The sequence below is a fragment of the Oncorhynchus kisutch genome, linkage group LG19 (assembly GCF_002021735.2).
Source record: "Oncorhynchus kisutch isolate 150728-3 linkage group LG19, Okis_V2, whole genome shotgun sequence".
NCBI lineage: Eukaryota > Metazoa > Chordata > Actinopteri > Salmoniformes > Salmonidae > Oncorhynchus > Oncorhynchus kisutch.
In genome coordinates, this window is record NC_034192.2 from 51,668,427 (window position 1) to 51,808,251 (window position 139,825).

Here is a 139,825-nt window from a genome sequence, read left to right on the forward strand (position 1 = left end):
GTCACCTGGAGCTGGCTATCAGTCCAGCCAAGGGTCAAAGAAGTGTGTGTGTGTATGTGTGAAAGAGTGAGATCTATAAGTTTTCACCACAACCCTTTGTAACAGAACTCTTGCAGACAACCCCTGGGGATTTGACAATATGGTGTAGGTATCCCATTCTCTAACTCTAAAATTATTCACACACAGACATCCATCATTCCAGATTGAGGTCCCCATGTTTCTTAGTTTTCAAATGTACAGTGAGTAATACAAACATGAATATATCACATATTGATTGTTTATGAGTAAGTAGATAGTATAACATTGAATTATTCCTTTCAAAACCACAAAAGAATCAAATATCAAAACTATTGGCTACAGTTTGAGGTTTACATCCTCTGGAGTTGTTTGTTATTGTTCAACAGTGAGTGTGTGAGCCCTCGTGACACCAACGTCTGAGATATGCTGTAAGTGGTCTGAGATAACCAGTCTGTGTGAAGTGGATCTAAACCAATCATGAGGCCAGGATGAATACACAACATATCATTAGTAGGAGGAGTGGGTCCAAGCTTTGTTCATGTCAGCATTCCCATAGCTTAGCCACGTATCGACCCCTCCCAGGGCAGCCCGCCTACCTATAAAAGCCAGCGGTGAACAGTGAAGTGTTGGGGTTTGTGCAAACTTCCACCTGAGGGGACTATTACCGTCAGCCTGGGTCAAAGACCACCGCCGGCACAAGCAGCCAGCAGCCACAGCAAGAAGCAACACCACCCCAAGAAGAAAAATGCCTCCCTTCGAGAAATCTATGGAGCTGATGTCTTTCAAGCAAAGAAAATGCCTTGGTTGGTGCTTCTATTCTAGTCGATTGTTTTATTCTGTAGTCATTCTTTATGATAGCTCTAGTCTTCTTGATCAATTATAATTATGGTGATTAAGATGATCATAGCCTATCATTGAAGAGTGCATGATACATTTTGGTCGACTCACTTGGTGTTTTAGTTCATTCTACACCCTATATTATAACTTCTGGTGGTCTATAATGAAGTGGTAATGTTCTTCTGTTATGCTTTTTCTAGCAACAAGACAACATGAAGTGTGCAGTATTCGTACCAAATTCCCAAACAAGTTACCCGTGAGTAATTTTGCATTTTGGTAAATGATTGCCTCCAATCAAATGCAAGGAATGCTAACAGTTGTCTATCTGTGTTCTCTAACTGTGAAGGTGATCGTAGAGCGTTACCTCCGTGAGAAAACCCTTCCCCTATTGGACAAGACCAAATTCCTGGTTCCATTCGAGCTGACCTTGGGTCAGTTCCTCTGTCTACTCAGGTGAGCACTGGTTGAGGGTGTGTGAAAAAGGATTTGTATTATGATAAAATCTATGTAGATTTGCTGACAGTCTGTGTGTTTAGTGTGCGTGTGTTTGCATATGGTATTGACCATGTCTTCACGGGACCCATGTGATAACCCCTCTTCCTATCCTCTACCTCTCCTCAGGAGTAAGATTGACTTGGAGTCCACCCAGGCTCTGTACCTGTTGGTGTCAGAGAGGAGCATGTCCTGCATGTCGTCGAGTATGGGAGATGTCTACTCCCAGTACAGCGACCCGGATGGCTTTCTTTACATCACCTATGCCTCACAGGACATGTTCGGAGGGGACGTGGACGCTACCCCTCCCTGCTGAGCCCAAACAATGGGCTCCTACTCAATTTTCTGAAAGATCTGTCTTCTCTTCACTTCCTCTAATTCACTGCACTGATCTGGCAGAACTGGCCAGGTGAAAACCAGTCCAAGTAATGATGAGCTTCCACCATGTTGTTTTCTCCTGTCAAGTCTTTGACGATGAAGTGACAGTGAACGGGAGGAAACAGGGATTTTCAAGCACTTGAGATTGAGCTATTCTCCCGCCCTTCTACCTCACAAATGGACTGCGAATCACAGTACTGCACCTTCGTCCTTCTCTTGGTTAGTTTCTGACCCCTTCCAGCTCTGCCAGAGCTGGACTGAGATGATTGAATACATCGATTAATGAAAGAGTCCAATAAGATTTAAGAGATAGAAAGAAACCTCTCTAATAACTCTTTAATAATTTAGTAAAATATCTGTCGAGATCATTGTCGTAACACCAGAGAGAAATAGGTTGGCGAAGGAAGCCCTACATGGTGGGTACTCACCCTGACAAGTGAAATTCCCTCCTGTTGGGATATTGTATCACTTCCAGGAACCACGAGGTCTGTTGGGTGCTCTGGGGTCTCCCCCAAGGGCCTATATCTCCTCTGTTACCTCCTCCACCCCTCAAAATAAACATGTTGAAACGGAGGAAAATAAGGTCAATGGGAAGATCTCAATTGCATACTCCTCATGTTCTCTCTCCTCGTCTCCTTCTCAAAACCCATTGGAGGAGAAGGCCGGAGGGGAGGGACCTCGAGCTTTCAAATCTAATGGGTTTTGAGATGGAGAGGAGAGAGGACTTGAGGAGTCTGCTGGTCTTACCTCTTAGCACTTTAAGCTCTCCTTTCGGTCTTCCTCATGAAACATCATTTCCACAAAATGTGAATTTGTGACCTTCAGGCACAGTGTTATTAAACACAATGTTACAAGTCAGACTAAGTGTTATGCGTGTTATTTGGACTGTTTACGCTCAATGAAGACTTAGATATGTTCATGTTGTATGTCTAACAATGCCGTGCTCTGTGAAATCAAATGTCATCGAAATTCCCAAATAAACTCCCTGTCCTTTTAATGTATAATATGGTTTGATTTTTGGCTAGTCAAACATTCTTGTAATTTACTATTCCCCATAGCATCATATAATCATAACAGCATGTATTTTCTGTTCAAGGACAAAGTCATGAATGCATAACTTCACATGCATCACCTAAGTTCCAGTAACTTCAGAGAATCATGAGTTATACTAGTCATGTATGATTATTGGAGCCAGACCTGTGCCCCATACAGACATACAGGAATGCCATGACACACACACACACACACACAGTACTTTCACACAAAGCTGCCATGCTACTTCCCACCTCTGTCTTAGATGTGACAACCTTCTACACATAGTTGTGTTACATAACCTCCTGGCTGCATTTAACAGTACGGGTCAGTGTGTCACAGGGCCATTGGGGGAGGGGGGTCCTAGCGTAGCGATAGAGGACTCTAGTGCCCCAAACAAATGGATTTAACATAAAGGTCCTGTAACTTTGACATGGAAGACCATATTTATGTGATCTATACCTTGGCTTTTTACCTGTTCAAACTAAAACACACTAGGTGGCAGTGTGTACCCCTTCAGTTTGTTTGCCAACTCATGGAAGTAGTAGAAGAAAACTGACTACTTCAAAATGGAGATGGCCTCAATGGCACTGCCCATGCTCTCACAAACGCCATAATGGGACAGATACAATGTGATGTCTTAGTCTATGGGGCCAAGGTATTTTCAGAGAAGGACAGAATGACAGTGACCCAGAAATGGACTGATGGAGGTAGAAAGAGATGGAGACTGTTTCCATGTCTCTAAACCTGTTGAGAAGCTAACAGACAAGGGGAGAGAGACAGTGAGAGTATAAGGGTTGAGTCAAGAGGATACGCATACCCACTCACTTCACACCATCGTGGCCATTCTAGCACCCTTTGCACATGTTCTAGAACTGGTACTGCTGTTGAAGAGGGGTTTAAACCGGACAACTGGGTGGGTCTCTCTCGGTGGAGTCAATGTTACGAGTGGCAAGGTGCTCTATTTAATCACGTGTGAAGAACACAGAGATGCTAAGGAAGACTTGTGAAATGGCTCATTAGTGTCGTGTCACAGGTCTTACATAATGTGTTGTTGGGTTACCTTAGGGCACTGATAGCATGATGTTTTCCCATCTGCCTTATACTACTACTGATAGCATGATGTTTTCCCATCTGCCTTATACTACTACTACTGATATTATGAAGACGTTGAAGCATGTAAGCAAGATCATTTGAGCTGTAAACAGATTGTACAGTAAACCAGAACAGATACTTTCAACACAGACATGGTCGTGGCCAAAAGTTTTGACAATGACACAAATATTAATTTCCACAAAGTTTGCTGCTTCAGTGTCTTTAGATATTTTTGTCAGATGTTACTATGGAATACTGAAGTATAATTACAAAGACTTTTATTGACAATTACATGAAGTTGATGCAAAGAGTCAATATTTTCAAGACCTCTGCAATCCGCCCTGGCATGCTGTCAATTAACTTCTGGGCCACATCCTGACTGATGGCAGCCCATTCTTGCATAATCAATGCTTGGAGTTTGTCAAAATTTGTGGGTTTTTGTTTGTCCTCTTGAGGATTGACCACACATTCTCAATGGGATTAAGGTCTGGGGAGTTTCCTGGCCATGGACCCAAAATATCGTTGTTTTGTTCCCCAAGCCACTTAGTTATCACTTTTGCCTTATGGCAAGGTGCTCCATCATGCTGGAAAAGGCACTGTTCGTCACCAAACTGTTCCTGGATGGTTGGGAGAAGTTGCTCTAGGAGGATGTGTTGGTACCATTCTTTATTCATGGCTGTGTTCTTAAGCAAAATTGAGAGTGAGCCCACTCCCTTGGCTGAGGAGCAACCCCACACATGAATGGTCTCAGGATGCTTTACTGTTGGCATGACACAGGACTGATGGTAGCGCTCACCTTGTCTTCTCCGGACAAGCTTTTTTCCGGATGCCCCAAACAATCAGAAAGGGGATTCATCAGAGAAAATGACTTTACCTCAGTCCTCAGCAGTCCAATCCCTGTACCTTTTGTAGAATATCAGTCTGTCCCTGATGTTCTTCCTGGAGAGAAGTGGTTTCTTTGCTACCCTTCTTGACACCAGGCCATCCTCCAAAAGTCTTCGCCTCCCTGTGCGTGCAGATGCACTCACACCTGCCTGCTGCCATTCCTGAGCAAGCTCTGTACTGGTGGTGCCGCGATCCCGCAGCTGAATCAACTTTAGGAGACGGTCCTGGTGTTTGCTGGACTTTCTTCAGTGCCCTGAAGCCTTCTTCACAACAATTTAACTGTTCTCCTTGAAGTTCTTGATGATCCAATAAATGGTTGTTTTAGGTGCAATTGAACTGGCAGCAATATCCTTGCATGTGAAGCCCTTTTTGTGCAAAGCAATGACGGAACGTGTTTCCTTGCAGGTAACCATGGTTGACAGAGGAAGAACAATGATTACAAGCACCACCCTCCTTTTGAAGCTTCTAGTCTGTTATTTGAACTCAATCAGCATGACAGAGTGATCTCCAGCCTTGTCCTCGTCAACACTCACACCTGTGTTAACGAGAGAATCACTGACATGATGTCAACTGGTCCTTTTGTGGCAGGGCTGAAATGTAGAGGAAATGTTTTTGGGGGACTCAGTTCATTTGCATGGCAAATAGAGACTTCGCAATTAATTGCAATTCAGCTGATCACTCTTCATAACATTCTGGAGTATATGCAAATTGCCATCATACAAACTGAGGCAGCAGACTGTGTGAAAATGTATATTTGTGTCATTCTCAAAACTTTTGGACACGACTGTACAGTACCCTAGCACAAAGATGCCAAACAAGCACTGTATTGATGGAACAGTATCTCATCCATATCCATTACTCACAACAGGAACTACAGTGGGGCAAAAAAGTATTTAGTCAGCCACCAATTGTGCAAGTTCTCCCACTTAAATAGATGAGAGGCCTGTAATTTATCATCAGACACTTCAACTATGACAGACAAAATGAGAAAAAAAATATCCAGAAAATCACATTGTAGGATTTCTAATTAATTTATTTGCAAATTATGGTGGAAAATAAGTATTTGGTCAATAACAAAAGTTTCTCAATACTTTGTTATATACCCTTTGTTGGCAATGACAGAGGTCAAACGTTTTCTGTAAGTCTTCACAAGGTTTTTACACACGGTTGCTGGTAATTTGGCCCATTCCTCCATGCAGATCTCCTCTAGAGCAGTGATGTTTTGGGGCTGTTTGCTGGGCAACACAGACTTTCAACTCCCTCCAAAGATTTTCTATGGGGTTGAGATCTGGAGACTGGCTAGGCCACTCCAGGCCCTTGAAATGCTTCTTACGAAGCCACTCCTTCATTGCCCCTGCGGTGTGTTTGGGATCATTGTCATGCTGAAAGACCCAGCCACGTTTCACCTTCAATGCCCTTATTGATGAAAGGAGGTTTTCACTCAAAATCTCACGATACATGGCCCCATTCATTCTTTCCTTTACACGGATCAGTCATCCTGGTCCCTTTGCAGAAAAACAGCCCCAAAGCATGATTCCACCCCCATGCTTCACAGTAGGTATGGTGTTCTTTGGATGCAACTCAGCATTCTTTGTCCTCCAAACACAACGAGTTGAGTTAACAAAAAGTAATATTTTGGTTTCATCTGACCATATGACATTCTCCCAATCTTCTTCTGGATCATCCAAATGTTCTCTAGCAAACTTCAGACGGGCCTGGACATGTACTGGCTTAAGCAGGAGGACACGTCTGGCACTGCAGGATTTGAGTCCCTGGCGGCGTAGTGTGTTACTGATGGTAGGCTTTGTTACTTTGGTCCCAGCTCTCTGCAGGTCATTCACTAGGTCCCCCCGCGTGGTTCTGGGATTTTTGCTCACAGTTCTTGTGATCATTTTGACCCCACGGGGTGAGATCTTGCCTGGAGCCCCAGATCGAGGGAGATTATCAGTGGTCTTGTATGTCTTCCATTTCCTAATAATTGCTCCCACAGTTGATTTCTTCAAACCAAGCTGCTTACCTATTGCAGATTCAGTCTTCCCAGCCTGGTGCAGGTCTACAATTTTGTTTCTGGTGTCCTTTGACAGCTCTTTGGTCTTGGCCATAGTGGAGTTTGGAGTGTGACTGTTTGAGGTTGTGGACAAGTGTCTTTAATACTGATAACAAGTTCAAACAGGTGCCATTAATACAGGTAACAAGTGGAGGACAGAGGAGCCTCTTAAAGAAGTAGTAACAGGTCTGTGAGAGCCAGAAATCGTGCTTGTTTGTAGGTGACCAAATACTTATTTTCCACCATAATTTGCAAATAAATTCATTTTAAAAAAATCCTACAATGTGATTTTGTGGATATGTTTTTCTCATTTTGTCTGTCATAGTTGAAGTGTACCTATGATGAAAATTACAGGCCTCATCTTTTTAAGTGGGAGAACTTGCACAATTGGTGGCTGACTAAATACTTTTTTTGCCCCACTGTATATCATTTCCAGGGCAGTGAATACTCTGTCAGTAGAACAGTAACATATGTATTGTATATAGTAATAACTAAAGACACAAGAGATGGCTATGGTCCCAATCAAAATAAAAACGGGGTAAACTGGTCTTAAACCTAAACCAGTCACACTAAGACATGTTGTGGGGATCATGTGGAACAGGGTCAGAGCATGACAGAGTATGGGGATCATGTGGAACAGGGTCAGAACATGACAGAGTATGGGGATCATGTGGAACAGGGTCAGAACATGACAGAGTATGGGGATCATGTGGAACAGGGTCAGAACATGACAGAGTATGGGGATCATGTGGAACAGGGTCAGAACATGACAGAGTATCACACAGTCTGAGTTTCATGCTGGGCCCATAGGTGAGCGTTTGACATGAGGCAAAACGTGTGTGTGTCACAGGAGGTTGGTTGCACATTAATTGGGGAGGATGGGCCCATGGTAATGGCTGGAGAGGAATGGATGGAATCGTTTCCATGTGTTTGATGCCAATACATTTGCATAGTTCTAAAGGAGAGAAAGATGCAGAATGTTGTTTTGCTGTCACAGAGACACAAAGGAAACATATAAAGAATAAAACAGCTACAGTAGGTTTAACCTTCATTGTATGTAGTGGGCATCAAGTTCAAATAGTAAGAGGTGCAACACAAAGCACAACAACAACCTTCAAGGTGTGAACAGACAACTGCTTCTACAGATGTAAAACAACCCACATGCTGTATTCAAACAGCAGATGAGCCTGTTATACAGTGAGAATGCCAACACACAGAAGACCAGGGTGCCTCTGCATAACTCACATTCCTGTCCCTGGACCATTCTCTACGAGGTAGATGTCGTTTGAGTGAAAAATATCTATGATTACCATAGAGACAAGGCATTGTGTGCAAAACAACTAGGCAGGGTTGGGTGGGGTGGGGGCATGTCATAGTGATGGAATGAGAGTTGTAGAAAAAGTCAACATTGTCAATTGCAATCAAGTAAATCGGTTGAGTGTAAACATATGGTTACTCTTGTACTCTGTTTGAATCAAATATGGAAATAAGACCATCCAATGATTTGAAATGGTGCAAAACAGGTTGTGGTGAAACCAGTCTAGTTGTTTAAAACTTGTTTTTGAAAGCTTCGATGGTTTCAACTTTCAACTAAAAATGTATGTCTCTATCCGTTTATGATTTATTAACTTTTTCAACTGTCCTTCCAGCATTGTAAATGATCTCCACATGTTCACTGTGAAAGTTTTCCAGAATCTCATAATCACTTCCTTCTCTTTCACACTCTGTCAGTATCTTCACTTGATCAATAGTTCGACAGCTGCATCTCTCCACCCTTGTTCAAAACATATTTTACAAGCAGATAGATAAGCCGAGTCCTGTCATCAGGTGTTTGCTTCCAGCCCAGCAGACTGTGACCAGTTCTCACCTACAGGGGGCACTTATGTATTCAATTCAATTTGACATTTCTAAATAACACAATGACCAAACCGGCTGCACATGTATAACCGTGCGTATGTTGAGTTGGTCTAATCCCCACCAGATGCGACCAGTACAAGCCGGTTGAAATATCAAAACTCTGACACAAAATTGTGTGTTCTCAACTCCGACAATTAATCCACAGATCGAAGGGGAAACCTAGCTAGTTTCTAGTAATCTCTCCTCGTTCAGTCTTCTGTGGCAACCAACTTTAAGGTGCATTACTGCAACCAACAGGACTGGAGTGTGGACTTCATCTTTCAATCACCCACGTGGGTATGTAAAAGTTTTCCAACATAGTAAATACTAGACTACCTTCTTGGGATAAATATTTCCTTTTAATTCATCTGAGAAAATAATAAAATGGAAGCATTTGAATGCATCCCATAGTAAACAGACGGGAAATACAAAAATATAGATAAAATATTCTAATTTAGAATTGTTTTTTCTTCAAAAAGGATGTTAATTATGCCTCTTTGGATCAACATATGGACAGCATATTTTTTGGATCTGATATATTTGCAAAACATTTATTTAGCAAGTTTCCCCATCCCATTCCCTCATGCAGCAATCAACCCATTTCGTTCCGTTAATGTCCATTCATAAGTACCAACTCTCCACCCGCCCAACCATCCCTCAGCTAATCTTCAGAAACATTTTCCCCCACGCCTCAAAACAACCCATCCTTAACCCAGCCGCAGCCCTCCCCAGTCTGTCCCTGGCTCATTAGATTGTGGTTTTCCCCCTTCCTCCCAGTCCCATATCACTCTCCCATATCAATCTCCTGGTGGCGTTTAGAAGGTGGCACTAGGTGTTCCGGAAGCTTCCCTGGCAGCTCATGCCCCTCCAGCTTCACCTTGATCAGGTGATTGGCCAACGCAAACTCCTCGTCGTCCAGGTAACCATCCTTATCCACATCGGCCAGCTTCCAGATCTTGCCGAGGACCGTGTTGGGCAGCTTGGACTTCACCATCTCCTTCTTGGCTGCCGCACCTGACACTTTACCATTGATCGGCGACAGCGTGTAGAAAATCTCATCGTATGAGGGTTTGTCCCTGCCCACCACCCACTCCAGCTCGTCGATGCCTTCCCCGGCTCCCTCTCCGTAGCCGTGGCCGAAGGGGCCGGACATTGTGCCCTCAAAGGCGCCTCCGTGGACAGCCTGGCTGGGCATGGCGGCTTCCTCCTGGCGGACCAGGGTCATGAGGCGGGCGATGTCGTTGGCCAACATGTCCTCCACAGCCTCTAGCAGCTTGGGCTTCATGGTAGAGAACTTAGAGAAGTCGTGGCCAGCCAGGAGCTCCTACAGAGATGAAGGAGAGGGGAGATGTATACTATGTTAAAGGTCTGATGTCATTAATAAAGAATGTGTTCATCATTGGATGGTCTTCATTTCTTCAACAACATAATATGGAGGATAGGATAACACTTCAGTTTGTAGAGTCACATTCATTAACCTCTGATATGGATGTGTGTACGGAAACTATACCATCAACTTTTCTCTGAAGAAACAAAGGCTAAACTAGGTATGGATTCAGAGGCTCCATCTCACCTGCATCTTCTTGAGTTTAGGGAAGTCTCCAGGGGAGATCTGATGTTCCCTCTCTATCTTCAGGTACGTCTCTCCCAGGTTGGCGATCAGCTCCTTCTTCTTGTTCTCCTTCCCAAACACACTGGGCATCTCCTTCTTCAGAGAGCTGATGATGTAGGCATGGACCTGGACAAGGGTTCAAAGGTCACAAAACCTTTAGAAACAAGCTATTGACCCAGACTGATATTCTGCCATAATAAACCTAAAGATGTAGGCATGGACAAGGGTTCAAACATCCTTTAGAAACTACCGGTTGACCCACAACAAAATACTACTAACTTTAACTCTGCTCCTCTCTGCTAAAGTGCCCTCTTGGATATTCCATCACACATCTGGGAACCCTCCCCCATCCCGTCTCACCTTAGCCAGCCGTGCCCTCTTGATGAGGTCATTGAGTTTCCGGATTGCTGCATTCCGGGGAAGCCCCTGGATGTCCTGGAACAAGTCCTGTTCCTCAGCCTCAAACAGCTTCCTGTTGTCAGGGATCAGGAGAGGCTGGGCCCAGAACGACCCGATGTACACCCTCACCACCTGAGGACCACAATACACACACACTCAGCAAAAAAAGGAAACGGCCTCTCACTGTCAACTGTTTATTTTCAGCAAACTTGACATGTGTAAATATTTGTATGAACATAACAAGATTCAACAACAGACAAACTGAACAAGTTCCACAGACATGTGACTAACAGAAATGGAATGTGTCCCTGAACCAAGGGGAGGGGGGGGCAAAATTAACAGTAACAGTCACTATCTGGTGTGGCCACCAGCTGCATTAAGTACTGCAGTGCATCTCCTCCTCATGGACTGCACCATATTTGCCAGTTCCTGCTGTGAGATGTTACCCCACTCTTCCACCAAGGCACCTGCAAGTTCCCGGACATTTCTGTGGGGGGGAATGGCCCTCACCCTCCGATCCAACAGGTCCCAGATGTGCTCAATGGGATTGAGATCCGGGCTCTTCACTGGCCATGGCAGAACACTGACATTTTTATCTTGCAGGAAATCATGCACAGAATGAGCAGTATGGCTGGTGGCATTGTCATGCTGGAGGGTCATGTCAGGATTAGCCTGCAGGAAGGGTACCACATGAGGGAGGAGAATGTCTTCCCTGTAACGCACAGCATTGAGATTGCCTGCAATGACAACAAGCTCAGTCAGATGATGGTGTTACACACTGCCCCAGACCATGACGGACCCTCCACCTCCAAATCGATCCCGCTCCAGAGTACAGGCCTCGGTGTAACGCTCATTCTTTCGACGATAAACGTAAATCTAGGATATCCTACTCTGACTCAGTGTAACTCCCCAGGTAGACTAGGAGATCCTGCTCTGACCCACCATCATCCCTGGTGAGACAAAACATCCGACTCGTCAGTGAAGAGCACTTTTTGTCAGTCCTGTCTGGTCCAGCGAGGGTGGGTTTGTGCCCATAGGCGACGTTGTTGCCGGTGATGTCTGGTGAGGACCTGCCTTACAACAGGCCTACAAGCCCTCAGTCCAGCCTCTCTCAGCCTATTGCGGACAGTCAGAGCACTGATGGAGGGATTGTGCATTCCTGGTTCTGGTAGGTGTGATGTTCGGATGTACAGATCCTGTGCAGGTGTCGTTACACGTGGTCTGCCACTGCGAGGACGATCAGCTGTCCGTCCTGTCTCCCTGTAGCGCTGTCTTAGGCGTCTCACAGTACGGACATTGCAATTTATTGCCCTGGCCACATCTGCAGTCCTCATGCCTCCTTGCAGCATGCCTAAGGTACGTTCACACAGATGAGCAGGGACCCTGGGCATCTTTCTTTTTGTGTTTTTCCAGAGTCAGTAGAAAGGCCTCTTTAGTGTCCTAAGTTCTCATAACTGTGACCTTAATTGCCTACTGTCTGTAAGCTGTTAGTGTCTTAACGACCGTTCCACAGGTGCATGTTCATTAATTGTTTATGGTTCATTGAACCAGCATGGGAAACAGTGTTTAAAACATTTACAATGAAGATCTGTGAAGTTATTTGGATTTTTATGAATTATCTTTGGAAGACAGGGTCCTGAAAAAGAGACGTTTCTTTTTTTGCTGAGTTTATGTATACACACACACGTTCAAATGTTGGGGTCACTTAGAAATGTCCTTGTTTTTGAAAGAAAAGCACATCTGTCCAGTAAAATAACATCAAATTGATCAGAAATACAGTGTAGACATTGTTGTAAATGACTATTGTAGCTGGAAATGGCTGATTTTTTATGGAATATCTACATAGGCATACAGAGACCCATTATCAGCAACCATCACTCCTGTGTTCGTAGCACGTTGTGTTAGTTAATCCAAGTTTATCATTTTAAAAACGGCTAATTGATAATTTGAAAACCTTTTTGCAATTATATTAGCACAGCTGAAAACTGTTGTGCTAATTGAAGAAGCAATAAAACTGGCCTTCTTTAGACTAGTTGAGTATCTGGAGCATCAGCATTTGTGGGTTCGATTACAGGCTGAAAATGGCCAGAAATAAAGACTTTCTTCTGAAACTCGTCAGTCTATTCTTGTTCTGAGAAATTAAGGCTATTCCATGCAAGAAATTTAGAAGAAACTGAAGAGCTCATACAACGCTGTGTACTACTCCCTTCACAGAACAAACTGTCTCTAACCAGAATAGAAAGAGGAGTGGGAGGTCCCGGTGCACAACTGAGCAAGAGGACAAGTACATTAGATTGTCTAGTTTAAGAAACAGACGCCTCACAAATCCTCAACCGCCAGCTTCCTTTAATAGTACCCGCAAAACACCAATCTCAACGTCAACAGTGAAGAGGCGACTCCGGGATGCTGGCCTTCTAGGCAGAGTTGCAAAGAAAAAGCCATATCTCAGAATAAAAAGATTGTCCATTGTGGCCCCAAACTTTTGAACAGTAGTGTATATGCCATTTAGCACACCTTTGTCAAAAGCGACTTAGACTAGTGTGGGTGACCCCAGAGAGAACACAATGGAAAGAAGTTGTTAAACTTTACTGTTTCTTTTATCCTTAAAATGTTGTTTTGTTTTGTTGTCATCCGACAGCTAAGGCAACTCTATATGTATTTAAAAATGTCTGCATCTGATATGGCACCCTACTCCCAATATAGAGTTACTTTTGATTGTGGGAAAGTAGTGAACTATATAGGGAAAGTAGTGTATTATATAGGGAAAGTAGTGTACTATATAAGGAAAGTAGTGTACTATATAGGGAAAGTAGTGAAGTATATAAGGAAAGTAGTGAACTATATAGGGAATAGGGTGCGATTTCAGGCACATCTTTGTCGAAATAAAACAAATAATAAGTCACCTCTGGGGTGTTGATGATCTTCCCCAGCGACCACATGAGGGCACCGTAGACCCTCATCAGCTGCTGCGTGTTGATCTGGTCAGCCTTGTTCAGCACCACGCGCATCTTGTCCTCGTGGTTCTTCAGGGCGCGGATCACCTCAGAGAACTCGTCTGAGATGTCCAGCTTGTGGGCGTCAAACAGGAGGATGATGCGGTCCACACGCTCCGCAAACCACTCCAGTACTGCTGCAAAGTCATACCCTGTAGAGCGGCAAGGCGGGTTACGCTGGATTCACACAGTCTGGACTGTCTATCAGCAAGACTTATGTTGAGGAGGAACCCCAAATGAGATTGTGGGGAGAAAGATGACAAAATGAATAGGAAAAGTGGATATTGGGTTTTGATGGTGTGGGTTGTGGTGTATTGTGGCTAACATGACCCTATAATGGACAACACTACTGATGGACATACTGAAAGTATAGAACCTATGCAGCATGTTTCAAAACGTCTCTGATACTGTCCAAATATTCAAACGTGTTCAGTGCCATCCTCTTTAGCCTATTTAAAAAACAACAGGAAACAGAGGAGTCTGAAAAGCAATAGGAACAGAGAGGCTTTTCCTTTTCTGAACAGAAGCCTGGGGAGTTCTGGCGCAGCGAGCCGAGGCTCTTTAAAAATACAAAGGAAGAGAAATAGAAGGGGGAATTATGGTTTTGATTAGTGCCGTCATCTGATCGGAGAAGAATGCAGGCAGTCAGTCTAAAAAGCTAATCTACGCAGCTGGCCACACAATCAGCACCAGATCTGCTGCACACGCATTCCAGGGGTAGGCTTTGTGCATGTGTGTGTCAGGGGGGTGGGAGGGGCAGTGGAAAGAGTGAGTGGGAGAGAACAAATGCGAGCAAGGGAAAGTGAGTGAAAGAGACAGAATCACAGACAGAGAGGAGAAAGGGAAATCATAACACTAGCATATCAAAACAGGAGAGAGAGAGAGAGAGAGATGGGGGAATCTGGGAATCTGAAAGTCAGAGGCCTGTGGGATTTAGAGGACATTCTTTCCATCAAATGGAGTTTGAAACAACTGTCTCCACACAATGACTACTGCACCACGCTCTCCAGTCTACCAACAACTGTTGCTTCTAACACACACAACACCAGCCCCCGGCACTGTCATACCCCCGATGAACAATACAGTCAGCTGTGTGTGTGTGTGTGGAATGATAGTGGTCTGAGGTATGCATGTGGTATTGAAGTACAGCATTTCATCCCCCCAAGGTTAAATAGGGTCATCTTGACACACATAGATGTATGCATTTACACACACTTTCCCTCTGCTCCTCCTCTCATAGCTCTTAGCTATGTTTATCTCTCATACGTTCCCTTTGCTCCTCCTCTCATTGCTCTTAGCTACATTTCTCTCATAAGTTCCCTCTGCTCCTCCTCTCATAGCTCTTAGCTATGTTTATGTCTCTCATACTTTCCCCTCATCTCATAGCTCTTAGCTATGTTTATTTCTCATACTTTCCCCATCTCATAGCTCTTAGCTATGTTTATCTCTCATACTTTCCCCCTCATCTCATCTCATAGTTCTTAGCTATGTTTATTTCTCATACTTTCCCCTCATCTCATAGCTATGTTTATCTCTCATACTTTCCCCTCATCTCATAGCTCTTAGCTATGTTTTTCTCTATCATACTTCTCCATGTTGTCCCTTCTTTCCTTGTCTCTACTCTCTTGGGATCTCTGCCCAGCTCTCTAGCAGTCTTGTTTAGCAGTCTTTTTGCTTGGGGGTAGATTCTGTTCATGTCTGGAACCAACAGAAACATGAACAGCTTCTACACCCAAGCCATAAAACTGCTAAATAGCTAATCGGAGTACCTGCATTTACTTCTTTTTTTGAACCCACACATTCTTATGACACATACACATAACACGGGTACACATGCATACTGACGCCACACAGACACCAAATACATTTCTGCTGTCTATCATTGATCCTGTTGCCTAGTCACTTTAACACTACCCATATGTACCTGGTACTCCTTGTATATAGCCATGTTAATTTTTACTTGTTATTCACTGTGTATTTACTTCTGGTGTCACTATTTCTTTAAAAAAAAATATCACACACACACATACATATATATATATATATATACACACATATACACACACACACACACACATATATATATATATATACACACACTAAGCATTCAACTCTGCAACTCACTGTTAGGCTACACTTGTTGCTTATGAAGCATGATGTGACAAATACAATTTGATCTCTCAACCTTTCACTTGAAGTGGGGGGGGGGGGGGGGGGGGGGTATGACCCAATAAGAAATTATATGACCAAATAGTATTAGCAGAATGAGCCAATAAGATATTGGCTGAACATTATCAGAAAATGTGCAACATAGGGATTGTGGGGAAACTCACAGTCATCTCAGTTCTAGTCAGCTTCCCTTCCTAGGACCCCAAATGTCATAAGAGTCAGTTGCATTAGTTGTACTTCTCTTAACAAAAAGAGAAGTCTTGCATACTATTCTCTCATCTTAGGTGAGGTTTAAATTGCCTGTGTTACCTCTGACCCACTTAGTGGTTGACCCCTTTATAGAGAACTGTGAAAAAAAAAAGTGTTTTTGCGTGGGTGTGAGGCTGACCTCTGCTTATCCTCTGTTTCTCTCCCGACAGGATTCCAGGGGTATCGATGATACTGATGCTCTCCAGGACCGGGTTGGACATCTGAGCACACGTAAATCTGCAAGGAGATGGAGTGGAGGGTGGAAGTGAAAGAGGTAGAAATAAAGAGAAAGGGATGTTGAAACAAAGACAGGCATTAATCTACGTCTAAACTGCTTACAGTCAACCTGTCACGGCTAGAAATGGGAATTGAATGGTTTGCCTAGAAGTGGAACAAAACAAAATACAAAAACAAGTTTGTGAGAGTTAAATGCTGCATAATTTATTAAATTGTCCATAGAATAACTAACTTATGAATAACCTTGACTCACTGGCAAGCCTAAACAATACATCATATTATAGTCGTGCATTAGTCAGCCCAAACATAATGTCCCTCAGCCTAAAACTTCAAGTGGGTAAGTGTATAATTGGGAGCAAATCATGAAACACACAGAGAAAACAACATGTTTTGTATCTGGAGAGAGAGGGCTAGGTCGGTCAAACAGAAGACTGCAGTTTCCTCAAGCAGGAACAACGATTGTTACGTTTAACCACTTAATTTCCTTCTCATCCCAGAACTCCGCTGCCCCACAACTCCGCTGCCCCGCCGCTCCCCCAGAACTCCCCCACAACTCCGCCGCCCCAGAAATCCCCCGCCCCAGAACTCCCCCAGAACTCCGCTGCCCCAGAACTCCGCTGCCCCAGAACTCCGCTGCCCCAGAACTCCGCTGCCCCAGAACTCCGCTGCCCCACCGCTCCCTCAGAACTTATATTCTGGACATTATACTACAGGCATTAGGTCACAATACTAGTAGAACTAAGCTCTTAGCTTAAATTATCACACAAACACTCATAGGAGAGGAAATTTAAGGCCAAACAAGAAGTAAAATAAATAGGGGCGTGAAAAGTCCTGTTGTAGAGGAGTATCATATCACAAAAGGAATATTACATATCCCAACCAGAAGCTATTGGTTACAGGCTACATCTGCACTGAGCTAAAGGCTGGAGCTGCCGCTTTCAAGGTGCGGAACACTAATCCTGACGCTTATAAGAAATCCTGCTACGACCTAAGATGAGGAATCAAACAGGCAAAGCGTCAATACAGGACTAAGATGGAATCCTACTATGCTGGCTCTGACGCTAGTCGGATATGGCAGGGCTTGCAGTTCTCTCTCTGCATTGTTGGGAAAGGCCTGCAAGTAAGCATTTCACCGTCAGTCTACACCCGTTGTTCAGTCTACACCCATTGTTCAGTCTACACCCATTGTTCAGTCTACACCCATTGTTCAGTCTACACCCATTGTTCAGTCTACACCCATTGTTCAGTCTACACCCATTGTTCAGTCTACACCCATTGTTCAGTCTACACCCATTGTTCAGTCTACACCCATTGTTCAGTCTACACCCGTTGTTCAGTCTACACCCGTTGTTCAGTCTACACCCGTTGTTCAGTCTACACCCGTTGTTCAGTCTACACCCGTTGTTCAGTCTACACCCGTTGTTCAGTCTACACCCGTTGTTGACGAATGGGATTTGAAAGTCCAAGCCTTCCAGTTGATCTAATATTTTTCACACAAAGCTCAGCACAACTGTGCTAACCTCAGAATCTCTCCCGCTCCACCAGACACTACTCAAACAGTAACCCCCATACCTTCTCCCCCCTCCCTCTCTGAACCCTTCATCAGGCAGCCCCACAACTCCCCAAAGTGAAGAAATACTATGAGGCTTGAGGACATTGTGTGCAAGACAAGTAGGCCCAAGTACTTAACATTTCCCTTTGAGATGTTACTGGAAGACCCCATGCAGTAATGTGCAGAGTCAGTCAGTGTCCTGAAATAACAGGCTGAGTTCAGTAAAACGGAACCCCATCCCGCTGACTCTTACTACAACCATTGTGGACACACACACACACACACAGAGAGCGGCCGATGGCTGGTTGTGGTAATTAAAGGCCAACGCTATGGTTATAGATCTATAATCATCTCACCATCTGTGTCTGTGCTGCTCCCTCGGTTACAATAGTCATCAGTCTTGTTGTGAAACAGCCCTGTCTAATGGGCCTTGTGACGCCTTCTTCATCTCGTCAATTAGCCTCTAAGCGAGGCTAATTATCAATTGACCCTCATTGACTTTCTCTGCTATGAGCCAACAGAAATCAATTTTACAGATGCATCCTGGGCAATGTAGTACCCCAGAACAGGAGTGAGCAGCAGTGTAGTCCAATATCAGTGGTGACCCATGTGTCTTGAACCAGCATATGGCGGTGTGCGAAGCACCACAGCTAATCTGGGGTTGAGGAAATGACCTATTGCCAGGTTGAGCACATGACTTCCTCTAAAACCTGTCCAGTCAGTCTGTAGCACAGAGAGAGACAAGGCCAGGTTTATCTAACCATCTGTTTAGGTGCTGTGTCTTGTGGTGACAGCCAAGCTCTCACAGAGAGGAGATATCCATTAGAAAGAAGGACTACTTCAGTAAAGGACACTGCAATAAACCAACCTTGAGGGATTCTGTGTTTAAAGTAGTGATGGGGGAAGAAAAGAGAAAGTTCCATATCGGGATAATATTTGACGATATTTCATATAGTATTGTTTTTGACAATATAATTTTGGCACTTGTTGGCTGTACTGTACCTCCACCAAAATGCCAGGATTCTTCCTTCATAGTTTGTTCTCCATCTTCTTTGTAAATAGGGAGCTAATTTGTTTTCAGCACTTTTATTTCCATTACTGATCAAAACCAGTTCTCATGGCTAATGTCCCACTGCAGCAGACGCGTGGTGAGTAATACGTTTGGAACATTAAATCGCAATAAAATCACAGCATCGGATCTTAATAATACATGTAGAAAATGGGGAGAATCATAATAGCCTACACATCCTATTGCACCTCAGTAGTGATAATTTGGTTTATTTAGAGATTGGATATGATTGGGATCCCCATTAGCCGATGCCTATTGTGAGGTCCCTGGCAATTCCCAGCCCTAGTTTGAAGTCTGAAAGAAAACAGAGAGCACACATAAAGCACCAGGACAGACAAACTCCCATTGATTGTTGTCATAATGCCATATAGAACAGACTAGAAAAACTGACTGTGGTGTCAGAATGTGCCATAGAGCAGTCTGGACCACTGAATCACTTTGATTTGTCATGGTAATGAGTCATTGAACACACAAGAAGACCAGATGAGTATTGACTAGTCGGCTGCGTTTAGACAGGGAGCCCAATTAAGTGGCAAAATATCAGAATTAGGCTGCCTGCAACCATTATAGCCTAGATTCTGACTTACTGTGCTGTCACAATACCATAAAGAACATACCAGCACTGCACTTTGACTTCGTCTCATAGCAGGCAGAAGTCACAGTGGGAGTTGGCCAGCTGTTACTACTGATGTGGCAGCTGTAGCCTGCCCTGGGATGTCCATTCAACTAAGAGGAAGACATAACTCACTGTGTTGCCTGGCTACTGTAAACACAGTCATTCATATTTTTTTTCATTTACCTGACAGTGACATGAGCCCAAATCAATCTGCTGCAGTGTAGCCAGACTAGGATGTGACTCATCTAGTTTAGGCTAGGTGCTGTTACACACTGTTCAAATTGCCACGGGGAAAAGGTTGTCTACTTGGCAAGGTGACTTTTCCAGATGGGTTAACAAACAGGTGTTTGTAGTGGATGCAACAGAGGCTACAATCTGTTGTGGTGATGAATTGAAGGTATAAACACCTTGGGCTAAATGACTGGAGGAATATGATGCAACAGTAGAGATTTTGTTTCAAAGAGTCCCTACATGGAGAGGCTTGTGCCAGAGGTATTATATGGAATGCTGGGAGTGGTGTCACTGTCAATGACATTATGACTGTCACCTGACACTTCATCAGATCAGGTGATCAACAATCAAGTAACAATGTTATGAAATGAGCTGCTGGCTATTAGTCATACGTATGAGGTATAGCCTTTTTGTATACTTGTACTTTACAAAAGGCATACCCTCCCCTACTAGTGCGTGGGAACTTGGAATGAGTATTTACCTGTTGAGGAACGCGTTACCAAATGCGTTGAGTTTGCGGAAGGGTTTTTTGGGGTCGACAACCAAGGCGTTGCCAGGTATCATCCCGTCCTGGTCACCGTGCATCACAGCTATGAAAGAGTCTGTCGTCGGCTCGGGCCCGATCCTCATACCAGGGAAGTCTTGTTCCATCAGGTGCCGAATAAAGGTAGTTTTCCCGGTCGAGTACTGACCGACCAAAAGAACCATGGGTTTGTTGTCGAAGTCCGCATCCTCGAGCGCCGGTGAATGGAAGTCGTGGAATTGGTAGCTGTCCTCCAGGGGAAAGAGTTTAGTCCGGTAAAGTTTCTTCAAACCTTGCGAAACATCCTGGAACGGTTCTGGCGTTTTTTTATCCCTAGTGCGGAACATGGTGGGCTGTTGAGCTGGTTTGACACAGCAGTGTCGCTTTGGATCTGAAAACAGCAGAGAGAGATGGCGATGTGGCTAAGTTGTTAGTGCAAATCTTATCATAGATCACAGTAGTGGAGTAACGTTGGCTAAAGTAGGCGAGTCTTGAAGTGTTGATTGTCCCTCCCTCCCGACTAGCCAAACACGCCCCAACTAGTTTGTACTACTAGTCAATCACGCACCAAGCACAATCCCTCTCCAGTAACTTAATAATGAATGTATCTAGCCGGCTATTGGCAATCTTTCATAGAAGTCGAGAGCGTAATTTCTCTTAAACATTTAATAATAAAAACACACTATCCTTTAAAAGGAGGAAAACATAACTTTTACCTGTCCTTTAGAGTTATGTGACCGCGTTCACCTGCTGGCTGACACTTGTGTGTGTGACACGCAGAAAGCGGAAGTGGAATGTGAACTTCAAAATAAAAGTCCCACCGAATGAATGAAGTACGTAGGCCAATCGTCGCTCCAAATTATGAAAGTGAGGAACGAGGATGAAGAAACAGGCAATTGGCTCATCGTCATCTTACCCAGTCTTATGACAGCTGCAGCACATTGCTGGTTTGGCCTCACTATCGCAATTCCTTAAAAGTTGGACTCAGCTCTATAATGCCCTGTCTGATAGCCAAATAAACATGTGTGTGTGTCTTCATTGCTGGCCCAAATATGTGGTAGGCTGTGGTAAAGACCAGACACACTAAACAAGAGAGACAATTACAGTAAATGCCAGTATCTTTATTGTGAAAAGAAACACTGAAAAGAAATACAATATAAATACATTCGTATTAAAAGGCCTACTCAAGTACAGTACATACAAGCGCACATACAACGTCACATACAGTAGATTTAGGTCTACACAGTGCACCCAGGATGATGACCAGAGGTGTCTCTCCGCCCATAACAGCAGCTCCACTGGAACCCTGAGCTATTCCATATGGAGATGCTGTTACAGCCAGCGGACACCAGACACTGGAGTTATAGCGCACTTTATCACACAGCCGTAAAGCCACATGATTCGATAGTAAACCATTTACGTACTCTTATCACAAGTCTCAAATTGTCTTGTCATATAGCGTGAGATTAGACTGCCCCCTGTTGATCAAAGAGAATTACAACACTGTGCCATAAATCTGAACATGTGATGACACTGCATAAAAAGCATGCGATAATGGAGCTAAGACACCATTAAGAATGACACCTACTTTATTTTATTATTTCCTTTGATCTACCTTATTGCTAATTTACAATACAGATTGTGTATAACTCAACTGTAGCAATAAAATCATGGTGATTGTGCCCACCAGCGCAATGTTCTCAAAGGGTTGGTCCCATTCAGCACATACAGGAGGATGTCTGGTTCTTCTGTAAAGGGGGGTCAGTTATTCAACTTCAATCAATTAAATACTTTTATATGGATTCATGAATTCAATTACATTTGTTGAATTCAGAGGATTTCAAACAGTATTGAACTTATAAAACAGTTATTATTTGTTAACCCTTTAGTTCCAGAATCCTAGGCCTTCTCTTTCTCGCTGTCCTTCCCAGAATCTCTATAGACTTTGACTCACTGATCTTTACCTTCCACCCTTCCAGCTTTGCAAAACAAAACAATAAAACAGTTCAGGAGAGAGTGACTTTGGCCCCTTATTTCCTCCTTCAACTTTGTTCACCTTTCAGTCTTACATGTTGCTCTCTTTCTATGTTTTTAAATTCATTTGAGTTTCTTTCTCTGATCAGGGAATTCACACATCACTACAGATAATCATTGAATCACTTGTCAGCTGACTTTCTTTGTGCCTGCCAGTTACAAGAAGAGGAAACCGCAAGATGAAAGGCTACCAGCGTCCTAAATAAAACTGACTATGGATGGAATTATCTATTACAATTTATTAAATGTCTTCTTCTCATCCAATGGGATCTCATAATCTAGACAGGTTGAGATTTAAACATAACAATTTAAAAACAAACTGAACCTACTTACCCTCAGGAACTAAAGTTCAGTAAAGTACTAGTTAAGGAAGTGAGCGAGGGCTGCTTAAGACCGTGAGAACGAGAGAGAAATGAATCATTATACATACAGTAAATATGTAACAGACCCTGCCCATAAACTTTGCATCCTGTTTGAACATCTATAGCCATGCAGTAAGACATTCGCAAGCACACAAAGCCAACACACACGTACACCACAGCAGGTTGGTGGCACCTTCATTTGGGAGGACGGGATTGTGATAATGGCTGAAGTGGAATGGTATCAAAACACATCAAATACATGGTTTCCATGTACATGGTTTCTATGGTTTCCATGTACATGGTTTCTATGGTTTCCATGTACATGGTTTCCATGTATTTGATGCCATTTAATTTGCTCCGTTCCAGCCATTATTATGAGCCATCTTCCCCTCAGCAGACTCCGCTGACGTACACACAATACACACGTACACACATACCAGCACACACACACAAACACACAGTTTTTTACTGCTATCCTTGTGGGGACCAAAGAATTTGTTCCCATCCAAATCCCTATTTTTCCTCACCCCAACCCTAAATCGAACCCTAGCCCTAACCTTAACCCTTAACTTAACCATAACCCTAACCTTAACCCTAAGTCTAACCTTAACCCCAAACCCCTAACCCTGAAAGTATACCTAACCCTAACTCCTAACCCTAAACCTTACCATAATTATAATCCTAACCCTTATTGTAACCCTAATGCTAAACCTAACCCCTAAGCCTAAAATAGCATTTTTCCTCATGGGGACCGACAAGGATAGTTAAACAAAAATATACACACTCAGACACACACTAAACCCAAATTGTAATAGTAAACACATGCTTGGGAATCAGATAGACCTATAGATACAAAACAAACTGCAAACAGAAGTGGAGCTTACCCATAATAAAACAAGGCAACAGTAAACATGTTGTCCCCCACAAAGGATGCAGCGTCCCCCTTGAGCCAATCAATGTCATTTTGTAAATGACCGATGGATCTCTATGGCAAGAACCTTCATTCACCCAAGTTTCGTCAAAATCGTCCCAGTGGTGTCTGAGATATTGAGTGGGTTAGCTAGACTCATCTCCCTGAGCATGTGTGCCAAATTTTATCACTTTGAGTCAACAGATCAAGAGATATAAACATGTGCCCGTTATAGCGCCACGTTATAATGTGCCCGTTATAGGTCGATATTAATGTTTTTGCATGTGTTGAGTGTTGACAGTGTTTGCCACATGTGTGCCAAATGTTGTTATAATATGAATATGCATTTATGTGATTCACATGCATTTATGTGCCAGACCACGCCGGCATGAACGTTTATTGGCCAATACCAGCCATGTTGTTTTAGGTTCTAGTCTGAAGAATATTGCTTTGAGAGACCTTTGACCATAGATATCACATATCAAGTTTGGTGCAGATCGGTCATTAGGTGCCAGAAGACTATCATCAAAGATATTTATAGGTTTCCACTTCTGTCTGTGTTAGCGTTTTAATCGTTTTTTCACAAAATTCAAAATGCCAGAAAATCCATAATGAAAGACCTGTCCCAGAGGCAAATTTGTTTCATGTGGGGGGAGGGACCGTTCTTTATATACCTGAGGGACCTACAGTATATACGAATTTCAGGACTTTAGGTCAAACGGGCTGAGGGGCGTATCTTTTTATTGCGCCACCATCTGCCCAATCAGTAACAATTTTGTAAATGCATCATTCACCTAAATTGAGTCCAAATCGGGCCAGTGCTGTCTGATATATCAAGTGTGAATAACGTAGGAAAGAACATCCTAACGGACAGAGACAGACCCACAGTCCCCTCACAGATTGTATCTTCGGGGACGAGCAATAATGTATACAAACCCGGGACTGCTGTTGCAATGTATTGGCCATTGAGAGTCTTTGAAGCCACCGGTTGGTCATATTGGAACTCCAGTAGGATCAGTCCTCCATAGGAATGAATGGAATTCTACAGTACTTCAATTCAATGTTTCTAGAACAAAATTACATGTATTTAAGTATGTTTTGTTGTAGTGGGGAAAGTAACATTAGTACTAAAATAAAATACTTAAAGGAAAATGTTTTAATATATTTTTTATTTGTATGTTTGGCTCACATCATGTAATTTAAAAGTATGCATTAAGGTTTTCTGTAATATAATAAACATGTCAAAAACGAATGAATAAATGCATTTATCAAATCAAATCAAATGTATTTGTCACATACACATGGTTAGCAGATGTTAATGCGAGTGTAGCGAAATGCTTGTGCTTCTAGTTCCGACAATGCAGTAATAACGAACAAGTAATCTAACTAACAATTCCAAAAAAAAACTGCTGTCTTATACACAGTGTAAGGGGATAAAGAATATGTACATATGGATATATGAATGAGTGATGGTACAGAGCAGCATAGGCAAGATACAGTAGATGATATCGAGTACAGTATATACATATGAGATGAGTATGTAAACCAAGTGGCATAGTTAAAGTGGCTAGTGATACATGTATTACATAAGGATGCAGTCGATGATATAGAGTACAGTATCTACGTATGCATATGAGATGAATAATGTAGGGTAAGTAACATTATATAAGGTAGCATTGTTTAAAGTGGCTAGTGATATATTTACATCATTTCCCATCAATTCCCATGATTAAAGTGGCTGGAGTAGAGTCAGTGGCATTGACAGTGTGTTGGCAGTAGCCACTCAATGTTAGTGGTGGCTGTTTAACAGTCTGATGGCCTTGAGATAGAAGCTGTTTTTCAGTCTCTCGGTCCCAGCTTTGATGCACCTGTACTGACCTCGCCTTCTGGATGACAGCGGGGTGAACAGGCAGTGGCTCGGGGTGGTTGATGTCCTTGATGATCTTTATGGCCTTCCTGTAGCATCGGGTGTTGTAGGTGTCCTGGATGGCAGGTAGTTTGCCCCCGGTGATGCGTTGTGCAGACCTCACTACCCTCTGGAGAGCCTTACGGTTGAGGGCGGTGCAGTTGCCATACCAGGCGGTGATACAGCCCGCCAGGATGCTCTCGATTGTGCATCTGTAGAAGTTTGTGTGTGCTTTTGGTGACAAGCCGAATTTCTTCAGCCTCCTGAGGTTGAAGAGATGCTGCTGCGCCTTCTTCACGATGCTGTCTGTGTGAGTGGACCAATTCAGTTTGTCTGTGATGTGTATGCCGAGGAACTTAAAACTTGCTACCCTCTCCACTACTGTTCCATCGATGTGGATGGGGGGGTGTTCCCTCTGCTGTTTCCTGAAGTCCACAATCATCTCCTTAGTTTTGTTGACGTTGAGTGTGAGGTTATTTTCCTGACACCACACTCCGAGGGCCCTCACCTCCTCCCTGTAGGCCGTCTCGTCGTTGTTGGTAATCAAGCCTACCACTGTTGTGTAGTCCGCAAACTTGATGATTGAGTTGGAGGCGTGCGTGGCCACGCAGTCGTGGGTGAACAGGGAGTACAGGAGAGGGCGTTCAAGATGGCTGCGTGGTGGCATCATTACAGCACCCCCTGTCAGTCATCCAGGGTTTATACACACGACTGGGGACAACTATAATGCAAACTGTTATACGGATACTGCTAGTGTAAGGTCCACTAGATGGCAGCAATTTTCTGTGAATGAGAATGTTTGGAAAATGCGGTCATTTTGTATCCTATTGGGCCTCCATACATGCTCGCATGTGACAAGATTGGAAGCGGTGTTTGTTGACTGATTCCGAATGTGAGTTGCTAATGTTTCTCAAACATATAATGCTATTTAGTAAAATAACGTTTATGAAATTGTTGATCTCTATCATTTTCGCAAGTATAATGCAATAGTCACCCTCTATTGTACAGAGCATCATCAATTTACTTTGCAAACAGTTTTTCTTGTTACAGCTAGCAGGAGAGGCTAACTGAAATGAGCCATCTCATTCGTCCATCAAGCTAACGTTAGTTGGCTAACAATAGCTAGTCCATATGTAAACATAGATAATACGGCAAAGTTACTAGGAAATTCTTCTTTGGTTTATGAATGATATTCATGTGGTGGTCTGTGTAGATACTAAAATGTTTCCTGCGGGACGTTACCTAAGGGATGCTGCTTTGTTATCTTCATAGCCAGTTCAATCCAGTCAAATAACTACACAGCTAGCACATTATGGAACTATGTAATAACAACCCATGTAACTAGCTCACGAGTTATTCGGGTAACATGTAATTGGTTCAACCTGATTCTAAATCATTTACACTAGTATAGTTAATACCTGTTTAGGGCTACTTTACATGCTCACCTCCTTGCCTACAGTATCTGACTCCAAAGTGAAACTTGTCTTCTTAACTTCCATGTTCTCTCAGCAAGATGGCAGAACAAACGACGTTGGACAGCCTGCTGGAAATGGGCTTTGACAGAAACAGAGCGTAAGTAGCTAACTTAATTAATGTGGCTAATTTTCGACACACTAAATATCAACTCTGGTCCTGTCTGTCTACTGCTTTCAGGGAAAAGGCTGTGGCACACACAGGAAACCAGGGCATAGAGCGGGCCATGGACTGGTAAGTCAGCTGGCAGAGGCTTTGGTGAGCTGGCCTCAGAGGCTTCTAAATCCACAGCTGAATTTTACAGATGGTCAGTTGAGTAATTCACATGGAATAACTGATTTGTCATTTCTTTCTTCCATTATGGCTTCCTTCCACAGGCTAATGGAACATGAGGGTGACCCAGACATTGACGAGCCCTATGTACCTCCTGTGGGGAATGTGCTTGGTGGAACTGGAGGAAGTGACCCACAACAGCCCAGCCCAGCAGCCCAAACCGCAGCAGAAGGAACAGACCCTGGTAAGTGGTCAATGGTCATGGCAGCATATTGTATTGTTATTACTCATATTGTTATAACCTCATAACTATGGCTTGTACTTTCCATTACTGGTTAACATGGTTGTTGGTTTACATTGTTTTCTTGTCCCCTACCTCTTCTATGTCAACTCTACCTTTTAGCTACAGACGGTAGTGACCAGATGATCCATGATGGGGATACCAAACGACCAATGACAGAGGAGGAGAAACGTGAGCAGATAAAGAGGTCAGATAATTCACCTCTACTGAGGTTCTGTTTACACACTTGTTTTATTCTGTCAGTGGGGAAATGTCAGGTTTGGTCAATAATGTTACTCAAAGAGATTATCAAGTGTCAGCAAAAGCTTTCAGTAGAAAATGCAATGAGACAGCATACAATGAAGCCGGTGCCTGTGTTTGTGTCTGTTTCTTTGTGTGTGTGTCTATTTCTTTGTCTACTTCCATGTGTGTGTTTCTGTGTGTACCAGGCTAGAGGAGCTGATGCGGGTGAAGCAGGAGGAGCGGAGAGAGAGGGAACGAGCAGAGGAAGTAGACAGAGAGAAGCAGAGGAGGAGGCAGGGCCAGGAGCTGCTGCAGGTCAAACAGAAACTGCAGGAAGATGAGATGAAAAAAATGGTCGACCTGCGCCAGAGAGAGAAGAACGATGACAAAATGGCCAAGTAAGCCATGAAGTCAATAGGCTCGTTTGACATTGCAGGCGACTGCCGATTAACTGATTTACAAAATACCTTACATATAAGTATTATTATTTGTAGATCAGCTAGGCAGTCACAATTTACCCACAATGCATCACGGATGGATTTGATGCTCTCGAAATTGGCCAATGGCTGTTGTCTCAAAGAACATTGGAGGAGAGGATCCTTGAACAACCTCCTTCAATGAGCTTTGAGAGGAATTGAGGAAACATTAATAGCTAGTAAGGTTTTCATACACAGCCAATAGTTAGTTTTTGTAAATGTCTTAGTGCAAATAAAGTCTATTCCCATTCTACAACTCTTCTCCTTGTCCAATGAATACCCTCTCTTTCTCAGGCAGCGGGTGCGAGACAAGATAGCACGCGACAGAGAGGAGAGAGCACTTAAGGTACTGACTACACCTACAGCATCTGACTCGTATGCTGAACAGTTGCTAAATAATGTCTCCATGTCTTTCATAGAAAGAGTTGAACTCACTAACCCCTTCTACTCCTCTCCAGTTTGGAGGCGGTTCTTCCAGTACAGCTCTAACCTCCCCTTCAGCAGAGGGCCCTCCCTCCTCTCCGCCCAGTCAGGGCCCGCCTCCCGCCAAGAAGGACTATAACGAGTGCAGAATCCAGGTAAGGGGTCATGGATGTCTACAGCCTAGTTCACATTCTGTTCATACTCACAACTGATGTACAACGCATTTTGACACAACAGATATTTTTGATGAGTTTGTCTCAACAGTCAATGTAGTTTATTTATTTATCCTCCTGTCCTCAGGTGCGTATGCTGGACGGCTCGGCGCTGACCTCCGTGTTCAAGGCACAGGAGCCGCTAGCTGCTGTGCGCGTCTACGTCCAGATGAACGGCAACGCCCCCGAAGGCCAGGACTTCACGCTGCTGTCCCCGTACCCCCGCCGCGTCTACACAGAACTGGACATGGAGAAACCCCTGCAGGAGCTGGGTGAGCAGACAGGATTCCCGTCTTACTGGGCTTGAACAGGGAGAATCGCAATAGTCTAAAGGGGCTTCCTCTCCTTCATCTGCACTAATCTGAAAGGACGAGACGTCAAAGCCAGCCAAAGACGTACTACTTTCATCTATCCTGTGTTGTCAGATCAGTTTTAGAGGAATCTAATCTGATATTTAGGTGTGTTGTAGTTTGTGTCGTACAGTCTTAACTGTTTTGTGTCATTGTTCAGGTTTGGTGCCTTCAGCTGTGCTGGTCGTTGCCAAGAAATAAGGACCCTGAAGTAAAAACATGCTTTATGAGCCAACTTCAATTCCACACATCATTTATCACAACAGGACAATGACCAGGATGTCAACTATGGATTGATTCTCCTTCAACAAACATTGAGCTTTAATCTTAAATAGCAACACAAGATGGATGACTATTGATTCTCATGGGGCCTAAAGTGTAAGACATGGCTGGTGTTGAGACACTGCGACTTTCCACTGTATTGAAGTTGTAGTTTTTATAAGTTAAACAATTTGACAGTGGTGGTATTGCATAACCACTTGGAGTTACATGGTGGACTGAACATACTTTAAAACTTCACATAATGTACTTTTACGAGAAAGCTGCAAAACTTGATGACCTAAGTCAGCTTTGTATCTCACTGACTGGTGAGAGTTCCTTATATGTGCATGACAGTTAAGAAAGATACACTCTTAAGAAATCACGTGTGTCATATCAAGAGTCCCAAAAATGCATTGTGCTTCACTCAAATGTTTTATTGAACAATGTAAAAGTGAAGATTAAAAGTTACATTGTCATACATTTGCAGTGTATTTGTGCATGCCTTTTTTGAGTACAATGGATTGGATGCACTAAAACAACAGAAATGGAATGGTATTTAAAAAACTGAGTGATTAAAAAAGGCTAAAGTTGTGTGGTGGATTTTGCCAAACATTTAAGTTTTCTACTCTGAAGTTTGACCAAACATGACTGATGCTGTTGGTTTTAGACATGTCCACTAGGTACAGCACAGCGTACCTATTCAGTTATTATTCTTTACTTAACCTCTGAGTCCAGAGGCACTGGTACACCTGCATACAACATGGCTTCCCTATCTTCTGTCTGGAGGACGACGACACTGGAGGACTCGAATGGGCAGAAACTTGAATGAAGGACACAATAGATTGATCTTAACCTGCTTGTTAATGAAAAGAGCTTTAACTTCACAACTATAAAACACCATTATGTACATTAGAAAAAATTACTAGCCTATACTTCTGGAATGACAATAATACAGGAGGTATGGAGAGACGTTTTGCTTAAAATGAAAGGGGCTGCATGTAGAAGAGAATACAAAAATAGTTTATCATTAAAACAATGTACAAGAGCACATTTTCAAAGACCAAACGAGTAGTAGACGTCACAGGTCCCACCCCTGTTCCTGATAAAAGATATGAGTTTGCACCCTATTCCCTACAAAGTTCACTACTTTTGACCAGAGCTCTATGGGCCCTTGTCAAAGGTAGTGCACTATATAGGGCATAATGTGCCATTTGGGGTGCATCCATGGAGTTTAAACACGTGAACACTGGGTCGTCAATGCTGAATCATCTCTGGTAACCCCTGCTGTCAGTTGGTGTGTCACAGGAGTTCTCTTCACCCTTAGCTAGGAGGGTAGTAACCCTGATTGTAGTTCCAGGCTTGCTGGTAGCCTCCGTATCCCCCATACTGTGGTTGCTGAAAGAGGAGAAGAACACTTTAAAAAAAGGGCAAGTGAAGGAACACCCGCTCTCTAAACAACATTTTAGTGCAGGGGTATTCAGATCTTACCCTACGAGGTTCGGACTACTTCTGGTTTTCTGTTCTACCTGATAATTGCACCCACCTGGTGTCCCAGGTCTAAATCAGTCCCTGATTAGAGGGGAAGAATAAAATAAAAAAAAGCAGTGGAACTGGCTTTGATGTTCAGATTTGAATTTGAGAGCTTCAGTGTCTCTCCTCTATCTGGCTCAATTTCAAAAGAAGCACTGATCGTTTAAGACCGTATGTAGACGATATTTGGCTCGTATCAGTTTGTACAGCGTAACAATCCCTGTCATACCTGATGCCAGCTTCCATATCCTCCATAGCCTGCATGAACCGCACTCATGTCCCCACCCATCATGGGTGGAGGTGGTGTCGTCATGGGGACATGGGGCATTGTGGGAGGGGCCTGTGGTGGAGCGGGAACAGCAGAGCCATCTTCTCCTTTACTCATCTTCTCTGGGTCCTCACTGTCTCTGCAGATCAATCAATATAACAACTGCGTCAATAACCAATCCATGAACAGCTTCAGATCAACAACAAAAAAATGTGTCACAACATCACACAATTTTACAGGTATAAACCCTTGCATGATATTGATAGATACGTTATAATCTCACCCGTTCTCAGCCACTCTCTTCTTGTTGCCGAGCTCTTTCAGTAGCTTCTGATGCTCCTCATAGACTGTTAGCACACTGCAGGCCAGAGAACAGCAACAGCACAGTCATTTAAAACATGGTAAAGTGCTGCTCCTCAGACTGTTAGCACACTGCAGGCCAGAGAACAGCAACAGTACAGTCATTTAAAACATGGTAAAGTGATGCTCCTCAGACTGTTAGCACACTGCAGGCCAGAGAACAGCAACAGCACAGTCATTTAAAACATGGTAAAGTGATGCTCCTCAGACTGTTGGCACACTGCAGGCCAGAGAACAGCAACAGCACAGTCATTTAAAACATGGTAAAGTGATGCTCCTCAGACTGTTAGCACACTGCAGGCCAGAGAACAGCAACAGCACAGTCATTTAAAACATGGTAAAGTGATGCTCCTCAGACTGTTGGCACACTGTAGGCACACTGTAGGCCAGAGAACAGCAACAGTACAGTCATTTAAAACATGGTAAAGTGATGCTCCTCAGACTGTTGGCACACTGTAGGCCAGAGAACAGCAACAGCACAGTCATTTAAAACATGGTAAAGTGATGCTCCTCAGACTGTTAGCACACTGCAGGCCAGAGAACAGCAACAGCACAGTCATTTAAAACATGGTAAAGTGATGCTCCTCAGACTGTTGGCACACTGTAGGCACACTGTAGGCCAGAGAACAGCAACAGTACAGTCATTTAAAACATGATAAAGTGATGCTCCTCAGACTGTTGGCACACTGTAGGCCAGAGAACAGCAACAGTACAGTCATTTAAAACATGGTAAAGTGATGCTCCTCAGACTGTAGGCACACTGCAGGCCAGAGAACAGCAACAGCACAGTCATTTAAAACATGGTAAAGTGATGCTCCTCAGACTGTTAGCACACTGCAGGCCAGAGAACAGCAACAGCACAGTCATTTAAAACATGGTAAAGTGATGCTCCTCAGACTGTTGGCACACTGTAGGCCAGAGAACAGCAACAGTACAGTCATTTAAAACATGGTAAAGTGATGCTCCTCAGACTGTTGGCACACTGCAGGCCAGAGAACAGCAACAGCACAGTCATTTAAAACATGGTAAAGTGATGCTCCTCAGACTGTTAGCACACTGCAGGCCAGAGAACAGCAACAGCACAGTCATTTAAAACATGGTAAAGTGATGCTCCTCAGACTGTTGGCACACTGTAGGCACACTGTAGGCCAGAGAACAGCAACAGTACAGTCATTTAAAACATGGTAAAGTGATGCTCCTCAGACTGTAGGCACACTGCAGGCCAGAGAACAGCAACAGCACAGTCATTTAAAACATGGTAAAGTGATGCTCCTCAGACTGTTAGCACACTGCAGGCCAGAGAACAGCAACAGCACAGTCATTTAAAACATGGTAAAGTGATGCTCCTCAGACTGTTAGCACACTGCAGGCCAGAGAACAGCAACAGCACAGTCATTTAAAACATGGTAAAGTGATGCTCCTCAGACTGTTGGCACACTGTAGGCACACTGTAGGCCAGAGAACAGCAACAGTACAGTCATTTAAAACATGGTAAAGTGATGCTCCTCAGACTGTTGGCACACTGCAGGCCAGAGAACAGCAACAGCACAGTCATTTAAAACATGGTAAAGTGATGCTCCTCAGACTGCTGGCATACTGTAGGCCATAAGACAGCAACAGTACAGTCATTTCTCCTGGTTGGTTGATTTCATACCATTAAATCAAATATGGGCAGAATAAAATGCTTGTTTTATTTTCTCCAGGTTCCTGATTGTATCTAAAAACAACAAACAATCCTATGACCCCTGACCTTTGCACAGAGGTCCCATAGTCCTCAGCGTACTGCAGGCCCCTCTGGGAGAAGAGGATCTTGGTCTGTGGGGAGAGGGGTGCGGCCAGCGCCCGCGTCACACACTGCTGCACCCCCTCGGCCGACCCTCTGGGGTCACCGGACACCTCCAGCTCCAGCAGGTTCAGGTGCAGCTTACCGTCATCCTGGAAAACAGAGGGGACATTTAAGAGGGAACAACAAACAATGATAAATGATGCTGACAGGTTACATTTTCTATGAGGTTTAGATCTGGACTATTTTCCATGTTCCATCCCTGATATTCAATCCCAATTGCATCTTAAATGTGATCCTTCCTTTTTCAGTCGATGCTTAGAGCCTTGGGCCAGTAACCGGAAGGTTGCTGGATTGAATCCCAGAGCTGACATGTTAAAAATCTGTCGTTCTACCCCTGAGCAAGGCTGTTAACCCACTGTTCCCCGGGCACCGAAGACGTGGATGTTGATTATGGCAGCCCCCAGCACCTCTCTGATTCAGAGGAGTTGGGTTAAATGTGGAAGACACATTTCAGTGGAATACATTCAGTTGGACAACTGACTAGGTATCCCCCTTTCCCTCTTAGATCTATCTCCCCTCCTCTCACCGGGCTAATCTCCAGCGCCTCCTGCAGGACTCCCCGGGCCTTGCTGGGGTTCTTGCAGAGCTTCAGCAGCAGCCGGGCCAGTTTGATAGAGTAGAACGCATGGAGGTGAGGTGTCTCTTTGGCCTGGGCCACCGCGTCCCTGAGCAGAGCTTCTGATTCATCTAGCCGGCCCGCCCGTCTCTCTAGCCCTGCCCTGCGCAGCCGGACCATGGCCAATCCCGGGACTGAGGTTTCCAGAGCCTCCAACACTCGCCGTGCCTCTGTTAGGTCACCTGGGAGGAGATGGAGGGGAGGAGGGCGTGAGTGGGCTACAACACTGGGTAATGGTGTCCTGTGTATCACATTTGAGGTGAAAGTGAAAAGGTGAACAATGTGACGTGTCTCTTCCTCTCTCACCATGCCTCTCCTCGAAGGTGGCCCACTGCAGGTGCATGGTGTGTTTGTGGGACAGGTGGATCTCACAGGCTCGCCGAAACACTCCCCGCGCCTCGTCCAGACTCTGAGGTTCCAGGTACTGAACATACTGAAAAACATGCATACAGTATACATTAGTCACACTGACATACAAACATGTTACTGACACACACACCCCTGCAGCCCCTCCTTACCTTGGTCCAGAACTCCTCGTAGAGAGCGCAGGCAATCAGACAGCGCTCAAACAGGATCCGTACCCTCCGGTCTCCCCCGGCAATGATCTCACTGCTCTTTGACCCCTCCTTTTCCTCCTTTTGCTCCTCTTCCTGGCCCTCCATGGCCTCTGGTTCAGTCTCGGTCTTCACCTCCTTTTCACCACCCCCCCCCAGCTCGGTGAGCTCCCAGTCCAGGTAGGAGTGCCAGGCCCTCAGCTGGGTCCGGTCCAGAGGCTTCACGTGGAAATATGGACGCTTGATCTGGAAAGAAGGGAGGAATGGGAACAGAAGAGAAGATAAGTAAATGTTTCCAACCAATCAAAGTACACTACTTGACCAAAAGAGTGTGGACACCTGCTCGTCGAACATCTCATTCCAAAATCATGTTTACTAATATGGAGTTGGTCCCCCCTTTGCAGCAATAACAGTCTCCACTCTTCTGTGAAGGCTTTAAACTAGATGTTGGAACATTGCTGCGGGGACTTGCTTCCATTCAGCCACAAGATTATTAGTGAGGTCGGGCGATTAGGCCGGACTCGCATTCCAATTCATCCCAAAGGTGTTCAATGGAGTTGAGGACAGGGCTCTGTGCAAGCCAGTCAAGTTCTTCCACACTAATCTCGGCAAACCTTTTCTGTATGGACCTCGCTTTGAGCAAGGGGCATTGTCATGCTGAAACAGGAAAGGGCCTTCCCCAAACTGTTTCCACAAAGTTGGAAGCACAGCATCATCTAAAATGTCATTGTATGCTGTAGCATTAAGATTTCCCTTCAATGGAACTAAGGGGCCTAGCCCGAACCCTAAAAAACAGCCCCAGACCATTATTCCTCCTCCACCAAACTTTACAGTTGGCACAATGCATTGTGGCAGGTAGCGTTCTACTGGAATCCGCCAAACCCAGATTCCTCCGTCGGACTGCCAGATGTTGAAGCGTGATTCATCACTCCAGAGAACACGTTTCCTTTGCTCCGGAGTCCAATAGCGGCAAGCTTTACACCACTCTAGCCAATGCTTGGCATTGCGCATAGTGATCTTAGGCTTGTGTGCAGCTGCTCAGGCATGGAAGCCCATTTGACGAAGCTCCCGACAAGCATTTCTTGTGCAGAGGCAGCTTGGAACTTGGTAGTGAGTGTTGCAACCAAGGACAGAGCATTGTCACGCGCTACGCGCTTCAGCATTCGGTGGTCCCGTTCTGTGAGCTTGTGTGGTCTACCACTTTGTGGCTGAGCCGTTGTTCATCCGAGACGTTTCCAATTCACAATAACAGCACTTACAGTTGACCGGGGCAGCTCTAGCAGGGCAGACATTTTACAAACTGACTTGTTGGAAAGGTGGCATCCTATGACGGTACCATGTTGAAAGTTACTGAGCTCTTCCGTAAGGCCATTCTACTGCCAATGTTAGTCTATGAAGATTACATGGCTGTGTGCTCGATTTTATACACCTGTCAGCAACAGGTGTGGCTGAAATAGCCGAATCCACTCATTTGAATGGGTGTCCACATACTTTTGTATATATAGCGTAACATGCTTCAATCATTGCTTCTGAGTTACACATAGAAGAGATGTGTGTGTGTGTTCCAGGGGTAACTCACAGCTTCCTCAAAGTTCCACCTCTTCCTGACCTCTCCCTCCAGGTCTTGGTACACCTTCTCTCTGCGAGCCAATAGGAGCTCTCGCATTTTCGGAATCAGTTCTTCCTGATTGGGTGAAACATAACATGACAGTTATGATGGCAGACTTTTAAATCAGTGTAAAATCAAAGTTAAGATCCTATACCATAGCCTTACTCCATAGCTTGAAATGTCTCCCCTTTATGCTATTTTGGCAGCATCTGACACATGTTAAATGTCATGTTAAATCTTAATCCAACACTACTAGGGATTTGTCATTTGTAATCCACCTCTGTAGGTTCCTTCTCTTCCCCAGGTGGTAACTCCTCTTCCCCCTCAGCCAACTCAGACTTCTCAGTTTTGTGGCTCTGTTTAGATTCCTCAAGCAACCCCTCATACTCCACTGCTGAGAGGACGTCCTTGGGCGCATGGGCATTAAGATGAGTCTTGAATCTGTAAGAGAGAGATAGGAGGGACGGAGAAAGTGGATCAGATTCACCAGGTCAGCAAATATGAGGTCCATAATGGGAAGTGAGTTTGATAATTATTAAAATCGATCATTTAATAAAAGGTTACGATTTTATACTTTAGATATATTTTTTACCCCCTTTTTCGATCTTGTCTCATCGCTGCAACTCCCCAATGGGCTCGGGAGGCGAAGGCTGAGTCATGCGTCCTTCCCGAAACATGACCCACCAAACCATGCTTCTTAACACCCGCCCGCTTAACCCGGAAGCCAGCCGCATCAATGTGTCGGAGGAAACACTGTTCACCTGACGACCGAGGTCAGCCTGCAGGCGCCCGGCCCGCCACAACGAGTTTCTAGAGCGAGATGAGCCAAGTAAAGCCCCCTCGGCCAAACCCTTCCGACGCTGGGCCAATTGTGCACCGCCCTATGATAATCCCGGTTACGGCCGGTTGTGATACTGTCCGGAAACAAACCAGGGTCCATAGTGACACCTCTAGCACCTTTGACCGCTGCGCCACTCGGGAGGCCCTATAGTTTAGAGTTTTGACTGATTTGAAGCTCTACTGTTTTTCTTAGTAGAGAGAGTGTACTGTTTGTGAATGTGTATAGTCTCACTTCTCATAGTGGCTGCTGTACAGCTGAGTGGGGACTCTGAGAACTCTGTCGTAGACTCCAGTGGCAGCCTTCATGTCTCCCTGCTCCTTCTCCCACTCGATGTACAGCTCCCACAGACGGTCAGAGTGGAAGTCCAGTCCTGCTGCCGTCACCGCCTCCTCAAACGCACTGGGGAGAAGTGACAAGAGACAGGTATCAGGCTGACATCCATCTATCTGACATCTATTAAAAAAGAGTTAGGGCTCCGTATCTTTATTTGAACATTCATTCTGTGAATGAGAATAAATACTGAATTAAAACATTTGGAGTGTTCAGGCTAATATTGAAAGTAAAGGCTGGCTAGTGTTGAATGTATATAAGTGTGGTACTGTGTGTTTAAGAGTATAGGAGTGTGTACCTGCGAATGCGCTGAGAGGACTCTGGCAGGTTCATGTTGAGCGTGCCCAGTAGCAGGTTAATGTAGTGGATCCACAGATCTACACTCAGGGGAATGGCCTTCAGACCCTGAACACACACCTGGAACAACAAAACAACATTACACATGAATGTTATGGAACTAAAGCCATTACATACTGTGAGAGAGAAGAATGTGCCTTTTTGTCAATAAAAAATGTCAGTCAGCAGACCACATAACAAGACACACATCCATGTGCCAAACACACTCCACCTCATCCTCATACCTCCTGAGCTTTGTTGGTGTAGCCAGCACGTCGCTCCAGGTCGGCAAACTTCTTCCAGTATCCGTAGCACAGTGGGTACCGTGCCAGAAAGGCTACCAGCGCCCGACGTGACGCTGTCATGTGACTCTGGGGACAATTAGAAATCTGGTTAGCTGCAAATTCCACTTCCACAGTGCACATCTGAACAACAGTGGTATAGTTAGCTATGCATTATTAATGCAGAAGAGCTTTAGGCGTATGACAAAATGGCAATAGGAGTCTTGTCTGTCTCCTCAGCTCTTTTCACCTCTTGCTCACAGTACTGCAGAAGGTCAGTCCAGCTAGAGAAGTCCTGTGGATTGTCATGGGCCAGCTTCCAGAGTCGGTCAAAGTCCGCAGGGAACTCTCCGTCTTCTTCCTCCTCATTCTCTGCCAGAGGCATGTTGTATGATGTCGCAGCTGCTGCTTCTGGAGCCTCAGAGGCTCCTCCTCCATCATTCTCCTCTGATGCCTCTTCCTTCTCTGTTGGAAGTTGGACAGCCTCCATGGCTTCCAGAGCTATTAAATGAGAAATTTAGAAAGTTACACATGGAAGAATTTGTTTTATCTATAACACAAAGAAATGGCTGGCCTGCTCAATGACGCATAGTCCTAATCAAATGTAATTTACAGATTAAATGTAGATTATAAGGGGAATTCCAATCACTGATGGTGTTTTTAGCCAATCATTCATGAGTATTTCTAGGTACTACACACAAATCACTACACTCATAACAATGGCCGGGGACGGAGCAGCAGGGGGCATGATGCGACTAATGTCTGTCTGCATCTACACTGGTTAGATCAGCTTACTATACCATAATAAAAGACCCGGCCTGGCAAGTACTAGCTAGTGCAGGGATGGGTAACTGGCGACCTGACTGGAACTCAGTCGGGGTCTCAACCTACTGTTGAGAGTTAAAATCGTAGAATACAATTTCAAAATGTGGTTGTGCATCAGCAGTTTTTGTTGTTATGTCAGTCACTCAATTAGCTAATTTCAGCTAACATTTTTTAGATTGGAAAATTAGTCTAGTGGCAAGCTAGTCTAGTGGCAAGCTATCTAAATTTGTAGTAAACGTGCCTGAAGACTCAACGATGAATTGCATAGAATTCTATGTCGGGCAAAAATTTGCATTTGAATCAGAAAAGTTCTCTCTCACGACCTCTACAAGTCAGAATGCTGAATACAATGATACTTCCGGTTGTCCGTGTGGTTGGTCCTTTTGCAGGCAGGAATGTTAGACAAAATATCCAGAGTAGTATTATCAACCCCACCTTGGGTGGTCTGTATATGATTTGTATTTCTGGTCCATATTTTCAATACTGATGCAATTCACATGTGACCAACACTTGCATAATATGGCCAAGACTAACCGAACAGCAAACACTTCAAGCTTATTGCGAGGAAACGTGCTTTTGTTTACATATTGTGCATTACGTGCAATGCGTCAACAGATTAAAAATACAAGTAATAACCTACTGGCACCGCAAAGTTTTCCTGTGGACAGCCTATCTCCACCTCCTACCGCCAAAAGGATCAACAGCATGTACAACCGGTAAAGTAAGTGGAAATATCATTTTATTCAACATTCTGTCTTGTAGAGACTATTGCGTCTTTTTTTACAGCGACTTATTTCAGACTGATATTCATGGGATAACCATGGTAACGGGCTGATGTTTAGGCAAGTAGTAATCATGGTCGAATTATCGACCTGGGGCCCAATTGAATTTGGTTAGTCACTTGCACTCAGATATCATATTAAAAACTGCAAACATTTTCTCACCACCCCATGGCAAAATGTATAGAATTTAGAGCTGACCCCAAATAGTCGACTGGTCGATAGGCTGTTGGTCGACCAAAATATTTTTAGTCGAGCAGTAGCAAATATACAGTATACATTTCCTACATTGTAGAATAATAATGAAGACATCAAAACTATGAAATAACACATATGGAATCATGTAGTAAACAAAAAAGTGTTAAACAAATCAAAATATATTTTAGATTCTTCAAAGTAGCCACCCTTTCCGTTGCTGACAGCTTTATACACTCTTGGCATCCTCTCAACCAGCTTCATGGGGTAGTCACCTGGAATGCATTTCAATTAACAGGTGTGCCTTGTTAAAAGTTAATTTGTGGAATTTCTTTCCTTCTTAATGCATTTGAGCTAATCAGTTGTGTTGCGACAAGGTAGAGGTGGTATACAGAAGAGAGCCCTATTTGGTAAAAGACCAAGTCCATGTTATGGCAAGAACAGCTGGAATACGGAAAGAGAAACGACAGTCCATCATTACTTATTAACACGAAGGTCAGTCAATGCGGAAAATTTCAAGAACTTTGAAAGTTTCTTCAAGTGCAGTCTCAAAAACCATCAAGCGCTATGATGAAACTGTCTCTCATGAGGACCGTCACAGGAAAGGAAGACCCAGAGTTACCTCTGCTGCAGAGGATAAGTTCATTAGAGTTACCACCCTGAGAAATCAACAATTAACTGCACCTCAGATAACAGCCCAAAAAATGCTTCACAGAGTTCAAGTAACAGACACATCTCAACAGCAGCTGCTCAGAGGAGACTACGTCAATCAGGCCTTCATGGTTGAATTGCTGCAAAGAAACTTCTATTAAAGGACACCAATAAGAAGAGACTTGCTTGGACCAAGAAACACGAGCAATGGGCATAAGACTGGGGGAAATCTGTCCTTTTGTCTGATGAGATATTAGACCGATGAAAATTTTAGATTTGGGGTTCCTACCCGCTGTGTCTTTGTGAGACTCATGGAGGAAGAGGTGTGATGGTGCTTTGCTGGTGACACTGTCTGTGATTTATTTAGAATTCAAGGCACACTTCACCAGCATGGCTACCACAGCATTCTGCAGCGATACGTCATCCCAACTGGTTTGCGCATAGTGGCACTATCATTTGTTTTTCAACAGGACAATGACCCAACACACCTCCAGGCTGTGTAAGGGCTATTTGACCAAGAAGGAGAGTGATGGAGTGCTGCATCAGATGACCTGGCCTCCACAATCACCCAACCTCAACCCAATTGAGATGGTTTGGGATTAGTTGGACCACAGAGCGAAGGTAAAGCAGCCAACAAGTGCTCAGCATAAGTGGGAACCCCTTCAAGACTGTGGAAAAGCATTCCAGTGACTACCTCATGAAGCCAGTTGAGAATGGACAGTGTGTGCAAAGCTGTCATCAAAGGCAAAGGGTGGCTACTTTAAAGTAATGTTTTCACATCAAATAGTAAGCAAACGAAGACTGTTTTTACATCCATTGAGCATTACACTACTTCCTCAATGTATTTGAAAAAATCTTTCCAGCCCTCTCCCTTTCGATAACCACTCAGCGTGTAAGGGGAAAAAAAGGTAATGCTCTGATCCAGTGGAAACGTCATAAAATAGGTCTACCTGATTACTTATCAGTGCTTGTCATGGACTGAAATAGGTTCAGGTACTCATTTTGGGTGCTGGTATTGTTTATATGTAGTTGCAGGATCTCCACAAAACTTTTGAGCTAATATTCTAGAAGAGGAACAGGAGCTCAAGCAGTAAAACAGTTGAGGTGCTGGTCGTCAGCTACGGTGAGCCTACAACTGTGTCCGTCTTGAGCTCACTGGTGGGAAACTGAGGGCCCAGAATATTTTATACAATGTTACAGGTTCGCTAGTGCAAGCTACAGGCCAGACCCAAGGTGATGCAATGTTTAAAGTTTGTTGCAGACAGGCCAATATGATTTATAGGATATGTATTTTTAAATCAGGATATTTTCTACCTGCAGGATGTACTGTTTTTATTTGTTGGCTTTATGTAGGCTATTTTACATAGTTGGGAATGGAAATAGAAGTTACCTTTTAGGTTATTTTCATTTGGATAGAATGAAATGATTTAGAAATATGAAGACGTTATTATAAATTAAATTTAACAGTTCAATGAAAATGTGCATATGAAAACCATAACTGGCATGCAGATCGGTAGAAAGAGTAAGAAATTGCCATTCCACATGAGAAATGGTTGCAGACTCCTTGCGTAGCCTATTACCAGAAACTTCAGGAGAGTAATGGCAGAATCGGCGAAAGCCAGCAGGAACAGAAAGAAAGAGTTGGGTCAGCTTAAGGTTACCTACATCTCTGTTTCCCTCAAGGCATTGGTGTCTTATTTCATCAAAAGCTTAAAGCATCAGACAAGCTCAACACATAAGGTTGTTATTTAAAACATGGAAAAATATGTTCCAAAATGTACTAATCAATTGATCTTAAAAGATTGATTACTTTCGCTGGAACAATATTTTTTTTAGCAGGGGCCAGCCCTGGTAGAATTGCAGGAAATGTATATAAAAACGTCCTTTTCTCCCCCTCTATCCACTGTCTGATGGAAAAAGTTTAAATATTTTGCTCACAAGGTGGGGGTAACAAAATGTAGCTTAGGGCCCCCAAAAGGCTAGGACCGGCTCTGACTACATGTGTAGGTATGGATGTGTGTATGCAGACCCGCGAGCCACTGAGGCCCCCCATAATGAGTTCAGATTTATTGTGGACCCCCACCCCCCATCAAAGTTGCCCAACCCTGTGCTAGTGCATTAACTCTGGTACTTGCTAGGGGGAGGAAACTTTCGGTTTCTCCAGTTGGCGCAACGTAAGCTCATATTAGCCATGTCAGCTAGTTAACGTTAGCTAGCCAGCCATCTTTTCACAGGCGACTGTTAGCTGACAGTAAAGATACAAACGACTATACATATGAACCCCGCGTAACCATTGAATAACTTCGTGAATATATTTAGATTATTTCATGTTTTTACAACCTGAAGGAGCCTCCATTAGCCCGTTGGTGTTCAGGTCTTCTGAATCCGAGCCTTCTGCCGCCATGACAAAAAAAAAATACGTCACTTCCATGCGACAAGTACTGTCTGCAAGATAACCGAATAAAAATTTTGCTGAGCGTTGATTCACGGTATTTTCGGCCAAATATGTATTCCATTGACAGTATTCATATGGAAATGTGTACGCGGATCCTTGATCAATGACTTTCCTTTCAAATGGCTGGCATTATTGTAGGCCAAATTCGTAATCTGTATACACACACATTGCAAAGGAAAGCTTTGGGTTAACATATCTTTGGTACAATAAGAACAAAACAAGGACTCATTAGATTGGGAATATAGTTATTTTATTAACATCCCCATCTACGTAAACCGCATTAATTCATAATTAAAAACAACAATGTCCTCTCACATTTGGTCAGGTTTATTTTCACTTGGTCCTTCATCTTATCACATACAGCTGGCCTCCTTGGTTCCCAGTTCCAACACTCATCCTGAGAATGCTGCAGTAAGTTTTTGAATTCAACCACAAAATAATGAAGAAAAACTCTTCAAAATGCTTGATTACCAACGACAGTAGGGAATACAACCGCTTAACGATGCTTTGACCAACCAGGACCGGTCACTTGTCTCCAGAGAGCTCACTGCATCTTAGTAAACACATCTTTCCTAAGTCACATTTAGACTATTAAATCAACACTATAAAGAGCATATGACACTCTGAAGACAGTGGACCATGACCCTGTACCCCAACTGACAATCTAATCCCAATGCATGGCCCTAACTGCTATTAGGATGAGCATCCACCAAGTCAAGTGGTTTTAGAATAATTCCCAAATATGACCCAATTTATAAAGCCAAATCCTCGCCATTCATTAGTTCAGTCGAACATACTTTGTGTCTTTTCTCCAGCACATTTTTTAAAATGGCATAATAATGACTGAGGTAAGCGCGCACATTCTTGTCAGAAACTAAATTAGGGGCAAAATAAGAAGGAATGACTAACCTTAAATTAGGAATATCAGAGATAAGACTCAATACACCTTATGGAAATTAGAGATGCACATGACATTTACAGATCTTGATCAGTGCAGCATTCTTGATTGGTGGAGAGTTTCTACCCCCCCCCCCCCTAATAAAACCTGAATAGAATGTGGCATATAAGCTGAAAGCAAAGGGAGCGGTTTGGCTTTCCTGTCAATTTCTCTTCAGTAATTTCAGGGGGAATATGTAATGGAATAAAAACATGAAAAATATAAGAATTTAAAGTTATAAGAGATGGCCAGATATGGAATTAAACAGATACTAACTAGTCTGAATGAGTGTCTTAATTTTGTTGTCAGCAAACTTATTCAATGATCTTTTCCATCTATAGCATACTTGATGGAAAACCTAAAATAATCATCCATCAGTCTTGAACGTCTGAGTACTCCCAAAACATTAACGACAATGATACCTTGATTTGAATTGAAGAATTTTGCCCTAAATGCCACTAACAAAGAACAATCTACCTAGTAACCAGTTCAGATCTACAGAGCAAATCCCTGTCCACGTGTGTTTGTGTGTACAAAATTGTTATGACAGTGTGTGTATGTGTGTGTGTGTGTGTGAGAGAGAGAGAGAGAGAATAGTCCTGTATCACCTGTCCAGTCTGAGTACCACAGAGCAATCGTTCCAATATCTTGCTTGGTGCGTTACGATTGCAGCCCATGTCCACTCAGTTCCTCCATCTCTCTCATCCTTTCCTGTTCAGTCAGGTTCAGCACCCCCACCCCTCCATTTCTCATCTCCATGGTTACTGAAGCACCACAGTCCAGTCCACCCCTGCGTTGACGCCTGGCTTACGAAGGGTTAACACCGACATCGAGGCATCAAACTCAAACTCCAGCAGATTCTCCTTGCCATCTACAGAGAAAAAGACAGAACATAGCAATAACAGTCATATTTGAGTATGACCTGCCATTATACACACAGTGAAAGATACACCAAAAATGACAAAAATATAAATAACAAGTGTTGGTCCCATGTTTCATGAGCTGAAATAAAAGATCCCATACATTTTCCATACGCTCAAATTTTTGTGCATTCATTTGTTTACATCCCTGTTAGTGAGCATTTCTCCTTGCCAAGATAATCCATCCACCTGCCAGGTATGGCATATCAAGAAGCTTATTAAACAGCATGACCATTATACAGGTGCACCTTGTGCTGGGGACAAAAAGGCAACTCAAATGTGCAGTTGTCACATAACAATGCCACAGATATCTTAAGTTTTGAGGGAGCGTGCAATTGGCATGCTGACAGCAGGAATGTCCACCAGAGCTGTTGCCAGATAGAGAAATGCACATTAATTTACCATTAGCCACATTCGTCGTTTTAGAGAAATTTGCAGTATGTCATCCGGCCTCAAAACCACAGACTATCTGTAACCATGCCAGCCCAGGACCTCCACATCCGGTTTCTTCACCAGCGGGATCGTCAGACCTGCCAGCTGATGAAACTGAGGCGTATTAGTCTGGAATAAAGCCCTTTAGTGTGGAAAAACTCATTCTGGATTGGCTGGGCCTGGCTCCCCAGTCATGAGAAATCCATAGATTAGGCCTTAATTTATTTAAATTGACTGATTTCGTTATATGAACTGTAACTCAGTAAAATCGTTGAAATTGCTGCATGTTGCGTTTATATTTTTGTTCAGTATAGTTTATTCCCAAACTGTTTCCGTCTCAAATGCCTACTTGGGTGTGAAAACCAGAAACATTCGAACACACAATGACTTACTGGCAAATTAATTTGGCACAGTAATCCATAGTATGAATAAGACATTGGAAGAACTCACCAGGAGTCTTCAGAGTGGCCTTGCTGGGCTTACTGGCCCCCAATATGACTATCTTCTCAATCCAGGAGGGAGTGATAAACTGTGAACCAGGGGCCAGGTTTCTGCAGGGAGAGAAAGGGAAATCTGAGTTAGACAAAAAGCAAGGAGTAATAATGACTAAACAATTTGGAGAGAGAAAAATGATCTGACAGACCTGGAGGACAGGGCCTTATTGGCAAAGGAAAGTCTTCTGTGAATGAACTGCTTCTGTTTGTCAAAGTTAAAGGTGTGGCCGTCGTCTATGTAGAGCTCGCCCTGGGCAAATCTCTAATGGACGTAAAAAAGGTCAAATCCCGAATCCCACTTCTCCTGCTTCAGAAATCCATCTAAATGGGGAACATTTAGTGTATAAGTGATAATGTCTGTGTTTGTTTTACCTTGGGGCTAAGCGCAACAAATAAGGTGTAGGGGTCATGTTCCATGCAGGATGATGACCTTCGAACCCGGGCCTTCCTGGGAATAATTGAACCACCGCGCTGGAATACCGGAATCTGGTAACGAGAGAGCGAGTCAAACGGAGTGTCTTTCCAAGCTTACACAATTCTCTCAACAGCACATACAGGATGTAATCTTAACTGTATGTGACTGTTTAACTAAGCATGTAGCCCCCTGGTCATGACAGACTGTTTGTGAGTGTGTTGTAGAGTTTCTTACAGAGCTGATGGTGACAGGGATGTAGAGGTTCTGGGCTCCGTTGTGTTTCTGGAACGTGTGGACGTCAAACCAGACCTGAAGGACACAGAACAGAGCAGCTAGGAGAGGGTTTCAATTAGACGGCTGACATATAACCTACACAAGACATAAGTGACAATGTTATGACAGTTCCTGAGATGGACTCGCCTCTCCTTTTCCAGGCAGGTAGGCAGTAACACCCCTGCCCCCCTCCTCAGTCACAGGGTGCACCAGCAGATCTCTCCCTGAAACAGCAGGATAGATGGAATGTGACTCAGTCATGGCATCAGTCATAACGGATAAGCAAAGACAGGAATATCTATTGACACAGAGTTATACTAGGGAATAACAGATAAATATAAACATGATCTCACTCACCAAGCAGGAACTGGTCATCCATGGAGAACGTGGCCGTATCCTGAGGATACTCCACCCACAGAGGTCTCATGACGGGCTGGCCAGAGTGGTGGGCGTGGTAGAACAGCTGGTACCAGTAGGGCAGGAGGGCGTAACGCTGGCGGACAGCCTCCCTGATCAGAGCAGTGTTCTCTGGGCCAAACAGCCAAGGCTCCCTGCGTGGGGTGTCCAGATGGGCATGGGCCCGGAAGAAGGGCTGGTAAGCCCCTGTCTGGTACCAACGCACCAGGAGCTCAGTACTGGGAGACTTGAAGAAACCACCCACATCAGCTAGGAGAGGGAGAAACAAGGACAGGAGTGGTACATAGATTTAACAGAGGGAGAATAACCAATAACAATGTGGTGGGGTTTAAAGAAACAGGCAACGAACCATAATAAATGTAATGTAAACAAGTCGATAACGGCAACATAAAATTGTGCAAAATATTTCAGAAGTATTAATTGCTTAGTTGTGACTTTTAGTGGAGAGGAAAATAGAGGTTTTCACTAAGCCTGAGTCAGACTCACCTCCACAGAAAGAAACACCAACCAGGCCCAGACTGAGACACATGGGGATGGAGATCTTCAGATGTTCCCACTCAGCAGTGTTATCACCTGTCCACACAGCACCGTAGCGCTGGGAGCCAGCGAAGAAGGCTCTGGTCAGGACAAATGGCCTCTCCACTCCCCCTGAACGCTCAATCAGACCCTCTGCTGTGGCCATTTGCTGAGGGAGAGAAGAGAGGGTGGTTACTGCAAGTTCAAGCAGCAAAACTCAAACATTCAAACAGTCCAACAGTCATTTCTTCAAGAAAAAGTCTACCATTGCAATTGTAAGTCCCAGTTCTACTAGTGAAGATAGGCACATACAACACACAACACACTCACCACATAGAGTCCGTAGAGGTTGTGGAGGTCACGGTTCTCCCAGTTCCCGTGCAGGGCGTCTTTATGCATGGTGACCTCTGGTCCATTAAACACTGACGGCTCGTTCATGTCGTTCCATGTATACATGTTCTCCATGGATCCCTAAGATCAGAGATGGGGGAAGAGATATTTCAGCAAAAGAACGACACAGGGAATGAGACGACATGGCAAAAGTCAAACCCGGGCAGAAGGGACTAGGGCTGTTACGGTGACCACCCCACACTTCACGTAGGGCTGTTACGGTGACCACCCCACACTTCAAGCAGGGCTGTTACGGTGACCACCCCACACTTCACGCAGGGCTGTTACGATGACCACCCCACGCTTCACGCAGGGTTGTTACGGTGACCACCCCACACTTCACGTAGGGCTGTTACGGTGACCACCCCACACTTCACGTAGGGCTGTTACGGTGACCACCCCACACTTCACGTAGGGCTGTTACGGTGACCACCCCACACTTCATGTAGGGCTGTTACGGTGACCACCCCACACTTCATGTAGGGCTGTTACGGTGACCACCCCACACTTCATGTAGGGCTGTTACGGTGACCATATTACCGCCACACTGGTGGTCACGAGTCATGAAGGGAGTCAAATGCCACGTGACCGCGTGAAAAAACAGTGATGGCCACTAAAAGAGGTGCCCAACAGCTTTCTATAGGCTAGGCATACTATATTTGTTTCTCAACTTTCCTCATATTAAGCACATTGCTTCTCTTTACAACAGGAGTAAAGCCTACCTGGCTGGCATGAAAATGAAACTATTTAAGTGCAGAGATGTAGTATTTCCCCTGTGCCCGTTTCAAGAGGTGCATGATAATGGTCTATTCTAAATCAAAACGAATTGCAAACATTATTTAGTATATGTAAAGACAAAACTAAATTAACATGTCTGATGGGTGACAATATTAGCTTATCACTTGTGAATGATGGCCAGTTTAAGGAAAGGAACAATGCCTTGTGACTTTTTCAAATCATCGTCCAACAGTCATTTCTTCAACAACTCATGTAGCCCAGCCCATAGACCTATGTTTTGATAAGGCTAGTCTCACAACTAAAGTGGCCAAATAACTTAAAATTAAGCACATCAATCCACTTTACAAAGGGTGTAGAGACAAACTGGCACACATACTGTACACGCATGAGTTTCAAGTTTGGGGAAGATAATTTTCACCATATAAATGCACCTTTATAATAAAAGCATTACATGGATAATCACATTTGCAGTTACTTTTGTTAAATGGTGTTTTGCGCTAATGGAACATTCTCACTTAAAGCTTACTATCATGTGTGCATTGCTGTGCTTATAATGTGAAGAAATAGCATTTTTTAAATTTTAAGCTAAACGTTCTGATCTGTGGTGTCAGCCTCATTGCATAATTTATTTTTTGATGATGCTAGTCGTTGTATTAATTTTGGATCTATAGCATCCCACCACTGTCCCAGACTGTTTGAAATATTTATTTCTCGCACAGAATAGGTCAGCTTCTGTACTGCGGGGGATAGTATATTGACATAGGCTAGTTATTTTGCTGTTCATTAGGCCTACTCATCTTGTTGGCTGATACAAAGTAAATGTGGACAGTTCTTCCAATATCTTCAATATGCACTTCAATAGATAAGGACGCGTGCAATTGCGTCACAGATGTGTCCGTCTTCACTTGCAAATTGTTATGGTGTAGGCTATATTACATGGATTTATTAGACTTTTAAAATGTAGATGTTCCAAAAGGTCTGCATCAGTGACTTGTAAGCTATGTGTGGAAGCCAGGAGATGCTAAATGTGTTTGTTTATTAACAGTCAATTACCGTGAGACTGACCGTTATTTGCTTGACTATCAACGGCTGACGAAATTTCGTAACCACCACAGCCTAAAAAGAACTTACCTCATACTGATCGTAGGCAAACATACTGGCCCACCAAGCTCTCATCTCAGGATTGGTAAAGTCTGGGTAACCAGAATTACCTAGATTAGAAAAAGGAAAGCTTAGAGAGATGTTGAGTAACTGCAATGTGTTCTTTGATTGTGGGTCAGACTCATTTCCCAGTTTCTTACCAGGCCAGCACCAGCCCTCGTAGTCTCCACCATCTTTGTTTTTGACGTAGAAGCCTTTGGAGCGGATCTCATTGTGGATCTTGTAGCTGCTGTCCACCTTGATGTGGGGGTCCACAATGGTCACCATCTAATGGTAGAGGGGGATAATGAGGGAGAAGGAAAACAGCAAAATTGAGATTAAGATGATTGGCAACCTTGTCTCAGAACCTTTGGCTTTTTTCATTCTTCAACCATTTAAACCAGTGGTCACCAACCTTTTCTGAGTCAAGATCACCGAGTGAAAATGCATGCCAGATTTGTTTTATTAACATGACTTTTAAAAATGAGTCCTGTAGCAATGAGGTTTGTGCAGTAAGCTATAGGCCCAATATATTATCACTGCATACTGGCTTTGCTTGAATTGCCCTGCCAATACATTGTTGTTCGAGACATGTTTTAAAATTATATTTCAATATTTGAGGTGGACAAAATGATCCCACCGGTAATAAATCCATTGTTGTATTACTTGTGAGGCACAGCTGAGTGAGCATACATTTAAAGAATTTGCTTTTTATTTTACTGGGCTGATGGCACCTGCATCTGATGGTCAGTCTCAGCGGAGGGAGAGCAGCAGACTGAGGGTCCGTCTCTCAACATCCCTCCGCTCTCTCTTTCCTCCACTGACCAAAAAGGGACATTGTCTTACAGCTGATGGTGAAACTCGAGTCGCACCGCATTATTTCTGCCTCATGCATAAATTAAATGTTGTTACTCCAATGAACAGAGAAAGTGAAATATTCCGATATGAAAAAAAGACCCAAGCCGCTAATATTAACACGGCAAGCATATAAATACACTTTCCTACTCATTCATTACTGCTGCACTGCTTGTTGTAGTGCTGAGTAGAAACAGAACTAGCATTTTATGGTTTATAAATAAGTGTTGAATACTACAAAGTGTTGACAGTGCGGAGTAAGAACTGAAACATTAACTCACCCAAAAACAGCAGCTCTTTGCTGTATTCGTTGACAGTCTCTCTAGTCAAGGTTTAAAAAGTTTTGACATCTCACAGTATCAACTTAACCGTAGCTTTATTTTATGCCTGCTACTTTACTGCAGACTCAGTCATCTGAGCAATCTGATTGGCCAGGAAAGGCATAGTGCACTTGATTTCCTCTCCAGGCCCACCGGGAAGGCAAAGCTTGTACCTACAGACACATGAAATGGCAACAGTTTGCCTACCCGGCGCGCAGGGCAGCTGAATTGGCTGGACCTACCACCAACAGAAATGTTTGGCGATCCACTAGAAATGCCTTGGAGATGGACAAGTCGAACACTATCAACCGGTTTTGTGACCACCGATTTAAACAGTTGAGTCCCAATAAGACAGAACCCAAAAATGTCTACTACAAGGGAGCCCTGGCCAGACAGCTGTAACACACGCATGTGCTCACCTTGCGTCTCTTGTCCATCAGGCCCTGCAGCATGTCTTTTGGCTGGGGGAACTTGTGAGGGTCCCAGGTGAAGTAGCGCTTGCCGTCCGTGTGCTCTATGTCCAGCCAGATAAAGTCGTAGGGGATGTCGTGCTCATCGAAGCCCTGGTCCACAGCCGCCACATCCTCCTGGTCATTGTAGTTCCAGCGGCACTGGTGGTAGGCCAGTGCAGACAGGGGAGGGAAGGCCTGGGTACCTGGAGCAGTGTGTGAGGGTGATATGAGGGAAGTAGCACGATCTGCGACACTAACCTCCACAGGGACTTAGAAAATAGACTGGTGAACTGCCAAAGTGCACAGGGAATATGAACTGGGTTTCTGTAGTGAGAGTCTGACCTGTGAGTGATGCGTACTGGGAGAAGACATCAGTGGGAGTGGGTCCCAGCATGATGAAGACGTCAATGATGCCGCTCTCTGAGATCCAACGCACGTCTGTCTGTGGCGTCTCACTGGAGCCCTGAACATAGTCTAGCATCTGGCCAAACACAGTCTAAACAACCAGAGAGAACCAGAGTAGGGGTAAGAAGGTGTGTTTGGTTTCTCTCTGACTGTACCCTTCAATGTCTATACACAGGGTGGTTGAGATGTGTCTCACTGGGAACCATGGAGAGAAAAGGATTTACTGACTAACTGTGTGTGTGTGTGTGTCTTACCTTTCCAGCAGTGTTAGAGCTGATGTCCACCCAGGTCTCAGCAGCGTTGAGCCAGAAGATGCCCATGGTGCGTTGTGCACTGTGAGACAGCATGACAGGGATGGCACCGTACAGGGCCATGGGGTTGAACAGCTCATACTGGAACACGTCTAGGTTAAACAGCCGGTATGGATCCCCTCCACTGGAAAACACATGCGCATATATTATTGTATAAGTCATAGTCTAATTTCATCTTAATTAAAAATCTTCAACCTACAACGTTGAAAATAAAAGAAAATGCATAAACAAACAGAACTAATTAGGATGTCCTGCACCGTCAGAAAATATATACGGTGGAAAGCCATGTGAAAACATGTAGTCTTAATTAACTACAGTCTCAATTAACCAATATAAGGGGCCAATGTCAGTATCACTCACTCAGTGGTTTTGAGTTTAAGACTGTCTGCGTGTTCCGGGATGCCATAGACATGCTCTACCCCTGGCAGAGAGAAGTCCAGACTAATGGAGGAAGGGCCTGTGGGAGAAAACAGCCAACCAGGACACACTACATTCAAAACCCATTCAGCACTGGTCACTGTGCCTAAAGCAAGTCATAAAACCCATCCAATCAGAAAATAATATCTCCAGGAGATGAGGACCCAGGATCAGAATACCAAGTATTTGATTGCAAGCCTCCTCTTTCACCTCTCCATTTATCTGAAACAACAGGTCCACAGAGATGTATCCGTACCATTGGGTTTGTTGTCTGTGTGCGACTTGAACGTCTCCTCCCACATTCCATCCTCCTTTGCAGTCTAGGAAGGAACAAAAGAACCAACGTGGAGACCGATGGAAAGAGCGGGAGAGAAGTATTGTGGTGGAGAGAAAGAAAATGGGAAAAGCAACGAAAAGGGGTTTGATGTGCGTTTCAGTCCGTTGGCAAGGGCAGTAAGCAGTGCTACAAAACATTTAACTGCATCTCTCGTTCAGTTTACTGATCCTAATCAAAAGACTGGGGGCAACCTTCGTTCTAGTGTTACTTCTCTCTTCATCTCCCCCCCCCCCCCCCCCCCACACACACACACACACACACACACCTCTCCTTCTGCCTGTTCGTTGGCAGCATCAGTTTCTTCTTTCTTCTCAGCTCCTTCTGGGTCTACCTGACTGTGGGAGAGAGAAACATCCCCAAAAGACACACAACTTCCTGACAACTGAGTAATTAAACATCTAAATTAGGTACAAGAAGTACACAGGGAAGAGGGAACACACACCGGAGCACCAAGTCTGGGTCCAAAAGGCTCCTTAACAGCTTCTTCCCCCCCAAACCATAAGTCTGCTGAAAAATTTATCAAAATGGCCACCCAGAGTATTTACATTGACCCCCCCCCCCCTTTCTTTTGACACTGCTGTTACTTACTGTTTATTATCTATGCATAGTCACTTTACCTCTCCTACATGTACAAATTACCACAACCTGTACCCCCACACATTAACTCATTAACTTGTGTTAAATAGTTTAACTATTTCTTGAACAGAAGTCTTGGTTAAGGTCTTATAAGTAAGCATTTCACACCACGGTCCACACCAGTTGTATTTGGTTCATGTGACAAATACAATTTGATTTGAAATAATTAAAATCATGATGACCCCCCACACACACAGCCTTCTCACTAGTATCAAAATACAGCTAGTGTCAAACTACTTAACACTCTAAAATGTCACTCTAATGACAAAGGGGAGCAACTCCCTACCTTCTGGTTATTTTTTTAGCTGAACACCCCAAGGGACTAACCCCCAAGTGACAACCAGTACCCTGCCTTACACACAGACCTCCTCCGAGAACACACACTACCCCAGTGGAAGCACACACTGACTGGAACGAACAAGCCTTGAGGATATTGTAGTCTACTCAGTATTATGGGATTAGACTAGGCAGCCACTACATATAGTGCCTTTGGAAAGTATTCAGAACCCTTGATTTTTCCACATTTTGTTACAGCCTTCTCTCTAAAATTGATTGAATCGTTTTTTTTCCCCCTCATCAAATCAGTACACAATACCCCATAATGACAAAGCAAAATGGGTTTTGAGATTTGGTTGCTATTTTATTTAAAAAATTAACTTAAATAGAAACAAAAAATAAAATGTCCACTCACTGTCGACTGCATTTATTTATTTTCAGTAAACTTAACATGTTTGTATGAACATAAGATTCAACAACTGAGACAAACTGAACAAGTTCCACAGACATGTGACTAACAGAAATGGAATAATGTGTCCCTGAACAAAGGGGGGGATCAAAATCTAAAGTAACAGTCAGTATCTGGTGTGGCCACCAGCTGCATTAAGTACTGCAGTGCATCTCCTCCTTGTGGACTGCACAAGATTTGCCAGTTCTTGCTGTGAGATGTTACCCCACTCTTCAACCAAGGTACCTGCAAATTCACAGACATTTCGGGGGGGGGGGGGGGGGGGGGGGGGTATAGGATTGAGATCCGGGCTCTTCGCTGGCCATGGTAGAACACTGACATTCCTGTCTTGCAGGAAATCACACACAGAACGAGCAGTATGTCTTGTGGCATTGTCATGCTGGATTGTCATGTCAGGATTAGCCTGCAGGAAGGGTACCACATAAGGGAGGAGGAGGACATCCCTGTAATGCACAGCATTGAGATTGCCTGCAATGACAACAAGCTCAGTCCGATGATGCTGTGACACCGCCCCAGACTATGACGTACCCTCCACCTCCAAATCGTTCCCGCTCCAGAGTACAGAGTCTCAGTGTAACGCTCATTCCTTCGACGATAAACGCGTGTCCGACAATCACCCCTGTTGAAACAAAACCGCGACTCGTCAGTGAAGAGCACTTTTTGCCACTCCTGTTCAGTGACGTTGGGTTTGTGCCCATAGGCGACGTTGTTGCCGGTGATGACCTGCCTTACAACAGGCCTACAAGCCCTCAGTCCAGCCTCTCTCAGCCTATTGCGGACAGTCTGATCACTGATGGAGGGATTGTGCGTTCTTGGTGTAACTCCGGCAGTTGTTTTGCCATCCTGTACCTGTCCCGCAGGTGTGATGTTTGGATGTACCGATCCTGTGCAGGTGTTGTTACACGTGGTCTGCCACTGCGAGGACGATCAGCTGTCTGTCCTGTCTCCCTGTAGCGCTGTCTTAGGCGTCTCACAGTACGGACATTGCAATTTATTGCCCTGGCCACATCTGCAGTCCTCATGCCTCCTTGCAACATGCCTAAGGCACGTTCACGCAGATGAGCAGGGACCCTGGGCATCTTTCTTTTGGTGTTTTTCAGAGTCAGCAGAAAGGCCTCGTGTCCTACGTTTTCATAATCGTGACCCTTATTGCCTACCGTCTGTAAGCTGTTAGTGTCTTAACAACCATTCCACAGGTGCATGTTCATTAATTGTTTATGGTTCATTGAACAAACATGTGAAACAGTGTTTAAACCCTTTACAATGATGATCTGTCAAGTTATTTGGACAGGGTCCTGAAAAAGGGCAGTTCCTTTTTTTGCTGAATTTACATAAGTATTCAGACACTTTACACAGTACTTTGCAGAAGTACCTTTGGCAGCAATTACAGCCTCGAGTCTTCTTGGGTATGACGCTACAAGCTTGGCCCACCTGGATTTGGGGAGTCTCCCATTCTTCTCTGCAGATCCTCTCACTTTCTGCCAGGTTGGTTGGGGAGCGTTGCTGCAGCTATTTTCAAGTCCGGGCACTGGCTGGGCCAGACTAGGACATTCAGAGACTTGTCCCAAAGCCACTCCTGTGTTGTCTTGGCTGTGTGCTTAGGGTCATTGTCCTGTTGTAAGGTGAACCTTCACCCCAGTCTGTGGTCCTGAGCACTAGGTAGCAGGTTTTCATCAAGGATTGCTCTGTACTTTGCTCTGTTCATCTTTGCCTCGATCCCGACTAGTCTCCCAGTCCCTGCCGCTGAAAAACATCCCCAGAGCATGATGCTGCCACCACCACCATGCTTCACTGTAGGGATGGTGCCAGGTTTCCTCCAGACGTGACGCTTGGCATTCAGGCCAAATAATTCAATCTTGGTTTCAGACCAGAGGATCGCTTCTCATGGTCAGAGTTTTTAGGTGCCTTTTGGCAAACTCCAAGTGGGCTGTCATGTGCCTTTTTACTGAGGTGTAGCTTCTGTCTGGCCACTCTGCCATAAAGGCCTGATTGGTGGAGTGCTGCAGAGATGGTTGTCCTTCTGGAAGTATCTCCCATCTCCACAGAGGAACTCTGAAGCTCTGTCAGAGTGACCATCGGGTTGTTGGTCACCTCCCTGACCAAGGCCCTTCTCCCCCGATTGCTCAGTTCAGCCAGATGGCCAGCTTTAGGAAGTGTCTTGGTGGTTCCAAACATCTTCCATTTAAGAATGATGGACACCACTGTGTTCTTGGGGACCTTCAAAATGGCAAAAATGTTTTGGTACCCTTCCCCAGATGTGTGCCTCGACACAATCCTGTTTCGGAGCTCTATGGACAATTCCTTCAACCTCATGGCTTGGTTTTTGCTCTGACATGCACTGTCAACTGTGGGATATTACATAGACAAGTGTGTGTCTTTCCAAATCATCTCCAATAAATTGAATTTACCACAGGTGGACTCAAATCAAGCTGTAGAAACATCTCAAGGATGATGAATGGGAACAGGAGGCACAGGAGCTAAATTTTGAGTCTCATAGCAAGGGTCTGAATACTTACCTAAATGGGATATTTCAGTTTTTTATACATTTGCAAACATTTCTAAAAACCTGTTCACGCTTTGGCATTATGGGGTATTGTGTGTAGATTAAAATCCTCAATCTGCTTAATCCATTTTAGAATAAGGCTGTAGCGTTACAAAACATGGATGAAGTCAAGGGGTCTGAATACTTTCCAAAGGCACAGTATAACATGACTGTGTTGGGTCAACAGTGTGGTGAATTGACTATCATGAAGACGTTTGAAGTCAAAAGAGAAGTATGGGAGGAAAAAGGCTTGTGAACATCTCCACTGAAGACAGGTAGAGAGCTTAGAACTGGTTTTCATGCCTAGACAAGAAATGATTTAAGAAAAAGCTACCAAGCCAACATCCTCCATCACCACATCCTTGAGCCATTTGGGCATGTCATTTTTGGATGTCTATCTAAACTTTTACACTCGACTCCATACTCCTACTCAGCACAGACAAATACAAACCTACGAAGCTGATGGAATTTACCTAGAGAAAACCCACTTGATATTTTCCCACACGCTATAAACTTTGTTTTTTATCTTATAGGAGATGCTGAAGACATTGAACAGAACAGAATGGAGAGAAATTATTTAATGGATTAACAGAACACCAAGCAGTGAAAAAGCAAGAATAACAAAGAAACATGTATACTGTGAGAACATGAATACAAACTTGCATTGTGGCGGGATATGTGGGTGCATTGCTGTCACTTACGTATCCTTGCGGATCCGGAGGTGCTCGAAGGCCAGCAGACCACGGGAGTTAAGTGACAGAAGAACCTCCCGCCCCTCCATGATGTCCAATCGGAACGGTTTAGCACTGACGATCAGCCACTGAGAGTCTGCCCCCAAAGACAGAACCACCCCATTCTCATCCTGCGACAGGAGAGACAGACTGAGGAAGGAGAGACGAGTGTGAGAGAAAATGGGTGGAATCAATACACAAATCATTGAGAGATGACATTATTCTGTGCCATCTTGTCTCCGCTGTCTATTCATACAGATGCATTCTCTCTTGGTGCTGGTGGCTATAACATTATCAACAAATCTACACCACTTCCTGAAAGCCAGGTCATTCATCTTCTGCATGTCCTCAGGTAGTGTTTCACTGCGTCCTCCACTAGCCTACATTAACTATATTTCATTTTAACTCCCTTGCTGGTCTCTGTCCTAAACAATTCATTCATTCTCCCCATTTAATTTAATTCTCCCCATTTCGCCTCAAGGGTTTTTACATGACATGTTCTACTCTGCTTTAGCCACCATTTCCTGTATTCCTGACAGAGTTCTGACAACATTTCTCCTCCGTATCCATTCTTCTGGCAGTTACACACGCCCCTTTTAAAAGTCAGAGTCAAAGATAACTCTGAAGAAAATCAAAGGTTAGCTCTATCTGAGCTCATTCAGATGAGAAATCAGGCCTGGGCCAAAGCAAGGAAAACTGACCCTGTAGTGGACTGGCAATCTTTCAGACAATTGAGAAACCCATGTACTATCTTGACTAAGAATCTAAATCAAGCTACTTTTTAAGCTCCCTCTCTGACTCTGCTGGGGATTCTTCCAATTTTGGAAAACAGGAAATGCACTAAAGCGTACAGATTCCTCCCCTTCCCTGCCTATGCACATTCTGTCTGACTCTGGCATAATAACTGCAAAGAATGGAAGTGCTTTTAATCATCATAATCATTTTGTGCTTTTAATCATAATTTTTTATCTCAGCAGGCTTTAAGCGGTGGTTTAATTGACCCTGGCCAGTCAATCGACTGCTCTTCCCTCTGCCAGGCTCTAGCGGACTCAAAGGTTAATCCGTCAACTTCTAGTCAATCTGTTTTCATTTCAACAATTTACGATCTATGATGTGTTAGATGCCTTGCTTAGGATATATAAAATCCACTGGGGCTGAGTTGCTTGATCCATTTTTACTTCAGCTCTCCAACCCCCTGATTGCTGAATCATTAACCCATATTTTTAACCTGAATGATTGCATCTGGTACTATCCCCAAGGTTTGGAAGTCAGCCCATGTACTCCCCCTTCACAAAGGTGAATATAAATGTGGTTAACTATGGATAAAAGGAAACATTGTGCAGCCCTCTTTATTGACCTGTCAAAGGCTTTCAATACTGTTGATCACTCACTACTAATTCAGAGGCTTTCCTCAAATTGGCCTACACCAGGCTGCATGTAACTGGTCTAAAAGTTACTTGACATATAGAACTCAATGTGTATCTCCTGATGATGTTAAAACAGGTTTCCTGGATATTACGAAAGGTGTCCTGCAAGGGTCGATTCTAGGTACCTTTACGGTTTACATTAAGAATATCGACTGGTCCGTAAAAAACTAACCTGCACTTGTATGCCGATGATACTGTTGTGTATGCTATTGCCCCCATGGTTGACCAGGCTGCCTTCATTGCATTACGATCGTGTCCCTGCTTACAAATATCTGGGGATTTGGGTAGATAAAGCTGTATTTTAAAAAGCATATTGATGTGTTAGTTCAGAAGCTGAGAATAAAAATGGTCTTCTTCTATAGAAATAGGTCCTGCCTCTCGCTAAATAGTAGAAAGCAGATTATTCAGTCGATGTTCCTATCGGTCCTAGACTACAGCGACATCTATATGAACGCAGCTGCCACCTCATTAAAGCCATTAGATGCAGTTTATCATAGCGCACTATGGGTGACAATTTAAGTGCTCATCACTGCACTCTCTACCAGAAAGTTGGTTGGCCCTCTGATGTCACATAGATTGATACATTGCTTTTTTCATTTATAAAAGCCCTTTTACAAAAAGTCCCACTGTACCTAACATCTTTACAAAATTTTAGACAAACAGGTTAACTCCTTTGGTCTCTACTGAGTTAACTAAAAGGTGATTTACCTTTTTTGCCAATTATTTGTGGAGCAATCTTCAAAATGTTCTTAAATGGGATGTTTTGGTGCCTCTAAGGCAATTCAGACGGCTGATTGAGGACCGAGTCATTGATGAATGTGTGGTTGTTTTATGACCATGTTGTTCTTTCCACTTGCATTTGTAGTGATGTGTGCATTTTCTGTAATTCAGGGCTCATCTGTAAAAGAAACCTTGGTCTCAGTACGACTCCCTGATAAAATAAAGGTTAAATAATTAAAAATAAAATCCACATGGCTCAGTGTCACCCATCACCCACCCACTACTGCAGATGGCTCTCTGAGACTTACGGCTCTGTAGGAGGGTTGTTGATGAGCACATCAGGGACCTCAAAGCGAGGCTTAAGCGGCTTCAACTCATTTATCTTCACCCTGGTCATGTTGCCCTGGAGACGATAGAGCTCGAGCAGCAGACGCACCTGCGGGGGAAGAGGGGTAAAAAAAAAAATACAAAAATAAACAAGAGACCAGATCCCATAGGGGTTTCAAGCACACCTGTTAATACATGTATGGACATATAATAACATCATATTACATCTGTCGATTGAAGTGCGAGTGTACCAGACCTTGTTGTTGTCATTGATGAGCTGCAGTGTGAGTTTAGTGTTGGTGAGCTCCAGGGTCTCCAGCAGGGCTCTGTACGGGGACTGGCCAGGCTTCAACGCTCGCTGACGCCTGAGTGCACAAACACAAACCCTGATAAACATGTTCTATTTGCACATAGAAGTACATATTGTGAACATTCTGGATCATAAGTGAGGAGAGACTTGAAGGTTCACGCATTACCGTCAGTCACTTACTGAACTAAAATATTTTAAAAACGCAACATGCAACAATTTAGGATTTTACTGAGTTAAAGTTCATAAGGAAATCAGTCAATTGAAATAAATTAGACCCTAATCTGTGGATGTCACATGACTGGGAATTCACATATTCATCTGTTGGTCACAGATACCATAAAAAAGGAAGGGGCCGAGATAAAAAACATTTTTTAACTCAGTATCTGATGTGACCACCATTTGCTCATGCAGCGTGACATCTCCTTTGCATAGAGTTGATCAGGCTGTTGATTGTGGCATGTGGAATGTTGTCCCACTCCTCTTCAATGGCTGTGCGAAGTTGCTGGATATTGGTGGGAACTGGAACACATGTACATGTCGTACACGTCGATCCAGAGCATCCCAAACATGCTTAAATGGGTGACATGTCTGGTGAGTGAATATGCAGGACATTTTCAGCTTCCAGGAATTGTGTACAGATCCTTGCGACATGGGGCCGTGCATTTGCATGCTGAAACATGTAGTGACGGCAGCCGATGAATAGCATGATAATGGGCCTCTGGATCTCGTCACGGTATCTCTGTGCATTCAAATTGCCATCGATACAATGCAATCGTGTTCATTGTCCGTAGCTTATTTCTGGCCATAACATAACCCCACAACCACAGTGCACTCTTCACAACGTTGACATCAGCAAATCGCTCGCTCACACAAAGTCATACACTGTCAGCCATCAGCCCAGTAGAGTTGAAACTGGGATTCATCTGTGTAGAGCACACTATTCCAGCGTGCCAGTTGCCATCAAAGGTGAGCATTTTCCCACGAAGTCGGTTATGACGCAGCACTGCAGTCAGGTCAAGACCCTGCTTAGGACGACAAGCACGAATATGAGCTTCCCTGAGACGGTTTCTGACAATTTGTGTGGAAATTCTTCGGTTGTGCAAACCCACAGTTTCATCAGCTTTCCAGGTGGCTGGTCTCAGAAGATCCCGTACGTGAAGAAGACAGATGTAGAGTTCCTGGGCAGGCGTGGCTACACGTGGTCTGCAGTTGTGAGGCCGGTTGGAAGTAGTGGAAAATTCTCTAAAATGACAGAGGCAGCTTATGGTAGAGAAATGAACATTAAATTCTCTGTCAACAGTTCTTGTGGCCATTCCTACAGTCAGCATGCCAAGTGTACACACCCTCAACTTGAGACATTTGAGGCATTGTATTGTTTGACAAAAGTGAACATTTTAGTGGCCCTTTATTGTCCCCAGCACAAGGGGCACCTGTGTAACAACCATGCTGTTTAATCAGCTTCTTGATATGCCACACCTGTCAGGTGGATTGGTTATCTTGGCAAAGGAGAAATGCTCACAAATTTGTATTAGAGAAATACGTTTGTGCATATGGAACCTGTTATTTCAGCTCATGAAACATGGGACCAACACTTTAGGTGTTTATATTTTTGTTAAGTATAAATACGTAGTCTACTTTCATTAATTGTGTTTCATCTTCATCAAGGTGCTAAGTGGTGTAGCTGTGTATCATCCAGGACTTACTTGCAGAAGGCACTCTGGTCACAGGTTTTGAAGTTCCCACGGTCCACCGCCCAGGTCCCACTGAGGAAGACAGCCAGCCACAACACTAACAGAGGCCCCATCCTGAGAGGGCAGAAGAGAGAAACAGAAAATGGAAAGCAAAGGTTAAGAGAATGAAATACTACATACATTAAGCCATTGTTTACCAACCCTGGTCCTCGAGTACCCCCAACAGTACACATTTTTGTTGTAGCCCTGAAAAACACACCTCATCAAAGGCTTGATGATTAGTTGACAAGTTGAATCAGGTGTGCTTGTCCATGGTTAAAATACAAATGTGTACTGTTGGGGCTACTCGAGGACCAGGGTTAAGAAACACTGCATTAAACTTGGCAAAGTTAGTGATAGATAATGATGCTGACAAGTCAAATGCCTAGACCGGTGTTAACCAATGTCGGTTCTCGAGTATACCCAACAGTACATATGTATGTTGTGGCTCCAGACAATCATAACGGATTATATTTGTCAACTAATCATCAAGCCCTTGAATCATGCTTTTTTGTCCGGGGCTACAACAAAAGTGTGCTGTTGGTACGCAAGAACCGGAGTTGGGAAATACTGGCCTAGACTGTGAAATGCATGTGGGAATTTGCACTACAATGGACTTTAACCTAGTTATGCATCATCAAAGGTTGATACAATTGCCACTTGCTGATAGGCTGTTGCTGTTTCCAAATCCTGTTGATTAAGCTAATCTAAACGTGTATAATGACTCTAACGCTATAACTTAACTAGCCAAAACCATACCCCAACTAGCTAAATCCTCGTCGTAATACAACTAGGACAGAGACAAGACAGACACGCACGTTATGACACTTCACCGATCAGAGTTAGTTAAACGTATGTAGACAATTATATAATTAGAGATTTTGAAACGTTAACTTAGCTGCATAGAGGGCTCTCAAGCCGCTAACTTAATTCAATTCAAGGGGGCTCGAGCTTCTTCCTGTGACTGCTACTAGCTAGAGACAGTAAAAAGATAAGAGAGTGGACTGGTCGAGGTACGGCGAGCGAAAGTCCCTGGATCACCGTACATGCGAAATATTTCTCGAAATCAATAGCTAGCTAAATGCATATTTAACCGCCGAATTGGTTTGTCTTACCTTACTATGAAGGCGGCCATCTTGGTTTAGTTCCAACCTTGGCCCAGCCCCGTTTCACATTGAACTAACAAAGACCGCGGAGAAAAACAAGATACCCGAAAAAGCTGAGTGAGAGTTTTTGGAGTCTTTAAATATGTAGGACCTCATTCGATATTGGTGGATTCTGTTCAATATTTATAATTATCATAGGCAATTAGATTCGAAACTATTTAGTCTTCTTGAATGTGTCCACACGGTTTATCTCGCTCCTTGTATTTATTTATCCTCTCAGACATGGACACATCAGCATGAATTTGTAGTCAGTTCTGGAGCAATCCACTGATTTATTTGTACTACTCTGGTTGCAATGTGCTTGCTGAATTTCCCTTCAGGGACAAACACACGTACAGGCTCTACCAATATAAAAACACTTACATCTACACAGAGCACGTATGGTGGTTCAAACAAATGGTCCTGTTTGTAATCACATACAGCATATTTGAGTGATACCTCATGATGTACCTGTGGGATGTGTTTGCTGGTGTGAAATTACAATATAATCAATGTACCTTTCCCAAAAAATATAAATATATTTATTTGTCAGTTCAGACAAATCAAGGACACAGACCTGCAGAAGGTAGAAACTTAGCCAAGTTCAAAGGTCAAACATTTGAATAAAAAATGTGCTCAGATCTCTTTTTCTGGTTATTTATTGTATACTACATGTTTTTATCCCTCTACAGTAACAGCTAGATACAAAATCCTACTCAGTCTAGAAAATGACACAAAACAGGAGATAAACAGTAGATGTAACATTCTCAGCATTTGGTGAACTAAGGTGCCTTCAGAAAGCATTCACACCCCTTCACCTTTTCCACATTTTGTTGTGTTAGCATGAATTTAAAATGGATTCTATTTAGATGTTGGGTCCCTGGCCTACACACAATACTGCACAATGTTAAAATGAAATATTTATATTTGTATTCAACCCATTGTTATGACAAGCCTAAATAAGTTCAGGACCAGAAATTTGCTAAACAACTAAAATAATAAATTGCATGGACTCACTCGATGTGCAATAATAGTGTTTGACATGGGTTTTTTTGTACTCTACACATACAATTATCTGTGAGGTCCCTCAGTCGAGCAGTGAATTTCAAACAGATTCAACCACAAAGAACTGGGACGTTTTCCAATGCCTTGAAAAGAAGGGCACCTATTGGTAGATGGGTAATAAATAAAACAGATATTGAATATCCCTTTGAGCATGGTGAAGTTATTACAGTTTTGTCCAATTGCTAACACACAAAAATGACATGCACAGCACAATTATTTAAACTGACACACAGAGAGCAAAACCTCTTCTCAAGTCTCCAAAAGTCTAAACACATTTTCTGCTTTACACACATTTTGCAATTCAAAATGGCACTTTTTAAATGCACTGCACACAGTTCTCTGCATAAGACACAACAATCTGACATAAAGTCACATGTTTGCCATTTCAAAACACAGCCATTCAAAATGACACTACATGAGCTAATTGGCCAACACATGTGCCACCTGGCCAAACACCTCTGGTTAAATGTTACCACTTCAATCAGGAAGTAAGCACTATGAAAAGACCACAGGTGAGCACCTTTTGTTTTACAACAACAATGGAAGCAATTACAGAGAAAGGAAGAGGGAGGTTGAGAATGAGAGGGGGAGGAAGAGTGAGGGGTAGGGGTAGAGCTGGTAAAGGAGTTCATGGCCAAAGAAGACAACAACTTTCAAATGAAATCAGAGCAACCTTAGTTGATCATGTCATCAACCATGGGCTGACAATGCGAGAGGCTGGACAGAGAGTGCAGCCCAACTTGAGCCCTTTTACTGTCGCCTGTGTCATCCGGACATTTAGACTGGAGTACAGGTATGTAACCAACATTTCTTTCACACTATGTAGTACACCCCATGTCATAGTGTATCAGTTGGGTGACACCTGTTTACTTCATGAATGGCTGATGTCATACACTAACTGCACACATTTCCTGTAGAATTTACTCTACTGTGGGGGAAATATCTTTAGGCTGCATTGTACAAGCCCTATATTTTAGTTTTTCTAAAGGACTGAGAGAAGCAACCATGGTGGAGGAAGGGGCCAACCATGGTGGAGGAAGGGGCCAACCGTGGTGGAGGAAGGGGCCAACCGTGGTGGAGGAAGGGGCCAACCATGGTGGAGGAAGGGGCCAACCATGGTGGAGGAAGGGGCCAACCATGGTGGAGGAAGGGGCCAACCATGGTGGAGGAAGGGGCCAACCATGGTGGAGGAAGGGGCCAAATGTTCACCGGAGTACAGGAAGCTGCCATTGTAAACATGGTTTTGGAAAATGAAATCAGATTACGATAAATTCAAAGCCACATCATCCAAGACAACACCATATTCAATAACATTCAATGAGTCAGTGTGTCCACATTGGCTCGCATTCTCAAGCGAAACCAAATCAGAATGAAACAACTTTATAAGGTGTCATTTGAGAGAAACTCTCAAAGAAACAAAGAGGTCAGACGAGCATATGTGGAGGTAAGTACAATATTGACTGCAGTACACTACACACAACATTGTTTCCCAGTGTATTGGATAACACCATATTGACTGCAGTACACTACACACAACATTGTTTCCCAGTGTACTGGATAACACCATATTGACTGCAGTACACTACACACAACATTATTTCCCAGTGTGCTGGATAACACCATATTGACTGCAGTACACTACACACAACATTGTTTCCCAGTGTACTGGATAACACCATATTGACTGCTTTTGTTCTTTGTTTTCAGGGAGTACAGGAAATGGATGCTCATGCAATCCCACATGAGTTCATCTTTATAGATAAGGCTGGGTTCAACCTAGCAGAGACCAGAAGAAGTGGGAGAAACGTCATTGGCCACAGAGCCATTATAGATGTTCCTGGCCAACGTGGTGGGAACATCACAATGTGTGCTGCCATCTCCAATACGCATGGTGTCCTCCACCGTCATGTCAAACCTTGGACCATACAACACACTCCACAACGTTCTCATACCACCAGAGCTGAATGATGCAGACCATCAAAGAACCCGGTACGTTGTAGTATGGGACAACATGAGCTTTCATCGTGCAGCCCCAGTCCAAAACTGGTTTGTTGACCACCCACCATTTCTCATGCAATACCTCCCACCATACTCACCATTTCTGAACCCCATAGAAAAGTTATTTTCGGCATGGCGGTGGAAGGTATACGACCGGCAGCCCTTTGTGAGCATGCCTCTTGTGCAGGCTATGGAAGAGGCATGTGATGAGATTGATGTGGGTGCGATTTAGGGATGGATAAGACACTCAAGGAGCTTCTTCCCTCGATGTCTGGCAAGGGAAGATATTGCCTGTGATGTGGACGAGGCGTTGTGGCCAGAACCAGCTGTGCGACAAGATGCTGCCTTATTATTTTTCTTGCCTTTTCTTTTTCAGTTTACAGATTTTTTGTGATCATATTTTGGTTCAGTCCAATGTAAATATATCTGCTGGGCATATGTTGCACTGACTTGTTTGGTGAAAAATAAAAATAAATGTTTCAACAGCATGTGTGTGTGTATCTACAAATATTTCTGTGCATCTGAAGATTTTTCTACAACTTGAACTATTTTAGTATTATGGCAAAGCATACTGAAGATGAGAGTGCTTTTCATTATGTCCAACAGTGTGTAGTTGGTTAGACAAAAATCTGGTTATATGAATGAAGTGTGTGCCATTTCATGCAAACGTTTGATTTCGATAATGCTATATGTAGTTTTGGTTGCAGGGCTTCATTTTGCAGGATATATGAGGTTTTTTGCAGTTTGGGGGTGTGGTTTTGTGAATTGTGTTAAGTATTTTGATAAAACCAGCCTAGTTTGCAAAATTGTGTTTTACCAATTGGGAAAAACTGTAATTACACTTTGGATGGTGTATCAATACACCCTGTCACTACAAAGACAGGGGTCCTTCCTAACTCAGTTGCCGGAGAAGAAAGAAACCACTCCAGGCCAATGGTGACTTTAAAACAGTTAGAGTTGAATGGCTGTGATAAGAGAACTGAGGATGTATCAACATTGTAGTTACTCCACAATGCTAACCTAATTGGCAGAGTGAAAAGAAGGAAGCCTGTACAGAATATGCATCCTGTTTGCAATAAGGCACTAAAGTAAAACTGCTAAAAAATGTTGCAGAAAAATGAATTTCATGTCCTGAATGCAAAGCGTTATGTTTGGGGCAAATCCAACATAACACATCACTGAATACCACTCTTCGTATTTTAAAGCATGGTGGTAGCTGCATCATGTTATGGATATGCTTTAAAATAATGTGCAAATATTGTACAATCCAGATATGCAAAGCTCTTAGAGTCTTAACCAGAAAGACTCAGCTGTAAAAACTGCCAAAGTTGATTCTAACACGTATTGATTCAGGGGGTTGAATACTTATCCAATCAAGATATATTAGTGTTTCATTCTTATAAATATAATTTTTCTTCCACTTATTACACAGTGGCATAAAATACTTAAGTAAAAAATACTTTAAAGTACTACTTAGGTAGTTTTTGGGGGTATCTGTACATTACTATTTATATGACTTTTACTTCACTACATTGCTAAAGAAAATAATGTACTTTTTACTCCATACATTTTCCCTGACAACCAAAAGTACTCATATTTTGACATGAAAATGGTCCAATTCACACACTTATCAAGAGAACATCCCTGGTCATCCCTACTGCCTCTGATCTGGCAGACTCACTAAACACAAATGCTTCGTTTGTAAATTATGTCTGAGTGTTGGAGTGTGCCCCTGGCTATACGTCAATCATTTTTTTTAAATAATTGTGACGTCTGGTTTGCTTAATATAAGGAATTTTAAATGGTTTAAACTTTTACCATTGATACTTAAGTACATTAACAATTCCATTTACTTCTGATACATAAGTATATTTAAAACCAAATACATTAAGGCTTTTACTCAAGTAGTATTTTAGTGGGTGACTTTAACTTGAGTAATTTTCTATTAAGGTATCTTTTACTCAAGTATGACAATTGAGTACTTTTTCCACCACTAACATTAAAGAGTATTTTGTGTAGACCGTTGACAATTACATCCATTTTAATATCTCACATTGTAACACAACAAAATGTGGAAAAAGTCAAGGGGTATGAATACTTCCTGAAGGCACTGTATGCTTCAGAGTGCATACAGAACTAGATGACAGTGATAGAGCAAAAATCAAACTTAGAAAACGGCAAAGCAACATCTCCACAATGACCTATAACCACACATTCCTCATCTTTAACAATCAATCCCAAGCGTCCCCTTCTTGCATCCTCTTCATCCATCCATCCCTCCTTCAGTTCTCTCCTTCCCTTGTTCAGAGCTGGAAACGCCAGCATAGATGCCCCAGCCGGTCAATGTTCTTATGCAGGACACTGTGGATGGGCGCTACGTATCTCGCCACGTCCCCGTCCCGTGCAAAATCCCGGCAGAACAGGCCCTTCTCGGCACTGAAGACAAACTTCTGTGGCATGGGGCCATTGCCCCTCACATACTCCCACACAGCCAGGAGGAGAAGCCTCACCTCGAAGGGCGTCAGGTAGGGGAAGGCCTCGTGGACATTGCCCAGCACCGGGGGCAGCAGCTGGCCCTCGCCCATACATGACACCAGCATACAGGAGGCCTGGAGGTGCCAGGGGGAGTCTACTGCCAAAGGCTCCCTCGAAGCCTCCCAGTGGGCTAGCAGAGTGGCCAGCAGGCCCCGGAGCACCGCAGAACAGTAACAGAGAGCAGGATGCCCGGCAGCCACAACATGGAGTAAAGGGAAGAGGACAGGGTGGGCCTCAAAGCAGCGGCGGATGTGTATGTCACGTTCTACAGTTGTGCGTGCATGTTCCTCTGGCGGCCATGACAGTTCCCCGTTGGCCACGTCGGGGCAGATATACTCCACCAGCGTCACCGCCATCATTTTGGCCGCCTCAGCGTTGATGGGCGGCGGCTCGTCGGGAACGACGGAGGATTGGTGTCGGGTGCCTCCACTGTTGCCACCATTCCCAGATGGCGCGCTGCAGCACTGGACGGTGACAGCCAGCAGAGTCTGGACGTTCTGTATGACACTGGCAGCGTCGGGGTGAGGCGTAGCGCTGCGCTGCTTCAGACCCTTCCCTATCACCCCAGCATGGAACACAGACCACACACTGCCAGAGAAGTTGACCGTAGTGCCAAACCTGCAGTTGATGTCCAGCAGGAAGCCCCCCCGGTCAGGGGCCAAGGTCGAGGAGATGGGGGTATCCCCTCTAATGTCCTCGCTCTGCCCTCCGAACAGGTCAGCGTTTCCTTTATGTAGAGCTCCCTCCACCAGCTGCAGCAGGACACATTTGAGGGTTAGAGGGGAGTAACCTGCCAGACGGGACAGGAGGAGCACTGAACAGTTCACCGCCTCTCCTCCCTGCCCTCCGTCTCTCCCCTTCCCTGCCTGTACTCTCCTCCGCAGCGCCAGGAAGAAGTGTGTGACGGCGGCCCGACAGACGAGCAGCAGGTGGGAAGGCAGGGTGGCACGGGGGAGGAGGCTGCGGGACAGGAGCCGTACGGCAGCGTGGGATACCGCCTGGTCACCGTGGAGGAGCAGAGGACAGAAATCATGGAGGTGTCCCGAGACCGCTGCTCCAACCTGCACTGCCATGGAGGACTGAGGACTAGCACCTCCTCCCATGCCTCCAGGACCCCTCCTCTCCTCCTCCTGTACACTCTGCATGGCAGAGGCCAGGTTGAGGAGGAGCTGGCAGAGCTGCTTGGGTCCCAGGGTGTGTGTGTGGATCTGGGCCACGCAGCGAGTCACTGCTGCAGGGATGAGGCCTGGCAGGCAGGTGGACAGCGGGGTGTGGAGCTGCCAGGCCAGGGCCAGCTGGTCTGGGTTCCGTGCCAGGGTGAGCAGCTGACAGAGGGCCTCCGTGGCCACACTGGGGCCCCTGTACACAGACAGCAGACACAGCAGCTGGTGCAGCCAGAGATGGCGCTTCCTCTCCAGCCTCAATGTCTCGGCACACAGCTCTCCCACGTGTGACTGCATCTCCTCCAGGAAGGGGACTACCCGGGGGGCCTGGGAGGAGGGAGAGTGGGGGCGGCTGTAGTAGCCGTCGTCCCCCTCTGAGCAGGTGTAGACCAGCTTGTGGAGATGCAGCAGGAGCATCTGGAGGAGGCGGTCGCAGGCCTCCCGGACCCCCTCGTGAGGGGAAGGCGTTGGGCCGGAGATAATGACGGATGCGGGGGTGGCCGTGTCAGCGAGGAAACGGAGGATGCATGCCCCTCCAGCAGGGCTCTGGGCGATGAGGTGAACAACCAGCCCCATCATGTTGTCCAGCTCGTCCCTGGGAAGCCCTTGTAGAACAGCCTGGAGCTGGAGCAAGACTGGAGGCTGTAGAGACTCCACCAGCTCAGCAGACACGGCGCCCAGCAGAGAGGGTGACAGCGCCGCCAGCTGGAGGAGGAAGGGCACTGCGCCTCGGCGTAGCTGAGCTGAGTGCTCCCAGGAGGTGGACCCAGAGCTGGGGGGTATAGTCGGGGGAATGAGGCTCTCCTGGAACATCCTCAGCAGCTCCTGCCGGATGCTGTCAGAGTGCCGCGCCGCCAGGTGGCCCAGGATCCCCACCACAGAGCCGATCTTAGGCACTCGGTTGCTCTTGTCTCCCTGACCCTTGTCAGCCGTTCCGTGGGAGCAGAAGTCTTTAAGGCCACAGGCCAGGACGCGGCTGATGATGGTGCCTGGGAAGGAGGATCCGATGTGGGCCACCACCCAGTCAAAGTGGGGGGAGTGCTGCACGGAGGTGTCCAGGAGAGCGTCCACACATTGATCAGGACACCAGGCTATCATGGCCGCCAGGCACTGGGTATAGGCCTCCATGAGGGAGCGGGTAGCTGCACAGGACATCCACAGCTGCAGCAGCTCGTTGAGGCTGGAGGATTGGGGAGCTGCCCTGCGACCAGCATGCTTGGAGCTCAGCTGCCCCAGCAGGTCTACAGCCCAGGTGGAGACGAGGGGAGCCCAGGCTCGGGGGTTGAGCCTGATGAACTCTGCCAGGACGCCATGGACCTCCATGATGACGTCCTCCAGGTTGGAGTCCCCGTCGCCGTCCGCCTCCAGATTGTGAAGAAAGGCTGATACATGCTCGTTGTAAACGCCCCTTAGGTGCTCAAGCACCGCCCCACGACAGGCAGGCACGGATCGTAGCAGACGCACTGCACAGCGGGCATGCTCACGGACGCTGAGTTTACGACCCTGGGTCTGGTCCACGCCACTGATGAAGGATTTGATCTCCTGGGACAGCTCCTGGGGGCTACACAAAACACACACACACTCACAATAAAAGTTCACAGTTGCAAAAAAATCTATAAACTAACAAATGTGATTCTAATTGGTTGAATTTTTCTATTCTAGACTAGAATATTTCATAAATATAATTGAAAAATGCTAACCACATCTCTCCACAATACCCTTAGCATAACAACAGCCTTATAACTTTCTGGTACAGTAGGGAATCAGCCACATACTGTAGCTACTACTACTGGTTGGCTAGCTAGCTATGCTAAGCAACAAACCTAAGTGCATTCTGCGGTGAGTGAGCGAGAGAGGTCTGCATGGTGACTGTCAGGAGAGTTCCGTCAAAAAAGCCAGACATCGTTCAACTTCCCAAACTGAAAATAGAACATTAACTCTCCCCTAGTAACAAGCTACGAATAACCAACTCTACACCTGAAATATTATGATATTTTTTAAGTAATGTTCGGTCTAAATATCAAAAGGGCGCTCCAAAACCGGAAGTCTTTATTTTATTATTCTATCATGTTTACCGAGCGGCAATGCAGAATATATATTTACTGCCGTCTACTGGCCTGACACAGTACTTCGAAACCAACGTCAGCGCGCACGCTTCCAACAGAGACGCCGCTCTGATTTGTTTTATTTTTTTGAGTCAGCTGATAGCTGACGCTTTTGACTTCTGTGTTCGAGGTGAAAGCAAGCAACATCCGCACGACACCGAATTTACTGTAAGTATAATAATTTTAATGTATTTCAATTATTATCTTTACAGAAATACTTGTGAGGAAGATTACAAATAACTAGGTAGCTAACTGGGATCGAACATCATACCATGACTCTTGACAGCACGCAAAGACTGTCTCTGTTTTGTGTTGTCTGTGGTCAATGAACGTATAGCTACGCAAGCTATCTATTTCGTTGCATAATGTTTTATTATAGACACCAAAACACAGTGAAATCAGTTTCTAATTTATTTGTCAATAGATTGCCTAATATTCTGTGAGCTCGTGTGTTATGGCAACAGGCTCCCTAAATATAGCCCATTGATTTCATTTTGACATAAAGGGTTTTGATCGAAGCTCAGTCAGTGAAAGGAAATCAAAGCTGTGTAAAGGAAATAACAGTAACCATGGCCCCAACATTGGTAAGTAAAGTCCAGTTCTTTTGTTGTCCTCTGTCTCTATGTAGTCTTACCTGTTTGTTTAGAACATATTTACATTGTGTTTGTACAATGCATGAGTCATGACTGAATAACTTTTTATAGTTCTTTCCCTTTCAGAACTGCATACTTGGCACTTTAACAAGATGGTGTCTAGCAACATTGTGCCAATACACAGATTGCTAAATCATTCTTAATGGTTTCATCATTTTATTTTATTTTTCACAGTATGATAAGAAGCCGGAGCCAGGGGATCTGATAGAGATATTCAGAGGGAACTACCAGCACTGGGCTTTGTACGTTGGTGACGGCTTTGTTGTTCACCTGGCCCCACCCTGTGAGTAATACTCTTGATATAGTGTACTCAACAATTGATATACTGTAGATATAGAGTACATTCAACTCAACTTTGACACTGATGATGTCTTGTCTGTGCACCCCCCCCCTTGGACCTTTCCCTCTCCCTCACCCATGTCTCTTTGCTCCCCAGCCGAGGGACCTGGGGCCAGGGCCAACAGCATGATGTCTGTGCTCAGTGACAAGGCTAAGGTGAAGAAGGAAGAGATCTGGGACGTGGTGGGGCATGATCAGTGGTGCGTAAACAACCAGCTGGATAAGAAGTACCAGGTCAGTAGCAGTAAGTACAGTAAGGCTGTGTCCCAAATGGCACCCCATGGGCCTCTGGTCAAACGTTATGAACTATGTAGAGAATAAGGTGCCATGTGGGACACAGCCTGAGTGATCCTGTGTGGCTCAGTTGATAGAGCATGGTGCTTGCAATGCCAGGATAGTGTTTTCCATTCCCACTGGGGCCACCCTTTAAAAATGTATGCATGCAAGTTCGCTTAGGCTAAAAGGGTCTGCAAAACGTCTTAAGTTGTTTTGCTAAATGGAATGTATTATATTATCATTATAGGTCAGACCCATACATGAGATACTGAGGGAAGCCCAGGCCTATGTGGACCAGGAGATGCCCTACTGTGTCTTCAGGGGGAACTGTGAGCACTTTGTCACAGATCTGAGATATGGGAAGGCTGAGTCTCGACAGGTAGGTACAGTGGACTGGTGCTCAACGCTAGTTGTACTGTGCTCAGCGTAGTATTTTTGTGGGTCGTAATAACATTCTCAACTTGGTCAAGACACACGTGAGTGTAGAGTAACTGGTGTACTTGTTGTTATACATTCAAAGCATCTATGCTGTGATACTGTTTCTGAATCAGTCAGTCATTCATTCATTCAAATTAATGTTAGTCTTTTTCTGCCCAGGTTCGTCAGGCTGTGGAAACTGTGGGAATGGCTGCAATGTTGGGCCTCGGAGTCCTTGCTGTTGCAGGTATCGCAGTGGCCATCTTTGGAGGTGGAAGCAAGAAGAAGAATGAAGAAGAAGAAGAATATAAGTGACCAACTGTATAATAGCTTCCTGAGCAAGCCAGTCACCAATAAGCCTAATAGATTATTTTTTTAACTACAGTACTGCCATCGTCACTTGTATAATTCTGGGGCTTTCAGAAGGAAGGGTTGAGTATTTCCATAATATTTTAATTTTTTACAGTTAAACAGACATGAATTGAAAGCACAAAAGGAGGAAAAGTGTCTGGTTATAATTCCAAGGTATATACAGCCTTGGCGGGGCCATAACCTTGCAGGCTGCTAGACTAAGCTAGCTGTTTAAAAAAATTTGACAGTTACTTATAAGCTATGAAGTTTCCCAACTAAAGTTTTAACATATTTATGTAGACTCTCTTTATAATGGGATAAAATGGTATTCCACTGAAGTTCTAATGTTTCTATCATGAAGCAAATTGTCTAAAGGACCCAGGGCTTTCGAGTGGCACAGCATCTCAGTGCTAGAGACATCACTACAAACCCTGGTTCGATTCCAGGCTGTATCAAATCAAATCAAATCAAATCAAATCAAATTTATTTATATAGCCCTTCGTACATCAGCTGATATCTCAAAGTGCTGTACAGAAACCCAGCCTAAAACCCCAAACAGCAAGCAATGCAGGTGGAGAAGCACGGTGGCTAGGAAAAACTCCCTAGAAAGGCCAATACCTAGGAAGAAACCTAGAGAGGAACCAGGCTATGTGGGGTGGCCAGTCCTCTTCTGGCTGTGCCGGGTGGAGATTATAACAGAACATGGTCAAGATGTTCAATGTTCATAAATGACCAGCATGGTCGAATAATAATAAGGCAGAACAGTTGAAACTAGAGCAGCAGCACAGTCAGGTGGAAGTTGAAACTGGAGCAGCAGCATGGCCAGGTAGACTGGGGACAGCAAGGAGTCATCATGTCAGGTAGTCCTGGGGCATGGTCCTAGGGCTCAGGTCAGTTGAAACTGGAACAGCAGCATGGCCAGGTGGACTGGGGACAGCAAGGAGTCATCATGTCAGGTAGTCCTGGGGCATGGTCCTAGGGCTCAGGTCCTCCGAGAGAGAGAAAGAAAGAGAGAAGGAGAGAATTAGAGAACGCACACTTAGATTCACACAGGACACCGAATAGGACAGGAGAAGTACTCCAGATATAACAAACTGACCCCAGCCCCCCGACACATAAACTACTGCAGCATAAATACTGGAGGCTGAGACAGGAGGGGTCAGGAGACATAAGGAGACATAAGTCCCGCAGACTGTTAAATAGCCATCAGTAGCACCTTAGAAGCTGCTGCCCTATAAATGGTTTAATTTGGAAGTTTACATACACCTTAGCCAAATACATTTCCACAATTCCTGACATTTAATCCAAGTAAAAATTCCCTGTCTTAGGTCAATTAGGATCACCACTTTATTTTAAGAACATGAAATGTCAGAATAATAGTAGAGATTTATTTCAGCTTTTATTTCTTTCATCACATTCCCAGTGGGCCAGAAGTTTACATACTCTCAATTAGTATTTGGCAGCATTGCCTTTGAATTGATTAACCTGGGTCAAACGTTTTGGGTAGCCTTCCACAAGCTTCCCACAATAAATTGGGTGAAATTTGGCCCATTCCTTCTGACAGAGCTGGTGTAACTGAGTCAGGTTTGTAGGCCTCCTTGCTAGGCCTCCTTGCTCACACATGCATTCCTTGCTCATGATGCCATCTATTTTGTGAAGTGCACCAGTCCCTCCTGCAGCAAAGCATCCCTACAGCATGATGCTGCCACCCCTGTATTTCACTGTTGGGATGGTGTTCTTCGGCTTGCAAGCCTCTCCCTTTTTCCTCCAAACATAATGATGGTGATTATGGCCAAACAGTTATAGTTTTGTTTCATCAGACCAGAGGACATTTCTCCAAACAAGTACGATCTTTGTCCCCATGTGCAGTTGCAAACCGTAGTCATTTTTTTTAATGGCGGTTTCGGGGCAGTGGCTTCTTCCTTGCTGAGCGGCCTTTCAGGTTATGTCGATATAGGACTCGTTTTACTGTGGATATAGATACTTTTGTACCTGTTTCCTCCAGCATCTTCACAAGGTCCTTTGCTGTTGTTCTGGGAATGATTTGCACTTTTCGCACCAAAGTACGTTCATCTCTAGGAGACAGAACGAGTCTCCTTCCTGAGAGGTATGACGGCTGCGTGGTCCCATGGTGTTTAAACTTCCGTACTATTGTTTGTACAGATGAACGTGGTACATTCAGGCATTTGGAAATTGTTCCCAAGGATGAACCAGATTTGTGGAGCTCTAGAAAACATTTTCAGAGGTCTTGGCTGATTTCTTTTTGATTGTCCCATAATGTCAAGCAAAGAGACACTTAGTTTGAAGGAAGGCCTTGAAATACATCCACAGGTACACCTCCAATTGACTCAAAGGATGTCAATTAGCCTATCAGCAGCTTCTAAAGCCATGACATCATTTTCTGGAATTTTCCAAGCTGCTATAAGGCACAGTCAACTTAGTGTATGTAAACTGACCCACTGGAATTGTGATACAGTCAATTATAAGTGAAATAATCTGTCTGTAAACAATTGTTGGAAAAATGACTGCATGCTCAAAGTAGATGTCCGAACCGACTTGCCAAAACTAGTTTGTTAACAAGAAATTTGTGGAGTGGTTGAAAAACTAGTTTTTATGATTCCAATCTAAGTGTAGGTAAACTTCCGACTTCAACTGTACATAGACTTGAAATCGCTGTCCACTTTAATAATGGAACTCTGGTGACTTTAATAATATTACATATTTTGCATTACTCATCTCATATGTATATTCTACTGTATCTTAGTCTATTCCTCTCTGACATTGCTCGTCAAATATTTATATATTCTTAATTCCATTCCTTTACTTTGGATTTGTGTCCATTGTGAGTATTGTTGTTAGATGTTACTGCACTGTTGGAGCTAGAAACACAAGCATTTTGCTCCACCCGCAATAACATCTGCTAAACACGAGTATGTGACCAATAAAATTTGATTTGAACAAATTCTTACTTTATTTAAATGTTTGATTGAAAATATTTGAAATCATAATTGGTGTTTCATCTTTAAAAAAAGAGTTTGAAGAGTTTGTTTTTTAAATATTGATTCACTGAATCTTATTAGCATTTTATCTTAGTAGATTTAGTCTTGACATACTCTTTGGTTTATATTTGTAAATGTCTACTTAACTTATACTTGTCTTAGTAAACAAAAGAAACACCTCTGTTGGCCCACTGCAAGTCCCAGAAGGAACTTCAGTGGATTTGGATGTTGACTCTTGGCAGAAGTAGAAATTGTTCTGAATATCTTTGTAAAACAGTGCACAGCCTTTCACATAAAACACCCAATGTGTATTTTATTGTCATGGTTTATTTAGGAATTGTTCACATGGTACACAAGAATCCACCTTTATAAAACAATGCATCTGATTTTACTGTCTTCTTCCATATGAACTTCCCTCCCTCCCCATCCACAACATATTTAAAAATCACAGCACAGCTCATCTGACCACATAACACCAGTAAATAGTGCTGCCATCCAACAAAGGCACAAACAGAACCTTCCCTTTCCCTTGACACAGCCAACTCTAACAAGATAGTTGATGGACAGAATTATTTTGCACTTTATGATTTGATATTAAATAACTCAGTGACTCCATAAATATACAGGAGGAATCTACAATTTGACTTGAGCCACTTTGAATCTGTTTATAATTGTATAATTAGCCTAACAGTAGTAATTATCGTGTTATGGGTCAGTTGGAATGGTTGATGTGCATTGTGTTTGGGGACAGGTAAAGTACAAAGGCTGAGTACCAGAATGATTCCATGAGGGTTGAATAGGAGCCATGTGTCTGGGGTTAAGGCTGATGGATCCTAATATCTGTTCCAGAGCACTGTCTAATATCGTTACAGTTTTATATCATTATATACTCTTAATATGAATATATAGATCTTTTATATTCTTAGAGAATGAAGGTAGTGTTAAGTTTCAGCTCTTTGTGTATGAGAAGTGTAATTATCTAGTGGACTGCAGTCGACTGTAGGAATGTGTACTCCCAATAACTAAGGCGCGGAGGAGCAGGAAGGTTCCGGACTTAGGCTGGGACACGAGAACACCAAGAGGAGGAACAGACTCAGTTCCTGTCCAGAAACAGAGACTGATTATTTATCTTAGAAATACAAGGAGGTGACTCCGCCTAGTCGGAAGGTGTACAGTGCATTCGAAAGTATTCAGACCCCTTGACTTAAAAAAAAAAAGAAATTGACATTACAGCCTTATTCTAAAATTGAATAAATTGTTTCCCCCCCCTCAATCTACACACACTGCCCCATAATGATAAAGCAAAAACAGGTTTTTAGAAATTTTTGCAAATGTATTTAAAATAAACAACTGAAATATGACGTTTACATAAGTATTCAGACCCTTTACTCAGTACTTTGTTGAAGCTCTTTGGCAACGATTACATCCTCGAGTCTTCTTTGGTATGATGCTACAAGCTTGTGTCGTGATGTTGTATTAGTTAATGTGAAGACTGTTGCTCATCGAATGATTAAAGTTTCTAATTGTGTGATTAACTGAATCAAGCAATTATTAATTCATTAACCTGGGGCACCATGGGAAAACAAGTTTTTATTGAGTTTCTATTTCCCAAATTAACTCAAAGAATATCAGAATATCGATTTTACAACAGCAGCTAATTAACCAGTTACCTCAACAATCTCGTTCTGAACGCTGTATAGTCCGTGAATCTGCACGGACCCGGGTCTCACCAATGAGTTCGTACCACACCAATCTTAGGTGAATATTTATTGATTAGAAAGCTAAAATTATGATAAAAGATACACATAGACAAAACACATTATAGGCTATTGATTAGAACTTAGTATAACGGGCCAACACACTATGGCGCGTGTTACCTAAAATGGGGATTTCAAAGAGAGAGAGAAAAAAGAAAGTACACGAGAGAAATATACATTTGGGTGAATTTGTCAGCTATGCTATTCTAACCCTAGCCTTGCCCCAAACTGCTGCTCTTATGGGTCAGAATATAATTATGTAATTACTTGGGGAAGACCTACGAGGATTCTCTGCGTGGACCGTTCAGGGGACAGTTCAGGCTGCTCGATGACGCACTTCTCCGGCACCTTTCTGGTCATCCTCACGATGTCAGTGTCCATTTTGGCTTAGGAGTCTGTTCCTGTCACGCCCTGACCTGAGTATTCTTTGTTTTTTTAAATATATTTTTGGTTAGGTCAGGGTGTGACACGGGTGATGTATGTGTTTTTGTACTGTCTAGGGGTTTTGTAGGTTTATGGGGTTGTTTATCATCTAGGTGTTTATGTATGTTTATGGTTGCCTAGATTGGTTCTCAATTAGAGGCAGCTGTTTATCGTTGTCTCTGATTGGGAACCATATTTAGGCCGCCATCTTCTTTGGGTATTTCGTGGGTTATTGTCTATGTCTAGTTGCCTGTGTCTGCACATTTGTAGTATAGCTTCACGTTCGTGTTGTTGTTTTTGTAGTTTGTTTAGTGTCCGTCTTCATTAATATATAACGTATTCAATTCACGCTGCACCTTGGTCTTCTCACTACGACGAATGTGACAGAATAACCCACCAACAAAGGACCAAGCAGCATGGTAAAAGGCAGCAGCAGAGGTCGCAGGACTCATGGACTTGGGAGGAAATTCTGGACGGCGGAGGACCCTGAGCACAACCAGGGGAATATCGCCGCCCCAAGGCAGAGCTGGAGGCAGCGAAAGCAGAGAGTCGCCGGTATCAGGAGGCAGCACGGCAGCGCGGCTGGAAGCCCGAGAGGCATCCCCAAAAATGTCTAGGGGGGGATCACTTGGAGCAGTCAGCGAAGTTGAGGGGTGAGTCTGAGATTGTCGAGGAGTTATTGGACAGATTGGAGGAGAGTGAATGGAGGGGAGATTATGAGACTTTCGAGGAGTTGTTGACGAAATTGGAGGAGAGTGAAGAGAGAGAGCTGTTGGTTTGGCGTAGTATGCACGGCATTCGCCCTGAGGAGCGTGTTAGCTGTCCGATGCCACCTGTGTCAATTCCTCGTACTCAGCCTGAAACTTGTGTTAAAGTTCTGGAAGATTTGATGCCGGCTATACATACCAGGTCTCCAGTACACCTTCACAACCCAGTGTGTCTTGTTCCTGCTTCTCGCACTCATCCTGAGGTGCGTGTTCTCAGCCCGGTACCACCAGTGCCGGCACCATGCACCAGGCCTATAGTGCGCCTCAACAGTCCAATACGCCCTGTTCCTCTTCCCCGCACTCGCCCTGAGGTGCGTGTCCTCGGCCCAGTACCACCAGTGCCGGCACCACGCACCAGGCCTACAGTGCGCCTCGCCAGTCCAGAGCGTCAGGCGACAGTACCCAGTCCAGAGCGTCCGGCAACAGTACCCAGTCCAGAGCGTCCGGCTACAGTACCCAGTCCAGAGCGTCCGGCAACAGTACCCAGTCCAGAGCGTCCGGCAACAGTCTACAGACCAGAACTTCCTAGGACGGGTCACAGTCCGGAACCTACCACGACGGGTCACAGTCCGGAACCTACCACGACGGGTCACAGTCCGGAACCTACCACGACGGGTCACAGTCCGGAACCTACCATAACAGGTCACAGTCCGGAACCTACCACGACGGGTCGCAGTCCGTAACCTACCAGTGCGGATCCGCCAGAGTCTCCCTCCAGTCCGGATCCGCCAGAGTCTCCCTCCAGTCCGGATCCGCCAGTCTCCCTCCAGTCCGGATCCGCCAGAGTCTCCCTCCAGTCCGGATCCGCCAGAGTCTCCCTCCAGTCCGGATCCGCCAGAGTCTCCCTCCAGTCCTGAACCGCTCAGAGCCGCCAGTCAGCCAGGAGCCGCCAGAGCCGCCAGTCAGCCAGGAGCCGCCAGAGCCGCCAGTCAGCCAGGATTTGCCATAGCCGTCAGCCAGCCAGGAGCCGCCAGGGCCTTCAGCCAGCCAGGAGCCGCCAGAGCCGTCAGCCAGCCAGGAGCCGCCAGAGCCGTCAGCCAGCCAGGAGCCGCCAGAGCCGTCAGCCAACCAGGAGCTGCCAGAGCCGCCTGTCACGCCGGTGATATAGGAATCTCGCTCCTGTCCGGAGCTGCCAGAGCCGCTCCTCAGTCCAGAGGCGCCTTTCCGTCCAGTGGTGCCCTCTACGATGATCTTCAGTCCGGGGCCCGCTGCGAGGGTCCCCGCTCCAGAGGCGCCACCTAAGTGGGCCAAGACTGAGGTAGAGCGGGGTCCACGTCCCGCACCCGAGCCGCCGCCGTGAAAAAGGCCCACCCGGAGCCTCCCCTTTTGATTAGGTTTTTGCGGCCGGAGTCTGCACCTTTGTGGGGGGGTACTGTCATGCCCTGACCTGAGTATTCTTTGTTTTCTTTATATATTTTGGTTAGGTCAGGGTGTGACATGGGTGATGTATGTGTTTTGTACTGTCTAGGGGTTTTGTAGGTTTATGGGGTTGTTTACCATCTAGGTGTTTATGTATGTCTAAGGTTGCCTAGATTGGTTCTTAATTAGAGGCAGCTGTTTATCGTTGTCTCTGATTGGGAACCATATTTAGGCAGCCATCTTTTTGGGGTATTTCGTGGGTTATTGTCTATGTCTAGTTGCCTGTGTCTGCACATTTGTAGTATAGCTTCACGTTCGTTTTGTTGTTTTTGTAGTTTGTTTAGTGTCCGTCTTCATTAAAATATAACATGTATTCAATTCACGCTGCGCCTTGGTCTTCTCACTACGACGAACGTGACAGTTCCCTCACCCTTGCTCTGGAAGGGGTCTTCTGAGGACAGACAGCTCTGTAGCTCAGAGCTCACAGCAAAGGAATGAAACAGTGTAGATACCACAATTCGATGGGACATGGAGGCTAGGTGGTTCGACTTGAATTCACCCGCTTAGTCACAGCTACTCATCCGTAGCTTGGGTAGAAAAAGATTTCTCTGTCTTCAAACTTGCGTTGCGTTTTGGGTTCGTTGACTTTTTAGACCTTGGCTGCAGCTTGGGTCACGTAGTCTTGTCTGTAAATTCTTTACTCACAGGTTTTATACCCTTGGGTCAGAAGTGGGTGTAACAACGTCATCTATTAACCTTTAATAAAAAAACAAAAATGACATACATTTTCATATTCCATCTATCGTCATGACCACCATTGTGGCTGACAGAAACCATTGTTCCAAAGTCCCTTTATTTCATGTTTAATGTTCTGAGGCTGGTTCTCCATAGTAACAGGACAAAGGCATTTGTCTGTGGCCTTAGATTTACCAGGGGCGTGAGGGGCCATAAAACCCCCACATCTTCAGAACCCTAGATCTCTCCTCCTCTGTTGGGGTTGAGAGATAATCTGTAGGGTTGTGGTCTCCTGTAACCTGACCTGATCAGGACAGTCATGACACTTGGCACACCTGGATTAGGGGAGTTTCTCCCATTCTTCTCTGCAGACCTTCACAAGCTCTGTCAGAATGGATGGTGAGCGTCGCTGCACAGCTATATTCAGTTCTCTCTAGAGATGTTCGATCGGGTTCAAGTCCGGGCTCTGGCTGGGCAACTCAAGGACGTTCTGAGACTTGACTCCTGTGTTGTCTTGGCTGTGTGCTTAGGGTCGTTGTCCTGTTGTCAGGTGAACCTTCACCCCAGTCTGTGGTCCTGAGCGCTCTGTAGCAGGTTTTCATCAAGGATAGCTCTGTACTTTGCTCTGTTCATCTTTGCCTCGATCCTGACTAGTCTCCCAGTCCCTGCCATTGAAAAACATCCCCACACCATGATGCTGCCACCACCATGCTTCATCGTAGGGATGGTGCCAGGTTTCCTCCAGACGTGACGCTTGGCATTCAGGCCAAAGAGTTCAATCTTGGTTTCATCAGACCAGAGAATCTTGTTTGGTTTTTGCTCTGACATGGACTGTCAACTGGGGAACCTTATATAGACAGATTGCTCAATGAATTCGGAATTGCTCAATGTACTTAAGTATCAAAAGTAAAAGCATAAACCATTTAAAATTCTTCATATTAAGCAATTCTCTTGTTTCTTTTTGTTGACAGATAGCCAGGGGCACACTCCTACAAACTAAGCATTTGTGTTTAGTGAGTCCGCCAGATCAGAGGCAGTACGGATGACCAGGGACGTACTCATGATAAGTGTGTGAATTGGACCATTTTTGTGTCAAAATGTAACAAGTACTTTTGGGTGTCAGGGAGAATGTATGGAGTAAAAAGTACATTATTTTCCTTAGGAATGTAGTTAGGTTAAAGTTGGAAAAATATAAATAATAAAGTAGTTGTAATGTGTGTGCTGAGAGTCGGGAAGCAAGTATTGGGAGTGAATATTTCATAAATAAACAGAGCATTATACCAAACACAAACAACGCACAGACATGAAACAGAAACACCTGGAGACGGAACCAAAGGGAGTGACATATATAGGGCAGGTAAATCAAGGAGATGATGGAGTCCAGGTGAGTCTGATGATGCGCAAGTGCGCGTAACGATGGTGACAGGTGTGTGCCATAACTTGGCATTGTGTGCATGTAAGAAAACTGTGGCAAGACATCAGTAGGTTTATAATTGAACTCATTTATGAAGATTTTACACTATTGTGGAGAGATGTACTGTTTGGATTCTTTACATACAATAGAAATAAGCAGAATCATTTTTATGTAATTAATTTCATTATTGTTTTGGCCAAATTTCATATACACAAATGTAAATTTACAAACAGAAAACCACATTTTCGTACCCTACAAAAAGAAATTGAACTGTATTTTAAGACGGTTAAATGCTCTACTAACAAAAAAGCTGTTAGAATTGTAAGTATATGCATGTCCCTTAAGGTCCTTGTGTAATTGTAATGTGATATTGTACCCCCTAGCTCGATTGTCCATTGTTTGTAATCTATGTATGCTTGTGTTCCCTCATGTGCTTTATGTATTGATTTGATATTAATAAAATTAAAATAAAAAAATAAAAAAAGGTGTGTGCCATAACGAGCAGCCTGATGACCTAGAGGCTGGAGAGGTGCACACGTGACAGTAGTAAAGTACAGATACCCCAAGAGACCCCAAGAGTTCCATCAAACAAGGCAGACATCTTTCAATTTCCCAAACTGAAAATAGAACATGTGCAACTCTCCCCTAGCAACAAGCTACGAATAATCAACTCTAGAACTGAAATATTATGATCTTTTTTAAGTAACGTTCAGGAAAAATATCAAAAGGACACTCCAAAAGCGGAAGGCTTTATTTTCTTCTTCTATCGTGTCTTTCGAGGGGTACTGCAGAAAAAATATATTTACTGCCATCTACTGGCCTGACGGAGTACTTTGAAACCTACGTCATTGTGCAGGCTCCCAGCAGAGACGCCCTCGAATTTGTTTGCTTTTTTTTTTTTCAGTTGATCGTTGACGCTTGATGCCTTTTGGCTGATCCATTTGTGGTTTCAGGGTGAAAACAGAGTTGGGTGCTGTGGAATAGGTGAGGTTAACCAGAAGTGGTCTTGTGTTAATTGTTTATGTTTCCGACTGGTCAGGGGGAACAAGCGCTCCGCGTTACACGAATGAGGGCAAGAGATGTGAATTGTTTGACTCTCAAGAAAATGCGCCATTGAAAGGAGTGGTAACTGGGGTAGCGGTAAATGTAAAAGTTAACCAACTGAAAGGGAAGATTCCCGGTGTTTGTGATACTCGTTGTTTGGTACGTCGCAAACAGGGTGGGGTGAGTGCTGAAACAGAAGAGTCGTTGTCTGTTTTTTTAAATGTTGATGTTGAGTCTTTGCCCGACAAAGTGATGTTAGGATATATAAGTTATCGCATACAAGCTTTTGTACCGAATACATAACGTTTTTACAGGTGTCGAGCTTTTGGGAAAGTAGTGGTATGTGTAAATTTTAGGGGTGCCCATGGGGCTGGGGATCAAAAATGTCCCATGTGAGAGAAGCAGGTTGAGGTTTCCAGGATTAGAGTAGTGAGGAAGTTGTCATATGCTGAGGCAGTGAAGAAAGTAGAGGAAGATGGGTCAAGGAGGTGAGATCCTGAGAGGAGTGGTGTGAGTAGTAGAACTGTACCAGTACAGAGGGATAGGCCAACAAATTATATAAACTCAGCAAAAAAAGAAACGTCCTCTCACTGTCAAGTGTGTATATTTTCAGCAAATTTAACATGTGTAAATATTTGTATGAACATAACAAGATTCAACAACTAAGACATAAAATGAACAAGTTCCACAGACATGTGAGTAACAGAAATTGAATAATGTGTCCCTGAACAAGGGGGGGTCAAAATCAAAAGTTACTGTCAGTACCTGGTGTGGCCACCTGCTGCATTATGTACTTCAGTGCATGTCCTCCTCATGGACTGCACCATATTTGCCAGTTCTTGCCTTGAGATGTTACCCCACTCTTCCACCAAGGCACCTGCAAGTTCCCAGACATTTCTGGGGGGAATGTTCCTAGCCCCCAGCCTCCGATCCAACAGGTCCCAGACGTGCTCAATGGGATTGAGATCCGGGCTCTTCACTGGCCATGGCAGAACACTGACATTCCTGTCTTGCAGGAAATCACGCACAGAACGAGCAGTATGGCTGGTGGCATTGTCATGCTGGAGGGTCATGTCAGGATTAGCCTGCAGGAAGGGTACCACATGAGGGAGGAGGACGTCTTCCCTGTAACGCACAGCGTTGAGATTGCCTGTAATGACAACAAGCTCAGTCCGTTGATGCTGTGACACACCACCCCAGACCATGACGGACCCTCCACGAACCCAGTGCTCCAAGAGCACTTTTTGCCAGTCCTGTCTGGTCCAGCGATGGTGGGTTTGTGCCCAGAGACGAAGTTGTTGCCTGTGATGACTGGTGAGGACCTGCCTTACAACAGGCCTACAAGCCCTCAGTCCAGCCTCTCTCAGCCTATAGCGGACAATCTGAGAACTGATGGAGGGATTGTGCGTTCTTGGTGTAACTCGGGCAGTTGTTGTTGCCATCCTGTACCTGTCCCACAGGTGTGATGTTCGGATGTACCGATCCTGTGCAGGTGTTATGACACGTGGTCTGCCACTGCGAGTGTAACAGTATAACTTTAGACCTCCCCCTCGCCCATACACGGGCGCGAACCAGGGACCCTCTGCACACATCAACAGTCACCCACGAAGCATCGTTACCCATCGCTCCACAAAAGCCAGAGCAAGGGGATCCACTACTTCAAGGTCTCAGAGCAAGTGACGTTATTTAGCGCGCACCACCGCTAACTAGCTAGCTGTTTTGCATCCGTTACACGAGACCGATCAGCTGTCCAACCTGCCTCCCTGTAGCGCTGTCTTAGGCATCTTACAGTACAGACATTGCAATTTATTGCCCTGGCCACATCTGCAGTCCTCATGCCTCCTTGCAGCATGCTTAAGGCACGTTCACGCAGATGAGCAGGGACCATGGGCATCTTTCTTTTGGTGTTTTTCAGAGTCAGTAGAAAGGTCATTAATTGTTTATGGTTCATTGAACAAGCATGGGAAACAGTGTTTAAAACATTTACAATGAAGACCTGTGAAGTTATTTGGATTTTTACGAATTATCTTTGAACGACAGGGTCCTGAAAAGGGGACGTTTATTTTTTTTCCCGAGTTTATATTTCAGTAAGATTGGATTTTTAGAATTTATAGCAATGGTTGTCAACTGTACTGCAGGGATGGAACGTAAGTCACAAAAAATGTAGGTTGTGGTGGCAGCTGCAGAGAGGTATTTGGGTGTGCTAGACTTGACGTCAGCATACCACCCTGCATCCCACTGCTGGTTTGCTTCTGAAGCTAAACAGGGTTGGTCTTGGTCGGTCCCTAGATGGGAGATCAGATGCTGCTGGAAGTGGTGTTGGAGGGCCAGTAGGAGGCACTCTCTCCTCTGGTCTAAAAAAATATCCCAATACTCCAGGGCAGTGATTGCCCTGTGTAGCGTGCTGTCTTTCGGCTGGGACGTTAAATGGGTGTCCTGACTCTCTGGGGTCACAAAATTACTATTATTTTTTATTACTATGTTATTTATTTATTTTAATTGTGAGTGTAGTGTTAGATGGTAGGGTAATAGTTTATTTATTTATGTTTTCAAGCAAAGTATAAGGGTTGTACTCCGGTCTAGTAGGTGGCGGTAATGAAACATTTATTGGATGCCAACCGCCGTTAAACCTCATCGAGGAAGAAAAACAAGTTGACGTCTGATTTATACTTCTGTGTTCTAAGTGAAAGTAAGCAACATCGAGGCCACGACACCGAACTTACTGTAAATTATATGAATTTAAACGTATTTAAATTATCTGGACAGAAATACGTATGTGAGGAAGATTACAAATAGCTAGGTAGCTAACTGGGATCGAAAGTCATACCATGACTCTTGACAGCACGCAAACACTGTCTCTGTTGTGTGCTGTCTGTGGTCAGTTAGCTAGCGATCTATTTCGTTGCATAATTCATGTTTTTATAGACACCAAAACACAGTGAAATCAGTTTCTAATTTATTTGCCAATAGATTGCCTAATATTCTGTGAGCTCATGTGTTATGGTAACAGGCCCCCTAAATATAACCCATTGGTTTCATTTTGACATAAAGGGTTGAGATCGAAGCTCAGTGACGGGAAATCAAAGCTGTGTAAAGGAAATAACAGTAACCATGGCCCCAACATTGGTAAGTAAAGTCCAGTTCTTTTGTTGTCCTCTGTCTCTATGTAGTCTTACCTGTTTGTTTAGAACAAATTCACATTTTGTTTGTACAATGCATGAGTCATTGTCATGAGAATTTTCAATCACAATGATAACTCATAATCAATAAGCTTTGACCAATCCCAGAGGTTTGTAAGACCGTGGGTTTAATAATAATTAGGCAAAGACTAGTACAGTTTATTCACGAGAGCGTTCTAAAGTCAAGAATACAAACCCAGTCTTTATAACACAGACACACAAACAAGTTCAAATCTCAAGCTACGCCTTGCTCAGACAGTCAGTGTTTTTCCACGACACAGATACATTGTTTCTTTAATCTGCAACATGCTTCATAATCTTCTGCAAGCCTAACAGTTTCTCCCCTCCCTGGGTGGGGACAGAATGTCCTGTAAGAACACAGTAGTACAACATGTCTGTCGATAGCTCCTCTTATCATTTGTTTCCCACTTGCACCCTGCTTACATACTAAAAAGGAACAAAAGGTCCTTGTTCTAATTCTGACTGAAACTACACACATCATCAGATTATAGATGTATGATTCTTATAAATGTCATACAATTATATGGTTTCAGGGTGGAATATTTGAATCATTACCTTTAAGCATATAATTCCCTTATCAGTCATGACTGAATAACTTTTTATAGTTTTGTTTCCTGATCAGAGCACTTTCCCTTTAAGAACTGCATACTTGTCACTTCAACAAGATGGTGTCTAGCAACACCCCTGTATGTGTAACCATGGAAATACACACATTGCTAAGTCATACTTAATTGTTTTATATATATTTTTTGACAGTATGATAAGAAGCCGGAGCCAGGGGATCTGATAGAGATATTCAGAGGGAACTACCAGCACTGGGCTTTGTACGTTGGTGACGGCTTTGTTGTTCACCTGGCCCCACCCTGTGAGTAATACTCTTGATATAGTGTACTCAACAATTGATATACTGTAGATATAGAGTACATTCAACTCAACTTTGACACTGATGATGTCTTGTCTGTGCACCCCCCCCCCTTGGACCTTTCCCTCTCCCTCACCCATGTCTCTTTGCTCCCCAGCCGAGGGACCTGGGGCCAGGGCCAACAGCATGATGTCTGTGCTCAGTGACAAGGCTAAGGTGAAGAAGGAAGAGATCTGGGACGTGGTGGGGCATGATCAGTGGTGCGTAAACAACCAGCTGGATGAGAAGTACCAGGTCAGTAGCAGTAAGTACAGTAAGGCTGTGTCCCAAATGGCACCCCATGGGCCTCTGGTCAAACGTTATGAACTATGTAGAGAATAAGGTGCCATGTGGGACACAGCCTGTGTGATCCTGTGTGGCTCAGTTGATAGAGCATGGTGCTTGCAATGCCAGGATAGTGTTTTCCATTCCCACTGGGGCCACCCTTTAAAAATGTATGCATGCAAGTTCGCTTAGGCTAAAAGGGTCTGCAAAACGTCTTAAGTTGTTTTGCTAAATGGAATGTATTATATTATCATTATAGGTCAGACCCATACATGAGATACTGAGGGAAGCCCAGGCCTATGTGGACCAGGAGATGCCCTACTGTGTCTTCAGGGGGAACTGTGAGCACTTTGTCACAGATCTGAGATATGGGAAGGCTGAGTCTCGACAGGTAGGTACAGTGGACTGGTGCTCAACGCTAGTTGTACTGTGCTCAGCGTAGTATTTTTGTGGGTCGTAATAACATTCTCAACTTGGTCAAGACACACGTGAGTGTAGAGTAACTGGTGTACTTGTTGTTATACATTCAAAGCATCTATGCTGTGATACTGTTTCTGAATCAGTCAGTCATTCATTCATTCAAATTAATGTTAGTCTTTTTCTGCCCAGGTTCGTCAGGCTGTGGAAACTGCGGGAATGGCTGCAATGTTGGGCTTCGGAGTCCTTGCTGTTGCAGGTATCGCAGCGGCCATCTTTGGAGGTGGAAGCAAGAAGAAGAATGAAGAAAAATAAGAAGATAAGTGACCAACTGTATAATAGCTTCCTGAGCAAGCCAGTCACCAATAAGCCTAATAGATTATTTTTTTAACTACAGTACTGCCATCGTCACTTGTATAATTCTGGGGCTTTCAGAAGGAAGGGTTGAGTATTTCCATAATATTTTTCTTTTTTTTATAGTTACACAGACATGAATTGAAAGCACAAAAGGAGGAAAAGTGTCTGGTTATAATTCCAAGGTATATACAGCCTTGGAGGGGCCATAACCTTGCAGGCTGCTAGACTAAGCTAGCTGTTTTTTTATTTTATGTTGTTACTTATAAGCAGTGGTGGAAAAAGTACCCAGTTGTCATACTTGAGTAAAAGTTAAGATAACTTAATAGAAAATGACTCAAGTGAAAGTCACCCAGTAAAATACTACTTTAGTAAATGATTTAAAGTATTTGGCTTTAAATATACTGAAGTAAATGTCATGGATAAAATGTACTTAAGTATCAAAAGTAAAAGAAAACCGGACTGCATCATTACCCTATGTCGTTTGGTAGGTAAGTCACATATACAGACCCATGCATGAAGACTATCAGTCTTATTTCTGCAGTGTGACAGCTCATATAAAACATTCCTAACCCATTTATATGTCAAATAAACATTCAGCATATACACACACTTTATATAGTTTTTTTAGACAATTTGAATATGTTTAATCCTAACAGTAGTAATTATCGTGTTATGGGTCAGTTGGAATGGTTGATGTGCATTGTGTTTGGGGACAGGTAAAGTACAAAGGCTGAGTACCAGAATGATTCCATGAGGGTTGAATAGGAGCCATGTGTCTGGGGTTAAGGCTGATGGATCCTAATATCTGTTCCAGAGCACTGTCTAATATCGTTACAGTTTTATATCATTATATACTCTTAATATGAATATATAGATCTTTTATATTCTTAGAGAATGAAGGTAGTGTTAAGTTTCAGCTCTTTGTGTATGAGAAGTGTAATTATCTAGTGGACTGCAGTCGACTGTAGGAATGTGTACTCCCAATAACTAAGGCGCGGAGGAGCAGGAAGGTTCCGGACTTAGGCTGGGACACGAGAACACCAAGAGGAGGAACAGACTCAGTTCCTGTCCAGAAACAGAGACTGATTATTTATCTTAGAAATACAAGGAGGTGACAGCACCTAGTCGGAAGGTATACATATACAGTATGTCCTTGTGTGACCTCTAGGTGTGCTGTGCAGCTGCAACACCCACTGTGGTGAATAAATCTAGCTTGAGTTTCTCACTGAGTATGTCTGGATTATTGTACCAGAAATTACAACCTAACAACATTGATATCATTTATTTATAAAAACATGTTCAGATTTTTTTTGTCAGTCCTTTTCAGACAAATACACTTCTTTACAAATTAAATATGTGATGTAATGTTTAAACCCCAGAATAGTCTGGATGAGTCCTGTCTTATCCCTTTCTCAAACAATAAGCAGCTTGCACCGTCGTCCAGTTCAGTTTCTCTTGTTATTATGGAATGTTGATCCTTCCATACAGTCCACCCTCTCTGGGAGTCAGGGAAAAGTTATCACAGCACACGCTTTGCTTCCCGTCTTCCGCCAGCCCTCCTTTTCTTTCCAGTCAGTCCAGTTTCCGAGCGCCCAGTTTGAGAGGACCCTTAGCTGCCTTGCGTTCTGCCCGTTTGGCCTCCAGTTCTTTCCTCCTCTCCTCACGCTTCTTCTTGGCCAGCTCTGTCTTGCTTAGGCCTGCTTAGGAAATAGAGAGAGACATCTAATCATCTGTCTTGAGGCTTATAGCATCTTGTTAAATGACTCCCTGGTTTAAGATCATTGAGATAAATAATGGAGTACAGATGTTAGAGCAGGTTGAGACTCACCTGGACTTCCGCCCACAGACTCCCAGCTCTCCTCGGCTCCCCAGTCTCCAGCAGGCTCTGCACTCCAGCCATCACCAACCTAGCATGAACCAGAAAACGCATGCAAAATGCACATGTGCCGTCCTTCCATTTCCACATCAAAACCAAACTTTTCCATTTTGACAAACCTGCTTGTCAGTTCTTCAAAACAAAAAGCCTACTCCTGTCAAATTATTTTATTTATAAAGCCCCCCTCTCCTCACCATAGCAGTGGGGGTGGGCGTTGCTCTCTGAGACACATTGGCGAGGAAGTCAGTCTGCGTGTCTTCCTTAATGTCCCAGTCATACTCGCTGGCTAACCGAACCCCCTCCGGCAAAGCAGCACTCTTAGTGGCTGGCGCAGTCCTACCCTCCCAGTCATTGTCCCACCTATCCTCTCCCGGTGAACTCTGACCCTGGATGTCAGCCTCCTTCTCATTGGACCAGCTGTCGTCGGCATCCCAACCCGAGCTGCTCCAATCAGAGCTCTGCTTTTTTACTGCCTCAGAGGAGGCTAGAGACACCTAGACGGAGACAGCAATGAATGAAGTTTCAGCACTATAACTGTTTTAGATCATGGACCACTGTTCAGTAGGTTGGAACTTTCAGCACTTTGCAGACGAATATGTAAATACAATCCTGTCATTTAGCAGACACAGCCAGAGAGAATACAGTTTGTACAATCATCTTAAGATAGCTAGGTGAGACAACCACACATCACAGTAAGTACATTTTTCCTCAAAAAGTGTGAGTGGTAGTTACTTTACAGTGCCATTATCTTTGACTTTTTTTTCAAACACTCTGCCTCCCTGAATAACCCTTAGGTCTAAATAAAACCAGATACGTACTCCTCTGACACTGGCCTTCTTTTTGACTGATGACATTCCTGACCAATCAGAGGAGTTCCAGTCATCTGGGTCAGCTGCCTGTACCTTCTCTGCGTCCTTGGGGGGGGGTGAGAGAAAGACAGACTTTAATAACTTAACTGATCAAACAGAACACTATTTCCATGTTTCCCATGTTCAGTGACAGTTGACGTCCCTCGGTCCCAGCTGTCAAATCCCACCCCAAATCCCATTCATGTCAATTACAGGTGAAGTCAGAAGTTTAAATAAACCTTATCTAAATACATTAACTCAGTTTTTCACAATTCCTGACATTTAATCCAAGTAAAAATTCCCTGTCTTAGGTCAGTTAGGATCACCACTTTATTGCAAGAATGTGAAATGTCAGAATAATAGTAGAGAAAATGTATGATTTATTTCAGATTTGATTTCTTTCGTCACATTCCCAGCAGGTCAGAAGTTTACATACTCTCAATTAGTAGTTGGTAGCATTGCCTTTAAATTGTTTAACTTGGGTCAAACGTTTCAGGTAGCCTTCCACAAGCTTCCCACAATATGTTGGGTGAATTTTGGCCCATTACTCCTGACAGAGCTGGTGTAACTGAGTCAGGTTTGTAGGCCTCTTTGCTCACACGTATTTTCAGTTCTGCCCACAAATTCAATCCATGGGATTGAGGTCAGGGCTTTGTGATGGCCACTCTAATACCTTGACTTGGTTGTCCTTAAGCCATTTTGCCACAACTTTGGAAGTATACTTGGGGTCATTGTCCATTTGGAAGACCCGTTTGCAACCAAACTTTAACTGATGTCTTGAGATGTTGCTTCAATATATCTAGATAATTTCCATCCTCATGATGCTATCTATTTTGTGAAGTGCACCAGACCCTCTTGCAGCAAAGCACCACCACAACATGATGCTGCCACCCCCGTGCTTTACGGTTGGAATGGTTTTCTTCGACTTGTAAGCCTCCCCTTTTTCCTCCAAACATGACGATGGTCATTATGGCCAAACAGTTCTATTTTTATTTCATCAGACCAGAGGACATTTCACCAAAAAGTATGATCTTTGTCCCCATGTGCAGTTGCAAACCGTAGTCTGGCTTTTTTAATGACGGTTTTGGGCAGTGGCATCTTCCTTGCTGAGCGGCCTTTCAGGTTATGTCGATATATGACTCGTTTTACTGTGAATATAGATACTTTTGTCCCCATTTCCTCCAGCATTTTCACAAGGTTCTTTGCTGTTGTTCTGTGATTGATTCTCACTTTTCGCACCAAAGTACATTAATTACTAGGAGACAGAACGTGTCTCCTTCCTTTCCTGAGTGGTATGACGGCTGCATGGTTCCATGGTGTTTATACTTGTGTACTATTGTTTGTATAGATGAATGTGGTACCTTCAGGCATTTGGAAATTGCACCCGAGGATGAACCATACTTGTGGAGGTCTACAATTTTTCTGAATTCTTGGCTGATTTCTTTTGATTTTCCCATAATGTCAAGCAAAGAGGCACTACGTTTGAAGGTAGGCCTTGAAATATATCCACTGGTACACCTTCAATTGACGTCAATTAGCCTATCAGAAGCTTCTAAAGCCATGACATTTTCTGGAATTTTCCAAGCTGTTTAAAGGCACAGTTAACAAACAAGTTTTAATGACTCCATGTAAACTTCCGACTTCAACTGTACCTCTAAACTTCCCCAGTCCTCGTCATCCCAACGGTCTCCAATTGGCTCCTCGTCCTTCTCTGTCACCTTAGGGGAGTCTGATTGTATAGCAAGGCCAGAAGCAAAGGGTAGAGTCATGGAGGCCGTTGGTGGTTTAACTTCAGAGCCTGGAGGAAGGAGAGATGGAGGGATGAAAAGAACGGTAAGGTGAATGTAAGTTGTGGACTGATGGGTACAGCTTTGCCAGTTCATCCTGTTTCTGTGGGGGATGCCACCCTAATCTACACAATGACCTAAACAGAAACATATAAGATCTGAGTGATTAAGAGGTATCATGTTCATAACTCAGTTCCTTACCCACGGGTACACCATCTGTCACAGGGTTCCCTGTGCGAGGAGAGGCAGTACCAGCAGCAACAGGTGTGTTGTTGGCCGGGCCGCCCACCTCTGCCCCCGGGCCGGTTCGGATGAGCTTGGAGGTCAGAGAGGACACCCCCGTCACTGCCCAGCCTGCCCAACTGGCTGCTGCCCCCGCCGGCTGGGCTGATGACATCACATCCTTTTCTAGGGTGAATGGGAGATAAATAGACACTCAAAGGCTGTACTCAGATTCCTAACGAGCATAGCGCAATGACTGGAAGTCTTCAGGTACAGCTAGCGCTAGTTAGTTTCATGAGTGAATGCTATCTAACTTCCTTCATACTGACTATCCTACCATTCTGACTATCCTACCAATCCTTGACTTCGGCGATGTCATTTACAAAATAGCCTCCAACACTCTACTCAGCAAATTGGATGCAGCCCATCACAGTGCCATCCGTTTTGTCACCAAATCCCCATATACCACCCACCACTGCGACCTGTATGCTCTCGTTGGCTGGCCCTAGCTTCATATTTGTCACCAAACCCACTGGCTTCAGGTCATCTAAGTCTTTGCTAGGTAAAGCCCTGCCTTGCCTTAGCTCACTGGTCACCATAGCAGCACCCACTCATAGCACTCGCTCCAGCAGGTATATTTCACTGGTCACCCCCAAAGCCAATTCCTCCTTCGGCCGCCTTTCCTTCCAGTTCTCTGCTGCCAATGACTGGAACGACTGCAAAAATCACTGAAGCTGTAGACTCATATCTCCCTCACTAGCTTTAAAAACCAGCTGTCAGAGCAGCTCACAGATCACTGTACCTGTACCTAGCCCATCTGTAAAAAGCCCATCCAACTACCGCATCCTCATACTGTTATTTATTTTGCTCCTTTGCACCCCAGTGTCTCTACTTGCACATCTATCACTCCAGTGTTTAATTGCTATATTGTAATTATTTCACCACTATGGCCTATTTATTGCCTTTACCTCCCTTATCCTACCTCATTTACACACACTGTATATAGACTTCTCCTATTGTATTATTGACTGTGTTTGTTTATTCCATGTGTAACTCTGTTGTTGTTTGTGTCGCACTGCTTTGCTTTATCTTGGCCAGGTCACAGTTGTAAATGAGAACTTGTTCTCAACTGGTCTACCTGGGTAAATACAGATTAAATCAAATTAAAATAAAATACTGAACACAAAAAAAAAGACAAAATGCAGATGCAGATAAAGGACTTCATAGCCAAAATCCTACAGTATCCCTTTAATGTGAGAACAGTGCTTGTTTACAGACCTATTTCAGCCAGCTTGGTTGGATCTTCAGAAACAGTCTCCAGCTTTGTCAGGAAACTCTTGATGGCTTTGAACGCCTGAGGGAGGAAGGACAGAATTTTTTTTTCTTCATCCAATTGGTGACAGATTTTCATGCAAATATTCTAAAATATGCATAAATAAAATACGCAGATTGTTTCCATCAAATTAACTTGTTGTGGATAAAAGTATGTGTGTGATGATGTAGTGCACATAAAAATGACCATGTACCGAATAAAAAAATACAAGTTAAATGGGTTTCCATTGCATTCAACTCTACTGATGGTTTTGTCACCAGAAATGTTGCGTTATATAGTGAATGTCCCCACTCTGGTATTGGCATGTGCGCTAACGAACAGCTGGCAGATCCAGTGTCAGTATAGCCTACATGATGAGAGTCTTATCAACTACAGAACTACAGATTTTTATTTGTCAAACAGCAGCCAAGCATAGATGATCATGTCACCAGAATACAACCCTCAATATTTATCAGAAAGAAGCATCAAGCTCATCACCGTGCACTTTCACCACCCTGTGAAGTTCATCAGAACTTATTTAATCTGTAACCTAATAAACATGCTTTCCCGAGTCGTAGTGGGAGGAGCATATCGCATGACTCCAAGTTTACTTCGATATGATGGTTATTATATCAATATTTGCACATAAAAGCACATCCACTGACATTTGTAGCATAATTACATCTTACAGACAAACACATCCCACCGTATCGAGTATATATTTTTGTGTCGACATTTGGAAAGTTCATTGCCAAATTTGCAGTTTCCATCAGGCCTGTCGTAACCTTTTCTTTTATACGACGCACTTTACTCGTGTAAAAAGGTTGGATGGAAACCTGATAACAGATGGAATGTTGCAATGAGAGTGTAGGGAAAAATAGACTGTCACACACAATTGCAGATGGAATGTTGCAGGGTGAAATCAGAGTTTCTAAATCCAGAGGTGCAACATTGTGAGACTTACGGGAACCCTTGATCAAGATCAGGCCGTGGTTTGGGGTTTGAGAAGTCAATTTTGTTCATTTTCTCGAAATCTAAAAAGCCACAACTTTAACTTCGTGAGTGACACGTTTTCATTTTCGTCAAAAACAACAATACCAAAGGAGTGCTTTTGATTTGACGACCTGTACAGGAGCAACTCGGTGCAAGACAACTGCTAGAGCTGATGATGCGTTTCTACGTATGAGCTTAACTAGTTATCATTGCCATGACATACATACAAGTGTGATCGGGATTTCTATTGGAGAAGCAGCTTTAGCCTGTGTTTTTGTGAAATATTTCTAAACAGAATGTTAAATGTCCCAGTCCTGTGGTTCAATGTGTGAGGGGTGTAAGGTGTTTGTAGTGCTTCTCACCTGATCTCTAACGTTCTTGTCAGGGTCAACAGCGAGGGTACAGAGCGTTGGCAGTACTCGTGCTGCACTCTCCGTCACACTGTAGTAGTTGTGCGTTGCTGCAAAGCCCAGAACCCCGGCCGCCCGAGAAGCGGGAAAAGGGTCCTTAGTGGCCCGAGAGAACGCAGAGATCAACACTCGCTGCCGCGTCTGTGGAGGAAAGGAGAAGGGCATGAATAAGAGGGTCAGGCAGAGGGAGGGAGAGAAGAAATGGTCAGGCAAAGGGAAGGAGAGAAGAAATGGTCAGGCAAAGGGAAGGAGAGAAGAAATGGTCAGGCAGAGGGAGGGAGAGAAGAAATGGGCAGGCAGAGGGAGGGAGAGAAGAAATGGGCATGCAGAGGGAGAGAAAAGGGGAGATGGGTAAAGATAGAAAGTGAGTTACCCCAGCGTTGAGGTAGGGGGCGATCTTTCCCAGGCACACGGTGGTGTTGCAGCGGATTGGTCCCTGCTCGTCTCTCGCCTGCAGTCGTGCAAAGTGCCTCATCAGCTCCTGATTCACATTACTCTCATTCAGCTTGGGGGCCAGCAGCAGCATGGACTGAGAGACGAAAAGAAAGACAGAGGCATAAAAAAAAACAAGAACAGAGCGTTGGGAACACCATTAACCACAGGGAAGGAACCCTGTCAGTTCCACTTGAATGAAGAAGTGAGTGAAGCCATCAGGTCGTGTGAGTATGTTAATCACAGTCTGACAGACTGGGTGAGCCAGTTATACCTTGACAGTCTGTTCTCTGATGGCTGGGTTTGTGTCTGTGAAACCGTGAACAACATGAGGGAAGATCTGCGAGTTCACCGCTGCATCGTTTAGATACTGAATAAACTGCTCCATCTAAAGGAAAGAGAGATGAGGATGGGGTTGGAAAGAGGAATAAAACAAGAGATCTGCAGCAAAAACTCATTCTGGTGTAATGGCCGTCTCTGTACTCTGACGTGTGGTACTCTGTACCTGTTGAAGCAGTCGTATCCTCATGGCCCGGTCTGTAGAAGAGAACATCTTCACAATGACAGGAATGATCTTCTGCTGGTACTCCTCCGCAGACAGGAACTTACCCACCTGACAGACACAGAAAGAACAGGGAGAGATTGAAGAAGGAACCTTCTGCTAAACACCAGTCTGAAAGTCAACAGTGAAGAGGCGATTCCGGGATGCTGGCCTTCTAGGCAGATTTCCTTTGTCCAGTGTTTGTGTTCTTTTGCCCATCTTAATCTTTTCTTTTTATTGGCCAGTCTGAGATATGACTCCGGGCCAGCATCCCGGAGTCGCCTCTTCAGAGATTGGTGTTTTGCGTGTACTATTTAATGAAGCTGCCAGTTGAGGACTTGTGAGGCGTCCGTTTCTCAAACTAGACACTCTAATGTACTTGTCCTCTTGCTCAGTTGTGCACCGGGGCCTCCAACTCCTCTTTCTATTCTAGTTAGTGCCAGTTTGCGCTGTCCTATGAAGGGAGTATTACACAGCCCTGTACGATATTGTCAGTTTCTTGGCAATTTCCCGCATGGAATAGCCTTCATTTCTCAGAACACGAATAGACTGACGAGTTTCAGAAGAAAGTTTTGTTTCTGGCCATTTTCAGCCAGTAATCGAACCCACAAATGCTGATTCTCCAGATACTCAACTAGTCTAAAGAAGGGCAGTTTTATTGCTTTTATTACAGTTTTCAGCTGTGCTAAAATAATTGCAAAAGGGTTTTCTAATGATCAATTAGCCTTTTAAAATGCTAAACGTGGATTAGCTAACACAACATGCCATTGGAACACAGGAGTGATGGTTGCTGATAATGGGCCTCTGTACACATATGTAGGTAGATATTCCATTAAAAATCAATCGTTTCCAGCTACAATAGTCATTACAACATTAAAATGTCTACACTGTATTTCTGATCAATTTGATGTTATTTTAATTGCACAAAAATGTGCTTTTCTTTCAAAAACAAGGAAATTTCGAAGTGACCTCAAACTTTTCAACGGTAGTGTGTGTGTGTGTGTATACAGTTGGAGTCGGAAGTTTACATACACTTAGTTTGGAGTCTTTAAAACTCGTTTTTCAACCACTCCACAGATTTCTTGTTAACAAACTATAGTTTTGGCATGTCAGTTAGGACATCTACTTTGTACATGACATAAGTCATTTTTCCAACAATTGTTTACAGACAGATTATTTCCCCGTATCACAATTCCAGTGGGTCAGAAGTTTACATACACCAAGTTGACTGTGCCTTTAAACAGATTGGAAAATTACAGAAAATGTTGTCATGGCTTTAGAAGCTTCTGATAGGTTAATTGACATCAATTGAGTCAATTGGAGGTGTACATGTGGATGTATTTCAAGGCCTACCTTCAAACGTACCTCCAAACACCTGAAGGTACCACGTTCATCTGTACAAACAATAGAATTCAAGTTTAGTCACCATTGGACCACTCAGCCGTCATACCGCTCAGGAAGGAGATGCGTTCTGTCTCCTAGAGATGATCGTACTTTGGTGCGAAAAGTGCAAATCAATCCCAGAACAACAGCAGAGGACCAGGTGAAGATGCTGGAGGAAACAGGTACAAAAGTATCTATATCCACAGTAAAACAAGTCTTTAGACATAACCTGAAAGGCCACTCAGCAAGGAAGAAGCCACTGCTCCAAAACCTCCATATAAAATCAGACTACGGTTTGCAACTGCACATGGGGACAAAGAACGTACTTTTTGTAGAAATGTCCTCTGGTCTGATGAAACAAAAATAGAACTGTTTGGCCATAATGACCATTGTTATGTTTGGAGGAAAAAAGGGGGAGGCTTACAAGAACACCATTCCAACCGTAAAGAACAGGGGTGGCAGCATCATGCTGTAGGGGTGTTTTGCTGCAGGAGGGACTGGTGCACTTCACAAAATAGATGGCATCATAAGGGAGGAGAATTATGTGGATATATTGAAGCAACATCTTAAGACATCAGTCAGAAAGTTAAAGCTTGGTCGCAAATTAGTCTTCCAAAAAGACAATGACCCCAAGCATACTTCCAAAGTTGTGGCAAAATGGCTTAAGGACAACAAAGTCAAGGTATTAGAGTGGCCATCAGAAAGCCCTGACCTCAATCCCATAGAAAAGTTTTGGGCAGAACTGAAAATGCGTGTGCGAGCAAGGAGGCCTACAAACCTGATTCAGTTACACCAGCTCTGTCAGGAGGAAAGGGCCAAAATTCACCCAACTTATTGTGGGAAATTGTTTGACCCAAGTTAAACAATTTAAAGGCAATGGTACCAAATACTAATTGAGTGTATGTAAACTTCGGACCCACTGGGAATGTGATGAAAGAAATAAAATCTGAAATAAATCATTCTCTCTACTATTATTCTGACATTTCACATTCTTAAAATAAAGTGGTGATCCTAACTGACCTAAGACAGGGAATTTTTACTTGGATTAAATGTCAGGAATTGTGAAACTGAGTTTAAATGTATTTGGCTAAGTTGTATATAAACTTCCCGACTTCAACTGTGTGCGTGTGAGATATATATATATATATACACACACACACACACACACACACAGTCTTCTTCAGACATATTACATATTCTATCCATCATGTCTATACATCCCATCATGTGAACAAAAATATTAATGCAACATGTAAAGTGTTGGTCCCATATTTCATGAGCTGAAATAAAAGATCCCAGAATCTTTCTATACGCACAAAAAGCTTATTTCTCTCAAATTTGGTGCACAAATTTGTTTACATCTCTGTTAGAGAACATTTATCCCAAGAAAATCCTTCTACCTAACAGGTGTAGCATTTCCACAAAGCTGATTTAAACAGCATGAACATTACAAAGTTACACCTTGTGCTGGAGAAAATAAAAGGCTACTCTAAAATGTGCAGTTTTGTCATACAACACAATGCCACAGATGTCTAAAGTTGAGGGAGAATACAATTGGCATGCTGACTGCAGGCATGTCCACCAGAGCTGTTGCCAGAGATTGAATGTTAATTTCTCTTCCATAAGACAACTACATCGTTTTAGACAATTTAACAGTATGTCCAACTGGCCTCACAACCACGTGTAACCACACCAGCCCAGGACCTCCACATTCCGTTTCTTCACCTGCGGGATCTTCGGAGACCAGCCACCTGGACAGCTGATGAAACTGAGGAGTATTTCTGTCTGTAATAAAGCCAATTCTGATTGGCTGGGCCTGGCTCCCCAGTGGGTGGGCCTATGCCCTCCGAGGCCCAACCATGGCTACGCTCCTGCCCAGTCATGTGAAATCCATAGATTAGGCCCTAATGAATTCATTTCAATTGACTGACTTCCTTATATGAACTGTAACTCAGTAAAATTGTGGAAATTGTTGCATGTTTCATTTATATTTTTTAAGCTGATCATGAGAATGCCAAGAGTGTGCAAAGCTGTCATCAAGGTAGAGGGTGGCTACTTTGAAGAATCTAAAATACACCGCTCCAAAAAATAAAGGGAACACTAAAATAACACATCCTAGATCTGAATGAAATATTCTTATTAAATACTTTTTTCTTTACATAGTTGAATGTGCTGACAAATCACACAAAAACTATCAATGGAAATCAAATTTATCAACCCATGGAGGTCTGGAGTCACACTCACACTGGAAAACCACACTACAGGCTGATCCAACTTTGATGTAATGTCCTTAAAACAAGTCAAAATGAGGCTCAGTAGTGTGTGTGGCCTCCACGTGCCTGTATGACCTCCCTACAACGCCTGGGCATGCTCCTGATAAGGTGGCAGATGGTCTCCTGAGGGATCTCCCAGACCTGGACTAAAGCATCCGCCAACTCCTGGACAGTCTGTGGTGCAACGTGGCGTTGGTGGATGGAGAGAGACATTATGTCCCAGATGTGCTTAATTGGATTCAGGTCTGGGGAACGGGCGGGCCAGTCCATAGCATCAATGCCTTCCTCTTGCAGGAACTGATGACACACTCTAGCCACATGAGGTCTAGCATTGTCTTGCATTAGGAGGAACCCAGGGCCAACCGCACCAGCATATGTCTCACAAGGTGTCTGAGGATCTCATCTCGGTACCTAATGGCAGTCAGGCTACCTCTGGCGGGCACATGGAGGGCTGTGCGGCCCCCCAAAGAAATGCCACCCCACACCATGACTGACCCACCGCCAAACCGGTCATGCTGGAGGATGTTGCAGGCAGCAGAACGTTCTCCACGGCGTCTCCAGACTGTCACATGTGCTCAGTGTGAACCTGCTTTCATCTGTGAAGAGCACAGGGCGCCAGTGGCGAATTTGCCAATCTTGGTGTTCTCTGGCAAATGCCAAACGTCTTGCATGGTGTTGGGCTGTAAGCACAACCCCCACCTGTGGACGTCGGGCCCTGATTCCACCCGCACGGAGTCGGTTTCTGACCGTTTGAGCAGACACATTCACATTTGTGGCCTGCTGGAGGTCATTTTGCAGGGCTCTGGCAGTGCTCCTCCTGCTCCTCCTTGCACAAAGGCAGAGGTCCTGCTGCTGGGTTGTTGCCCTCCTACGGCCTCCTCCACGTCTCCTGATGTACTGGCCTGTCTCCTGGTAGCGCCTCCATGCTCTGGACACTACGCTGACAGACAAAGCAAACCTTCTTGCCACAGCTCGCATTGATGTGCCATCCTGGATGAGCTGCACTACCTGAGCCACTTATGTGGGTTGTAGACTCCGTCTCATGCCACCACTAGAGTGAAAGCACCGCCAGCATTCAAAAGTGACCAAAACATCAGCCAGGAAGCATAGGGATTGAGAAGTGGTCTGTGGTCACCACCTGCAGAACCACTCCTTTATTGGGGGTGTCTTGCTAATTGCCTATAATTTCCACCTGTTGTCTATTCCATTTGCACAACAGCATGTGACATTTATTGTCAATCAGTGTTGCTTCCTAAGTGGACAGTTTGATTTCACAGAAGTGTGATTGACTTGGACTTACATTGTGTTGTTTAAGTGTTCCCTTTATTTTTTTGAGCAGTGTATATTTTGATTTGTTTAACACTTTTTTGGTTACTACATGATTCCATGTGTGTTATTTCATAGTTTTGATGTCTTCACTATTATTCTACAATGTAGAAAATAGTAAAAATAAAGAAAAATCCTTGAATTTGTACGTGTGTCCAAACTTTTGACTGGTACTATATCTATCTATATACACACACGGACTCTGACATTGCTCGTTCTAATATTTCTTAGTTCCATTCTTTTACTTTTTAGATGTGTGAATTGTTCGATATTACTGCACTGTTGGAGCTAGGAACACAAGCATCTCGCGACACCCACAATAACATCTACTAAATATGTGTATGCGAGCAATAACATTTTATTTGTAAAAAGGGCTTAATAAAATATTTTTGACTGATTGAGGAATGGCGGGAAATCATTAGTTGCCAAAAGCTTTCCCCCTGAAGAAATGGCTTCAACTCAAACCACTTCCAATGATTATGCTTCACATAGATATTACATAGTTTTCCCACTTCTGCATAAAACAGAGGAGCAATTCAATGCCAGGCCGGTGATTCCTTCTGAATCCCTCCTCGCTGCCTCCACAGCACACATACCTTAAACAGAGGTGTGAGGACGACAGCACCAGCATTGCCAAACTCAAAGGCTGTGAGTAGCTGTGGCAGCACCTTGTGCTTACAGAAGTCCTCTGGGAATGAGTCCAGGTTCTCACTCAGGTCCTGAAAAAACTGATGCTTCTCTGCTGGGTCTTTGATCTGGATCACATAGATATATGTTAGATAGACATAAGATACATAGATATTTCACACTTTACAGAATAAAACATTTTATCGAAAAGCCAACACATTTCAATGAAAGCTGTGTCATCTCTATCGTGTCAAGCTTTTTCTATAGCGGAGATGGAGGTTAGGAATTGTACCTGGATCTCCTCAAGGAAAAGGTTGCTCTCCACAAAGCTGTTGCTAAGGAATCCTCCAGGAGCTCTGCAGTTCTGGAGGAAGCGAGCTGGGTTTGGCCGGGCCCTGGCGTTGGCCCCTACCAACTCACAGTAGTGTGGCACCAATGCTTTAGGGATCTGAGGGACAACATACCATAATACATTTCAAATCACTTGCAATTCATTCATGACCTTTGATATTTTGACAGGATGATATTAGAATCACTTTAGGATTTCCTTAAAATGTGTGATGCTCTGGTAAAATGTTAGAAGGTAAAGGGTGGGGGAGGAGGGTACCTTTCCGAGGGAGCGTAGGGAGGAGGTTCGGGGCAGTGGACCATTGAACACTTCCCAGATCAGACAGCCCAGCCGCCACACATCCCCAGCCCTGGAACACAGAGATATTTTTTTATTTAACTAGGCAAGTCAGTTAAGAACAAATTCTTATTTACAATGACGGCCTACCCAGGCCAAACCCAGACAACGCTGGGCCAATTGTGAGCCGCCCTATGGGACTCCCAATCACGGCCGGATGTGATTTAGCCTGGATTCGAACCAAGGACTGTAGTGTCACCTCTTGCACTGAGATGCAGTGCCTTAGACCGCTGTGCCACTCGGGATCCCAAGAGATATACTTCATACTACAAATATTAAGTATCTTCAGAATACATCAAGCATTGAACTAAAACCTTTGTATGTGAGATACTAGCAATACAATTTGCAATGAAATCAGTATTTTACACCCTCTCATTCTTAACTGATTGTCTGTCAGTCTCACCATTTCTCTCCACCGTTTGGTGACTCAGGGGGGTCGTATTTGTCCATGTCAGAGTGAACAGCTTTAGCAGAGGGTAGTGATGTGGAGGCGTCCTCGTTCTCTGGGGTCATGTGGTCCAGACCGCCAAGCTTCCATTCTCCGGCTCGGTCCACAAACACAGACCAGATACCCAGGTTGTTGTGAAGGAGGTGGCAGTCATTCACCAGGAAACTAAGGGCTTTCTACATGGGGAGAATAGCGTGTGTGAGTAATTATTTTATTTTATTTACTGTTGATATGGATTGCTATGTATTAAACATGATTTTAGGTATGGGAAGACGTAGACAGAAGTATTCCCTTGGGGGAAGTTAGTCTACAATCATCTGTTGTCACGGAGTACTAATGTTTCTACCTTCGACCTGTTTAACTGCCAGTATCAACTGTCTGCCAGTGTTGAATGTTATGGTTACATTTTGGCTCCATTCTGGGCCTGGGACACACTGATAATGTATCTGTGAGACTGTTATTCTGTAGCAGCTGATGTTGTGACTTCCTATGAGCCTTTCGGGCTGGTGTTTAGAGAACATTCAGTACTGCATGATTAACATAGAAAAGGGCCTTCTCAGAGAAGATGGAGAGTTACCTTTCCATTGAAAAAGAGATTGATAGAGAGAAAGAGAGAGACAGAGGAAGGGAGAAGGATAATGGAGTAGAAGTGGAAGAGGCTTGATAAAGGACAAGCAGAACTCAACATACAGAAACACATGAGGAAATCAGAGCACTCATCTCTCCTCTAGTCTACTGACCACAATCTGATGAAAGCCCCAGGACATCTCCAGATCCCCAGAGCCCCCCCGGTCTGACTGGGCCTTCAGGTGGGCTGTCAGGGGGGTGACCTGCTCTGTGACCAGGTACAGGCTCTTCTCTGTCTGCAAGGCACCAGAAAGAGACAACATTAATGCATTCATGACTTGGTTAAAATGTGCATTCCAGTCTTGTAAGTATTTTTTTATTATATGGTGAGTACACCAACGACTAGCACACTAGCTACTGTTTCTCTATAGAACTGGTAGACAGGGGAACTAATTGATTCAGTCGATACTCACCACAGTCTGCATGAAAAACAATGAAAATAAAAACAGATACAAAAGAATGCGACAATGGTGACAGAAAAAAGAGTGTTGTTTGCCTTTTAAATATGAACTATATTGTGATGTTACACTATATGCATTTGGGGTGAAACACACCTCCAATCCATCTACGTAGGCCAGGATGTTGGGATGTCGAAGGGTCTTCATGCGTTTGAACGCTGCCTTCGCTAGCTGGGTCTGTTCCTCTGTCCCGGTTGACACCTCGTACACAAACACTGATACTGGGTCCCCACCTGTCTGAAGAGAGAGATGTCAAAATGTGATAATGTCATGTTTCATCATTGGTATGAGGAGAAATGTTATTGTGGTTTAGGAGAGATGAAGTTACAGTCTCCTTGGTGAGGCCAGAGGCCTCAACCACACTCACAGGAGAGGTGTTGTTTGGTTCTGTACCTTGCAATAAGTGTTGTTGTCAAGACACAGTTTGTCTCAGTCTAGTAGCTATTTCAGGTGAAACACAGAACGACACCTAGGCAAGTCTGCCATCAAAGGTTCTACCATTGCATTCCCATGGCTTTGAACAATAAGTAAAGGAAACAATGCAACCTTTGATGACAAACGAACTAGATAATGTTAGCATCTAGTTAGTTAGCTACCAGTCAAAACAAGACTGACACTGTGCAAACATCATTATTAGTCATGATATCAGTGGTGGAGAGTACCCTATTGTCATACTTGAGTAAAAGTAACGATAATTTAATAGAAAATGACTGAAGTAAAAGTGAAAAACATCCAGTAAAATATTACTTGAGTAAAAGTCTAAAAGTATTTGGTTTTAAAATATACTTAAGTATCAAAAGTAAATGTAATTGCTAATATATACTTAAATATCAAAAGCTAAAATAATGTCAAATTCTTTATATTAAGCAAAACAGACGTCAACATTTTCTTGTTTTTGTATTTATTTATGCATAGTCAGGGGTACACTCAGACATAATTTACAAACGAAGCGTGTTTAATGAATCCGCCAGATCAGTTGCAGTAGGCATGTTCTCTTGATATGTGCGTAAATGGACCATTTTTCTGTCATGCTAAAGTATTCAAAATGTAACGAGTACTTTTGGGTGTCAGGGAAAATGTATGGAATAAAAAGTATATTATTTTCTTTAGGAATGTAGAAGTAAACGTTAAAGTTGTCAAAAATATAAAAACAAAAAACGACTTAAGTAACGCTAGTACTTGAAATTATTTTTTACACCACTCCATGAAATGAGTTGGTCCAAATACATTTCGCATGTAACTAGCTGTTAGGTGTTAGCTCGTTAGGTTACAACAGTGACTGGCTAGCCAACGTTAGTTAGCGGAGATTGACGTGGCCCTTCATAAACAAAACCTACTAGTTAGGTATCTATACTAGCCTAGCAGTAACGTTAGCTAACAGTGCTGTTTTAGCTTCTATAGCTTCTATACATACAATTTCATCCCAAAAATAACTAGCTAGCAAGACCTTGCCTTGTATGAGCTAACCGCCACGTTGCCTAGCTAACAAGACAATTATTCTGTTAAAATATATTTCTGCCCCCACAATTTGATTTACCTTTCGTTTGCCCCGATGTAGTGTCCATATTCCGGACGTTTCTTGAGTTTCCGGTAAAATTTCATAATTAAAGTCTTTGACTGGATCCCGAGCGAAAAAGGCCCACATTTCTGATATCTTCCAGTCTACATCAAGTAAACAACAACTATGGCGAACCGCAGCCTTGCTAGCAAGCTGGCCACCCCAGAGAAATCAGATCCTTACGTTCCACACCTTGGGAAAAACAGAGTGAGCGGTGACTCAAATGTTGACTTCTTTCTTCCAGAATTAATATTTTAATACCAACAAATAAAATATATTTGTCTCCATGGTCATGGGACCACATAGACCCTGTCGTTTTACAGCAATGAGGAGGTCCAACTCGGTTGGAAATATGTCTCCAACCAGTAGGTTGCGTTGTTTCGACTACCAGGCAACGTTTTTGTATGGAGGTCAGTGTCGAATTTAGTCAACCTCAAAACATGAATGGCTTATTTGCTACGTGAGGTTTATTTGATCGAATATACATTTCGTAATGGTTAAGTTGTTACGAGTGTAATGATATATGTAGGACACGTGACATTCCGTCAACTATGAGAAAACACACTTTATATCAGTTGTCTCGGATGGATATTCATCAAATGGGCTAATAGCATAGCATCGCTGCAACCTATTTAATACAGGCGCTTGACGTCAACACATAATATTCTAAAAATAATTACAATATGTGTAACCGATGTGAAATGGCTAGCTAGTTAGCGGTGGTGCGCGCTAGTGGCGTTTCAATCGGTGACGTCACTTGCTCTGAGACCTTGAAGTAGTGGTTCCCCTTATCTGCAAGGGCCGCAATGGGTAACGATGCTTCGAGCGTCCCTGGTTCGCGCCCAGGTCGGGGCGAGGGGACACGTAACGTTTATACTGTTACATTGATGCTGTTGACCCGGATCACTGTTTGCTGCGGAAAAAGGGGGCTTAGTTTTTACTGGTTCTCCATGGAAATTGTACCCACAAACCTGACATTGCAAGCCCCATGCTCTACCAACTGAGCCAGACAGAACCGGTTTGTATATTTAGTAAAACATGAGATTCAGTAAATGAGACATGCTGAATGCAGTGCGATTGTACTTGATTGCCTCTGGTACTTGCTGATCAATCCTGTCAGAGCAGTTTACTGATCACTGTACACAGCCAATCTGTAAACCTCACACCCAACAACCTCATGTTACTTATCCTCTTGCACGCCAGTAGCGCTACTTGGTTAGAGCATTGGACTAGTAACCGAAAGGTTGCAAGTTCATATCCCCGAGCTGACAAGGTACAAATCTGTCGTTCTGCCACTGAACAGGCAGTTAACCCACTGTTCCTAGGCCGTCATTGAAAATAAGAATCTGTTCTTGACTTGCCTAGTTAAATAAAGGTAAAATAAAAAAATACTTGCTCATCTAACACCAGTGTTAATGCTCAATTGTAATTGTTTAGCCTCCATGGCCTATTCATTGCCTTAGCTCCCTACATTTGCACATTATATACATGTCTATCATGTTGACAGTACATTTGTTTGTAACTGTCACACTGCTTTGCGTCATCTCATCGAATTGCTACGCTTTATCTTGGCCAGGTCGCAGTTGCAAATGAGAACTTGGTCAACTGACCTACCTGGTTAATTCAAAGTGATAAATAAATACACCCCCATTCATTGGTTATGTAAGCTTACTTTGTAATGAAAATATACTTCAGGCCACAAATTGAATTTGTCAAATATGAAAAGCACATGTCATGTCAAAAACATGTCAAGTAAAATTGTAATGTATAACCCAAATAAATCCAGGGAATTAAGTCAATATTGAAGACATTGTAATGAGGTATGACAGCACAATTTTGTACAGTTCATAGACTTTATTCATAAAATACAGTAATTACTCATTTCTTGAAATGCAAGTCATGTCTCAACCAATGACTAAACAAAATAAATTCCAGTAGAAACCAGTTTCTTGACATTTATGGGTTGGAAACAAGCCTAAGTAGAAACATTTTTGGAACAGTTCATATTTGGTTGCAATTGAGAATTTTATTGGAGAGTTTCCACAAGGGGCACATACTAAACAGCCTCAATAACTATGGCAACAGTCAATATTTTAAGAGGTATTACTTGAATGATTAAAAAAATAAATTCACAATAAGACCCTAGAACGTACTTTAACTACCTAGGTTCCCATTTTCACTGGCTTACCCAACTAAGCAGCAGGTTGAGAAAAGCAAAGACACCGCAGGGAATTGAACCCCATCCTGAGGACTATCAGGAGTGCCACCACCGGAGTCTTTTGCTTTTTTTGCACAAGGACAAAAAGCAAAACCTGGAAGAACAAAAACCAGAGGGTTTGTTCCCCCAGGAAAAGAAAAACCCTTGCACCTGCTGCTCTACACGAACCCGAGGACTTTAGCATCGTCGCAAGCCTGAAACTAGAGGAAAAGACAACTGGTTTCCCCATCCCCAGCAAACCCATAGACACTTAATGCCATTAGAGCAATTCCACATTTTATCCATGATACCAGTAAGACAAATTCACCACGTAAGTGTAGATCTTATCACTGACATTGGTCCAGATTCAGAGGTCAGTAAAACTCACAAGGATTGGGCTGTTAGATTTGAAGTTGTAAAGACAAGAGGAACAATTACCCCCCCCCCCCCCCCCTCCCAAAACAGATCCCTGAAATTGAAAATATTTTAAGCTGTCATTTACTTTGACTGATAGAAACAGTACAAACCACAACCAACTGGTTTCTCTACACGGTTGCTCTCAACTTCCTAGAACTGGATCAAACCAAGACACTTCCCGTGACTCCCTGCAGCTGCAAGCACCCAGTAATGACAAGTTCACTCAAGAGGTATCTGAAAGGAAGGAAGAAAGTGTTGTACCCACCCACCCAACATCAACTGGAATGTGCCTATTTTACACATTAACTATATGAAAGTTATGTTGCGCATTTTGAAGTTCAAAATGTTATGCAGAGCTGATATGCATGCAGTCAAAAGGTTGTGTTAAAACATAGCCATGATGTGTTCAAAATCAAAAGGGAACCAAAACAACTTAACTTAGTAACCAAGAAACTGAAGTGACACCCAATTTTCAGCAAGACAAGCTTGTGGCTCTTGATCTGAAAGTGACTGGGTTCTCAGTGTTCCATCACGCAGTTAGAGGCAGAACAGATGCCAATTCATGACTATTTTACATCGGATGAGAAATTGTCACCTGAGAAACCAAAAGGGAGAAAGGAAAGGAGCACAGACAGCACAGAGGGAGAGGAGTCTGAAGACCGTTGAGTGTGGGGGTGGAGTTTGACTAAGCTCAAGCGCGGAGGGGGTAGATGGTAGGTACGTCATTCAGGGGACACATTCATTTGCCGAGATTCCTGCGACGGCGTTACATTCAGATGGAGGCGCAGTCAGCGGACAGTGAGACAAGATAATGATCTGAAACAAAGAGGTTTCTACACAAACCACCACAGTACTCACATAACATACATGACGTTTTACTCATCTGACTTTAAAGATGCAAAGCAGTAGGGCTCGGAGCCTTAGAAAAGGGCATATGCCAGTGAAAGCATGGCTTGATGATGGTTATTAACGATAGGAGGTTAACAGAAAGCTAGTTCAAGATGTACATTGAACCAAACTAAAATATGGCAGGGGTCTGGAGTTCGATTTGAAATGAAGACTGAAAAGGTACACCAACACCTTACTACGTGCGCCAGGTCAGAAGACTTCATTCGTGCTTCACCAAGACGCACTCAGATTTCTGTTGAGAAAAAGTGCAGAATCCCCCCCCCCCACCAATCCAAAAGCAAAACAATTGCACAGTCCAAATTACAGCTGCACAGTTGCGCAGTGTTCCTCAGCTACCTTAATTTGGGAACGCTGTCACAGTTGCACGACAGCTGCAAAGGAAAACCAAATATGCAGTTGACGAGGAATGGAATGCTACTAAGATACAAGACTGCTTGCTCCTTGCACAGTTGCACAAGTGTTGGTAGCTGAGGAGAGTCAAAAGCTAACTAGAAATAGTCTAATGTAATGAAGGTGTTCAAACGGTCCTGCCTGTGTAGAGTTCAAAGGAGGGGCGATTCCTGTGGTCATGTCACGGGTAGATGGCAGTCTTCGTTTGGGCTTTTGTAATTCTGAAAGATCAAAAACAAACAGCCCTATACCCACCCTCACAGCACTGACATTTGTTCCCCGTAGACAAAATATGCTTTATAATTAGCATAAGTTTGAGTTGAAAAGTCTCCACCAGAAGAGATTTGCACTCAGTGAAAGCACAGCAGTGAAACTTCTACATACCACAAGTAGCGGCAGAGTCGTTGTATCGCTAAGTAGATTCTTCTCTATTGAAGACGAATCAACTACGGCACCAATAGGGCCCCTTCAGACAACCAGGTGCCATGTCATAAATTCCCACATTTGGACATACAAGCTGGATTGAACTTATCTGAAACAGTCACTTTCCACCTTGTAAGAGCTGCCATCAAGCCCAGGTCACTTCCGTGATCTAAAAGCACCAAGCTAAGTCTTACCTGAAAAAGCACAAGAAAAGCCCCCACACAAGAGTCCCCCAGAATAACAAATGCATACCAAAACTGTCTTCAATCACAAAAAGCTATGCATTTATTACCAATTATAATTCCGTGACAATGTTCAGTTGCATCAATACAAAACATTTAACTAATTTGCAAAGGCGTGCAATTAAGGCAAGGTGCCAAATGTCATTAATGAAATATAAAATGTGAAAACATTTGTAAGGGACCTTACTTGAGACCTAATGAGGTGTTTTGAAGCAATAGTAAACCTTGACATACAATGAGTTAGGGGCGTTCCTGTTGATCTTCAGTACTGAAAGCGTAGGACACAGCACACTGGAAAACGCAAAAGGGAAAACAAGACTTCCACCATTCCCACCCATACAAACCCAGACAGTAAGCAACCCCACTATCAAAATTGTATTAACAGTTGCTAAAATACAATTAAAACACACAAATTCACGTACACAATAACTTTACACAAGAAACAGTTAAATACCACTGGCCTCAAGGCATCAGCTGTTCTCCTTAAGACGGGGGAGATGTAGACCTCCAGTCTCTTTCATTGAGGGGTGGGTCATAATCTGGAAGAGTCACAGTTAAGCCCTCCCCTGACCCCAGAAACCCCAAATGCAAATTTCAACTCCAGGATATAAAATGCATCAGCCTAAAAGTTAAGTTACCACACTCCCTGGGAGAACACCGCAAGTTCACATCCCAAAAGGTGGCCCGCCTCCTGCTACATCATTGTAGACACCAAGGAATATCCACACCACAAGGCAAAAGGAACCCTTGAAAGACGTGGACCACTGGGTTGACTCTTTGCTCCTCAAACATCAACGCTAATCATTTGGATCTTTAAAATGCTGCTTTACACGAAGCTGTGTGAAAAAAAATTCTAGGAAGATATTTGATTAACACCCCCACAACCCTCCCAGTACCCAAGTGTGTATCCCTACAAAATATTGGAAGAAAAACAGTATATGCAAATGATTTACTCACTATAGAAAACCAGTACAAAATACCTTCCTACATGATTTTAACACCAGAGATTTCCCTTGATCCATCCTTAGAATGATCTGTTTCGGGAACGTGCTCAACCGTTTTCATTAATGTGGTGGGCAGTACTAAAGAGGGACTCCCTTGGATGGTCAGGTTTGCTTTAAGGTGCGAGCCTGTGAAAAGAAGAACTTGGAAAGTCCCCCCCCCCCCCCCCCACCATCCACAAATGCACCAGTTTGACCAATACTACAAATGAAATGCAGGGATAATCCCTTTCAGTTACCATTACAAAGAGGCAAATAGAAATTTGATATCAATATTTGAGGGAAATAGTTACTCCCCACATGATCATCGCATGCATTTAAACTCACTGCTCACTTTAACCAGCAGATGTAGCTGCTCAGCACCAAAGCAGCACAAACGTACAGAAGAATTTCGACTCTCAACACTCCCATGTAGACCACTTCTCAGGGGAGTAGACCTATTGAACTCAATGAAGAAACTCCTCCGCCCGGGGGGGGTACTACATCTGCGCTGCAGGAGGGTGAAGTCCTTTAAGACAGTCCTCTCGCCAGTGCACTCTACCAAGTAGGCCAAGGGGGACTCATCACAGCAGACATCACACAGGAAGAGGCCACAACCAGGAAAATTAACACTTTTACCTGAAAGAGGAAGAAAATGTCGCGAGAAAATGTGTTGACAGATTTAATATGGACTAATTTCAAAGATGTTGGCCTAGTTAAACATTACTCGATACCGCTACCCATCATACAAACACTTGTCACTTGCGAAGCTAGTTGACCCTTTTACTCGTCTGCCTCATTTCTGCTGGGACCCACTGGCTGCATTGGGGCAACGCTCGACCTGGGACTGCTCCGCTCTCAGCTCGCTACCCTGCCATCTGGCGCGCTCCCTCTGAAAACTGCAGCGTTCCGCTCGCTCAACTGGGTCCCATCTGCTCCTCCCGCGATCCACCTGGCTCCCCGCTGGTCCTCCCAGTTTCCCTCTGCCTGGTTCTTGCCTGATCCTGAAGTCGTCCTTCCTCATCTGATCAAACTGCATACTAGCTAAGTGCCCCCCCACCCCTTAAAAAAAAAACAATCTCAGTCCATTCTTCTACAGCAAAATCTTATTTTCTTCACCAACTAGAGCCAATTGTGTTTAGATAAAGTTTATCAAATCTGAAGCGTGACAAAGCAACGTCACAAGCCTGCACCTCCTTGACCTACCGCTAGTGCTAGCAAAGCAACTGATGTACTTGGAAATGTAACCGGCAGCACATCATGTTCATTTTAGGCTCATAAACATTTGTACTTCTTGAAGCAGCTTAAATGACCGACAAACAGGCACTGTTGGCCTAAATTATCTTCCAATATTTAATTTGCTATTGAAATAGTTTCACAACATAAGCACATATTGTACTTCACTTCAGGTAAAAAAATGTTTAAAAAATATACAACTCAAATGATCAAAAGGCCACTACAGCACAACTTACAATATTCAGTTGGCTATTCAAGAGGCTTCACAACTTCTCATATGATTCAAGTTGAGTAACTTGGTTATTTCACATGTTGCCTATACTGATTTGAGATAAACTACCAGTACTTATTCAGTTTAGATAAAACATTTTTTTCTGGCTAGAATCAACGCGTAAACTTTTGAAAGGATAGTCTTGTACCTTGGTTCCCTTTTCACTATAAAATTGTTTTTCCTGATGCGCAACCAACTAAAAGCAACACTTCTAACGCACTGAAGTATATCAACTGCCTCGTATATATGGGACCTAAGCTCAACTTGATCATCAAATATTTAGCTGGCCATTCTCCGTGTCTTCACAAGATGGTAGTCTTGTAAGTGCTATATTTTACTGCCCATTCCCAAGGGCTCAAATTTCTCTTGTGAGCTAGTCTTCATTTTAGGTTAAGAAAATAGTATACGCATTGAAGTAGCTATACTGCCCCGGATAAGTGGGACCTACGCTCAATTTCTATTCAAATATTTAGCTGGCTATTCGAACGGCTTCACTCCCTTCATAAGGTTCTGGTCTTGTAACTTGGTTATTTCAATTACACTTATACAACCTGATTCTTTCATGAGCTTTAAAACATTTTGACTTCAGATAGCTGCACCAGCACTGAGTCACCCGGGCAGCCATTTCTCCATTACATCGTCAAACGCCGCGATTTTTAAAAATCAGGCCTACAACTGCGCCACAACACGCGCATTTTGCTTGGTAAATAAGCCTTCTTGGCTAGGTACCGTAGTTAACAAATGTGACATTTTCGCAGTTACTTAGCGTAGAGATGCCAACTCAGCTGAAACAACCATTCTTCTGTGTTTAACTAGGTAACTGACGAGGATAACAACAATACCCTGCCACCTAACGATAACCTTGTTGTGGCTTCCATCTTTTAGAACGGACACGTCAGCTTGATCGTTTCTTATAGCTATATTAATCTTATTGCGTAAGTAATTCAGTACTCAAGTAAAAGCAACCATCGCAAAAAAGCTGAGGCAACAAATAATGTAGGCGTCGAAAGACAAGCTAGCAGGTAACGTTAAATAGCTACTTTAACTGATCACTTTAAACTACCATACTACAGTCACACGAGACCTTTTACATATTAGTCTTATCTATCATTCGTCAATTCTAAAATTTAAAGTAAACTAATAAGATATTCAGGAAAAATACATCTTGACGAAAACGAACCGTCAGTCGCCGCAGAAACACTAAAACGGCATCAATAAAGAGTTTTGAGTTGGAAGGGGGTTGCGGGTGTTATTTATACACGAGTTGTGATGCGGCAAACGTCACAATGAGAATACCTCCGACCTAGTGATTCACGAAATAGGGCCACATTTGTCGCGATTTATAAAATTGCTGCGTACTTTTTACTTTTATGGTCATGAAAAAGGGTTTTGGTAAATGTGGGAGTCTATCAAAATGTACTTACTTGCATTGCTTTCATCTCAACCATGAACCAACCTATCTATGTACTGTACATTTTTCAAAAACAGCGTCAAACTTGCCAATCATAATACAGCACTGTAAATATTACCATTATGTATTATGATGTGTTCTCATTTGGCGGGTTACAAAGGCTGCTGTTGTAAGAGGGAGTCATTCGACATACTTTTTGAATAACAACAGCTGACGTCAACGCATTTGGTGCTCGGATAAATACATAGCAAGATGTGAACAGTCCATACAACCCGGATTAAACTGGAATTCACTGGTTCATTCTACCGGGTCTACTTCCCATATACTGCATTGCTGAATTTGAATTTGCTTAATGTCGAACACTATGTAGCCTACCAACCAATAAATCACACCCGTTTTTTAAACGGGTGTAGACATTTGTAGAAGAGTTTGTTGATAACTGTGGGAGAGCAAACCAGTTTCCTTTTACTTTAACAAAAATAAGCCGAGGAGCTGTAAAATGACTCATCATTGGCATTCCAAATATAACAATCTCAGAAAAAAAACTCAAGATGGCTACAGTAGCCCATAACAAACCTGATATGCTGTAAAAGAAAAGTGATGATAATTAATGTAGCCTAAATCAGCAACCAAACCACTATCTATCTATTCATCAGCAGGGTTGTTTGTGTTTTGTAATGAGCTTTTCCATTAGATATCTTAGCACAACAAAATGTTTGAATTATCTAGGTCAATCTGTCTTTTTAGACACCCAATTATCAATATCAGCTAACCAAGGACATTTTTTGCCTCTCAAATCTAGAAGATTCTACAAAATAATCTTGAGAATCTAACAAAAGTCTCAGTATGTGATTGTGAATCTGTGTGGAAAAGTACAGACTGCACTCTGGAGGGCATAGGAATGAGTTTGCCTTCACCACCAGATGGCACAAAGCTACTTCACAGAATTCCTGCATCACTCGCTTGTTAGATCGTGATGGCGATCAAACTAGGAATTAATCATCTCTCAAAGCAATGCAGGAGGCCCCAAAGCCTATTATTGGATCTGAGTAGGCTGTCCCGAGTGGCGCAACGGTCTAAGGCTTGTGGTGTCACTACAGACACCCTGGTTCGATTCCAGGCTGTATCACAACCGGCCGTGATTGGGAGTACCATAGGGCGGCACACAATTGGCCCATAGTCATCTGGGTTTGGCCTGTGTAGGTCGTCATTGTAAATAAGAATTTGTTCTTAACTGGCTTGCCTAGTTAAATAAAGGTTCAATTTTAAAAAAAATACATCACAATGAAATCATAAGGGACAAGCACAGACTAGTCTAGCAGGTTGATGAAGTATGAGTACAGTCTTAGAATAAAAGGTGCTATAGGAGAACCATTTTTGGCTACAGGTAGAACCTTTTTGAGTTCCATGTAGAACCCTGTCCACAAGATGTTTTTACAGTGTCTTCAGAAAGTATTCACACCCCTTGACTTTTTCCATATTTTGTTGTGTTACAGCGTGAATTTAAAATGGATTAAATAGAGATTTTGTGTTACTGGTCTACACACAATACCCCACAACGTCAAAATGGAATTGTTTTTTAAATAAAATTTTACAAATTAATAAAAAATGAAAAGCTGTAATGTCTTGAGTCAATAAGTATTCAACCCCTTTGTTATGGCAAGCCTAAATAAATTCAGGAGTAAAAATGTGCTTAACAAGTCACGTAATAAGTGGCATGGACTCACTCTGTGTATAATAATAGTGTTTAACATGATTTTCGAATGACCACCTCATCTCTGTACCCCACACATACGATTATCTGTAAGGTCCCTCAGTCAAGCAGTGAATTTCATTCAACCACAAAGGTCTGGGAGATTTTCCAATGCCTCGCAAAGAAGGGCACATATTGGTAGATGAGTAAAAAAACAAAAAAAACAGACATAGAATATTCCTTTGAGCATGGTGAGGTTGTTGGGGATCTGAATACTGACTGTTTTTCATCAGGCTGTCCGCTCAGGAGGAAGCATCTCACTGTAACCAGTGCCTGTAAACTGGTTCAGATTATTAATCAACCTACCAAGGTGTTTACAAACACTACAGGAACAAGATCATCCACATCTATTGATCACATTTTTACTAATACTGTAGAACTTTGTTCTAAAGCTGTATCCGTACCCACTGGATGCAGTGATCTCAAAATAGTGGCTATTTCCAGAAAAGCCTAATTTCTGAAAACTGGGCCTAAAATAGTGTATAAGAGATCATACAAAATATTTTGCTGTGACTCTTTGTACTCGTGCATAAAAAATAAAAGTATTGCAAGTTTACATTTTGTAAAGTTTGTGTGGGAGAGGTGGAAAAATATTGTTATCAATCAATAATAACAAACCTCGTGGCATTTACAACTAAGATCCAATCCCATCTGTCATATCTTTAATCTGATCCTAGAGAAAAGTATTTGTCCTCAGGCCTGGAGGGAAGCCAAAGTCATTTCCGCTACCCAAGAGTTGTAATGCAGCGTTTACTAGTTCTAACAGCAGACCGATCCGTTTGCTACCAGCTCTTAGCAAACTGCTGGAAAAAATTGTTTGACCAAATACAATGTTATTCCTCTGTAAACAAATTAACAACATATTTTCAGCATGCTTATAGAGAAAGGCACTCAACATCTACTGCATTGACACGAATGTCTGATGATTGGTTGAAAGAAATTGATAATAAGTAGATTGTGGGAGCTGTACAATTACATTTCAGTGCAGCTGTTTGACATTATTGACCATGACTTGTTGTTGACAAAACGTACTGTATGTGTTATGGCTTTTCAACCTCTGCCAAATCGTTGATTCAGAGCTGTCTATCTAATAGAACGCAGAGGGTTTTCTTATGTCAAATGTAAAGCATGGTGTACCACAGGGCATCTCTCTAGGTCCTTTACTCTTTTCTATTTTTACCAATGACCTGCCACTGGCATTAAACAAAGCATGTGTGTCCATGTATGCTGATGATTCAACCATATACGCAAAAGCAACTACAGCCAATGAAGTCACTGAAACCATTAACAAAGAGTTGCAGTCTGTTTTGGAATGGGTGGCCAGTTATAAACTGGTCCTGAACATCTCCAAAAAAATAAGAGCATTGTATTTGGTAACACTCATTCCCTAAGTTCTAGACCTCAGCTGAATCTGGTAATGAATGGTGTGGCTGTTGAACAAGTTGAGGAGACTAAATTACTTGGTGTTACGTTAGATTGTAAACTGTATGGTCGAGAACATATAGATTCAATGGTTGTAAAGATGGGGAGAGGTCTCTCCGTACTAAAGAGATGCTCTGCTTTTTTGACCCAACAGATTCAAAAAGCAAGCCTTGCAGGTTCTAGTTTTGTTTGATCTTGATTATTGTCCAGTGGTGAGGTCGAGTGCTGCAAGGAAAGACCTAGTTAAGCTGCCCACACAATGCCATACACGTGGTCTGTGGTTGTGAGGCCGGTTGGATGTACTGCCAAATTCTCTAAAACAACGCTTATGGTAGAGAAATGAGCATTAAATGGTCTGGCAACAGTTCTGGTGGACATTCCTGCAGTTAGCATGCCAATTGCATGCTCCCTCAAAACTTGAGACATCTGTGGCATTGTGTTGTGTGGCAAAACTGAACTTTAGAGGGGCCATTAATTGTCTCTAGCACAAGGTGCACCCGTGTAATGATTATTCTGTTTAATCTGTGTAATCATTCTCTCGGGTAGCTGGATTATCTTGGCAAATGAGAAATGCTAACTAACAGGGATGTAAAACAAAGTTGTGCACAAAATTAGAGAGAAATATCCTTTTTGTGCATATTTTATATATTTGTGTTCAGTGTAAGTACACTTTGGATGGTGTATCAATACACCCAGTCACTACAAAGATACAGGCGTCCTTTCTAACTCAATTGCCAGAGAGGTAGGGAACCGCTCAGGGATTTCACCATGAGGCCAGTTACAGTTACAGAGTTTAATGGCTGTGATAGGAGAAAATTGAGGATGGATCAACAACATTGTGTTACTCCACAATACTAACCTAAATGACAGAGTGAAAAGAAGGAAGCCTGTACAGAATAAAATATTCCAAAACATGCATCCTGTTTGCAATAAGGCACTAAAGTAAAACTGCAAAAAATGAGGCAAGAAATTAACTTATGTCCGGAATACAAAGCATTATGTTTGGAGCAAATCCAACACAACACATCACTGAGTATCACTCTTCATATTTTTAAGCATTGTGGTGGCTGCATCATGTTATGGGTATGCTTGTCATCGGCAAGGACTAGGGAGTTTTTTGGGAGATAATTAGAAACGGAATAGAACTCAACACAGGCAAAATCCTAGAGGAAAATCGGGTTAGTCTGCTTACCAACATACACTGGGAGACAAATTCACCTTTCAGCAGGACAATAACATAAAACACAAGGCCAAACATACACTGGAGTTGCTTACCAAGACAACATTGAATGTTCCTGAGTGGCCTAGTTACGGTTTTGACTTAAATCAGCTTAAATGGCTGTCTAGCACTGATCAATAATCAACTTGACAGAGCTTAAAGAATTTAAAAAAATTGTATTGTGCAAATATTGTACAATCCAGATGTGCAAAGCTCTTGGAGATTTACCCAGAAAGACTCACAGCTGTGATCGCTGCCAAAGGTGATTCTAACATGTATTGACTCAGGGGTGTAAATAATTATGTAACTGTATTTCTGTATTTAATTTTCAATACATTTGCAAACATTTCTAAAAACAAGTGTTCACTTTATCATTATGGGGTATTGAAAAATACATTTCATCCATTTAGAATTCAGGCTGTAACACAACAATATGTGGAGTAAGTCAAGGGGTATGAATACTTTCTGAAGGCACTGTACATGGAACCAAAAAGAGTTCCACCTGGAACCAAAAAGGCTTCTCTTCTCCTAAGGGGACAGCCAAAGAATCATTTTGGGAACCTTTTTTTCTAAGAGTGTAGCCTATATAGAAAAGAACAACGGCCTAGACCATAATAGCACATGTCGAACAAGACATACATCACACAATCTAGTACACCCAAATACAAAAAGCACGCACGCACGCACACACACACACACACACACACACACACACACACACACACAGACGGGGATGTGTCTGAACATGCACATTTTTAATGACACAATCTATCAGTCGCTCCAGGCGAAAACACTATCAGTCATTGTGTTTTCATTTTTAGAGGACTGGGCAGCCTGCTCTCTTAGGCAACTAATCTATTGATCGGGGAGAGTAGGGAGTGTAGTTCTGTCCTCTGGATGTTGGTAGTTTAAGCATCTCATCATAAACTGAAAAGATTCAATGTAACCATGTCTTGTCTGCTGGGGGTTTAAACAGGATATATTTTTGACTTTTTAAAGCTTTTGTTTAGGCTTTGTTTTGTTAACAAATGTGGTAAATAAGCAGTTTCAGTTTCCACCTTATTTGCATATAGATAATGACTAGTCCCTGTTAGGCATGGGTGTGAGTCACACAAACAAACAATTGTTACTGCAAATTTGCATTGAATGGTCATTGATGATGCGTGAGTTTTAAATTGATAGGTCTGACATCAAGGGTGTCAAAGTAATTTGGGGGGCCATTTTGTAAACATAATGGTCTGTAGGGCCAAACATTGGCAAACAAAAAATGGATTTACATGCCTCTATTTACAGTAGCCTATTGTCATGGTATAGTGTCGGCCTCAACAGAATTACATGTGAATTCACTTCTATTAGGCAGCTGGAGTTGGGAGTACAAGTCTGGGCCCACATTCAACCAGATGGCAGGCTACAAAATGGCCCCTAGGCTGCATGTGTTACATGTTTGACAAGCCCTACCTTACTCTCAGACTGACTGTAGTGAAACTGGGGGACAAGGCCTACATATAATCCATAATCATCAATGATAATAGGCCTGTAAGTGCGCCGCTAGAGGCCAAGGGTAACCCTAAATTTATATCAATAATCCAGAGCAATAGGCTAAATGAACTGCACTAATGTTCTTGTTCCAGCTGTGTCGGTTCGATCCGGTTCTGCATTCACAAGGACAATTGTCTGTCTCGCGCTTTCAATTGGTTCGATGAAACACCACTACATCAGGATTCGATGCAGTTTGACTGATGTTGGGTCAGGGATGTGGCATATTTCTTCCACTGTCACGCAGCTATTCTAGAGTTGGAGGGTGAGGGAGACAGATGGATAGCACCAAGATGAGAGGCTAATAAACTGTCCAGAATAACTTAACAGCTGGATACTTCATTGAGATAATTACTTTCCCCTTTCAGCAGAAACAGCGTTGGGTTAGATATTTGGAAACATTTCAGATTTTCTTTTAAATTAGACCATTTTGGAAATTTAGGCATTTGTGGTGCACATATCTTGAAGGATTTTGTATGAATTGCTCATTCATACAGAACATAAGTAATACCGGTAACCAGCTGACAGAGTGATGGTTGTTCATCTTCTAGAGCTATGATCTCTGAGGCTGACAGACAGGGAGCAGTTAGACCCAAGAGGTTACCATCAGACGGGCACAGGGACAGGGACCGCAGCCCCAGACAGAGAGCAGAAGCTGATCAACACTATGTTTTACAGGAGAGACATCAGGAGGGCATCGACGACCTCCCTGCAGGGAAGAGACAAATGATGGAGAAGTTTTTCACTCCTGTTCATAGTCCTTCTCCAGGTGGGATGAAACCAGGGAAGCACTGCCATCACAACCCCGATCATTACCACCAGCACCGGGATCAAGAAAGGGAGACACACAGGTAGGATCACTATTGAGTTTCTCTTTTATTAAAGTTTCCTTTTTTAAACAGTTATGAGGAATGCACATTTGATGAAGACTATAATTGAGTGTGGTTATTGAATTAATACATCATTACTACTTAATCTCTCAATATCAGCTACAGCAGGTTACGGGACAATGATAGACGCAGCAGTGAAAGCCACGGTCACCACCATACCCATGGTAACCATCTCCAAGATGACCAGGAGCAACCCCTTAGACGCCACCATCACCATCCTCAGCACCTTCATCACGATGACGAGATGTCGGACCACCACACCACCGTCACCCTCTCCAGAGCATCTTCCTCCTCCCTCTCATCTTCCCCCTCCGACTCTTCCACCGAATGGTCCTCTGAGGCCGGCATTGACGACAAGTTCTCCATGAAGCACGTCAGCCGGCCGCAGCATACCATGTCCTGCTCCAACATTGCGGGAGGACGACAGTTCCGTGAGGACGACAGCGAGCTGCAGGTGTATGCCACTGTCAAACAGGGGCGAATTCACAGAGGAGGCAGTCCTGGGACCCATCCTCGGGCCCAGGAGAGGGGAGGACGAGAGCCCAACTACTCCGAGCTAAACCGAGGCCACAGCCGCAGTGAAGAGGGGCTGCTGCAGAACACAGGAACTGACAAAGGGAAAGTACGGACACCCCCACACCTGAAGCACGGATCCCTCTACAAGACAGCCAGCCTGGGCCGGAGCCTGGCCTTCAGTGAAGAGGTCTTGGCTGGGCCGAAGAGGGCGGTGTCTTTTATCCAGCTCCCCAGTAAAGGCATCCTGAAAAACAAGGAGGCGCCACGGGACATCCGCAAGGCCAAGTCCATGGAGGTGCTGTCCCCCCGGGTGGCAGGCGAGGCGACAGGGCCCAAGGGGAAGCAGGATGTGGATGTTCTGAAGGATGCAGCCAGGCAGAGCATGGTGAAGGGGAAGATACAGTTCTCTGCCTTCCTGGATGAGATCACTAAACAGGTCATCAGCCCCGCCCGTCTCAATACTCTGGGGGTCCCTGTCGAGACCGTAGGACCGGGTCCAGCCAAAGCCCCAGCTTCCCCCAAATCTCAACCAAAAAGTCAGCCCCAGCTTCCCTCAAAAAAGCAGGGAGATGGGCAGGGGGAGGAGAGGGAGACGGTTACTAAACCGCAGGCTCTGCCTAGGAAACTGAGGAATGCCTCTGACACACGGTCACGGAAAATATCTCTGCCTGCAAAGTTTGGGTATGAAAGCAAGAACCACACTCCTCGTCTAGGCAGCCCCCCAACCCTCCACTCCAGCCAACCCTACCCGCCCCACCCACCAGCTGGCTATGAAGACGAACCAGCTTCCCTGCCTGACTTCCAGGGTCCTGTCGGTAATAGGCATGGGCGGTATGGCCCGCTTCTTACAGATGGCACTGTCAGCTCCAGCCCTGAGCCCAGCCATCACAAACACCGGAGCTACAAACACCTTGATCAGAGCCACAGGCCCAGCCATAGCCCACCTTCATCTCCACACACCCAGCAGACCCAGCTACCCCATCACACCCTGATCCACACACATTCCCCTCCTCCAGTACAAGGGCCAGAGTCGGAGTCTCCCTCCAGCAAGTCGGACTTGTCCCGGAACAGAGAACAAGACACGGCCAGCCCCAACTCTGAGCAGAATGACCGCCACAGCCAGTCAACCTACCGCTGGTGTCCTACTTCATATAGGGTGAAAAATAACGGATGTCAACTACAGATGTAGGATCTTAATTTGTGCAAGTTTGCTACAGGAGGAAAATAATCCTGCAGTAAATGGAAATGTCTTATGTAGATTACAATTAAAGGACATTTTTGTAGGGGTTGATACATTTTTCGTTAGGGCAAATCAAGTCTGAAATTTCAAAGTGAAAATGTCTAACTTTAGAAGCCTTTTAAAAACTTAAATACACCACACGTTTGTATTCCCTGCTCTGCAGGAAAATTCTCAGCAACAAAAGAGTGATCAAATTAAGATCCTACATCTGTATGCCGATGGAGTCAGAGAGTCTAAATACTATAGATAGTAGGTCCTAACTGTGGAGTTAGGTAAATCATACTATAGATAGTAGGTCCTAACTGTAGAGTTAGGTAAATCATACTATAGATAGTAGGTCCTAACTGTGGAGTTAGGTAAATCATACTATAGATAGTAGGTCCTAACTGTAGAGTTAGGTAAATCATACTATAGATAGTAGGTCCTAACTGTGGAGTTAGGTAAATCATACTATAGATAGTAGGTCCTAACTGTAGAGTTAGGTAAATCATGCATTGATGTCATTGTGATACCCAAGTAGGATTTGTACCAATGTTCTTTAATTCTTTAATGGGGCGGCAGGGTAGCCTAGTGGTTAGAGCGCTGGGCTAGTAACCGGAAGGATTGCAAGTTCAAATCCCCGAGCTGGCTGTCATTGAAAATAAGAATTTGTTCTTAACTGACTTGCCTAGTTAAACAAAGGTAAAATAAAAAATGTTCTCAAAGTGATTCAAACCACACAGGGAGTGTCAGTTAGTGTCCTAAACCACAAAGTAGCAGTTATATAAGGAGAACTCAAGCGTCATCCTCTGTCTGTGACGCTTGTCCACATAAAGTAACCTTTATAGGCATTGTGTTGCATTTGGAATAACACGCTACCCAATGCGAAAGGGCCAGCTAGCACAGAGAGGGCCAGCTAGCACAGAGAGGACCAGCTAGCACAGAGAGGACCAGCTAGCACAGAGAGGACCAGCTAGCACAGAGAGGTTAGCACAGAGAGGGCCAGCTAGCACAGAGGTTCAGTTAGCACAGAGAGGGCCAGCTAGCACAGAGAGGGACAGCTAGCACAGAGAGGACCAGCTAGCACAGGGAGGGCCAGCTAGCACAGAGAGGACCAGCTAGCACAGAGAGGACCAGCTAGCACAGAGAGGTTAGCACAGAGAGGGCCAGCTAGCACAGAGAGGACCAGCTAGCACAGAGAGGACCAGCTAGCACAGAGAGGGCCAGAGTAACCCTGCTGTGGCTCTGGCTCTATTAACGTCACTGATCCATATCTGACACACAATCCATAGCTTTTCTTGGAGCGTATGAACTCAAGTTCAATAAACAATTCCTTTCGCCCTGTTATGTCCCTACTATTCTCTCTGTCATTTTCATCTCAGTCCAAAAAACATTCAATTCAGTTTATGAAACTTTATTAGCAAGTGAAGAAACTGCACTGTACATTGTCAAAGCTTATAGTAACAATATCCAAAGTGAATGATGTGTATAGTAATGAGTCAAATAATCGTCAAAGAAAAAAAAAGTTGATAATAACATTACTAATACAACTAATAGAACTGTATTAAAAGTTATTAAATTAGAAAATCAATGAGTTATCTTTAATCTTCTCTTTTGCTGTCTCTCTCCACAGGCCTTGACGGATGACATAGGCAAACTCCAGTGAGTGTGATTTTTTCCTTCTTCTCCTCCTCTTCTCTCTGTTTATCGATGCACTCTAAAGAGCATGCTTTTGATTGTGAAATGTCACTGGATATGGATTGCACTAATGGCTTCCAGAGCTCTCTCATCACCTCCATCAGTAAAGATGGATGAAGAACATGTTCAGATAAACTGGACGAAAAATGTGTGTAACAATGGTACAACGCACAGCGTTCAGTCTGGATTGCCTCGGCTATGTGAAATCTCTAGAAGCTGACATGAGCTGCATCTAATGTGCTAAAATGGCCTCCTCAGGAAATGTGACTGCATTTTAAAAAGAAAACTACATCTCCCATGATCCTCCTGTGTGTAAATAGGACACTGCAGGAGGAGAATGCTGAGCTGCACCAGAACCTGATGCAAACAGTGGTCTGCATCGAGAGCCTGGAGGCGGAGCTAGCCAGGACCAGGGAGGAGCTTAGCCACATGAAGGAGAAGTTTAAGAGGTCAGGGCTCATGATAATATGATGACGGCAGTGGAGGCTGGCATTGGAGGAGCTATAGGAGGACGGGCATACAAAATAGGCCCAGAATTCATAGCCAGACCCCTGCTTATGATGCTGTCTCTCTCTGCTGCAGGCTCCAGGACACACACACAGGTACCCAGCACACCAACAGCCTTCTGGGGGAGAAACTGCACTCAGCGGTAAGAATCAGGTCAAACATAAAAGATGGAGAGTCAAAAGAGAGCGAGAGAGTGGCCTCCCGAGTGGTGCAAGACACTGCATCGCAGTGCTAGCTGTGCCACTAGAGATTCTGGGTTTGAGTCCAGGCTCTGTAGCAGCCGACCACGACCGGGAGACCCGCACAAGGGGAGGGTTTGGCCGGATATCCTTGTCCCATCACGCACTAGCCACTCCTGTGGCTGGCTGGGGGCAGTGCGCGCTGACATGTTTTCTACGACACATTGGTGCGGCTGGCTTCTGGGTTAAGTGGGCATTGTGGCTTGGCTGGGTTGTGTTTCAGAGGGCGCATGGCTCTTGACCTTTGCCTCTCCCAAGTCCATGAGAGAGAGAGACATAGAAACATACACTGTTCTGAATATCTTTCTCCCGCTCTGTCACCTCTACAACAAACAGTGTTGTATTGACTGATGTCCTCTGTTCAGTTGTTGAAGACTCAAATCAAATCAAATTTTATTTACAAGCATTTCGCTACACTCGCATTAACATCTGCTAACCATGTGTATGTTGAAGACTTAGAGCACAATTAGTACTACTGTTATACCATCTGTAGTGAACATGTACTCTGTTCTATCCCTGCAGACTGAGAGCCTTAGCTCTGAGAGGAAGTATATGGTGCAGCGTATCGCCCATCTCAGCACAGAGCTGGAGCAGGCCAATGCCACCATTGTCTCTCTGGAGAACATCAATGTGAGCACAGCACCATCTACTGTGCAAAACCCACACTTTCTTTGTAAAGTTGATAGTGGCCTTACATTAAAACACTGTATCCATAATCTCCTAAACTCGTGTTCAGCTCATTGCTACCTACATGATAATTTCTTGTAACTCCTATACTGGTTTCTCTGTGTCTGTTGTAATTGTATGAACTGAGAGGATGTCTGTGCTGTCCTCCAGGTTCCCTGTCTGATCAAGGAGCTCCTAGAGAAGCACTTTGACTCTGGAGACGCTGTCAAGCAGTTCCTGAAGAACGCCTTGAAAACCGGCCAATCTACGGGAGACATCGAATCACCGGCTCCAAAACTGGAGCAGAAGCCGTCTGATTGGTCAAGCATAGGACTGAGGGAGTTTGAGGCGGGTCCACAAAAGGTCACTGCTTTTATGCCCTGGAAGCAGGAGGAGGGGTTTGGGGTGATAGGTCAGACAGGTCAGACAGGAAATGAGGATTCTGGCTCGATGAGTCCCCCTTTCTCAATCGCTGACATCAGTATGGCTATATATAAGAAGCTAGCTGCCAGCCAAGCAGCAAGACAGCCCCGGCCTTCCAACTACCAACCTCACACTGACACCCCTCCCAACCCCTACCCTCTGGTGGAGTTGGGTACAGGGGGGGAGGGTTACCGTGTGCCTGCTGTCAAGGGGTGTGTGGCAGAGGCAGGGAGAGCAGCTGAGAGTAAGCAGGGTGCTGTTGTTGATGTCTCCTATCTGACGGCCCAGAGGGTTTTAGATGACTTCCTGCACCAGCTGACTCACCCAGAGGATGGGAGTGGAGGTGGGGGGAGGGGGCACAAGGCCAACGGGGAGGAGGAGGAGGAACTGATGAGAGGGGGCCGGAGTGAAAGGAACCTGTGAATTTCTGTAATTGTAATCTAATCTTGCATAGGCTAGGATTGTTCAAATTGTGATGGTTTCTTTGTGATGGTTTCAGGCCTGTAGTTCTGCATTTATTTGACTCACTAAATGTCACTATACATTTGAGTGATAGCATTGTAAGTATTACATTCTTCCTTCCCAAATGTCTTGTTGTGCAGTGGTAAAGAAAGTATTAGACTTAAACAACTCATTTGCACAGAATATAACAATTGATTAAAGTTTACAATGTGATACAGTTCCTTCTTTCCCTTATGAAGTGATGCAGAATTGAAAGAGTTTTTGGTTCGTGTCTAGACAGTGAGTAGAATTTTCTATTTTATAACAATGACTGCTATTTTGTAAGCTCCAGTAAGCCAATGAAGTAACCTTCATATCTGAAAAACATCGATCCAGCTGCTACCCACTGTGTTTTGGGCTATCATGTCACATGACCTAGATTTGAACCTTTATTTGAAGCCTTATCCAGAGATATTAATTACACCAACAATGAAAGTAATTGTCTGAGGATGCTGCTGGACCATCTGACATAAAAAGAAAAGTGGACAGTTTGATGAAAATGCTTTAAATAAGGTTCAAATCCAGATCATGTGACATGATTGTCCAAAACACAGGGCCCTACTTATGAATGCTATGCTGTACATCCTAATAAACTCTCTTAGCTAAAACTGAATAAAGTTGCTGTCATCCTCCCCAAATACATTTCATGTTGTAGATCAATAAAAGGACTGATTCTAAAGATGTCTGACAAGGTTTCTTAATTTGTCTTTACTGAACATTACCCACTTCCGGTGTTAAGCCATCACTCTCTCTCCTATTCTAACCTACGCTGAACAAAAATATAAACGCAACATGCAACAATTTCAAAGAGTTTACTAAATTACAGGTCATATAAGGAAATTAGTCAATTTAAAGAAATTCATTAGGCCCTAATCTATGGCATTCACATGACTGGGCAGAGGTGCAGCCACACCCACTGGGGAGCCAGGCCTAGGCCCAGCCAATCAGAATGAGTTTTTTCCTAGAAAAGGGCTTTATTATAGACAGAAATACTCCTCAGCACACATTTGAGAGAAATAAGCCTTTTGTGCATATGGAACATTTCAGGGATTTTTTTTCTTCAGCTCATGAAACACTTTACATGTTGTGTTTATAATTTTGTTCAGTGTATGTATATCGCTCTCCCCTAGTCCCTCGGCCTGTAAGCGTTTATCCATCTCTCTCTATCTACCTGTATAAAATATAGCCCTGCCCCCCCTCCCAATCCTCTGTCTCAACTCCCTGTGAGTCTACCCGTCAAATCCAACCTGTAGGCCCAGAACAGGTTTGCTGATCAGACACTGGCCTGCTTTCCTATTGGTGCTCCTCTCCTAATAGGATCCCAAGGACTATGATGGGGGATTACCATATCCATACTGTACAATCGACATTGGCCAGTTCGTGTCCTCCACCATGGCCACAGCAGGAATTTAAGGATGCACCTTGACCACTCACAGACCACACCAGAAGGGTTCCATCCAAAACAAACTGGGGTTGTCATCGTCAGTTATTGTGTGAATCGAAGAGTCACTGTCGTGGTGCAACCATAACCTGATGATTTGAAGGATTATAGTTTTGCTGTCAAAAAAGGACGTGGATTATCAAATATCTATTAGATTCATTATTTTCTTGGCCTTCAGTTTTTGTCTCACAACTTCAATTGGATTACTACGGAGATTCCTAATATTTTCCTTTCTACGTGAAAGTTTTGGATTATCGTCCCAACCTGAACCTGTCCTTCAACATCAGACAGGCCTCCCTTCTTATCTCAGCCCACAGGAACAACTTACAGGAGATCAACTTGATAATAACTCACCAACGCACCCTGGAAAGGCCAAGCCGTACCTGTCTGTCTAATACAACAACCTTCGCATAACCTACTCCTATGAATTGCAGTAGCCCACCTTATTTTTTTGCCCAGAACTTTCCTTCTTTGAACCTACCAATATTCTTTCCTCATCCTTCACTGCTATCTCTCTCTACTTGATTATCTCAACATCTCCTCCTTCAGTCCTTTTCTCTATCCTCTCGCGCTTTCTCTCTCTGTGTGCTGTGTTGGTTGTTGTGAGCACCAGCCATGGTGCTGCTGAAGCTGCAGTTCCCCCTGCAGAGGCGTGTGCGTCTGGCCCAGGGTCTGTGGCTGCTGTCCTGGCTGGCCGTGCTGGCTGGGGCCTTCACCTTCTCCCTGGGAGTGTACCTCAAGACCGAGCTGCTCCGCAGGGCAGAGGTACTGGCTGGAACTATAACACACACACACACACACAAACTATAACACACACACACCTGTTCACACATGGCAAATTACACACACAACTGTTGTATTTCACACGGCACACACACACGTGTCATGCTCACACATGACACACACACACGTTTCTGGCACTCGGCACACACACCACACACAACTGTCTGTGTCACTACTGTTTCTGTGGTCTATCCTGGCTGGTTCCACTGTGTTATCTCTTAGTGTGGCGTCTGTCTCACACACCTTCACCTATCAAAGCTTCATTCACACTTGGCTGTCATTATGCAGTTGGCTTGTATTCGGACAAGCTTTGTGTGTATGTGTGGGGAAGGGGGGTGTATTGGTGTGTGGCTGTGTGTGTGGGGAAGTGGGGCGTATTGGTGTGTGGCTGTGTGTGGGGGGGCGTATTGGTGTGTGGCTGTGTGTGGGGGGGCAGGGGGGCGTATTGGTGTGTGGCTGTGTGTATGTGGGGGGAAGGGGGGCGTATTAGTGTGTGGCTGTGTGTGGGGGGGAAGGGGGGCGTATTAGTGTGTGGCTGTGTGTGGGGGAGAAGGGGGGCGTATTGGTGTGTGGGGGGGAAGGGGGGTGTATTGGTGTGTGGCTGTGTGTGGGGGGGGAGGGGGGCGTATTGGTGTATGGCTGTGTGTGGGGGGGGGGGGGGTAAGGGGGGGCATATTGGTGTGTAGTTGTGTGTATGTATGTGGCTGTGTTCATGACTCATGCTGTGTATGGATTGTATGTATGAAGGGAGGGAGGGAGGGAGGGAGGGAGGGAGGGAGGGAGGGAGGGAGGGAGGGAGGGAGGGAGGGAGGGAGAGGGAGGGAGGGAGAGGGGTTGGTCGAAGCTTCACACTTGTGACATTTTGGAAGCCGTAACCTATCACTCAGATATGTAGGGTGCACCGGTACAGTGTATCTCCAATGAACCATTGGCTACGGGTGGCTTCAATCTGGGACTTTTCAAAAAGGAAACATTGTTTTTCGGTGCCTCCGCTGGTGACAAATGCCGAGCTTCAACACTCATTGATTTTCTGGATCTGACAAGTTGTTACATGTTACATGAATGTTACTGAAAAAGAACAACAACATTCCTGAACTCACTAACACCAATACAACAGAAAAAACAGACAAATGATGTAGTTGATTGAACTTTACCTACAGTGTCATAGTACAGAAGTGGATATAGTGGACCACTAGAAGTAGTTATGTAGGGTGCTGACTCTGACTCATATTGCCTTCGATGAACGTACATAAATGGAAGCATCATCATGGAATGGTACATGGCAGAACATATCTTCTGGTGCTTAGCTCTGTAATGTAACATAGATAGATTGTTTAGATGTAGTTTATTACTGTGTTGTAACTAGTATATTTCCTTTGTTATAACTGGTATAGTAAAGTGACCCTAGGTTTGACCTTTGACCCTCCAGGTGATGGACAACACAGAGATCCACGTGGTGCCTAACATCTTGATGCTGGTGGGCTTGGTAACCATGGGGATCAACCTGTTTGCTGGGCGGGTGTGTCAGGACTCCCTGGACTCTGCCCGATTCCCTCCCTGGAAGCCCTTCCTGCTGCCCTGGTATGGCCTGGCCTGGATGGTGTGTGTCTGGTTGCTGTCTGCTGTGGTGCTCAGCTATGCCCTGCAGGGACACCTCGAGGAGTCACTCAAGGTAAGGGCCTCTGGGATGGGATGAAGAAGGATGAGACAGTAAATGCCGAATAACACAAGGACAACACTCGGGTCCTATCTCAGTTAGTCTTTCTGTGATTCCTCGCATCCTATCTCCTCGCCTGCGCCACAACCGTATTGGAGGAAAAGGTCACGGTTCCCCCAACCCTCTTCAATTCGTTTTGAGAAGAAGGCAAGGACATAAGAACTGAGGAATCCAGGAAAGATTAATTGAGAAAAAGCCTTGGCTCCCATGAGTACTTCCTGGTCTTTTTATGACATCATCTCTGTCCAATCCCAGGTGGGCCTGAGGAACGGTATCCGGTTCTACCGGGACACGGACGTCCCGGGCCGCTGTTTCCAGAAGGAGACCATCGACAGGCTGCAAATGGAACTGCGTTGCTGCGGCAACACCAACTACAGGGACTGGTTCGAGGTGCAGTGGATCAGCAACAGATACCTGGACTTCACCTCTAAAGAAGTCAAAGAGTGAGAGATGGAGGAGGGGGATAGAAGGGGGAGAGGGGGGGTGGAATGGAGGGGGGAGAGAGTGGGATGGAAGGGGGAGAGAGGGGAATGGAGTTGGAGAGAGGGGGATGGAGGAGGATGGAAGGAGGAGAGAGGGGGATGAAGGGGGAGAGAGGGGAATGGAGGGGTGGGATGGAGGGAGAGAAAGGGGGATGGAGGGGGGAGGATAAGGAGTGAGGAAAGAGGGGGGAGGAGGAGAGGGAGTAAGGGGAGGTGGAGGGGGAGTAGGGGGGGTGGAGGGGGGACAGAAGGGGTGGAGGAGAGGGAGTGAGAGAGAGGTGGGATGGATGGAGGGGGGACGGGGGAGGAGGTGAGGGAGAGGGGACGTGGGAGGAGGAAAGGGAGTGCGAGAGGGGGGACAGAGGGATGGAAGGGGGAGAGAGGGGGGAGGAGTGAGAGAGAGAGGGGGGGGGGTGGAGAGGTGAAGCCCACTAACCATAGTTGTCTGACTTATCTGAGGTGATGATGATTCACATGTGATTTCCATACACCATGTCTCCAAGTGCCATCTCATAGATGTGTCATCCATCATTAAAGCCAGTGTCATTTATGTAAGGTAAAAATGTACAAGGAAAACGCTCAATCAAACCGTTAACCTCCTCTCCTCTCCAGTCGTGTGCGTAGCAACGTGGACGGTCGTTACCTGATGGATGGAGTCCCCTTCAGCTGCTGTAACCCCGGCTCCCCTCGGCCCTGTCTCCAGAACCACCTGACTGACAACACTGCCCACTACAACTATGAGCACCAGAGTGAGGAGCTGAACCTGTACAACCGCGGCTGCAGACAGGCGCTGGTCGACTACTACATGGGCCTCATGAACACCATCGGCCCCGGGATTCTGTCGGTCATCTCCGTGCAGGTATACATATGCACAAACAGTAGTTTTCATTGGTGATTTTGTTACCATCAACTTCTACCCCTGTGATAAGGTGGCTTTAGATATACATTTTGTAACCTTGGCTTTGAGTTGAACCTTGACCCCTGTAACATCATCTCCACAGATATCAGTGTTGGTGAGCCTGCGGTACCTGCACACGTCTCTGGAGGGTGTGGACCCGGAGAACCCCGAAGCTGACAGCGAGGGCTACATCCTGGAGAAGGGGGTTAAGGAGACCCTGATGGATGTCAAGACCACTGTGTTCAAACTGCTGCAGTTCGGACAGGTAGTGAACTACAGTACCCATAATGCTCTGTGAAACATGTCAGGGGTGTGCTCAGGGATGTGGAACACTCTAAATGTTGCAGATAGAAGGAGAATAAACAGAGATGAAAAAAATGCCCCTATTGGATCTGACTGACCAATCATACAGATTTAGGATCTAAATTTGAGCCAGTTTGCTACAGCAGGAGAATAATCCTGCAGCAATAGGAAATGTGAATAATTATGTAGATTATAATTAATGGACATTTTTTGTAGGGGTTGATACATTTTTCGTTAGTGCAAATCAAGTCTGAAATTTCAAAGTGGAAATTACAAACGTTAGAAGCCTTTTTAAAACTCAAATACACCACAAGGTTGCATTTCCTGTAGTGCAGGAAAATTCTCAGCAACAAAAGAGTAATAAAATGAAGATCCTACATCTGTAACTGTCCTACACAAAACATTTATATCTTAACATTCTGTAACAATACATCCTCCTGATCAGACCGTCAGTGTTGTATGATGTACTACAGTACAATGCTTTGGGTAATGCATTTGGTTGTATCTCACTAACGTGTCCCGTCTCTTTATCAATACAGGTGGAGGCAGGTGACGAGGCAGAAGCTGGGGAAGATGGCGAGAAGGCAGCCACGTCCAGCTAGATGAAAGATAATATGTAACAATATATGGGTTTGAGAAGGGGAGTGAGGCTGTATTGTCATGTGACCTCATGATGGTCTTGCCTGTGACCAGGCTAATGTTTGGCTAGCTAGCGCTCTGTGTTGGGTTTGACACAGGTACTGATCTTTTTGGCTTGATTTATACTGCAACAATGGATCAGCACTAAAATACATAGGGAATCTTATCTTATCATTAATCTTATTTTATCATGCTCCGCACAGACTAGACATGACAAAATCTAACAATCTATAGTTTTTTTTAACTTGACAGAATTTGTAATGATAATCTTTGAGACAATGCTGTGTCCTGTTGCTCCTGATGGACAATACATCAAGTATTGAGGGGGAGGGTGATGTTTCATGTGGTCAAGAACAAACAAAGTCAAACTACTGAAAAGCACCCAAGAACACACACATACATTTTGTAAATATTCCAAAACAATATTCACATACTGGTACATGAGTAAATGAAACATCACACACACGGAAGTAAACTGATGTTCTGATCTTTGATTTGGATCAGACAAAATCTAAATCACACAGGTAATAACGTAATAATACAAACATTCACCCAGCGTGAAGAAGGCCTACAGTCAATTGAATACTGGCCTGGCTATAGAGTTTGTTAACGCACTGCTAAGTAACATGTGAAGTTGGCATCTGGCATTGAATATATTAAAGTTAGTTGCTTTTAATGGATTTGCAGAGTTGAGTCTTTTTGTACTAGATAAGCATTCAACTGAATTGGGTTATTTCAGTTCACCCAGAGGTATAGGATGATGGTGTGTGTAATGACTGAAAGTGATGCCAGTGATACAGTAGGCCTAGGCTACTGTAGGTTTATGACGGTATGGAGAGGAGTGACTGTATAATGTAATCCGGGCTGCTAGGTATACTAGGACAGCTCTCATAACACCTTCCTAATCCTATATAGCTAATCCATATGCTACTGCTACAACAGTTCTCTGCACAGCAACAGGATCACTCGGGATGTATGACTATCAAACATACCACAACAATGGACAGGGTTAGGAGAAAGTTCACGTCAAAGTGTGGTCATGTAGAAAGTTGTAATTACATTTTCCATTGTGTTTTGACAAAAAAAAAAGAAATGTCGCTTGTATTATAAACGTGCACTATCTTACACATAGCAAACATGTTTTAATTTGTAGTGGCTGTTTATTTTTGTTTCTTTGTCAAATGGTTAATTCACTCTGATCTGTGTTTTACGACAATGTTCATTCAACAGCTTTATTTTACAAGTAGGATGTTCATAGATAGTAGACTACCGACCTTTCACCATAATTCCACCAGGGTTCGCCATTGCATTACACCTGAAAGCGCAACGAACGCCCGTCCTACTGAATTGACCATTTCTAACTTGTTTATAGTATATCTTGATCAATCGGATGCACAGGCTACAAACAACTGAATAAGTGAATTGTAATATAAACATTGTTACAAACGTCTAGGCAAGGAACCCCAGTGCGCACAAAGTAGTCTAATATTTTCCATCCATCTCAAACCACCTACTCATTTGTCATTGAGCGACTTTCTTTTCTGGAAACAAACTCACTGGTAAAGGTGGTGATTGTTCCGGGTAGGCCTAAAGCACTAATGAAATGTGTTCGTTAAGAAATTCCGGTGTGGTTTTGCAATGTGCTTACCACCAGCACTAACTGAAAAAGTGAGATAGAGGAAGAGAGAGGGAGGGGAACTGAAATGACGAACACAATGGATTCAGTATTTAGTCAAATTGCTTTAATAATGTAGGATATATTTTATTTATATTTTTTATAGAAGTTTGTAAATTATTTATGCGACACCATGGACTCTAACATAATGGACATTCTAGAAGAATTCATGGAAAGTGCGTTGGTGACTTGGGTATGTGTCAAAGCTTATTTAAATCACTTTCAGATGCTATAGTAGTAGACCTAGATATACGTGATGATGATAGTCTTTTATAACATATAACAACACATAGTCTATTGCTGTTGTTTTGCTTTTATGAAGTATCAATACATACAAATCCTGTAAATAAACGACGTGTAAATTTAAAAACACATGAGATTATGCATTTTGTAAATAATGTATAACTCTTCATTTACAAAAGTTATAACAACACGAATGGGTTGAACTTGAATCAGATGTAAATGCTTGTCATAACTTTTGTCATAACAGCAAACAACACTTAGTTCTCAAACTTCTCCTTTTCACAGCTTTCTCTACAATGGCTCATAGAAAGTATCTTGTTGTTTTACCTTTATATCTGTGACTTCCTATTCCCTTTCTTATTTATTTCTCAGTAAAATATGACCATCTCGGGTTTCATTGATCTACACCACAGATTCCAGATAGCAGTTTTCTCTGTTTGCAGTGATCCCCATGTGGTCTCCATATACATTATTTAGGTTGTACAGTGCCTTCGGAATGTGTTCAGTCCCCTTGACTTTTACCGCATTTTGTTACGTTACAGCCTTATTCTAAAATGGAATAAGTTGTTTTTCCCCCCTCATCAATCTACTCACAATACCCCACAATGACAAAGAAAAAACAGGTTTTTAGAAATTCTTACTAATTTATTGAAAATCCAAAACCCATTTACGTAAGTATTCAGACCGAGTCTTCTTGGGTATGACACTACAAGCTTGGCACATCTGTATTTGGGGAGTTTCTCCCATTCTTCTCTGCAGACCTTCTCAGCTCTGTCAGGTTGGACGGGGAGCGTTGCTGCACAGCTATTTCCAGGTCTCTCCAGAGATGTTTGATCGGGTTTAAGTCATGGCTCTAGCTGGGCCACTCAAGGACATTCAGAGACTTGTCCCGAAGCCACTTGTGTGTTGTCTTGGCTGTGTGCTTAGGGTCGTTGTCGTGTTAAAAGGTGAACCTTTGCCCCAATCTGAGGTCCTGAGCGCTCTGGAGTAGGTTTTTATCTAGGATCTCTCTGTACTTTGCTCCGTTCATCTTTGCCTCGACACTGACTAGTCTCCCTGCCACTAAAAAACATCCCCACAGCATGATATTGCCACCACCATGCTTCACTGTATGGGTGGTGCCAGGTTTCCTCCAGACGTGACGCTTGGCATTCAGGCCAAAGAGTTCAATCTTGGTTTCAGACCAGAGGATCTTGCTTCTCATGGTCAGAGTTTTTAGGTGCCTTTTAGCAAACTCCAAGCGGGCTGTCATGTGCCTTTTTACTGAGGTGTAGCGTCTGTCTGGCCACTCTACCATAAAGGCCTGATTGGTGGAGTGCTGCAGAGATGGTTGTCCTCCACAGAGGAACTCTGGAGCTCTGTCTGACCTTTAGGTTCTTAGTCACCTCCCTGACCAAGGCCCTTCTCCCCCGATTGCTCAGTTTGGCCGGGCAGCCAGCTTTAGGAAGAGTAAAACATCTTCCATTAAGAATGATGGACACCACTGTGTTCTTGGGGACCTTCAGAAATGTTTTGGAACCCTTCCCCAGATCTGTGCCTCGGCACATTCCTGTCTCTGAGCTCTATGGACAATTCCTTTGCCCTCATTGCTTGGTTTTTGCTCTGACATCCACTGTCAATTGTGGGACCTTATATAGACAGGTGTGTGCCTTTCCAAATCATGTCCAATCAATTGAATTCACCACAGTTGGACTCCAATCAAATTGAATAAACATCTCAAGGGCGATCAATGGAAACAGGATGCACCTGAGCTCAATTTCGAGTCTCAAAGCAAAGGGTCTGAATACGTATTTAAATATGGTATCTGTTTTAAATTTTAATATATTTGTAAACATTTCAAAAGACCTGTTTTCATTTATCATTATGTTGTATTGTGTGTAGATTGATGAGGATTTTTATTGATTTAATCCACTTTAGAATAAGGCTGTAACATAACAAAATGTGGAAAAAGTCAAGGGATCTGAATATTTTCAGAAGGCACTGTTTATTATGTTTAGATAGAATTTAGGGCTCGATTCAATCCGTAGCGCAGAATATCTGTGTTGTGGCACGGTTCACATTTAAAGGTCATTTCCGATTGAGCCAACATACACTACATGACCAAAAGTATGCTCGTCAAACATCTCATTCCAAAATCATGTTTATTAATAAGGAGTTGGTCCCCCCTTTGCTGCTATAACAGCCTCCACTCTTCTGGGAAGGCTTTCCACTAGATGTTGGAACATTGCTGTGAGGTCGAGCACTGATGTTGGGCGATTAGGCCTGGCTCGCAGTCTAGTCTGCGTTCCAATTCATCCCCAAGGTGTTCGATGGGGTTGAGGTCAGGGCTCTGTGCAAGCCAGTCAAGTTCGTCCACACCGATCTTGACAAACTGTTACCATAAAGTTGTAAGCACAGAATTGTCTAGAATGTCATTGTAGGCCGTAACATTAAGATTTCCCTTCACTGGAACTAAGGGGCCTAGACCGAAGCATGAAAAACAGCCCCAGGCCATTATTCCTCCTCCACCAAACTTTACAGCATTGGGGCACATAGTGTTTTCCTGGCATCCGACAAACCCAGATTCTTCCGTCAGACTGCCAGATGGGGAAGTCGTGATTCATTACTCCAGAGAACGTGTTCCCACTGCTCCAGAGTCCAATGTCGTGGAGATTTACACCACTCCAGCTGACACTTGGCATTGCGCATGGTGATCTTAGGCTTGTGTGCAGTGTGGCTACTCAGCCATGGAAACCCATTTCATGAAGCTCCCGACGAACAGTTCTTGTCCTGACGTTGCTTCCAGAGACAGTTTAGAACTCTGTAGTGAGTGTTGCAACCGAGGACAGACCATTTCTACGTGCCTCAGCACTCGGCGGTTTCATTCTGTGAGCTTGTGTGGTCTACCACTTTGCGGCTGAGCCGTTGTTGCGCCTAGACGTTTCCACTTCACAATAACAACACTTGCAGTTGACCGGGGCAGCTCTAGTAGGGCAGAAATTTGACAAACTGACTTTTTGGAAAGATAGCTTCTGATGACGGTGCAATGTTAAAAGTCACTGAGCTCTTCAGTAAGGCCATTCTACTGCCAATGTTTGTCTATGAAGATTGCATGGCTGTGTGCTCAATTTTATACACCTGTC

General features: G+C 43.9%; 12 protein-coding genes and 1 long non-coding RNA gene across 25 annotated transcripts in view; 7 read left to right on the forward strand and 6 right to left on the reverse strand.

Moving 5' to 3' along the window:
- Positions 1–534: 534 nt before the first annotated feature.
- Positions 535–2,724, forward strand: map1lc3cl (microtubule-associated protein 1 light chain 3 gamma, like). Its single transcript, XM_031797419.1, has 4 exons — positions 535–821; positions 1,056–1,111; positions 1,202–1,308; positions 1,477–2,724. Exons 1-4 carry the CDS (start codon positions 764–766, stop codon positions 1,661–1,663), a joined length of 408 nt encoding a protein of 135 aa, XP_031653279.1. The 5' UTR covers positions 535–763; the 3' UTR covers positions 1,664–2,724.
- A 5,095-nt stretch (positions 2,725–7,819) lies between these two features.
- On the reverse strand, positions 7,820–21,166 carry LOC109864974 (EH domain-containing protein 1). Of its 2 annotated transcripts, XM_020453071.2 has the most exons (7): positions 21,047–21,166; positions 20,289–20,721; positions 16,242–16,339; positions 13,595–13,836; positions 10,653–10,823; positions 10,254–10,418; positions 7,820–10,004 (listed from the first exon to the last, which is right to left on the reverse strand). In XM_020453071.2, exons 2-7 carry the CDS (start codon positions 20,675–20,677, stop codon positions 9,465–9,467), a joined length of 1,605 nt encoding a protein of 534 aa, XP_020308660.1. In that variant the 5' UTR covers positions 20,678–20,721; positions 21,047–21,166; the 3' UTR covers positions 7,820–9,464. The 2 variants fall into 2 exon arrangements, with proteins under 2 accessions (XP_020308660.1, XP_020308661.1); XM_020453072.2 differs by having other exon boundaries at positions 20,289–21,092.
- Positions 21,167–26,307: 5,141 nt separating this feature from the next.
- On the forward strand, positions 26,308–30,013 carry LOC109864971 (UBX domain-containing protein 1). Of its 2 annotated transcripts, none has more exons than XM_020453069.2 (10): positions 26,308–26,434; positions 27,052–27,114; positions 27,196–27,249; positions 27,393–27,532; positions 27,692–27,776; positions 28,018–28,209; positions 28,582–28,633; positions 28,746–28,865; positions 29,011–29,194; positions 29,433–30,013. In XM_020453069.2, the coding sequence occupies exons 2-10, from the start codon at positions 27,056–27,058 to the stop codon at positions 29,471–29,473; spliced, it is 927 nt and encodes a 308-aa protein (XP_020308658.1). In that variant the 5' UTR covers positions 26,308–26,434; positions 27,052–27,055; the 3' UTR covers positions 29,474–30,013. The 2 variants fall into 2 exon arrangements, with proteins under 2 accessions (XP_020308658.1, XP_020308659.1); XM_020453070.2 differs by having other exon boundaries at positions 26,362–26,434; positions 27,056–27,114.
- Positions 29,945–42,998, reverse strand: LOC109864970 (pre-mRNA-processing factor 39-like). 3 transcript variants are annotated; one of them, XR_004204188.1, is made up of 15 exons: positions 42,895–42,998; positions 38,355–38,605; positions 38,069–38,194; positions 37,786–37,904; positions 37,389–37,556; positions 36,595–36,757; positions 36,287–36,391; positions 34,672–34,953; positions 34,460–34,586; positions 34,064–34,335; positions 33,442–33,626; positions 31,615–31,689; positions 31,293–31,470; positions 31,022–31,102; positions 29,947–30,928 (listed from the first exon to the last, which is right to left on the reverse strand). XR_004204188.1 is itself a non-coding variant. In XM_020453066.2 (14 exons), the coding sequence occupies exons 1-14, from the start codon at positions 42,983–42,985 to the stop codon at positions 30,854–30,856; spliced, it is 2,217 nt and encodes a 738-aa protein (XP_020308655.2). In that variant the 5' UTR covers positions 42,986–42,998; the 3' UTR covers positions 29,945–30,853. The 3 variants fall into 3 exon arrangements, 2 of the variants coding, with proteins under 2 accessions (XP_020308655.2, XP_031653280.1); XM_020453066.2 differs by lacking the exon at positions 31,022–31,102 and having other exon boundaries at positions 29,945–30,928; XM_031797420.1 differs by lacking the exons at positions 29,947–30,928; positions 31,022–31,102; positions 31,293–31,470; positions 31,615–31,689 and adding an exon at positions 31,717–33,054.
- A 244-nt stretch (positions 42,999–43,242) lies between these two features.
- LOC109864969 (neutral alpha-glucosidase AB-like) lies at positions 43,243–63,121 on the reverse strand. 3 transcript variants are annotated; one of them, XM_020453063.2, is made up of 22 exons: positions 63,062–63,121; positions 61,920–62,021; positions 60,163–60,271; positions 59,888–60,015; positions 57,403–57,582; positions 53,044–53,113; positions 52,698–52,761; positions 52,385–52,481; positions 51,968–52,148; positions 51,651–51,804; positions 51,276–51,511; positions 49,843–49,969; positions 49,673–49,752; positions 47,744–47,884; positions 47,384–47,582; positions 46,838–47,146; positions 46,628–46,704; positions 46,442–46,516; positions 46,165–46,278; positions 45,942–46,054; positions 45,749–45,849; positions 43,243–44,817 (listed from the first exon to the last, which is right to left on the reverse strand). In XM_020453063.2, the coding sequence occupies exons 1-22, from the start codon at positions 63,079–63,081 to the stop codon at positions 44,708–44,710; spliced, it is 2,787 nt and encodes a 928-aa protein (XP_020308652.1). In that variant the 5' UTR covers positions 63,082–63,121; the 3' UTR covers positions 43,243–44,707. The 3 variants fall into 3 exon arrangements, with proteins under 3 accessions (XP_020308652.1, XP_031653281.1, XP_020308653.1); XM_031797421.1 differs by lacking the exon at positions 63,062–63,121 and adding an exon at positions 62,706–62,998 and having other exon boundaries at positions 43,316–44,817; XM_020453064.2 differs by lacking the exon at positions 63,062–63,121 and adding an exon at positions 62,570–62,968 and having other exon boundaries at positions 43,316–44,817.
- A 611-nt stretch (positions 63,122–63,732) lies between these two features.
- Positions 63,733–72,011, reverse strand: LOC109864968 (integrator complex subunit 5-like). The gene is made up of 2 exons (XM_020453061.2): positions 71,676–72,011; positions 63,733–71,413 (listed from the first exon to the last, which is right to left on the reverse strand). The coding sequence occupies exons 1-2, from the start codon at positions 71,753–71,755 to the stop codon at positions 68,458–68,460; spliced, it is 3,036 nt and encodes a 1,011-aa protein (XP_020308650.1). The 5' UTR covers positions 71,756–72,011; the 3' UTR covers positions 63,733–68,457.
- On the forward strand, positions 72,000–74,044 carry LOC109910276 (phospholipase A and acyltransferase 4-like). Of its 2 annotated transcripts, none has more exons than XM_031797422.1 (6): positions 72,000–72,125; positions 72,463–72,541; positions 72,785–72,893; positions 73,047–73,183; positions 73,473–73,604; positions 73,823–74,044. In XM_031797422.1, the coding sequence occupies exons 2-6, from the start codon at positions 72,527–72,529 to the stop codon at positions 73,955–73,957; spliced, it is 528 nt and encodes a 175-aa protein (XP_031653282.1). In that variant the 5' UTR covers positions 72,000–72,125; positions 72,463–72,526; the 3' UTR covers positions 73,958–74,044. The 2 variants fall into 2 exon arrangements, with proteins under 2 accessions (XP_031653282.1, XP_031653283.1); XM_031797423.1 differs by having other exon boundaries at positions 72,021–72,129.
- Positions 74,045–84,241: 10,197 nt separating this feature from the next.
- Positions 84,242–90,873, forward strand: LOC109887793 (phospholipase A and acyltransferase 4-like). Of its 4 annotated transcripts, none has more exons than XM_031797424.1 (6): positions 84,242–84,431; positions 87,543–87,617; positions 88,448–88,556; positions 88,711–88,847; positions 89,137–89,268; positions 89,487–90,873. In XM_031797424.1, the coding sequence occupies exons 2-6, from the start codon at positions 87,603–87,605 to the stop codon at positions 89,607–89,609; spliced, it is 516 nt and encodes a 171-aa protein (XP_031653284.1). In that variant the 5' UTR covers positions 84,242–84,431; positions 87,543–87,602; the 3' UTR covers positions 89,610–90,873. The 4 variants fall into 4 exon arrangements, with proteins under 4 accessions (XP_031653284.1, XP_031653285.1, XP_031653287.1 ...); XM_031797425.1 differs by having other exon boundaries at positions 84,303–87,180; XM_031797427.1 differs by having other exon boundaries at positions 84,342–84,671.
- Positions 90,874–90,917: 44 nt separating this feature from the next.
- On the reverse strand, positions 90,918–107,858 carry LOC109864964 (N-terminal kinase-like protein). 2 transcript variants are annotated; one of them, XM_020453058.2, is made up of 18 exons: positions 107,437–107,858; positions 105,996–106,136; positions 105,555–105,677; positions 104,770–104,990; positions 104,289–104,379; positions 103,974–104,129; positions 103,651–103,809; positions 98,037–98,144; positions 97,806–97,919; positions 97,473–97,628; positions 97,052–97,240; positions 95,663–95,738; positions 94,364–94,570; positions 94,028–94,173; positions 92,346–92,441; positions 91,722–92,021; positions 91,480–91,558; positions 90,918–91,351 (listed from the first exon to the last, which is right to left on the reverse strand). In XM_020453058.2, exons 1-18 carry the CDS (start codon positions 107,542–107,544, stop codon positions 91,224–91,226), a joined length of 2,598 nt encoding a protein of 865 aa, XP_020308647.1. In that variant the 5' UTR covers positions 107,545–107,858; the 3' UTR covers positions 90,918–91,223. The 2 variants fall into 2 exon arrangements, with proteins under 2 accessions (XP_020308647.1, XP_020308648.1); XM_020453059.2 differs by having other exon boundaries at positions 90,918–91,348; positions 107,437–107,823.
- A 4,197-nt stretch (positions 107,859–112,055) lies between these two features.
- Positions 112,056–115,750, reverse strand: LOC109864963 (uncharacterized). Its single transcript, XR_002251517.2, has 2 exons — positions 115,703–115,750; positions 112,056–113,654 (listed from the first exon to the last, which is right to left on the reverse strand). It is a non-coding gene; the product is annotated as an uncharacterized LOC109864963 (long non-coding RNA).
- A 5,071-nt stretch (positions 115,751–120,821) lies between these two features.
- Positions 120,822–129,204, forward strand: LOC109910030 (uncharacterized). Its single transcript, XM_020509167.2, has 7 exons — positions 120,822–122,714; positions 122,853–124,425; positions 126,122–126,150; positions 126,507–126,635; positions 126,769–126,835; positions 127,455–127,562; positions 127,770–129,204. Exons 1-7 carry the CDS (start codon positions 122,419–122,421, stop codon positions 128,442–128,444), a joined length of 2,877 nt encoding a protein of 958 aa, XP_020364756.1. The 5' UTR covers positions 120,822–122,418; the 3' UTR covers positions 128,445–129,204.
- A 651-nt stretch (positions 129,205–129,855) lies between these two features.
- LOC109910191 (RDS/peripherin-like protein xRDS35) lies at positions 129,856–135,465 on the forward strand. Its single transcript, XM_031797428.1, has 6 exons — positions 129,856–130,728; positions 132,176–132,418; positions 132,719–132,906; positions 133,558–133,804; positions 133,947–134,108; positions 134,686–135,465. The coding sequence occupies exons 1-6, from the start codon at positions 130,579–130,581 to the stop codon at positions 134,746–134,748; spliced, it is 1,053 nt and encodes a 350-aa protein (XP_031653288.1). The 5' UTR covers positions 129,856–130,578; the 3' UTR covers positions 134,749–135,465.
- A 982-nt stretch (positions 135,466–136,447) lies between these two features.
- The window catches only part of LOC109864962 (girdin), a 22,337-nt gene continuing 18,959 nt past the window's right edge, over positions 136,448–139,825 (forward strand). For both annotated transcript variants that reach the window (XM_031797429.1, XM_031797430.1), the window contains exon 1: positions 136,448–136,653. In XM_031797429.1, the coding sequence (XP_031653289.1) occupies positions 136,594–136,653 (60 nt within the window). In that variant the 5' untranslated portion in view covers positions 136,448–136,593. The remainder of the gene's footprint in view (positions 136,654–139,825) is intronic.

Bases quoted from the DNA above. Each gene is read 5' to 3' on its own strand.
- LOC109864974 (XM_020453071.2), bottom strand. From the start codon at position 20,677: ATGTTCCGCACTAGGGATAAAAAAACGCCAGAACCGTTCCAGGATGTT. The intron at 10,419-10,652 runs GTGAGACGGGAT...ACCCTTGTCCAG, and splicing joins AGAGGGCACGGCTGGCTAAG to GTCCATGCCTACATCATCAG. The intron at 10,005-10,253 runs GTGAGATGGAGC...TCATCTCTGTAG, and splicing joins CTAAACTCAAGAAGATGCAG to GAGCTCCTGGCTGGCCACGA.
- LOC109887793 (XM_031797424.1), top strand. The intron at 88,848-89,136 runs GTCAGTAGCAGT...TTATCATTATAG, and splicing joins AGCTGGATGAGAAGTACCAG to GTCAGACCCATACATGAGAT. The intron at 89,269-89,486 runs GTAGGTACAGTG...TTTTCTGCCCAG, and splicing joins GGAAGGCTGAGTCTCGACAG to GTTCGTCAGGCTGTGGAAAC.
- LOC109910030 (XM_020509167.2), top strand. From the start codon at position 122,419: ATGATCTCTGAGGCTGACAGACAGGGAGCAGTTAGACCCAAGAGGTTA. The intron at 126,151-126,506 runs GTGAGTGTGATT...GTGTGTAAATAG, and splicing joins GATGACATAGGCAAACTCCA to GACACTGCAGGAGGAGAATG. The intron at 126,636-126,768 runs GTCAGGGCTCAT...TCTCTGCTGCAG, and splicing joins ATGAAGGAGAAGTTTAAGAG to GCTCCAGGACACACACACAG.
- LOC109864969 (XM_020453063.2), bottom strand. From the start codon at position 63,081: ATGGCCGCCTTCATAGTAAG. The intron at 51,512-51,650 runs GTCAGACTCTCA...ACACTGCTCCAG, and splicing joins CCAGTACGCATCACTCACAG to GTACCCAGGCCTTCCCTCCC. The intron at 45,850-45,941 runs GTCTGTCAGATC...CTCTCCCTGCAG, and splicing joins AATAAGGCCCTGTCCTCCAG to AAACCTGGCCCCTGGTTCAC.
- LOC109910191 (XM_031797428.1), top strand. From the start codon at position 130,579: ATGGTGCTGCTGAAGCTGCAGTTCCCCCTGCAGAGGCGTGTGCGTCTG. The intron at 130,729-132,175 runs GTACTGGCTGGA...TTGACCCTCCAG, and splicing joins AGCTGCTCCGCAGGGCAGAG to GTGATGGACAACACAGAGAT. The intron at 133,805-133,946 runs GTATACATATGC...TCATCTCCACAG, and splicing joins TGTCGGTCATCTCCGTGCAG to ATATCAGTGTTGGTGAGCCT.
- map1lc3cl (XM_031797419.1), top strand. From the start codon at position 764: ATGCCTCCCTTCGAGAAATCTATGGAGCTGATGTCTTTCAAGCAAAGA. The intron at 822-1,055 runs GTTGGTGCTTCT...TGCTTTTTCTAG, and splicing joins CAAGCAAAGAAAATGCCTTG to CAACAAGACAACATGAAGTG. The intron at 1,309-1,476 runs GTGAGCACTGGT...ACCTCTCCTCAG, and splicing joins CAGTTCCTCTGTCTACTCAG to GAGTAAGATTGACTTGGAGT.
- LOC109864964 (XM_020453058.2), bottom strand. From the start codon at position 107,544: ATGTGGGCCTTTTTCGCTCGGGATCCAGTCAAAGACTTTAATTATGAA. The intron at 106,137-107,436 runs GTAAATCAAATT...CTCTCTCTTCAG, and splicing joins TACATCGGGGCAAACGAAAG to ACAGGTGGGGACCCAGTATC. The intron at 103,810-103,973 runs GTACAATTCCTA...TATGTGATCCAG, and splicing joins TTTTCCTTGAGGAGATCCAG to ATCAAAGACCCAGCAGAGAA.
- LOC109864971 (XM_020453069.2), top strand. From the start codon at position 27,056: ATGGCAGAACAAACGACGTTGGACAGCCTGCTGGAAATGGGCTTTGAC. The intron at 27,250-27,392 runs GTAAGTCAGCTG...TTCCTTCCACAG, and splicing joins ATAGAGCGGGCCATGGACTG to GCTAATGGAACATGAGGGTG. The intron at 27,533-27,691 runs GTAAGTGGTCAA...TCTACCTTTTAG, and splicing joins AGCAGAAGGAACAGACCCTG to CTACAGACGGTAGTGACCAG.
- LOC109910276 (XM_031797422.1), top strand. The intron at 73,184-73,472 runs GTCAGTAGCAGT...TTATCATTATAG, and splicing joins AGCTGGATAAGAAGTACCAG to GTCAGACCCATACATGAGAT. The intron at 73,605-73,822 runs GTAGGTACAGTG...TTTTCTGCCCAG, and splicing joins GGAAGGCTGAGTCTCGACAG to GTTCGTCAGGCTGTGGAAAC.
- LOC109864970 (XM_020453066.2), bottom strand. From the start codon at position 42,985: ATGGAAGTGACGTATTTTTTTTTTGTCATGGCGGCAGAAGGCTCGGAT. The intron at 37,905-38,068 runs GTATGAGGATGA...TTGTTGTTCCAG, and splicing joins ACACCAACAAAGCTCAGGAG to GTGTGTGTTCAGGGTCTGAA. The intron at 37,557-37,785 runs GTACACACTCCT...ACTTCTCCCCAG, and splicing joins TCCTCTCAGCGCATTCGCAG to TGCGTTTGAGGAGGCGGTGA.
- LOC109864968 (XM_020453061.2), bottom strand. From the start codon at position 71,755: ATGTCTGGCTTTTTTGACGGAACTCTCCTGACAGTCACCATGCAGACC. The intron at 71,414-71,675 runs GTTTGTTGCTTA...TGTTTTGTGTAG, and splicing joins TCACCGCAGAATGCACTTAG to CCCCCAGGAGCTGTCCCAGG.